This window comes from Pezoporus occidentalis, unplaced genomic scaffold (genome assembly GCF_034315485.1).
Source record: "Pezoporus occidentalis ecotype Australia unplaced genomic scaffold, CSIRO_AGI_Poc_V1 ctg20, whole genome shotgun sequence".
Taxonomy (NCBI): domain Eukaryota; kingdom Metazoa; phylum Chordata; class Aves; order Psittaciformes; family Psittacidae; genus Pezoporus; species Pezoporus occidentalis.
In genome coordinates, this window is record NW_026913856.1 from 1,367,422 (window position 1) to 1,511,600 (window position 144,179).

The window sequence follows — 144,179 nt, forward strand, 5'->3', positions numbered from 1 at the left end:
AATTTTACAGCTTATTTTCATCTGTGTATCATTTAAAAGTACGTTGCTTGGTGTAGGCAGACAGGTTGAATACCAAGCAACACAGACAATGCAGGAAATTGTGTGGCCTCCTTTACAATACATGCAACTATGTAGCACTTTATTTGTTTCTGCTGTTGTGCTCACCCCTGCACAGCAGAGAAGTACATCTACATCTGGGCTGGCATTTTTCTGTGTCGTACATTATCTGCTAGACAACAACAGTAATTAGACTAAATTTAGAATGTACAGAGTGGTGAATTTAAGTTTTCAAAACAACCTTACACTGGAGTTATGCACACAAGAATGTCTTAAATTGGGTATTGAAAGAAAAAAGAAATAGTCTAAATCACTTTTAATTTTCTGGAGAAAAAAATGTCTGTAACATATGCTAAAGGATACAAATGGGCAGAAAAATGCCATTGTAAGCTGGAATTCAGATCTGATCACATTTCTTGTCCAGCTGGAAGACTAGCAAGAATAGAATTTTTATCAGATTGGTACAGTCTTGACTGTATCCTTGTGATGCTACTGTTGTAACAATGAGATCATTTACTTTAGTCATTCAGCAGATGCAGAAAGGGTGCATATTCTGCTAAAAAGAGACTAACATAATTGTGTGTAAACTGTGGTGGGAATACAATGTTGCCTGTGCAGGTGGTATGAATATTTGAAAATAAAGAAGGAAGAACAGACTGATCTGAAGATGTGTCCTAGAAGAGAAACTACTTTTGTGGGTTTTTTTAATTTACCATTAGTGTTCCCAATAGATAAAAATGTAGATCAGGAAATTTCATCTTATTTTTGTTCTGTTTACTACTTTGCCACTTTATGATATGGCAAATTCAGTCAGACATTTGAATGGAACAGAAAATCTGTTTTGCTCTAATGCTATTAAAAGTTGGAAAAGTTAAGAAAAGTAAGCAAAACTCATGCTAATCGGTATGATGTTTCAACTTATAACTGAATCTGTAAGAAAGTCCCACCTTCTTACAGAATGCGTAACTAAAAGCTACTCTGGCCCAGTATATTGGTAAAGTCTGTATGCATTTTTCTAACATTTAAAAATAACCTCTAGAAATCACATCGTTAAGAAACTGCCTAAAATTAATAAATATATCTTGCATTCTTACATGTCTGTTAGTTTTGAAACCAGAGGAAGTAATGGTCTCCTGTTTCCTGCAGTAGGTAAAGTAGAAAAGTCAGCATTGAACAAATGAGTTGCGTGGCTTTGGTTGGTGAAGCAATGCCAGAAGGGTTGCAGCCTAGTGCCAGGGAGTGGCAGATTCACCTTCCCTGGTAGGCAGTTCTTTGCTATTTTCTACTTGACAGATACTAAATATTCTGTATTTTGCTAATTGCACTTATTTGAAGGTAATATTTTTTTTTTATCCTAAATAATTAGGGGAGTTTCAGGTAATGACCTAAATTATTTCTCTTTTTATTCTGATTTTTTTTTTCTTTTTTTTTTGTGACAGAAGTGACACTTTTTTATTTTGCCTTCTTAAAGAAATAAAACTTAGTTTTCTTTGGGAGCTGGGACTGAAAGAAAAACATGCAGCATGTCAAAATCTGCAGTAAAGTAATGAGCTCTCATTAACACTGTATTTCACCCAAAGTTTCTTGCTCTTCCTAATAGCTTTTTCATACCAACACAGTTTTCCCAGTACAATTAGAGACTTTGTATAGTACCTAACTTTAAGATGACAGATATATTCAAAGACATGTTGCTGAGAATTTTACTTACTGATTAGCTGAAATAAATACATATTTCCTTCTAATTTCCATGCAAACACAATAAATACACAAAATTACATCTTGCTAAAATGTTATAGTGCTAACTGAATTCTTGCAATACCTTTCCACAGGATTTCTATGGAAAAAAACAAAAAATTGAATGGGCATTTAAATAATGGTGAGGACTTTGTCAGTATTTTTAGTACAGCCTTTCTATTTATTTTATTACAATCCATCACGAAAACCCCACACAATTAGAGAATTTAGGATTATATTAATATGCAATATACGGGACACAGAGACTGGATGAAGATGGAGATGGCAGTGCTCTGTTTATTGAGGTCTTAGAAACTAAACAAAATTGAGTTTCTAATGGGGTATGCAGCGTATGAGGGTGGAGGATAGAAGTGAAGTGAAAGGGAAAGTAGGTGATAGCTTGTTGCATTATAAATGTTCAGCAGTAGGTATTTGGAATGTCTCCCTCACTTCCATATTGTGGAATCATAAGGGAGTTATGCTGCATCCCAAATGAGTGCTAATGAAACCTTTATACCAAGCACCATTATGTATTGTGCATCTGCTACATATGATGTGGAAAAGCTCAAATTAAAATTGAGGGGAAGAGAGAACATGAGATGGAGAGGCATAAAGGTTTTAACAGCGCAGGGCTAGAAGAGGGTGCCTTACTCACAAAAACAAAGCTGAATTTATTAGTTCACATTTTTGTCTCCCTCCAAGCCCTCAGTCTTGGCACTCACTGTAGAACTTGGGCTTATGGGCACAGGCTACAAAAATAGCTTCAATAATCTATTTTAACCCACCTTTTTTATCTTTTAATAAATATTTTTTTGACAGAATATATGAGTTGAAGGTACAAAAGTCTTACCAGCACTTGTTTGGAATTCTCTTCATTTCTTACTCTTAATTTTGCAGTCTGGAAATGTATGTGTATGTGCATTTGAGTGCTTTTAAACTCCCATATCTGAGCTTCAGCCATTAGTCTAGCCAACTGAAACAAAAACTTTCTTGTAAGAATCAACATTTTTTCTTTCATCTTCCCTCTTCACCTTCTCTACCAGAAAATGATCTTTTTTTTCTTTCTCCCTAGATGTATCAGTTGCTCATCCCTTCCCAACTCTCACCATCTGGACACTGTGCAATTCTGGGTTAGTGAGTCTGATGTAATCCAAGAGTGATCGAAAGCTGGGAATGTGAGAGTGCTGCACAGGCTCTCCCATTTGGTTTATATCAGTGAAGCTCATTGTAGGTATTAGAGGTAATTTTGTGGAAATGTTAAAACTGCTGCCTTCCCAAGGTCAGTACGATTTTGAGTCATGATGCCTTTACAAATCAATAAACATCTAAAATAGCTGAAACAAAAAAAAAAAAAAAAAAAGACTGGGATCTAAAGTCACGCATCATTTGGCTTGTGGTAATGATAGAGTCAAATGTGCAAAATCAAGCATTTCCAGGAAAGTAACCACTGTGAAATACTTATGCCATTAGGAAGTAGCTTCCTATCTTCACCTTTGGTTTCAACAATATTATTTCTGGTCTCTTGCTCTCTTTCTGTAGTATTTTATTTGGCCTGTCCATAGCTGTAGTTCTAGAACAACCAGTAGTAGTACAATTTTTTAATGTTAGGTGACTTACGCTTTTCTGACTAGAAACAGGCAGAAGCAGCTTTAATAAAAATGACCTTTAGTTACACTGCACGATATGTAGTGAGAGAGGGAGGGAAAATATACTAAAGCATGAAGAGTTTGTGGTGCTTCTTAGTGACAGAAAAAAGCCATGCAAATCTTTTTTTACTCATTAAGGTCAACTGATCATTATGTTCTTGCATCTATTGCGTGATTTTACAAAGAAGGTAAAGTAGCATGGAGAAAGGTTTTTTGCCTTCTATGACTTGTCTTCTTTCTGACCCCAAGCTTTCACTCAACAGGAGAAATTCCTCATTTCACTTTTTCCTACTTGCCCAAAATGAGTCCTATAATAACACTTCATCTTCTCCTGTCTCCCCCCACCCAAAAAAAAACCATACATTACCTACAAAAAAAAAAACAAGAAAAAAAAAACAGGTAGGATGTTTGGAATATTTGTTCCTACATATGATAAAGTTTTAACTATTTTTTTTTTTATTACTCGAATATATTTTCTCTGCTGTGTGGATAATGGAGAAAAAAATCAAATCATGGGAAGAGAAATGGAAACTATTCTTGCCATAAATCTTCCCTTTTTCTCTATTTACTGAAATAGAAAATTGGCTAGGAGTTGAAATGCAGTGTGTGTATGCGTGTCTGCATGCTTCTGAACCTTTCTCACCAATGTAAGAAGTGACATTTTCCTAATTTCAGTTTATATAAAAAGGCTTTGCATGACTTTGATTTTCATAACATGAAGGTCAAACAATTCAGAATAGAAACAATAATATTCTTCAGAAATTGACCCATGAAAATATATTTGTTTCTGGAAAACTGCCCTTCAAAACTCCTTCCCAAGTAAACTTGCAATGTCGTTTCAAAGACAGAATATGGATGCCAGTAACTATGGGGAATTTTTGGATTGTTTCTGCTAATTTGGTAACCACACGCAAAAAAACTGTTACACAAATCAAACTCTAGTAATTTACTGTCCAGGGGCCTGATCTTGTAACAGCCACCATGCTGAGAAAACATTTGAGGGTATTCAGCTCAGTTTATACACATTCTGTATTGCTCTTTTTTTTTGTTACTTTGATTGCTGATCTAACTTCCTGAGGCCTTTAATATTGAAAAAGCTACTGCCCTGTTAAAGCACAAGGAATCCAAATATCAGAGTAATTTGATGCCAAATAGGTCATTCAGTTAAGAATTGAGGTTTCATCATGGTTTTATAATTTTTTGTTCTTTTTCATAAAGAAATAAAATGTGGTGTTGCCTAGGTGGACTCAAGTGTTTGGGTGAGATAAATGTACTGACTGTGTGGATGTAACACCTCCATGCCTTTAGCAATAACATGGACAGGAAGGATTGTTAGAACTGGAAAATCGCAGGTCTGGAGTGTCTGGGGATCTGTGTTATCTTCCCATCTCTGTCAGACTTCGTAAGTAAAGCTTTGCAACAGCTTTCAGAGGTAAGTACAGATCATCCTCCTTTTACAGAAAGGAAAACTGAACAACAGAGTGATTCTCAGGAACTTAAAGGCAGTATGTACATTTTACCTGAAGACACAGAAGTAGCCTAGCAGAGTTGGGAAGCTAGCTCAGAAGCCCTCCTGAGGTTTGGTACAGAGGATTTGTGTGGCAAGTTCATCCTGAATATTCTTTGAATGTAGACAGTCAAGTTAGGAGGCTTTCCTTTTATCGGAGATATTGCAAAAGTGTGAGAAGGGGAAGTGGTTTTGTTAGAAAATTTACAAAGAAGAAATCTTTATTTAACCTTCTATGGATATCCTTCGACCTCTGTTTTGAGCTCTCTCTCCTTTGTTGCAGGATATTGCCCAATACTTAAGAAGTATATATATATAGCACATATATATATATATAAAGAATAGTTTATGAGTATGTTAAATAATGCATTGGAAAACATACAAGTCACTACAGTGATGAGGATCTGGTGACAGGTAAAACCTCCCCATCTCTGATTAACTGGTCATAGGCATGGAGTAGTTCACATGCTGAGAAAGCTCTGGCTGGGTCCTGTGCCATGTGCTCGGAGCACAGCTGGAAAACCAAAAGGCCTGATTCACAGGGCAAGTCTTGCTTAATGTCTAGGTACCTTTGCCTTCCTGGGTAGCACATTACTGGCCTAGTGATTCTTTTGATATGATGCCTGAGCCTTGAAAAGGAAATACTTGACACCAGCTCTTGTTAGTTTAGTCTTATTAATTATGTATTATCTATATGCTAGATAAAAGTTGAAGCAGCTCTATAGAATACTTGGTGGAATTTTATTTAAAATATATATATCTTCTTAAAGACTGAGTGTAGCTGTGGATGAATATGCAGGTCCCTTTGTCCTACAAAGACATACCCATGAAAACAGATGTGAGTTGTCCATGTTTCAATTTTATAATTTTGGAAGTAATTACACTATGAATTTCTTCTGTTTCCCTCTGGTTTAGTTCTTTCAATTTAGACCTGACTAAATTTTTCTATTTCTCTCTGCCTTTTTAAAGCAGAAAAAAATATATTTTTAGACTGAAAAACCTTATGACACTATTTCTAAAGGAAATACCACGTATTGATCCATAGTCGTGTGGTCTGTTGTGGTTGGCATTGTTTTATTGCCTAGGTTTAATGGTTTTTATTGGTTAAAGCTTTTAGTCTCAAGTCACAGCAGTTACAAGGGAGCATTGTGAATGTCTTGTGGTTGTAAGTAGGGTATTAACCTGTCTTGTTTAACTGCTAGCTCATTCCTCTGGAGGCATCATGTTTGTCAGATCATTTTTCAACTGTGCCACACAGGCCTGTGATATTTATTCTCCCTGTAACAGGTTCTTTAATCTGTAGATGGGGTACTTGGGAGCTCTGTTTTGTTGCATACTGTTCTTATCATGACTTGTAAAGTAAGTTTTGGATAGGTCTTAATTCCCCCCCCCCCCCGCCTTATTTAAAAAAAAAAACTATTTTATATTAGAAGGTGTATTGTCCACTGAGTAATCTTGTTATGACATGTGGTAACTGGGAGTTATGGGGCTCTTCTCTGGTTTGAGTACAACATGACCAGATGGCAGTAGCCACTGCAATATCTTTTGCTGCCACTGAATTTCAGCTTAGCTTCCTGCAGCCTTTCAGCTACTTTCAAAGGCTTCTCAGGGGGACTGGAATCTCATGGTTATCACATAGCTTATGTGAAGCTGAACCATAAGGAGGTTGCTGTTTGCCCTAAATGTTCTTGGCTCTGACCCTTGAACACTTGAAACTGTGTACCTATGGCACAGAATCAAAGAAGCTGGAAAACAGCTGTGTTTCTATGCCTGAATAGCATGTTCCTGATGCGAAGACCAAGGGAGTATTCACCTGGAAGAAGTTTGCTTCTGTCTTTTAGCTGCTGTCAGTCACCTTTATCTCTCTCAGGTATTTATAAGGCACCTATCACTTCTGGATCTAAATGACATGGGCCTCCTATGGAAGGCAGTTTGGATAAAATAACTAAGTGGAATAACTGACAGACAGCAGAGTCTCTCCAGATGTGAATTCACTTTGGAGAATGAATACATCGCACAACATTTAGCTACTAATATGTAAACTCAGTTGTAGATATTTATACTGTACAGTATAGCATATTTTGGGCACATTGTCCATAAAATCTTGATATTTTGAGACTAGTGAAATTTAATTTTCATATATTTCATGTAACTGTATTTTTAATCAATTTTCCACAGAACTACATGCTGAACTGCAGCAGGAGTAAAGTAAATACAAATGAAAACACATTTAACATAATCTTTTAATAATGAAGAGCTACTTGGTAATACTATAGTATTATAGATACAATTCTGAAGTCATACTGCAAGATGGGTTTTCAGAGCTTCAATTAACAGATGTCAAATGAAGGAATGATAGATTTGGAGCAGTATATGTTTTCCTGTAGGTTTGAATGGTGACAGAAATATTTTGCAGAATGTTGCTTGGGTGTCGCTGAAATGCTACCTTCTGAAGTAGTAAAATTCAGGATCAAAAATCTATTGCTTTTTTTACACTTAGCTTGGATTACAGGGAGAAGTATTTCAGTTTAATAAAATATCTGATAATCATTTTAGTGGAAACCAGAACTGTTCAGAAAATAGGAGTTACTTTAAGAGGAATATGGTATAGGCAGAGGTAAATTAAAGAATTCGTTAACATATTCTAATGAAAATGCTTGAGCATCATCTGTGTATTTTAGAGTTCCTGGTTCACAGACCTTTAATTGTTCTCACAATTATTGTTCCCAATAATGTTAAACTTTGGAATGATGCAACTGTAGTGAATATACAATAAAGAAACAGGGGCAATTCATGTAGTTAAAATCTGTAAATCAAAGGAAGGGAAAACACATTAAAAATTACCTGCTGTTTTGCAGTTATTAGAAAAACAAAAGTTTGAAGGGTTTAGGGGAGGTTTAGCTGTTTACACTGAGTCTATTTCATATGTTCAAGTGTTCTGCAGGTAAAACTGCTACCAGGCACTGAGTGCGCTTCAATTTATCCCCTCTCAAGAGCTCTAAATGTGAAAAGGTGGCAAAAATGGCTGTTTCAGTGAACTCTTTCATAGCATCATGCTAGACCTAAACCCCAGAGCATCTATAACACACACACACCATGCTTTGAGCAAGTAGAATACATTTTCAGCTCCTAAAAAAAGTTTAATATTTTTCATCTGGAGTTGGTTTTCTACTGTCAGCAAAAAAAAAGACCATGGATGCAGTTGTGTATTTATGAGCAAATTTTATCTCTAAACAGATTTGTAACTAAAAACAGAAATATCTTTTTATGGGAAACAGCTGGTTGGGAGATTAAAGAAACACAGCAAGGGAGGGGAGTTCAAATTAATGAACATTCCTAGACGAGGAATGCCTGTAAGCTTTAGCAAGCTTTTAGCTTGCGACCTAAAAACATACCTAATCTCATACATGGGTCTGTACTGATGGGTTTCACTTTGTTATTTGCTGATAAACCTTTGAAAAGCCCAATGTGGAGCCATAAGCCTTGTACATCTTTAAGTGTCAGACCGACCCTACAGATATGTGTCAGCCTGAAAATTTCCAATTATACCATGAGATGGGGTTGAAACGGTGTGAAGAAGTTAAATCTAACATGGCTTGTGCTGGTAAAGTTTTCACTGCGATAAATTGCTTTGAGCCTTTAGAAGCTTCAAGGGAAGCTATCAGGTCCTTAAACAGTCTTCACCAGAGCAGATGTTTTGTTGTAGAGAAGACAAAATTTGCTTCTTAAAGAGCAAAATATCTGAATATGGACAGAATTGGCTTGTCCACAGCCCACTCAGTGTGTAAGTCAGGTCATAATAGTACATGGTGTTGGGCACTCAAAACCCTGTCACAAGAAACTGCAAGAAAATTTGCATGATGTTACTGCTGGTATCAAGATGGTAGCCTTGGATGGAAGCTTCTAAACACATTTTTAATAACTCTACAAAAAGGCAGCTCTCAAAAAAAAGAGGCAATTGTTCTGTGCAGCAAGCATTTGAATAGCTAGACCTTGTTATTTGACAAATCTGGTTGAACTTTTCTCATAAAGTATACAGCAATATGTCATTTAAAAATAGTTGGAATATGCTTGTGCATATTGTATTCTGTCTTTCTTTATTTAAATATTATTATTGGGAATGCTGCCAACTTCTAACAGAACTATTGTTTGTTTTTAAATCAGTATAGCTACATTTGGAATTGTGTTCATCCTTCATACTGTGTTCATTTTTATTTGATTTTTCAAGTTTGTCTTATAAGGGCACATCATCTGCTGGAGTAAACTGGCTCAGATTTACTGACTTTCAATTGCACCATAACAGAATCTTATCTGTGATGTTCAGAAAATTTCCAGAAATATTTGGGCCAAAGAGAGAAACTAAAGCACTCTTAACATCAACATCTTTGAAACCATTTTTTTTCTTGTTAACTTTTGCCTGACATATAATTGTGTTTTTGTGCTATAGCTCATAAAAAACAAACAAACAAACAAAACCAACCAAACAAACAAAAAAAGGGTAGAAAATCCTGTCTTTAGCATAGTTAGTTAAATCCAATTTTCCTAATATCCATATGTTTATCACATCTGCTTTACTTGTTTAAAAAACCCAAGTTTGCTCTGAAAGAATGATAAAAAGAAGGGAGACAAAAAATTAACTATTCTGATAGCCTATAAATCCCAGAAAGAGGGATAAGTATGGCCAGTATGTGACTGTCTTTGTATTGCAGATAAAAACTTGAGGAAAAATTTGGAGCAAGATTTTATGCTAGAAAGCATGTGCTTGCACATCTTTGTGCTCTGACCCCAATTCCCCCAAGAAGCTTCTGAATGCTGATATTTAGCCATTAAATATGGCTTGATGAAGGGATGCAGGTGAATATGAACATAAATGAGTTGAGATACTTTACCTCTGTTCCTTGGTTTCTTGTCTTCTGTTTCACTTACGTGACTTTATTTCTCCTGCTCCACTCAGGATTCAAGGTATTTTGTGGAAGACAGATGATCTATGTCTGACATCCAAATTCCCCAGTAGAAGTTTGTTTGAAAATGTGCAAAATCAAATCTTAGGAAATACCATAGATTATTTGGATGTTGTACTCAACACAAATACTAAGCCTGTATGCTGTGGGAGATTTCTCATTATTGACTTTTAGATCAAAGAACAAAATATATGGCTGTTGAAAGGCAAGCAAAATACATTTTAAGATGGACGTTATAGGACCCTTAAATTATGTTTCTGTCAAATCACAGATCCAATCAAGGTTTCTTCTTTTTGTCTGGTTTTTTTTTTTTTTTTGGTTGGTTGTTTTGTGTTTGCTTTTAAGCAAGATACAAAAAAAAATATTTAGGCACTTAGATATATTGTAAGGATGAGTTTCTTTGGTTTTGTTTGGGTTGTTTTTTTTTTCCATACGGCTTGTGACAAATATTTTGAGGATTAAATATGGAATTTTAGAACTATTGTGTTTACTTTTTAAAGCATATTGAATGCAGCTGTTTGTAGCACTTCATGATTTTCACCTTCATTGTTGCTATTGTTTATATACATTATAAAATCAAAACTCTATCTCTAAAAATCTTTCTTTCATTGTTTTGCAAGTATCATCAGTTTAGATCTTGCTCACACATGTTCATGATTATATCCTAATGAGGAAGCATTTTTCAAATTCATAAGTTAAAAAAAAGGGGAAACTGTATCTGATTCTTCAACCCAAAAAAGTAATGTGAGATTTGTTTTGTTTTGACTGGAATTCTTTCTTCATTATGTGCAATTCTAATCCAGAACACATTTTTATTCTCCTCAAATTGACATTCTTTCAGCATGTGCTTGGATAGAGATCTGCAAAAAGACTGAAATACATAGTGAAAGCACTTTCTTTTTCTTTTTTTTTTTACATAAAAATAGTATTGGTGAACATGTATTCCATATATTTATGCAGAGAATATTGCCCTTTTCATACTCGTTGCTATTGGCTGGCCAGTAATATAAATTGACATGTAAGGGACCTGTCAATTGTTTGATGTATTTTTCTGCTATACAAAGATATTCACTAGATATTTTAAGATTAGAATTGTTGGCTTGGTGGTGGCTTGGGGGGTTTGGTGGTTTTTTTTTGGTTGTTTTTTGGTTGTTTTTTTTTTTCCCCAGATTGCATGATTTGTCTCTTCCATTTACATTTATGCCATATTAACTAATCTTGGCAAGTCACATCTTAGATAGTTCTGTAGACAGCACTTAAACCCTAGTTTTATTTATTTTAAGAACATATCTTGAGTGCATCCTGGTATATTCTACTGTTCAGAAGAAAAAATAATTTAAAAAATGGAATATTTTTCATAAACAAAAAGATGTAATCTAAACTTTTGATTTGAGTGGTGTCCATTTTTTTTCAGTGTGAATAGCTTTTGGTGCATACTGCAGAACATTCATACTCTTTGGTAGGGTATACTAATCTTGAAAATATCACCCATAAAGCCATAAAGGGACAAGTTCTATTGAAAATAAAAACCAAAAAGTTAATAGACTTCTTCTGTTAACGTGTTTCTTAAGCATCTAAAAAAATAAATAAATGAATAAATAAATCAACATGAAGAACAATAACAATTGCAAGTAAAGGAGCACTATAAAGGAAATTCCTTCTCTAGTACAGGCATTTATGGAGACGTACAGATGTATAGAGCTTAGAGAGGAAGTAATCAAAAAGTGGTTTTAATTTCAGAATTGGATGGAACCATTAGATTATCTGGTTTGACCTTTTATGTGCAATAAATCTTGCCCTTTAACTTTACTGTACTGGGCCCCATGATGCAAATGAGGTAAATAGCACTTTAACAAGAAAAGCGTCTAGATGGGAAAATGTGAAGGCACCATCCTTAATTATTGCTGTGTTCAATTATCCATTACAAATATATGCCCCATTTGAATTTTTCTGATTTAAGCATGTTTTACGTCAGTTACGTTTAGTATTTCTCCAGCTGAGATTGCTGCCTGTTAATTTCACTATATTCATTTTAGGATTTAATACTGTTCTTCTTGTCCTGGGCTCAGCAGTAGCAGTCATTTTTTCTCCTTCTTAGTAGCTGGTGCAGTGCTGTGGTTTTGACTTTCAGGCTGGGAACAGCACTGATAACACACCAATGTTTTTAGTTGCTGCTCAGTAACGTTTACTCTGACCAAGGACTTTCTGAGTCTCATGCTCTGCCAGGGAGGAGGGGAAGCCGGCAGGAAGCAGAGACAGGACACCTGACCCAAACTGACCAAAGGGGTATTCCATACCACAGCACGTCATGTCCACTATATAAACACGGGGCAGTTACCCAGAAGGGCTAGATCGCAGCTCGGGTTGGGCTGGGTATCTGTTGGCGGGTGGTGAGTGGTTGTATTCTCTTTCCTTGTTATTTCCCTTACCATTATTATAATTGGTGGTAGCAGCAGTGGTTTGTGTTATACCTTAGTTACTGGACTGTTCTTATCTCAACCCGTGGGAGTTACATGTCAGCTGGTGTAGCTGCTGTACTTGGAGTTGCAGTGTTATCCGTTGCAGTTGGAGTTTGAGTAGCTGCTGTACTTGTCACAAGGGTTGGTGTAGCTCCTGTATTTGGAGTTGGAGTAGCTGCTTTGTTGGTTGCTTTGCCATCAGATACGGAGACATTTTTTTCCCTTTGAAGGTGCTGGAAATTGTTGAACAGGGCTCTGTAAGCATAGGCCAAGCCCCAGCACGTTGCCATGATTTGTCCCTCTCTGGTATGACTGGGATGGCAGCACACCTCATTTAAATGTTTTACTATTTTTTCTGGATTTTGCACTTGTTCAGTGGTGAAGTTCCAAATCAAGGACAGTATCCACCCCTTATTCCATGCCATTCACGTCACGCTCAGATCCTACATTTTCAATATACCATCGTTCTTATCTCATACATATACATCTACATATATATATACATCCACAGAGAGAGAGAGCGAGAGATCATTCCTTAGTTCATGGACCAATCCCTATAAAGCTGCTGAGTCCATCTGGTCCATGATGTTGGGCTTCATCTCTTGGAACAGTCTTTTAGAGCAGGAGAGGCTGTGTGCAGTGTTGGATTGTTGCTTGCTGATGATACCGCAGAATTCATCTGGTTTCATCAAAGTTCATTCTTTATTGGGATGATGGTCAGGAAGTCAGAGCCAGTCACTGGTGACCTGAAGACATCTAGTCGGTGGGCTATAAAAGTGCTACATAGCAGGCAACAGCGTACAATTGAGTTAATTGGCTGTTTTCCCCTAAAATCAAATCCCCTTGAGGTACACATCAGACTTCCCCATCTTCCTGCATTACCCACCAAGTATATCTGGGTCCCTCAGCAAAAGCAATCCCACGAGTGGGTTTGCCTTTACCTGAAGCAGGAATAACCCAGACTGTCTTCCCCAGCAAATTCTTTATGTGCACCAGAGGTACTTTATCCCGCTCTACAGTATGTAAAAGTTCTGACTGGGCTGGGCCAGTCCTGTCGGCAGATCCTCTGGTGTTGACCAACCAGGTGGCCTTTGGTAAATGCGTATCCCAGTTTAAAAGTCCCACACCCATTGCTCTCAGTGCAGTTTTTAACAACCCATTGTACCGTTCAGTTTTCCCAGAGGCTGGTGCGTGGTAGGGGATGTGATATACCCACTCAATGTCATGCTCTTTAGCCCAAGTGTCTATAAGGTTGTTTTGGAAATGTCTGACAGTTACAAGAATTTTGACAGTGCTTTCTTAGTAGCCATAACACTTATTAATTCTGTTAGGGTTATGTTTATACCCTGCAGAACTAAAATCATAAAAATCCCTAGTAAATAGGTAAAATAATAAGATATCCACAATTACAACAAACCTGAAAAGTAGGTATGGTATTTTTTTCTTTAAGTTTGTACTAGTTCCCCTTATTGACAGGGCTACATCAGCACCAGTATTCTAATACCTTGCTGTCAACTTATCAGTGAGAATTCCAGGGACTTTTACGTAATTCTTATTTAAATGTTGAAGGATACAATGCACTGAACAGCTGCTGTCATACAACCAGGTCTAGAGTTCTGTGCAGATCCAAAATAAGTCATTGGCATTGAGATGAAGTTGAGACAAGGATCTTAGTTCCTGTCACTCAAGCATTTTTCAAATTCTGGAAAATAGTAAGTACAGTTGCAGTAACAATTGTAAGCACTGCAAATAACAGAAAATACATTCTTATCATACTGGAAACATTAAAAAAGTGATGTTAAAGAGAAGAAAACCTCCTGACATTAATACAAAAAGCAAGAAGATTATGCACCACACTATTGATTTAGTACAATTATTACAGCTGTTCAGTGGTTACTTAAATGGCTAGCTGAAGATTAAATAAGAGTAGTAGTAAAGTAGAAATAAAGAAGAAAAAGAAGCAGAGGAAGAGAGGGGAAGATAGAGTGGAATTATCTTATCGATAGCCTGGATCAATTATATTTTTCCCCAAGAGACTTTACAAGATGTCCTATCATCCTTCCATAATTACCTCCTGCTACCGCAGTAGCTTTTTCTCTCTTCTAGCAGCCAGGCAGTTCTGCGCTGACAATGTAGAATCCAATTTATTTTTATGTTGTATTCTTCATTCAAGGCATAACAAAATGCTTTTCAAATAGAGGCAGCGCTACATTTTTTTCATAAAATTTCCACTGCTGTTTTCCCCTGTGAATTTTCCCAGATGGAAGCACTGCTCACTATAGCAGTAGTCCAAGACATGTAACATACAGATGGGTTTGGATGAGATTAGTTGATACTGCTATATTGTAGTGAGCAAGTCAGTATCAGTAGGTCACAGATGGAGTTAGACTAACAGGAGATTTTTAGTAAGAATGCCTAAACCAAACATGTCTTTGCTGGATGTTTCAGTATGTTCTGGTGGATATTTTAGTCCATAAAAATCCCTTACCACTGTCAAAGTTTGAAGATTTCTTTGGCTTCCTATAGGGAATCTGTAAATACTAGGAGTTTTATGACTGCAGACCCTCAAGATGGTATAGAATGTTTTAATCATGACTTGTGCTGCATATGCTGTTTATTCTCATACTAATAAATGAGCCATTTTATACAAGAAAATTCAGAGGAGGAAATGGGGTGTAGTGCAGTTTTTCTAGTTCCATAGATTGTATATAATTCAGGTCCTAGCATGGCCTGTACCAAAAAGTTTGAGGAAAAAAATGGAATTTTGTAACCTTGATAGGTGACTAAAGCTGGAATAAATATTTTTGCTGAAATGGGATGAATGTTTCAAGGTGAAGAAAAGTTCCTTTAGTGTCCTTGAAACAGGAAGATTTCATGTAGCTCTGGTCTTGAAAGGCAAGGCAGAATCAAGTTTAGCTTATGTTTCGTGCAATAGAGAGCATAATAAAACTTAGAAATAAAATGAGTAATTAATGGCTGTGTAAGAATTGAGAACAGTTACTTTTTACCCCCAAACCAGTGAAACACTGACTGAGAAAAAAAACATAGCAGGAGATCGTGTTTATTTCTGCACTACATACCATATTATTTTTTAATCTACTTAGAGAAAATAGCATAGACATGTGATTTAGGATTTACTAATGTAGGTCATTAATTCTTCTGTTCTTGATCTTTTGGAATGGTTTAGTTTAAACATTATATTGATGGATATCTTGCCACATTCAAAGCATCAGTGGAGGAAAACAGCTAATGCTTCTGTCAGAAGACACTGAAGTGTATGAACACTTGAAAAAACATGGTTGTGTATAGGCACTCGTACTCCATAGTGACGGGACTGCACTGCAGAGTCTTAGTAGTTCCCAAAAGGCTCCCCGAGGAGCTATGAAGAATTCCCTTAACTAGTGTTTTCTTAGACTAAGACAGAACCTCTGCATCTAAAAGTATATTTTTCTGCAAATTTCTTTCAATTAAGTGAACATGATACCTAAAAACCATGAAGAAAGTGCATTCTGATGTATTTACTTTAACAGTAAATAATTAGTTAAACCCCAAACATTTTCTTTTTTAAAATTGATAGTTTAAACAAATCTATGAAATGTGTTATAAATTAATAAGCCCAGGGACTCCTAAAATGGTATTTTATGTATCTCCATATGGTTATGCTGAATGATGCAAATAACCATGTTAACTTACTCACTGACATTACCCACAAAGGATGGTGTAATGATTGATTAAAGACAGTGTACTAGGTTCACCTGTTTGCTTTTACAAGCCCAATGAACTCTAGTGTAATTTACTTGGAATATTCTAGCTTTTTTCTTTTTTTGGTTGGTTAGTTGGTGGTTTTTTTGCTTCTTTTTGGCTCTTTTTTCGAAGTGTTCTACCTGAAATGTTATCCTTCCATACTAACAGGAAGAGTAAGTATTGCTAGTTACAGTGCTCTGGAAAACTGCATATTTTTAAGATGAATGGCAATTAGCACATTTTTATTTTAGGATTTTTTTAAATATGTCTTTTCTTTCACCCTTGTACATTGCCTTGTAGCTATTATTCTCACTGTTTTATACTGCATTTGATGTCTGGTTTAGGGGGTTTTCTGTCTTGTGATTCAAACATCAAGTGTTTATGATTTTTGTAGGTCACTTCAATGTTATATTCATATTGGATTCTTTTAGGCAGTCTGTACTTTGAACAGAAGCAGCAATATGTAGCTTTTCCTGTACCTTTCTCTTCACTTTATATTGTTTTCATCTTCCTGGACAGTGTTTCTTATGTCTCTATGTTTTATTGGAGGATCAACACTTTATTTTTCATAATCATGTTGTGAACTGGAGAGTGACAAGGATCAACATATAAACAGAATATTTCTGTTTGCCAGTGGCATAAATGTGGATGAGTTTAGTGGTGACTTGAAGAATAGCAGCATAAGAAGAGAAATTGTATTTTGAATTGGAAGAAAATAAGTAGCTGTGTAAAGCAAATGTTACTTCAAGCAACATTAACTTCCCTGTGTACTCTCTGGCCTTTCCATAAAAACCTGGTAGTCTGTAAGACAAGAACCAGTGGACTGCTGGTTCTTACACAATGTTAAGAAAATGAGAACCTCAGCAGTTGTCAAGTTGGCATCTGTCAGAGCTTCCAGAAATTTTGGTGGTTTGGTCTCTTCTGACTTCTGAGCCATAGAGTATGTCTTGTGGGTCTTATAGGTGGGGAATAGAGTTTGTGTGGTTGCAGAGCATGGAGATTTATCTGTTTCCTTATGTGTCCCGGTGTGAGGAAGCGAGAGCATATTTTGATTTTACGAGTTTTTAAGGTTTTGTATCATCTTTGGAAATCATGTTTTAGAAAGCTTTATTCAGATACTGATCTGTAGCAAGACCTTTTATTAAGCAAACAGATAAAGGCCAGATTGTAGTAGAGAGCTGAATGTCTATGGTCTGGAGATGTGATGCTGGACTACCCAAGGAGCAAAATCCTAGGTTTCCTCAGTGTACAGGATTAGAAGTTATGATAAGGATTAGCACTATGCTAATCATTCCTTTGAATCATGAACATGTATGTCCAATTTGCTGTGATAGCTGCTCAGGGTCAGAGTGAATAGCAATGTCATTTGTTTTTCACCCTTTGTACATGGCATACGTGTCCTTTAATTACCCCAAACCATTCTGTGCTAAAAGCTGAGAATGCTGATAATTATTCTTCAAGCCATCAGAAAAAGCAAAAGAAACTGCTCCCAAACTAGCTTATTTATTATTCTATTAAAAGTAACAAGCATGTTAGTTTCCAGTGTACTCAAATAGAAACCTTTTCTGTACGTCTGATATGATGTTTCCATAAAGAATTGCTGTTACCTTGAACATTATGAAGGCAAAATGAACCCATCATTCCGTAGAGGAATTTACATAACAATGAAGCTATTCCACCCCCATATTATAAGTAATACAGTAATCTACTTGTTATCTACCTTGGCTTTTTAAGCCTTTTCTGAAGTGTTGTACAATATACTTGATTTAAATAAACTGTTTCTTGGTAAAAACAAGAAATCTGATAGAGGTTTTCTATAACTGTATGATGTTAGAAATAATGGGCAGAATATTCTGTACATGAAAACCAGCACAACTCCAGTGACTTCCAATCAGTTTTGTGAATTAATGCTGGAATTAAAGAGCTGTAGGTGTAAGTTGCGATGGGTTCAGTATGTGAAGACTGAACAGCACTGTTGAAGTTAGTAGACTGGTTTAGGTTTAACTGGAGAAAAACAATGAGAGCTTGATCTTCCTGAAGCAGGAGCAAATTACTTCAACTGCAATCAATAAAAGTTACTTTTATCCATGAAAAGTCCAAAATCTTTAATACACATTCTTTGTCTCTTCCCCAAACAGTAACAAACAAATGCAAAACAATCCAGGAGAGAAACAAAACAGAAAGGAGTAGCTAATTATGATTTATAAATGTATTAACTTGCTAAATATTCTAATGAACCAAAGCAGGAATTTAATTTCAATGCTATTCAGCTGAGGAATGTTGCCAGAAACAGCACCTATGGAAAGAAAATAATACCTGTCAGATTATGGTTTGAGATCATTAAAAAAAAAATAATCTCTTAAACTTTGCTGTCAATTTCTCACTTTCACGTAAGTGAGTAAAAGTGATAGATGACCTGCATGGTGTAACTGAACCTTGTAAAGAATCATTAATACTTAATCAGTAGGAAACATCAGTGGCAAAAGCTGTAACTTAGCCACAAGTCTGCCTGGCAAAGGTGCTCTCTAGAGCTCTCATGCTGGTGGGGAGCATCTGCAATGCTTCCCACATATTCCTCTGTGTATGCAGATGCTGACTGTAGCAGTTCTGCTGCTGTATCACAGTGGATGAGTTGGTGTTGATATATGGAACGAGAATCTCTCCTTCAACAGCAGTAGCCCAGTCGTATTCATTTAATGACATAGATTTTAAGGTGAGTCTGTCTTGATGCCTGGAATGGCAAAAAGCTCAAATTTTCAGCTAATGATAATGAAAAAAAAATTTGGAGGAATTAAATATATTTGTTGACTTAAACTACTTGCAAAACTGAGGGGGGTGGTGGTGCTGTTAAAATACAGAGGAAAAGGGTAAATAAAAAAAAAAAAGCAATTTCCACTTTTTTGTTTTATATACCTGCATATATTTTTACTTTGACACCCTCTCTGTGCAATATTTTTTAGAACAGCACTCAAATGAACTTAGAGGAGACAGAATATGTAGTGTCCTGAGCTGCAGCTGCTGCTCACCAAGGTAGAGGCTGAATTGACAGACATAGACTATATGTGCCTCCACTGTGCCAAGCTGTAATTCAGATGCAATTCTCTGTATACCAAAGACATCTTGGGGCTGGAAATGCAAGAAGATAGTCCCAATAGTTTCCCTCCCTGGATCCAGGTTTGGATCTAATAGTAACAGAAGCTTTACAGTGGAATAAGTTAAATCACAAATTAATTCATCTGTATGAGTGCCCTTTCCTAAGGCACTTTATTTGATGACAATGATAATACTGTTTTGTATTATGACGATAACACTTTGTATGTCTTCAGCATCTTTCATCTCAGGATTTCAAAGAGCTTTACAAACGTAATGAATCATGCTTCACAACACCCTTGTAAAGGAGATGAATGACAAGTCTCATTATAAGTGCTTTGTAATGAAGGCAGATTTTTAGCATTTATATTTAATGGAGTTATGGTATTTTGCTCGTTGAGAAGGCAGTACATAATTTTTTAATATATTGGCAAGTCCGTAGATTTTTTTAGACAACATTTCATTTTATCTCATTCTTCCCTTTTGTTGGTGTAGATTAGTATGGTTAGGAATCTGATTAGATTTACTGTTCTTTTTTTCTCTCCTTTTACCACTCCTAGTATTTAAAAATATTTACCCCCCCAAAAAAAAAATTATAAACACTTCTTACTTTGAACAGAAGATCTTCGTCTTTAGAAAGAACTTGCATGCACTGAGGTGAAGTTTCTTCCCAAATCTTAGCCACTGTCAGAAACTCCATTTTTTCCCCCAGTTTGAGCTGGTAGCACATAACACAGGTCACCAGGGTATTTAGCGGCTTTTCTGTATTTTGTAAACCTATTTCTGTAATCAGGCCAAAGGTCTATTGTTTGGCACGTAGATCAAGTGTTTTGGTTTTGTTTTTGTTTGTTTCCCAAGTACACTATAGGAAGATTACAAAACTATACAATGCTTTGGTACTTTTCTATGGAAGAACTCTATGCTATAATTATGAGCAGCACCTAATACACATATTTTCCTGTCTTATGCATGTCCATGACCTTCTGGTTATATAACAGTTTATTACAATGGGTTATTTAATCCTCTCTCTTTGCCAGTTAGATACATAAGTTTTCAAATATGTGCTTTCAAGGACTTTGATTACAATAAAATATTTTGATGGCCAATGCGGCTTACCTGTAAATTCTACCCAGAAAATGCATAATGGTGTGATAATCTTGTTATTTTGAACATTGAACTGCTTTTAAGAGAACTTCACTTAATCATCTTCATCAGTCATCAGATGTCATCTAATCTGCTCCATCAATAAGTTGACATTTGTGCTCAGACGTTGTTATATCATTATATATGTTTGGTTTTACACATTTTAACTGCTTCCTTTTCACATTTCATTTCCTCTTACATGTCTAGTATGTATGAAGATTGATAAAAATAGTCTGCTCTGTTTTTTCTGGGAATATGTAAATTATAAAAAAATATTTATACTGGGTACATTATTGTGAGAACCCATCCATAAGCTCCAAGGGAACAAAGTCATAGAAATACTTTATTACCAAACCAGTGAACTTCATAATTTGGAAGTTCAGTGGAATATTTCTGTGCATGTTCTTATCATATTATTTGATACGAACACTCATAGGTGTTCTCATAAAGCTTACTTAAACTGAACAGAGAACTGATTTTTTTCCATTTTTGTTAGCTGAATGAAACAATTTAAACTTATTTTCTCCATGATAAATGTTTTTACTGTTGAACTAAATGTCTTCTGCTTAAGGAAGGTGTTGCAGCTACATTTTAAACATTTAGATTTGAGCATTTAATTTTAGCTACATTTCATTTTGGTTACTTTTATAAATGCCATTTTTACCTGTTTTGTTTGAAACATATTAAAGCAGTGCTTTGACTTTTCTAGAATGTTTCCCTTCCCAATTCCTCTCAGTCAAACCTGTATACTGGATTTAACATCAATTTACAAATAGTTTGTTGTTAAAAATTCAGTTTAACATTTTGGCAAATAACTAATAAAAATTCAAGTAAATCTATTATGGAAATGAACCCTCTAAGCTGTAGCTAATAAAAAGACATGCAAATTAAGGCCCAAATTAAACAAGGCACTGAATATTTTGTGCTGAAAAGAAATACTCTTTTTGTTAATTGGAATTTTAATTGGAGTTTTACAAAAGCTGAAGTGCCAGATGCTTTGAAAGGTAGGATATTGAGTGCCACAAGGGCTATTTGATTTAGGACAGAGAGGTGAAATGCACAGAAGCCATGGATACAACTTCAAGATGCACAGAACAGGAACAGTGTACTGCAGAAATGTATAGAATGAACTACTCAGGAGTGTCATGTGGGTCATGCTTCAGTACATGGTATACACGTTTTGGTTTTTTATTATAATGAATGAAAAATACCAGTTCATATTTCCTAGTGACAACTTTGTTTCTAGAGAATGAAGTTATATGGAAATTTTAATACTTTCTTTGGTCTTTTTTATCAGGCTCTGCAGCCTTTATGTCCGATTTCAGGCTGTAATTGCTCTGAGCAATAAAAATAGACTCTTTTACTTGTATGTGCATTTCAGTTACATTTTATTTCAGAAAAACTGCTATATAATTGTATGAAATGTGCACTAGAGCACTGTTGCATCATATCATCCAAATAATAAAGAAATCACTTCTGAATTAGAAATGTTTTCTTTAAGATTTTTCCTCAGCCAAATTCAAGGGCAGTAGAATATAAAGACCTCTTCAAATTAGCCCATTATATAATATTTTCTGTGTAACATATAATGACTAATTGTAGATTATTTAAAATAATTCTCTTGATGTCTTTAAAACCTGTATACTTCAGTTACTACAACATATCCCTGAAAAGGATAATTTAGAGTGATTGATTTTCAGGGTTAAAGGTGCAACAATACTTCGTTGTACAGAACCATTATAGTTGTGCTCAGAAAGTATACAAATATCTGCTTAACTTCATGATTTTGTACATGCATACATAAGCAAATTGGAAGGACACACAACATGCAAAATTGAACACATGGCCTGGGAACATAACATTAATCTCTTCTCAATATCTGTTACCTGTAGATCAGCACCAAAACAGAATGCATTGTTTCTTAATCAGTTCTTTGGTATTCTCATTTATTCAAGAAAATTTATCAACTGAGCCTGAGAGTTTCAGAGTTACCAGAAGATGGATATTGTGTCATTTTATGCCAGATGAGAAATTAATTTGAGCAAAATGAAAATCATCCTTTGCCTCAAGAATTGGAGATTAGGTTGTCGCTCTCATCTCACTGATGCTCTTAGAGTATCCTGCAAAGAACAGCTACAAAGATTTAAGAGCACAGGCCCCCAGACAAAAATATTTTTCCATTAAATTATATTCTATAGGAATGCTGTTTAAGGAATGAAGGAAAGCAATATTAGGCATCATCACTGGAGTCAATATTCAGACATGAAAGTGCTGAGTATTAGTTTCATGCCCAGAAAAAAGCAAAGTAACTCAGACCAAAACACTGAAATGTCTTCTAAGTTGATTTCAATATGGGTCTATCATAAACAGAATTAGGTAGCCAAATGTGGACCTTGATATCAAAATAAATATAGCTGTGCTTTAAATCTATACGAAAAGTTGTAATGAAGGAGTAGCTAGAAGAATAGAATAGACCTCTATCTAGTAACGTACGTAGGCGTTCACAAATGCACTTGAAGTTCCCTTCCACTTGTTTGCAGTCTTGCTGCAAACTCTGTTATACTTTTGCATGCTCTGTTATATTCTTCCATGATGTTCAGTTTCTCTGCCAACTTCCAGGTCCTTTAAACAGGCTCTTTTGGCAGCTGTGAATGCTCTTATCGGCAGCTGCATTTGAAATTTATCCAAGTCTGACAGTTGTAAAATCTTGCAAATTGAAAATCTTTGGGTCTCCTGGGATGTAGCTGTTTAAGATCATGTTTAATCTCCTTTTAATATCCTCTCAGCAGTTTGATCCTGATCTTACAGTGATGTAAATTCAAAGTAACTCTCCTGAAGTCAATGTAAAATCTAAGTAAGCCAATGGTGTTATATTGGATTTATGGCATGAGAACAGAATCTGGCATAGCATCCTTATGTCTTAGCTCATTGAAATAGCAAGTGTAAAAGTTTCTGAGTCATGTACTCTTCTTTCTTCATCTTTACCAGTGAAAAAGTTGGTCTGTTTTATTTGAGATTACCTTACTAGTGAAATTAATAATTAGCAGTTATGTTCTCTGCTTCTTTACCTTATCTGTTTGCTTCTTTATTTTGCAATCCTCCTATAAATTCTTTGTCAACTTTACAACAGAACAGATACTGAAATGGTACAAGAACAGTATTAATTTAATTGCCTAAATCACTGCACTAAAAGAAAAAAAAAAAACTCAAATCACTTGTCTTTGCATGATCAGGAGTTAAAACATTTGGGTATATGTCCTGGGTATATTTCTTAAATTTGGTTTTCATGGACACTTGTTGCTGTCACTATTATCAGTTTTAGTATTATAATTAAAAAAAACTAAACGTCTGTGGATCCAGTCTTCCTTCAAATGTGTAAGCGTGTAGAACTTTTGAGGACATAATGGTGTTATTTATCAGTAATGCTCTTAAACTTTCTGTTTCTGGTATCTTGAATCAAAATTTTCAAATGCTATGATCTACCACAAGCCATTCAGTCTGATTAAAACTTCAAAATAATGCTAAACTGCATTATCAAACTGAATAACACCTGTGCCTATAATATGTACTTTATGTATGGCACAGTAAAAATCAAGTTATAAGAGGTAAATCCATGACTTTATTTGTAGAAGGCTAGATGAGACTCCAATGAAATGAGTTTTAAGATCTGAGGAATCTCTTTACTGGCTCATTTTTACGTCTTGTAGTTATGTTATTGAAATTTCAGACGAGTACCTTGGTCCGTTCAGGACAGGTCTCAGTGCGTGGTATGGAATACACGGTAGGCAGCAATGGAAGAGAATATCCACTTTTTCTTTTTTTTTTTCCTGAAAATGCTGCAGAAGGCAACCCATTTCCAAGAGGTTGCTTAGAAAAACATCCCTAAAAGCAGAAAGCAGCTACAGAGAACCTCTTGGAGGTTACTGAACAGTAGAGGGCTGCAGGCACTGCTTTCCATTCCATGGAACTGAGTTCATCTAGATGCTAAGTAAGGACTACTTGCATATTTCTACTGCAGCAGTGGAAAATAGAGAAAGACGAGGCTTTCTCCAAGTAGGTCTTATTAAGAACCTGGATTAAGGGCTCTGAAGATCCAGAACATATGTAATTTTCTCCAATACTCCTAGGAAAAAGCCATTCGGAGGTGCAAATTATGTTAGATGCCTGTGCAAGGCATTTCTTTGTGTTGTATAACCTGAACATAGGCTGAAGAGGCATAATCTGTGTGGAAATTCACATTAGTTTCTTTTTTAAATATACAGTTTTTCTTCCTTTGTTGATTAAATTAATGGGGTTGGTGTATTGGATTTTCAGATGAATATGTTTTTCTTTTAGTTGTATTTGACAGTGTGGCAGCATAGTTTGAACATGTTTTCTACGATTCGCTAGCACCTGCAATATTTCATTCAGAAAAAAACCTGTCATTGCTTGATGCATTAAGCATCAATGTTAATCTACCTTCTGATTTTGAAAAATGGAAGGCAAAGAGTAACACAGCTATCGAATCAACAGAAGATTTGTGTTTGGTTTTTTTGTTGTTTTGTTTTTTTGCTTTTTCCTCAAAACCTAAGAGACATCACTAGATATACAGAACAAATAACCAAAAGTATCAAATGACGAAGCAATAGAAAAGCATTATAAAAAGCTGTTTGTCTCAGTGGTGCCATAAAATACACTAGGGACAGAAATCTTGCTTTGTTAAGTACGGAAATATCAAAAATTAAACTGGCATCCAAAATGCAAGTCACATAAGAATTTTTCTACAGTTGTTTATGTGATTGTTGCTGTGACATAATTCCTCTAACAGTGGTAGTGTATTTGTAGTGGCTGTTTAACTGCATAGGTACACAGTGGGTCTCTGTGATGAGCTGAGATGTGCAGTTGAAGACTTACCAGCTAACGTGTCTTCATGAGCACTTACTGGTTGTTCGAAGGATAAAAGGTGCTTGTTCAATCTTTTCTTATGTGTGGATGTTGCAAAGCTGTTGGGGCCTGAGCTAAAGCTCAGAGAAGACGCGAAGCCTTTCCCAATTTCTGTAGTCATTGGACATGCCCTATTGAAATCTCCTATTTTGTCTTCCTTCAGATGTAGAACCTTAATGTTTGTACTGGTTTCTAACAGATGCCTAAATGACATTTTTTTTTTCTTTTTTGTTTTCATATAACTTTGTTAGATTGCCTGTCTAAACTTGAATTAAATACATACCTGAGCTTTGTGAAGTAAAGCCTATAATTTTCAAGCATGCCTCTCATTCACCTATTTGAGTGATTTATAACCCCTGACCTACTTGTACATGGAACTAAAATTGCCATGTAATACTGATTTTATGTTATTGTGAAATACAGGGAAAAAAAATATCAGAAGACTTTAAATAATTACCTGGACTCAAACAAAATGATACCTTATTATGCATAGGATTTTAAAAAAATAATCTTGGTGATCAATGAAATTTTAAGCCACATGGCAGACTGATAGTAAAGCAGCACCATTTCATTTTTCAATAAATTTAATAACTGAGATTGTTTACTTGTTTTGTGATTGATTACTGTATGAATCATCTAATGTTTTTAGTTATGACTCATCTGACAAACTCTAAAGCCTGTTATATTTTTATCTTCTGATAAAAGCAATATTAAAGAATTATAATATTGTGGGCTTCAAATAGTCAAGCAAACAACTGATATTTCTTTTTATAACTCAACATTTTTACTCCAGCTCATTAGAGAAACGTTATTTAGTGTTTTTTTCTGTAGCAGATAGATGTTAATGCAGTGATAGCATATCACTTGGTGTAACAGTATGTATGACTTAAAGTAGAATTTAGGTCTAGAGGTTTATAATTTTGTCATTATTTTGCTGGTCTATATAGAAAAGCCTATATTTATAATTTTCTACTGAACTCTTGCAATCATGATAATGACTAATTCTCTGGAACTGTGCAACGTGGTTATTCATACAGTGGTTTAAAAATGTCTTTGATTATGACCTTGTATGGCTCAAGAAGTAGCTACCAGCTTATAGTACCTGGAACAGCATGGGGACATACCCAGAAATCACAAATAACAATCTGGAATACTTGAGGCGCATGCTGGGCAAGATTGACTATCTCAAGCTGTGGGCATTAAATGAAGAAAGATATTTGTGCTAGATAAGCATGACTGCCTGGTGTTCATCAGTACAGAAGGGTTAGCAGCTGAGATTACAGGAACATCATTCTCCTTTAAATCTTCTTGGGCACTGTTTAGGCTATTTGCAAACTGTTGTTAGATATACCCAATATACATGTAAAGAGTATTTGTTGCAGACAGAAGTACATTCTAACAAATCAAATGTGCATTTTTAAAACAAAACACTGGAAAATGGAGGGGGGAAAAAAAAGCAAAATTCTGAAGACATAATGGATTTTTTTCTTAGGTTTTGGAAGAAGCATAATCATTAATTGTCCAGCATAACCTGCACAAAATAAATGACACTTAGAAATAGAATTAAAAGGCATAATTATTGCCAGCTATTTAGCTATGCTATGTCTTACTGTCAATGATGTGCGTATAAGCTATGCATGCTCTCTAGTAAGAGGCAGTCATTTTTTTCAAACTTGTTTTCTTAAAAAATAAATTATATAAGCTAGAAGTTCAGTACATTAGAGGCATATATTTGGAGCCCTCATCCTGCTTGATAGCCTGTGTAGGCAATGACATACAAACAAATGTGTGTGCTTGCACACATATGTATAAATGCATTTCTTTTTTTTTTTATGTACAGTGTCAGAAATAAATGTTTCATTTTTCCTAACTAAATAATACCTTGTCTAAATGAGAAATTTATTTTTTTTATCTGTATTTCTAAAAACCCATTAGCAAAAGACATTGATACATTACAAACCTCAAGATCTGACTCACCATTGAGGTGTTTTTTCCCTTTGAGTTCTTTTGCGCTTTAATGTTTGGATACTTGGTTGGAACTATAAATAGAGTTTATACATTGGTTAGCAGATCCTCTGCATACAGGATTTTTCAGTTGATGTCCTTCTGAATACTATTCTGACAATCTACTTCGGTACTGTGAAAACCACCCAGACAGGGCTTCATACTTGATTGGGTCAAGTCTGTAACCCAAGGCAATCAAAAGGCTGTTTCAGTGCCTCTAAAGGTTTCCCAGCCTTGAGAGAACCCTTCAGAACATAAAAACTGACTGGTCCAGTCCTGCCTGGTCTTCGGTACATCACAGCAGAGCTGAGGAAATGGGATGGTGGCCAGTATGCTGCTGCATCCTTGCTTATCACAACACTTTTTAAAACTGAATAAAATAGTCCCAAAAGGTTCTGCGAACTGTAAGATGGTCTCAAAACTCAGTGAAAGAAATGCCTAATTGTCTATACTCAGTACATACCAAACCATCTCCTCAGATTTGTAAAACAATGTAGCACCTCTCATCAAAGTCTTAATGAAAACAGACCTAGCTTTAAAAGATCTCTGAAACCTAGAGAAAAATAGTCTTCTCTTCTACTGCTGCCTAAATGAAATTGGACTCGGTTCTGTTGTCTATTGTGGGTAGGCAGGTGCTTATACTGTGTTCTGAGTCTGGCCACTTGGGTTTGGCTGAAGATGAGGATTTTCATTTTCATCATGAAAACAAGTTAAAATGTGAAATGTCATCAAGGCCAGACTCCATCTGCAGATGAATGAGAAGAGATTTGTCTCAGTCTGCTGTGGGAATGAGACCTTTTTTTGTATTGAACAGAGAAAAGAAAACAAGACCAAAATACCAGTTCCTTCTTGATATACAAGGCATTTCAGTCCTGTATTTGAAAGTACCACCTTGGGCACCACTTGGAATAGGTGATTCATACTGATGATTTATCGGTGTAGGTAGCGCACTCATAAGAAGCTCCATGTGCATATCTGAAATTTAAAAAAATGCCACTACCTCCAAACCTTGCATAGCATGGTTTATAGAATTGTATTTCTGTAGTTCAGTTTGTTTTTTACTGTATTCTTCTTCCCATTTCAAAATTTCCTTTTGTCTCTGGGTTTCAATGTTTCGAGTATAATGCAGTTGAGAAAAATAAAGCCAAAAAAGATTTTTGCATTGCTAACTTTGTGGAAATAATTTCTGTATCAGTTGCTTTGTGTAGAATTTTTTTAACCTCAGTGGTTTTGCCTTTTTTTTAACCTTTCTCGCAGATAAGCACTTGCTGTTACATTTCTACAGGTAAGACATTTGTTATTGGAAAAAACAGCTTTAGATTGTAGCTGCTTTGAGCTGTCCATTCTTCATTGTGTAAAACAAGATACATGCTTCTGTTAAGCTATACTCTTCTTACACACTTGTCTTCTCAGTGTGCTGGTATGGTGGCTTAATTAGTTTTCCCTTTTCTTAGAGTCATTAAGAACAATTTTTTTTTTTGTCTCCTTCAATCCTGCTCACCCTCACATTTTCCCATAGGAATCAAACTTTATTTCACTAGCAAAATGACACTGAAACTGAAGGGCATTTTGGACAAAAGCCTTGTTCAGACTATGTGGAATACTCTTTATAATAAACCTCTTCTCTTTCACTGTCTCTCTTGCTTCTTACTGAACTCCCAGCTCCTGCAGATAGCACTATGCTGTTCATGTGCCTTTTAAGTCCCTAATACTTTCCAGGTGAGAAGAAAAGTGAAGGAAATTGCAGGTCTGTTAAAGGTAGCAGAGAAGGAGGAGAGTCTGCTGGAAGCCATGTGTCTTTAGGGCCTGGAGAAAACAGGGTCAAAAGATGGAAATAAGTTTATTCTTTCATACTTATCACAGTATCACAGTATGCTAGAGATTGGAAGGGACCTCAAAAGATCATCTAGTGCAATCCCCCTGCCGGAGCAGGAACACCTAGATAATGTTACACAGGAATGTGTCCAGGCGGGTTTTGAATGTCTCCAGGGAAGGAGACTCCACAACCTCCCTGGGCAGCCTGTTCCAGTGTTCTGTCACCCTCACTGAGAAGAAGTTTCTTCTCAAGTTTAAGTGGAACCTCTTGTGTTCCAGTTTGTACCCATTACCCCTTGTCCTATCATTGTTTGCCACTGAGTAGAGCCTGGCTCCATCCTCGTGACACTCCCCCTTTATATATTTATAGACACTTATAAGGTCACCCCTCAGTCTCCTCTTCTCCAATGCGTAGATATGTCCAAGCTATTGAGTAAATGAAACATTGATAAATTCTTTTAAATTGTGAAAGGCTTTTTGGAGTTCAGTTTCTGAAATGGTCAGTTCAAGTTTTTTCATCCACTCTAATACAAATGTCTGGCTTAAACTTACACCTGATGATGCTTATTTCATGAACTCAGTTGCAATGTTTGCTAGAACAATGATTCAATTAGAAGTGCATGTACCCCTTCAAATGCTTAGAAAACAAATAAGCCATCTTATTTGCAAATGATAAATGGGTTAACTTACCAAGCAATGAGCAGAATTTTAACAAACTTCAGATTCTGTAAGCCCACAGTAGATAAAGAAGCCTTTTCTTAGGTTCTTCAGATTTGTTATCACAGATGTTCTTAACCTAAATATATGGATATGCAAAACCAAATAATGTTTAAAATACGTATAAACTTCCTTTGTTTATGTCTGACACTGATTTCATTCTGACACCAGGTTTTAAACAGCTGTAAATGCTAACTCTAGACCTTGAGGTACTCCCCTGCTGCTCTGCCATGACTTCCATGCCAACAGGATAGCTGAGGCGTGCTTTTTTGGTTTGCATCTAACATTTTGTGAAGAGATGTGGCAACTATGTTTAGAAAGATTTCCCACTAGTTAATCTGATACTGTCCACATTGAATTTACATTGGTTTCAACATGCCATTCATCTAGCCTAAGGTTTCATAGATGAAGAATCACCAACCAGTAAAAAGTCTGCAAAGCAGAAATTTGCAGTAGGTTATCCTCTTTTCCTTGCTGGGACACAATGTTCCTGAGCTTGGAGCAGGTGATCCTTGAATATCAACCTGTATTCTTGGCCTCCCTATCCTCTAAGTCTTTATTCCACAGAACCTTACTAAGCAGGTTCCTGAAGAGGCCGAAGTCTGCTTTCTTGAAGTCCAGGGCAGTGAGCTTGCTGTGTGCCCTTCTCACTGCCTTTAGGACCTCGACCTCGACCATCTCATGATCACTGCACCCAAGGCTGCCCTGGAGCACCACATTCCGCACCAGCCTCTCTCTGTTGGTGAGCATGAGGTCAAGCATGGCACCTCTCCTTGTCAGCTGCTCTATTACTTGCCAGAGGAAGTTGTCTTCCACACAATAGAGGAACCTCCTGGATTGCTTGTGCGGGGCCGTACATACTCCATTTTAAATGGCTTAAGGTAGGTGAAATTAATTTCACAGTGGTTATTCATGTAATCAGACTTGGGAGTTAGCCAGAGGTGCAAACACATAGGTTTCAGCAGGAGATTTGCTGTAATTTTGTTTGCAGATAAGGACTATTTGTCTATAGAACCTATAGGAAGATGAGCAAATGAGAGAAAAATAATAGCAGAATCTGATTTGTTTACACCAAGATTTCAATACAGAAAGAAGGGATGAAACGAGCCACTCACCAGATCAGACATTACTACACTCATTTGTTAATGTGCCTCCTTGAATAGAACTAATGAAACCTTTCATTATAGATCAATACTCTCTTTGACTAGAGAATATTATGGGTACTTATTGTATATGCTTAATTAGATTGAAATTGCTTTTGCATTTCCTTTATATTAAAAAAAATCTGATCTCAGCAGTTTAAAAAGGGAATTAAAAAAGTCATCCCCTCCATTGTGCTGCTAAAGCCAGCAAGAGAAGGGAAAATGGAAAAAAAATCCTCAGCCAGCTGCCCAGTTCTGGCCCTTCAGCTTGGTGGCAATTTTGGCAGAGATGCACTAAGCAGTACTCACTGCAGTGTATCCATAAAGAAAACAAATGGTAATTCTCATGCTATCATCACAGGAGATTGATGGTGTCCATTAAAGACAATAGGCTTGGACTGGGACTCTATGGAACTATTTTGAGATATATTTCCCTTCCTCTCACGTTTTCTGTCCAAACCCAATTTCTTGACAAAACTGTTCCAAATTAATGTACATCACCTTCCTTCCTCAGCTACGTCTTCCCCTAAACATTCTGGAGTGATCTTTTACATGTTTTATTTCTCAATGGCAATTTATTACTCCTTGAATTTTCTATAGAAAAAAGAATCCTAAAACTAGTTTTCTTAGCACCACATCCTTACTCCTATCAAAGTGAAGCACTTCGTATTTCAAAACCCATTAATTAGTGGTCTTGTTGCCTCATGCTTTTAGCTCAGCCCAGCATGTTTCTGAGTTTGCTTATTGTTTTCCCGTGTCTGTTCCAAACTCTAAGTCCACACCAGGGCTGCTCTGCTGGTTACTTGCCTGTCTTATGCTCAGCTCACTGGGTCCTGGTGAGGAACTGGGTGCTGCTCAGTGTTCTGGGTTACTTTGCCCTGCATTCACCTTGAAGCCCTTCCACCCTGCGCCCTTTCACTTCATGGCACATGCACACCATTCCCTGCTACATTTGTGAGTCAAATTGTGAGCCCTGAACTGCTTTCTGAAGCGTATTTTAGCCTTAAATTCTTCAAGGTCCCCAGCTCTTCAGCTAGAACACTCCCGCTTTTTCCCTAGGGCTGACATCAGACAGGACTGGGGTGGTTTAGCTGGAGAAAAGGAAGCCCAGGGGAGACCTTATTGTGCTCTACAACTGCCTGAAAGGAGATTGTAGCAAGCTGGGAGTGGGTCACTTTTCTCACATAACAAATGATAGGACAAGAGGAAATGGCCTCAAGTTGTGCCAGGGGAGGTTTAGGCTGGATGTTAGGAAAAATTTCTTCACCTAAAGGGGTGCCAAGTACTGGAACCACTGCCCAGGGAAGTGGTTGAGTCACCATCCCTGGAGGTGTTTAAAAGGTGTTTAGGGAGATGGTTTAGTGGTAGATGTGGCAGTGCTATGTTAATGGTTGGACTTGATGCGCTTGAAGGTATTTTCCAACCTGAACTATTCTATGATTCTATGACTTGCTACCATGCTATGCTAAGTTCAGTGTCCCTTGGCCTGCAAGAATGCACTGTTTATCGGTTTTCCTCCTCCTAGATTCTTTGTTTGTACAGTGGCAGCTTTTGTGCCAATTATTTTTTTCTTTGCCTGGAGTTATTGGCAGAGCTAATTAACCACAGAATATAAAAGCCTTGTTCTTTGGGGCTGAGTTATGTGGTCACAGAGCAGTGTGAGTGCTGCCTTGTGGAGTGGGACATGAGCAGTCGGGTTGCCTGAGGATGGGCAGATTATCTCTACAAAGAGTTACCTACTTATTTCCAGCAGCAAATGCAATCCATATTTTTGAGGGGCTGCACACTGCCTCCTTCTTTGCTCTCTCCGCAGTGCTCCACAGCTCGGCAGATGGCACTGACTATGCAGACAGCCACCTTAGAGCATGTAGGTCTTGGCCACTGTGGGGAAAGCTGGTGGGTGAGAGGGGACTTAGCGAGCTCAGGTGTGCCTGTGTGGGCATGGGCATGACATGAGGGCACTGCATGGTGCTTCTTGGTTTGGATAGGTACATTGACTCAGGGCACTTCTCCCTGGGATCGTAGAGATGAACCCTGCCTGAGAATTAATTTTTGCTGGGGGTTTCACTTTAGGTAATGAAAACAGAGAGTGAGAATGGCAGCCCCTGGCCCATGTGTGTTTTGGAAAGAAAAGCATCACCCCGTCCACCCAAGTGGTAGGGCAAACTGCGGGGGCAGAAGACTGGCCTCTGTGCTGCACCCGACCAGGATTTTCCACATCCAGAAATGCCTGGGGAACTTATTCTGTTTTCTTTTCTTTTCCTTTTTTTTTTTTTTTTTTTTTTTTCCTCTGTACAAATGTCTGCTCATGACAGGACACAGGAGCGGATTCGGTATAAAACGCTCCTGCTGTTTGCGCAGCTCAGACGGTTTCCCTGGCGGTGCTCCGCGGTGGGGGTAGCCCCGCGCAGGAGCCCTCCTGCAGCGGCGATGGTCCGGCTGCCCGTGCCCGGGGCTTTCGTCGGGGTTCCAGCCTCCCCCCTCGCCGCCGCCGTCGTGGGGTGGTCCTGAGCTGCCCGCAGAGAAGCGGCGCCAGGGAAGGGGCTGGGCACTGCTGCCGGCAGCCCGCGGGCAGCAGGACGCGTTTCCCCGTGTCCCCGCAGACGTGTGTGTGGGTGCCCGGGAGCGGTGGTGCAGGACCGGCTCGTGGGGCGGGGACGGCGAATGCTTCTCATCGCCGGGACTTGGGGGTGCAGAGAGAGCCCCGGGCTCCTCAACCCCTCGGTTTGTCCTCCCAAACCCAGCTTCTTCCCCGCAGGCATCAGAGGTCACTCGGGACTCTGGGCCCTGCGGGAGGGCAGGCTCTGGGGTCTGCTTTCCTTTGGGGTGGGGGGAAGGGAGAAGAAAATAGAGAAGCAACAGCCTCCAGCTTTTCCCTTCCTCTAATCTTGCTTCACTCCCCCTTGCTCCCTCTCCCTCCCTCTCTCCTTTCCTTTCCCCTTTCCCCTCCCTCCCTCTTTCTAATTCCTGCCACTAGCTCAGAGCCTCATTCAGCAGCCGCTGCCCGTGGAGTGTAATAGGCTGAAGATGCTGCCGTGTCTGCTCAGTGTCTAGTTCTGAATGGGACTTGCCTCCTCTCCTCCGGAGGTGGCTAAGGGAAGCAGCCAGCCCCCTCTGGACCGGCAGGTAAGCAGCAGCAGCAGCCGGCAGCCTCGGGGAGCAGCGGGATACGGTGGCCCCAGACTCATTTGGGGGGAGCGGGGCGCGCTGCTGCCGGGCGAGGCAGCAGCGAAGGGAAAGACAAGGAGCAGGAGCGGGGCTGCTGGGGAATGGTCCTTCGCTGCAGCTCAGAGCAAGAGGACCGAGCGGAGGATACGTGTGTGCACAGCCGAAACTTGACAGCAGCCGCGGGGCTGGGGCTGGGTAAGGGGTGCCGACCCGGGGGTGCGGGCTCGGCTGTGGCTGGGAGCAGAGCAGCGAGGTGGTCTCCCCACAGGCTGAAAGGGAACACTGTGGAAAACGGTAGCATTGTTTTTAAAAATTCCGTTCTTGCTCGGGGAAGGGGGCGGACCAGCATTTGTCCGTTTTAAAATGTTCCTCCGGATAAAGCAGATACTGAGACCCCCCAGCTGAAAATCTTTTACTCGCACTGTAGCTCCCAGGCATGAAATGGATATTCAGAAATTATGAGTGCGTGAAATGAAGGATGCTCTATCCGGAATAAAAAAGGGGAAAGACTTTGATTTATATGTTATGGAGGTTTTTCGTGTTGTTTTTTTGTTTTTTTTTTTTTTTTTTGGGGGGGGGTGGGGTGGTGTGTGTGTTTTTTTGTTGTTGTTGTTGTTTGTTTTTGTTTGTTTGTTTGTTTTTTCTTTAATTTTATTTTGCTTGCTGTCTTTCAAGTGCATTACTATTCACAAGGTATTAAAATGGTATCTGTCTCTAATATGGGCTAGTCCAAAAAGCATTAGACTCTTGGGTGATACATGCATAAGCACATCTCCAAGAAAGGTAAAATAGATCAGGCTGCAGGTCTCCATAAATACCATTAACTTTTAGAATAAAAGTGCTTCCTGTGCAGTCCTTCGGGAGCACATATAGCAGTCTGACATCATGATACAAATGCCTGTACCTTTTACAGAAGTCCCCCTTGATTGTCTACTCTTTTAAATATTCATTTAGTGAGGAGAGAACCAGTGTATGCTAGGAGATCTTTGTACCATTGCTACAAAGGACAGTGTGGCTGTGTAACACAGTATTTACCTACCGAGATATCTATGACAAAGGAACCTTTTTAGCAAATGAGGTCACTAATTCAGAAACTGGCTCTTTATGAGGAGAATGCTCATTTCTTTTTCACATTCCAGTGACTAGTAACTCACTGGGAAAGAGTTTCTTCCTGTTGATTTGTGATGGTGATACAAAAAGAATTTCACAGACTCTGCACCCCTCTATTAAGATATTAAATATTATTAATTATTTAATAATGAAACTATTGAATGAGAAAATCAGTAACAGATTCAGAAGCAGGGAAGCACACACTCAGACATTACTGAATGTCCATCTCTTTTCCCCTCATTGCTTTTATGCTTGCTTCAGTGTTTCCAAAGTCTGTGTGATTCTCCAGGTACTTTGTTCTTTTTCTGTAGTGGCTGGTGTATGCCAATAAATAAATTTGCTTTCAGTGTAGGAATTCTGTAATAATTAATTTGACATCTGCCTCAGTCAGGTCTGTCCACTGAGATTTAGAACACAAATCGATGACTGTACTTAGCCCTTTGGATGATTTTATATGGAGAGATATATAGAAGTATATGGAAATGGAATTGCAGATGTTGCTTATGAACAGCATTTTCATAGCTGAGTGGTGCAATTCGTGTTGTTGGGTGAGAGCAGTAAGGACTGTAAAGAGACTGAGAGCAGAAGGTCTGATTTGAGCTTCATACCTTAGCATGTAAAACATTCTTCTAGCATATTTCTTAGTCCACTACACTCTAGAAAACAGAAGTTTCTGGGTGTCTCTCCTCTTGCAGAAGAATTAAGAACAACATCTTCAATAAAAGAATTGGAAATTCTTCAGGAAAATTGCCTACAAAGCATCTTTCTTCTGTAGGCTTTGTTCTTAGGCCCTGGAATAAGATACGGTTTTGGGTTCTTTTTTTCGCCTCAGCCTTGCACTGGAGCATCAGAGAGTGAGCATGGACAGAGAATGCTATTTATAGACTTCTCTACATCAGCTTTAGTTTTGCTAAAATTTTAAGTGTTGCCTGTCCAAAAAAAATCACTAGGGAGTAGATTACTTCAAAATTCTGCTACAATAGGGTTATGTCAAGAGATGGGACAAGTCATTGCGATTTATCATCAGCAGTTTCAGAAGGAAATATGTGTGAAAATGGTTGATTGAGAGACTGGACAACTAAATGCATTTTTCTTTTGCATAACAGTGAGGGGAAACTACAAAGATTAGGATGACTTGTGTAATTTATTTGATCAAATGCTTTAAAATACATAATGTGATTTCAGCTTCAATTAATATGCTATTCTGACACCATTATTTGATGTATTTAATGTAATGTAATAAACATGTAAAGTTTAGAGTTCCCGTAGACTAACAATTGTTTTCTGCAGATGCTGTAACTAAACAAAGCTTAACTTGCGAAACAAATATTTTATTGCTATGATTTCCACAGTAGAAGTTATTTCTAGCTCAGATATTATAGAAATTAAAAGTGAATTCCAACTTGAGACTAGTGTCTCCCCTTTTTGGTGAACATCCTTAATCATTTCTGAATCCATTTTGTGAGCTGCATGTTTAGCGAAATATCTTCAGTGTGTGAGAAGCAGAGGTCTCATCTGGAATCAATTAATTTGAAGCAGTTTAGCAACATACTTTCTAGACTTGTTTGCCTGAGTTTTTCTATGAACATTTTAAGCTAAAAATCTGTGTATAATTTCCTATGCTATACTTCTCTTTTTGTCTAATAACACTTCAGTTGTCCCTTTGTTGGGACCAAGCCAAAGCTTTGGGAAATCAGTTGAAAAATGGCCACAAATTTAAACGTAGTTTGGATGAAGCACTTTGTCCATGTGAATTAAGAGGTTTTACTTTACACTTATGTATTGTCTTTTCATGTTATATCCTTATATTTTACTTTATCTCTTACCAGAAAAGGAGCAATGTGGTCATGTACTCTACAACTCTTTTACAGTATTTCAGGGGAAAATATAGTCCTGGTTTTGGGTTCTGATGCTGAAGACTCTGATACTCCTAGGTTGGGAAATTATTGACTCATTTAAGTGCAAGCCTGCCTATGCCAGATTAGGAAACCCATTCATTCTCTTTTCCTGTGTAAGGATGGACTTTCGAATCATTTAAATACTACCGAAAGGTGGCAAATTTGCTCACGACGCTCCCAGAGGAGAGGTTTTTACTCAGGAGTCGGGATTGGTGAAAGCCGTTCTCCCGGTGTTGAGTTTACTGCTATGGCTCCGCTTTGCCCAATGGGTCTGTTGAAGGCGGCCTGAGGAATGGCCGGCAGCGGAGCGGCCGCGGACTGAAGGGGTGTTCTGCGGCGCTCGGCGAGGTGGCGGCCGGTCGGTCACTAGAGGGCACTGACGCTCTTCGCCGCCGGCCCCGCCACTTCGGTCCCTGTGAAAAACCGTTTTGTTACCACCAGCATCGCAGGCCCTCTCAGGGGAGACAGGATTCAGTCTGTCTGTGGCGCGGGCTAATGCTCGGGCAGTTTGTCAGGATTAGCATCGTTCTAGTCGGTGGATCGCGCTACCTTCGGCGTCGTGTTACCGCCTTGTGGAGTTTTGGAATCCTGTAACTTCAGGTTAGCTGAAGAGTGCCACGGCCATAGTCTAGCTGTAAACTAAACACCACTCAGTCCTCTCAGTGGCAGGGGTTTGTATGGAGTTTACTATCTCTTTCTTCCTTTTTCAAAGGCAGTGTCAGCTCCTGCTATGCTAAGAGAAAGAATTTAAAGACAGAAACAGTATGTCAAAGCAAAAAATACGTCTTCCAAAATATTGTCATGCTTGATAGGTGTTATAAAGACATCCTTGAAAGAAAAAGACCCCAAACATATTAAGCCAAATTGGTCTAATTTTGCCCATACACTGACATCTAGGTCAATGGAACTGAAGAACTGAGAAAAGTAGACTGGTCCAAATCATTTCCGTATATCCTGTAGCACTTTGGAATAGAAAAGATGTTGTTACAACCTATCCTTGGAAATGCTGACCAAAAAGGATGTACGTGACACTTATAAATGTTAAACGGTTGCAGGCTTGGAAGGAGTCTCATTTCCACCTGCCCTCTTCTGATGTTCTTCCCTAGACATCTGTTTTGGGGTACTGCTAACGGCAGGATGCTGGACTGCACAGGTTTTTGATTTAACCCATAGACTAGTTGAATTCCTGTGTATAAGAAATATACTATAAATAACAGAGTGCAGATTGTTATAATATTGTCCTGTATCTCTGGCAGATACGCAGCCAGAGAAACTAATGCGTCTAATAGACATTGTTGTCAATGGCAATGCCCCAAAGATGGGCAACGCAGTGCTGTAATAGCTGTATAAGTTTCTGTCAATCACAGGATTTAGGATAGTAATTAAGAACTATCATAAAGTAACAGCTCTTGCTGAGAGATCAACTACTGAAGTGGAAAATGAGCGCTGCTATGCTGAGGAGCACTGTGTTGCAAAGAGCAGTCCAAGACCCCTTAACTGCATCCTCTGTGCTCCAGGGCAGGGAAAAATCCCTTAAACTGTTAGATGTGCCCAAGGTGGATGCAGAAGTTGGAGCTGGCAGTCGTGTTCAAGGTCCCCCAGAGAACATTACACATGGCTGGGACATTAGCAGTGCCTTGCAAACCAGCAGGAATTCAGAGGCAAATATCTGGAGCAGCCAGGCCTGCTGCTGAGCAGTGTCCATGGGGAAGGTGACATTATGGTTAATTTTGCCTGACAAAGACATGAGGCTTTCTTCCATAACTGCTTGGGTGGTGCAGTGGTTTTCTGGCATCCCAGTCCTGCTGAGTTCTGTGCACATCATGAGCCATAATTTATCTCTTAAATTTTAAAGTGCTGGCTTAAGCAAATTCTAAGGGGCTTTGTGTGTTTTCTCCAAAGTTTGGCAATGAATAGAAACCCTTCCCCTTCTGAATCAGCAAGAGCTCATCAGAACTCCTAATTGTAACGCAATGGCAGGCAGAGTTGGAGTAGTAGAAATCAATATAAACGGATTATAAGAAAAAGACCAAGGAACAGAATATAAATGAGTAGCCAGGATTTTCCAGAGTGATTGGTGAACAATGAAGCAATATGTTCAAATGGTCATTTAATTGTTCATCTACAGACTGTAGCCGCATTGTAGATAAATTAACATAAAATGCAGTTGTGGATCATGAAGTATTATAAAGTGGGCAAGATTGAACAGAACTTTGATACATGAATGTATGATGTAGGGAGTACCCATTCTACTCAGTAATTACACTTAAGCTTTCCTTTAATTTTGTTAGCATGGTTTGACACTGTTCCAGAGTTCCCAATGATGGTGTGGACACACTGGCCCACACAGGCAAAGACTGGAGTGATAAGTAGAAGAACTTCTATTCAGTAACCCTTTAAAACACAATTCACAGAATTTCCATGTTTATGAGCTTCATAGCACCACATTTAGGTCCTTTATGTTTGAATCGTGCAACAGGTTTTCCTGCCCTACCAGCACACATCAGCAGTACTTCATAGCTTGAAAACAGCCTGGCTTACATGGCTGTGTGCAGGGTTATTCTTTTCACATAAGCTCCTAATCGCACAGGGTTTGTGCTAGCTTGATATACCAAAAAGTTCCTTAACTTGATGTCAGTCCCATTGCAGAGCTGCTTCTTCTACACTGCATTTCAGCACTCTTTCTTTTATGAAGGGCAATCATCAGATATTCCATATGGAAGCATTACGTTTAAGAATAAGCCAGTGCTGTATAAACCCTGGTTCTACATAATTTTATCCCAGTGAGGCTTCTGATATATATATTTAAGTAAAATAAAACTTCAGAAACATATTAATTGGTCTCAGTGGTTAAGTTAAATAGTTAAATACATGCATACATATCATTCTGCCAAGGATAAGTCATTAGTTCAGTATAAACCAGAAATGATAGCTCTATTTGAATCAGGAGACTAAACCCTATTTCCATTAATGCTAACTGTTTTATTAATATATGCATGTGTCGGCATTAAGTCACAAATTTAAATGGTCTGTCCCTTCTTGATTTAAAGTAATTACCTCAAAGATCTTGGCTGCTGAATGAATAACTGAATTACTGCTTTCATCTTTTACCAAATTCTGTCTTCTTTTTATGTATGGAGACATTGTAAGGCAAACAAAAGAAATACAGTTTGTGCAAAGTTAGATGGCATTTGATCCAAAAATAAATGTATATTAATTACCAGAGCAGAACACCTGTAAGTACGCCAGCCCAAGACAAGGATTCTCAGTTAAGAGTTATATAACATTACGGATCTGCCTGTACCTTACGTGTACTTCATGCACATTAATTTATATTTTCACTTATATAGCTAAAATTAATTTTTGTGTGTTAGTGGAAATTTTTAATTGAAGCCACAGGTTAAAAAAATGCAAATTCGAATTCTTTGACAAAATTGACATTCAAAAGGTTTGTACCTAAGTCTTGGAAATAATTTTATCTGCAAGAAATCCTGAGGTAAACACAAGACTTTGAATAGTATTTTTAAAATAAAAACCTAGTCTTGTTAGCACTAGGAAACATACTTGAAATTTTTGGATTAAATCTTGTCCTTTCAGAACAGGTCTTCTGACAGGCAGACATCCCTTTCAGCTGACTTGACCACATATTGATATAGTTAGGTGTTTTTGAAGTATCATTCAGTTCATTTTAGATCACTGTTCAAGGCAAGGTTTTAATGCATTTCTTCATCACAGGGTACGTTCTGGTCAATGCAGAAATGGTTGTAAGCTTTCTCAGAGGAATGACCAGTATTAAAGCCATTGAATGCTGCCAGGTTAATTCAGAGTGTACAGCACAGTGATCAAAACCTCAGGTCTCATACTGCATGAACCACAGAGATTACCAAACTGATGTAACTGAGGAAATACTCAAACATTTATCCAATGCACAAAGTGAACAGAAATTCTTAAAGATAACATCTTCTTCCCATTCTCTTTCAGAATATTTTTCTTGCAATTAAAATTCCAGTGAAGATCTTCAATATTTCACATTAGTGAAAGCTACTGTTCATTCACAGTTTCAAACCTAATTTCTCCAGACATAAGAGGTTTCAAAATTTTGAAAAGCCATTGAATAGTTTTATTTGGGGTTCTGATTCAAATAGAAAAAATAGTCCACCACTGATTGTTTCCGTTTTATTTGTTACAGATTTAGTTATAGCTGGTATAGCTGAGAGGATATGTCTGATTAGTATGCATTTCAATTCTTTTTAGCACAGTAGCAATTTCCATAGCTTTTTTTTTTCTTTTTCTAAAGCAAGAAGAAGACATAGCAGGCATTGACATTTACATACAAACAATTTATCATTTACATACAAAAAGGCTGATTATGTAGCAATACCAAGTGACTGTAGGTCAGATTTAGGATGGGCATTATAGTTCTTTCTGTCCTTAAAATTGTGAAATTTGCAATATTTATGTGGAAAAAAAAATGTGTTCATAAAGTATGAATATGTAGTCATGGTTCAAGTACTAAATTTAACAATCCTCTTAGAGATCTCTAGTATGTGGTTTTCTGTGGTCTTTGGTTATACCCCTGTAGTGAAGCTAGTTTAAGACTATCCCTTCCCCAGTGATGCCCAACCCTGTGCTGCAGTTCACAGTCCACTGATCTATACAAAGTGGATTTGGAGACTTCAGAGCTAATTGGGATACCTCCATGATCAAAAACATGTACAGTAGTCAAGGTTACTGTCTATATGACCTTGGTAACATAGAGCCTGTGCTCCTAGGCATAGTTCTTGGCTTCTTAGGTTTCTGCATCATCATCCTGAGGTCACTGAAACTGCTTATGCTTAGACGATATTTCTTGTGCCTTACTTTATTAGCATCTGCTCCCCTCTACCATGAAAATCTAATATTAAGTGAACTTTTCACCTTCACAGTTTCCCGCTTTTCAAGGCAGACTTTGCTCTGCCCTCCATAACCTCCATTTTATCAGTTATAGTGGACTTTTGTAGCCTTTCTTTTTATTTTCATAATTTTTTTTTTACTCAGCCATTGCTACTTATCCTCAAATGTGGAGACATTCTTCAATGACTGGGTGAGCCTAAACCAACACATGGCTTTTCCTTTAACAATTACTTCTGCCTGAATTAAACAAGGGCTTCTCATTCCTAGGCTGCAGTGTAATCACTGCAATCTTGTAATGTCCAGTTACCCTCTGTGAATGTTACTTAGTTTTTTGGATCCATAAGCAGAAGTCTTACTTTCTTTGTATTTGGCTAGGTATGCTAAACTACTGGGATATGATAAAAACTTATTCTTGGTATGTTCAATGACTTCCTATATATTCTAAACAAAGAAAACTCCACATTTAAATAAGGTGACATTAGTGTGATGTGAGAAACACTCAAGCAATATCATGAAAAAAGAAATGGAACCTAGCCTTACTGCCTCTCTAGACCATTCATATACAATATGCAGATGTCACATGTAACTAGGACATGATGAACCCCATTGAAAAAGGTAATGAAATGCAAAGATTTACTCCATGCTGCAGTGCTGAAGTGCTGTGACTCTATAGCATCACAAATTAGTAAGTGGCTGCTGGCCTTGGGTTTTAAAGAAGCAGTCAAAACACATTATGAAAATCAAAAGTCACATTATAAAAGTCTATTTTCTTTCGAGTGGCACTGAGTTGACATTGAATCGTAGAATCACAGAATTATTAGGGTCGAAGGGGACCTCAAAGGTCATCTACTTCAAACTCACCTGCCATGGGCAGGGACACCTTCCACTAGACCAGGTTGCTCAAGGCCCCATCCATCTTATTGCGACCTTCAGTTTGTATTTGTAGATTTCAGAGGCTAGCTAAATGTCACCTTATTTAATATGCTCAGAATTTTGTTATTGTTGTTAGCAGACTTTTTACAATGACTTCTGTGAGCAGAGAAATTTAAACTATTTAACTGTTGTTTTCACTTTACCGTTCAAAATTCTGTCTAGTCAGTCTGATACAAACCACAGGAACTGGAGTCCGTGGTGTTACTAATAGACATTGGTGTTGCTAAACAATATCCTTGATATGTAAATTTAAAGTATTTTTGGTAATTATATTAACTCATGTTTCTAAACAGAGTTTACATGGAGGTGCGCACTTCAGGGCTAAGCCAGCTTTTAGTCCTACTAGCATTAAGAATGCTCTCAATCCACCACCATATGTAGGAAATTGCACTAATATTTGTTTAATTATCCAATCAGATTGAACAAGAAATGAGTTTGGCTGAAATAATCAAGTCTATGGAGAAAGTGCCAGCTCTGATACTTACCAAGATTTGACAGTTGCTCGTTGTCATGACCTTGGCTTTTTTTATGATGAGTTAGAGGTCAGAAAGTGTGCTAGCTGTAATTACTGCCTTCATGAGATTCTGTAGTCTATCCTCTGCAGCAGACTTGAACCAGATTGTCTACATGTATCTCATTACTGATGGGACTGAGTGAAAATCTGTATTTTGTTCTTACAGCTGTTAAATCCTGTTTCTATCACCATATACAGCCTGTGGAACAGCTTAGCCCTTATATTTTCCTCAAAAATGAATGACTAGCAAGTTATTTTTTGAAAGCTGTACATAATGTGAGAAACACCAAAAACTGAACTTTTGCTTATTTTTTTTTCAAAAAAATTAAAGGAGGTCATTGATATTTTATCAAGGAAAGAAAGTGATGTAAATGAAATTAATAATATGCACAAAAGACTTTTCCATTGGTGTTAAATCAGTTTGCCTACTGGAGGATAGAAGAATTTTTCTGCCCAGAGGTATACCCCATCTGGAAACTAAATCCATTTTTAGTTGAAAAGAAATAATTCAAAATAAACTGCAGAAATGCTTGTGTTTTAACTGTTTCCGTGTGCTTAAATGTAGACTTTATTTAAGCCATAAATGCTTTGAGCATTTTATTACTTTCAGTTAACAAATGCTAATTGCTTCTTGAATTTAAGATCAGCAGCTCCTCCTTTCAGGCTCTTCAATGTTACAAGGAGTGTTTTGAGTCAGATATGACAGTTTCCTGTTTCCCGTGTTAGTTATATATGCAGCTCCTGTAACTTAATGGAAAAAACATTCAATTATATACATATTAACTTCCTTTTTCGTTCTTACCAATTGATTATACACTTTTCCCCTTTGGGCTTTATAAAAAGCCCCAGGATTTATTTTCCAACAAGTTAGAAACATACCAACTTTTTAACAACATATCAAGTGTTTTAAACGTAAAGTCATGATTTCTGTCTACATCCTTACGCACTAAAATAATTTGTCTGTTATCTAAAGAAAGCCAGGCATATTCATTATGCTTTCCTAAGCCTGTATCCTTATGAATTGAGATGTCAGTCTGAACAACATGAATCCCTTTCCACAGCTGTGCCTTGAAAGACAGATGCCTTTCTACCATGAATGATGCCAGAAGATGTCCTGTTGTGAAACTGTTTTTCCTACTTCTCAGTAGTCTGGTGAGGTCATTTCCATAATCCATGGAACTGTTGCTAAAATTAGGGGTGTATATATATATATGGCAATGTTGTTGAAGCTGTATAGGGAACTGAGTAAACGATCCCTACACATTAATTATGCCTTCTAATTATGCTGCTTGTTTTAGTAACCTCCTCACTTACTGAAAGGATCCTAGAATGAATGAAGAGGAGCCTAATTCTTCATTTATGGAAAGGAATTCTTTCAGTAGTCATATTCAAAATTACAGATCAGCTGAGAGGACAGCACCTGTACTGACTTCTAGTTTCTGTTGGCTTGGACTTTGACTTCTTAATGACTTCATCCAGGTGCTTGCATTTGAGGAGGCAGAAGAATGAAAGACTTAAATCTATCAGTTTGTTTTCCCTATTTTAAAAGTGTCCTTTCACCTGACTAGAAGAGTGTGTGCCCACTCGGGTTTCTTTTAGGGGAAATAGTTGGAAAGTATGGAACATGATGAAAACTTGTATTGCAAAGGCAAACCTCCTTGCTTCTCAGAAATATTTTTATGTGCCTCAGTGACATGCCGTCTAAAGAGCAGCTTCCAAAGCATAATATTAATTCAAGTTAACTTGACTGAAAAATAAGTTCAGCTTGTTTAGGGAGAGAGTTTTAATCTTTCAATGAACTTTGCATCTAGCCTGTGGTTTTAGGATTCTATTGGACCTAGTATACCTATTGTACTCCTATTGGAGCAGCATCCCCAAATGACATTGAGGTGCTCACTTTGAAATGCCAGAATGTTGCATAAAATCTGCTGCTAGTGGCAAAGGATTAAAAACCACATGGGCTAGTTATCTGTTTGGAGCTTCAAACAGCCACATTCTACATCAAAAAGGGCTGCAGCAACTCGTTGATCAAAGCTCAGGTAATTTAATTATTTGCCTTCATGAATCAAGGGGTCCTTGAACAAGCTCAGGATGTCTGGATATTAGAATATAGGAAATTTATTGTTTCACTCCTTCTAATATTCCAACATCAAAGAAAGCTTTTCCCTATAAACAAAGCTGTCTGAAGTCAAAGAATTCAAGCAAAAGCTAGCATGGAGAGATTCAGTTTTCTAGGATCTTTGTGAGCTGGAAATTAAGCTGATTCCTGTAAGGTGAGATATTTACCACTGTGATTCTTTGTGTTTATTTTCTATAACCAAATCTTGCAAACTGAAATGCTTCGCTCCTACTCCTGTAAATTCACTTGCTGACATCGGTTTTCCTGTTTCTCAGTTTTACCTGAGTTTTTGTGCTCTGTTTTGCAAATATCTGTTTGCCAGACTCTGTCTCTTTGACCATGTCATGCTTTGAGATTCAAATTAGCAGTGTGATGTGGACTGTGCACCCTAATTTGGAGGAGAGCTTTCACAGTAAATTCTTCCAGCAACCCCAGCCAGAAGTCAGTATAAATTCAGGGTGGTGAGGAAAGCCTATGGTCTGAAAGAACAGTACTAAGTCCCAAGGGCTCTCTGTGCTTCTCACCATTGGTGGCAGTTGCATTAGTTGAGGATTAATGAAGTAAAAATTGGTTGGCAAATTTAAAACCCTAAGCATAGCAGAGATGTGCATGCTGATACAAGAATGGATTCTCAGCCTGCAAAACTAAATGACACTTTATTTCAGAGAAAGATTAATTCTTTTGTATCTTTCCCTTTTATTTTTATTTTTATATTTTCTTCATTCGGTCTGCCAGACTTCTGTTCACAGCTGGGACCTGACTCCTCTTTTTAACATGTTCATGGACCAAACATAAACTAAACATAACATGTAATAAAATTTCTTATGGTAAGTGCCACACTCTGTGTGTTGTATGTTTATCCGTTATGTCATTTCCATGTAAAAGCTCTTAACATTGCCTGTGTTATCCTGGTTTTATATCTGTTATGACCTGCAACAATACTGTATGTCAAAAAGCTATTGAAGCCAGGGGGCTGTCTTTGTGTAGAGTGCTTCCTTACATATTAGCAGGAACAGAAATAAATTAGTAGGAGACAGTCAGAAGAGACAGGAAACAAATGCAGTCACTACATGTGGTGACAAATGTTTCTGAGAATAATATGGAAGTTACATACATAGAAAGAAATTAAAAGAGGTTGGCTCTTCCCACCTTCTCCTATTTACCTGTGAAATGATAAGTGCCACCAATTTCTAATACTGAAAATCCTTTTACAAATGACAAATTTTCTTTAAAAATGACATGGAAATTTTATAGAAGAAAAAGGACTGCAAAATTGTCATTAATACAATTAATTATTTCATATAACACAATAAATAATTAAGACAAGATTAAGAATGCATAATTCAGTATCATACTGGTGAGGAGCTCTACAGAGTATTTTGTTTTAAATGGTGACATGATGGCTGGTGAGACATGCTCCTCTGCTTTGTGTGGAGAAGCTACCGCCCATTTCACATACCAGCTACCTGCAAAACTGTTATATTAGCTGCGTGCACTGCAGTTCCTTACAAGAAGGTTACAGAATAAAATCAACTATACCTATTTTTGTAAAGACATTGCAAATTTCTATCAATTCCTAGGTAACTCTGTTGTTGGAAGAAAACATTGTTTTTGTCAAACTTTTGAAACCACTGAGTGTGATTTTTCAGTTTCTTCAATACGGACAGAAAACTGTGTTTTAAGCTTGATAGACCTAGCTTTTAATTTCAGTTAACATGTTCAGATGTGATAATCTCATTCCATATTTTCCAAGAGATCAGACAGCAGAAGGGTGATTATTTCATTCCAGGTGAAGTTATTTGACTGGTATCACACCAAATGTACAGTAGCATTCATGACTCCAGTATTATACTTGGCCAGGCAGTATTGCCAAAAAGGTGGTTTTATTTGTGTGTGTGTTTATGTACACATACATGCACACACAACATTATGTGTGTGTATATATACGCACATATGAGAACACTCACCTTCCTCAATGTCTACCACAGTTCTACTGTGAAATTGCTGGTGACAAACAGGATCATATATGTGAGTTTATAGAAGTATTAATTTCTGCCATATAAACTATGTGGTGATGTGAGTGGCTACGTTTGCCGTGAATGATGTGGTGACTGTGCACATGCCTGTGCCATTACCAGAGGAGGAGGAATTGATTAGCAATAACACACTTCATTAACACTGCACTTTCTCAATCATTGTAATTGTGGCTCTTCCCCTGAAACATCAAGTGGAACAGGTTTCATTTCAACCAAATCAATCCAATGTGTTAAAATTTACATAATTTTCTCTCATTGCATTTATAGAGCAGCAGGAATTTTAATTTGCATTGTCTGCATAGTCTATAATCAAAGTGTTAAGAGCACAAGGTTTATTTATTATGTATGGCATATGGTGACAAATTTACACAATAGGTGGCATCTTGCTGAAATATCCCTTCTCTCCCCACACCCACCTCTGCAATTTTGGTTATAACTTATTTTCTATAAACCTGTTAAACCCATTGCACAAGCCTTTGAGTTCCAGAAGACATTTATTAGGGAGAGAGATCCTTAGAAAAATAAGTTAATAAAATGTCATACAGAAAGATGAGAGGTTCTAAGCTAAGGGAAAGCATTGGAAACTGGACTGTTTCCTGATTTTGGGAGAAGGCTGTTAAAAAAAAACACTGTGGTATGGATTATCATTGTATACCAAAGACAGACATTTACAGATTGAATAGAAAGGTACCTTTTTTTTTTGTTCAGTGGCAATTACTGTAGCGAATCTATTCTGTGATTTTTTTTCCACCTGTTAGGGACTGAAAAGTAGCTAGGAAGTTAAATACTCTAAATGTAAATTCCAACACTGATTGTTGCCTGCTATGGGCAACCTTTGCTTTATGAAAAGAAAAATGCTTAACGAGATATTTTTGATATAACATTGTTTTAGTAAACAGAAGATTTTGATAACATTTGTAGAATTTCAAAATACTTTCTAAATAAGGAACGCAAGTCATCCAGTAATTTATATATATAGGTCTTCTATGGAGTGTCACAGAACTACCATAGTGTAAGATTTATCATTTAGATCTTTGAATGACTGAGTTTTATGAGACTTGCATCAGGTAGTACCTGTCTCCTTTTACTGCCCAAAGAAGGATATTAGGACTAAAATGTAGGAGTATACTTTTATTTTTATTGTATCGTAGTGCAACAGAATAAATAAATGTCTTCCATGCACTAGCATGTACAGAAATTCAGGTCATACAAGATTTATCTATCTTTGATCAAAGAAAAAGTGTGTAGAACCTCTTAACAGTACTGCAGAATGTAGTTAGATGTTGAGAATCATGTATTTAGAAAGAGGTTACATGGGCACATGTTTGTCCTCTATCAAAACTTTCATACACACAATTTTATTAATACATAATTAAATCACTGATCTGATGGTAAGAGTTTAAAGCTGTCAGTGTATTGTATTTGAACTATATTTTAGTCCATGCTAAGAAAAGGACATGTGGGTGTATTACATGCCTGATGACTTGTATTTTCATGTTATATAAGTATTGAAGCAGACACAAATCTGACATTTGTGAATTTTTTCAATCTTTGTATGAAGTTTATACAGCAACTGTCAACATCCAGCATTTGCCAAAATGCTTCTAAACAGAGTTATGTCAGTGTAGCTGCAACAACTGCATACATAGACGCGACAATGAACACTATAAATTCGCTTTACTGAAGTTCTAAGATTAATACATAGACAGTAAGGTAATGCTTAGTAGGTTTATAGAGGTGCAAAAGAGAAATGTAAAGCCAGTTAAACTTTGAGGGAGAGATTCAGGGTAAGAGGAGACTAATTCTGTAGCTGAGCTCACCAATAAAAAGGCCTGTTAAAGTGATTATGAAGCTGTAACACTGTCCCCTTTTTGGTTTGGTTTGGTTTTGGTTTTCTTTGTTTTTTTTTCATCTTTTCACAGAAGTTACTGTATGGGCTGCAGAGTCCTTGAGTGCCATCTCATTCTGCCATCAAAGCTCCTCTGAGAAGGGATTCTTTTGCCACCTTCCATCTTTTTACTTTCTTCCCTGTTTTCCTATGATTTCTCCACATCTATTGAATATTGTTTAAAATCTGCAACTGAGCTGTCAAGAGGAGAAGGTTTACAGATAGATGGATGTAGCAAAGGCAAGTAAAGTAATAATTGTTACCTGTTTGCGCAGTTGTATTCTCGGAGATAAATGATGCTGATGCTCAGTATTCATATTGTTCTAGTGGAACCTTTCTGTATGACTGTAGAATAGGGGGTGAGGGAATGTGCTACAGCTTTTAAATGACTTCCTTTCAGTGAACAGTGTGTGACAATTGTACGAACCCCAAACTGACTTTGTGAGCTTTGCAGAGTATTCTTGTCAAATTGAAATCTTGCTTGACCCACACCTGGTTTTGGACTCTGATGTTTCCAAGCATCAGCACGTCTTGCAGTTGATTAAGCATCAGCTGAAAAAAATGCCAGTTGGAAATGTTACCAAAGCTGTTCTTTGTTAGAGCTCCTCCTGGCCACCTGGGGGGAGCCTGCCAGCCTGTACGGGTGAGAACGTATGTTCCTGAAAGAAGAAAAGGGGGAAGGTGGAAATATATAAAGAGCTAGATGCAATGCCAGTTCATGCTTCTCTGGGGAGTTGCACAGGGAGGTTAATTGAACCAAGTGAAGTTCTATGTTTCTATCTAACACAGATTAAATAAATAAACTCCTGAGTTCAGTTGGGGAAATTTTACTTTATTCAGTAGCACCTCAGAGTTGGCTCAGTCCTGCTGCTTTGTGCTTTCTAGGAGACCTGCTGAAGTCTAAACAGAAGTACAGTCAATCTGCTGTTGCCATGAGAGTAAAATACAGTAGTCAAAGCCATATATCTTAACCAGCTCTGCTGATGTGATGGTTAGCAATGCACCTATTACTGAGGTGCTATTGTTTATATCCTGCTTCATTCAATTTGATAGTTTTTCTTGTCTGTGGCTTCAGCAGCTGTCATGTAGATCAGACTTCAGCTGAAATCTGTGTTTGTGCCACACTTAATGAATAAGAAAAATGTGGTTTACAGCTCAGTATGAGAGATGAAAGAGAAATCAGATAAAGTTAAAATGATTTAGAAGTTTAGGAAGCTGTGTCTTCATCGGGCTAGAATAGAATAAAAAAAATAATAATCATTGCTCAGTTGAAATACCAGATAAAGATATTTATTATAAATAGTATGGTACTACAAATAAACAGGAACACTATTTTTCTGCAAACCAAAATGCAGTTTCGCTATCAACTCAATAACTTAGCTTTGTTTGAAAAGGCTATAGCTAATCTGATTAGAGAAATGTGTTAAATTACAGTAATTAAAACACCAGCAGTGCTTCCTTTCTTATTCCATGAGGGATAGTTTGGCATCCAGGCAGGAGAAGGGAATGGTTCACCTTTCTCTTAGATTTTGTGGTTTAGGCAGGACTTAGGGAGGTTCAGATCAGACTCCCTCTGATTCTTTTTTGATTTGTACTTTTTTTTCTTCTGTAACATGGCGTAAGTTTTGGAGGTTTTTTATAGTATGATCTGGGGCTTTTATATAACAAACATGCTCTCCTTCCAGGGCCTATGACAGTGGTGAAACCTTTCGATTTCTCAAGCTCTGCTATTACGTCGCATTATACTTTCAGGTTTTTGATCTTGTATTGTGTGTCTTCGGTTTACTATAGCATGTGCTGTAAACCTGTATGCTGCAATACATGATCATGCTTGTAAGTGGATACACCTTTTGAAAGTGCTTCTGCTTTGCCCACCTGAGGTGGCTGGAGTCAGAGACTAAAAATATCTGGTGCTCCTCTCTTTTTTTTATGTGTGTATAGAAGCAATTTCTTTGCTTATTTGCATGATAATACAGAAGTGAGAGCAGACATCCCTTGTTTTAAGTGCTAATATTTACACCGTTCTTTAGACAAAAGTAAAAATATTAATTTTCACAGCTTTCAAAGGAAATAGATCAGCTTCAAATAGACAAAATATTTCACTAATTTAGTGTTTCTTTACCTCCTTGATCCTGTTTCAATTCGGGGGCTATACAAAACTTCAGTATTTAATAGGTTTTTGGAAACTTAGTTTTAAATCAGGGAAAAATCAGCAATATGACATTGCCAGCTCTAGAGGAAAAATGAAATGTCATGTAACTGAAATAAGCCCTATAACTCTTTGTGAGGCAATTTCTTTTTTTTTTTTTTCCCCTGGCTGATTAGATTTTATAAATATCCTGCTGTGTACAGGTATGTTCTCATCTTCACATCTACCAGTACAGGCTGATGTGTTGTCCTCCACTCTCAGATGACAAACAGCCAGCAGAAGTTAATGACAGCACTGGAATTTTTGGCATCGTTTTTACACTGCAGTGGCTCCATGCTCACAGGATAATTATCTCTCAGTTTTTCTTTATGTCACTGAGTACAGGACATGCATTGGTGCTTCTTCAAGAAATTTCCAAAGAATTTTTCCATGAAACTTCTGATATCTTGCTTGTGAGGAAATGGACCCTTGACTTCAAATATAGCTAACTCAGGGGTATCACCGACATCAGTTTATTGATTCCTCTTTTCTGAAGTGAATTTTGGGCAAGGTATAACATTGTGATAAGGGATGAAAAACAACTCTATATATTCCTGGTTATCTAAGTAATCTCAGCACATATTTGTATGGCAGTTGTCAGTGGTTTTGAGGGTGGATTAACATCCTCAATTATAGGCAAAGGAAAAGATCATGGAAGTGTTGTACTTAAGATTTCTGTTTCATGTTAAGTTTTATTCTGCAGTGTGCTACGTTCATGTGCTCCATTGTGAGAGCTGATAAAAAATAGACTAAGCAGTGCCAGAGCCAGGAAGAACGTGGATCTTCTTTGCTCCATATGCACTCCGTCAAATGAAATTTCTTTTTATTCCTCTTGCATTAATGAAGACAGAGATAAAATTAATTCTTATTCTTGACTTTCCCCCCTATATTGCTTAGGTTTTCATCTTATAAATGCTTGGATCCTTCTTTTAATGCATGTCTATTGCCCATTCTTAAACTTACTAATATAGATTCTCTTTCCCTATTCTCATACTTCTTGCAATGAGATTTTACTGCTTACCTTCAATGGGTCAGATAAGTGACCCGCTGTGTTCAGTTCAAATTTTCTAGCATACAGGGATTCTCCTCATTTCATTTTCTTTTCTTTTTTTTTTTTTTTTTTTTTTTAACTGTAATTTTAATTATTTCAAGCACAGTTATGTACTTCAAAATTCTGGAAGTACTAAATGATATGCAAAACGCTAAAACAGGGAGGTCATATGCATCTTATCCTTAGAAGCAAACAGTATTAGAAGTCTCTTGAAGAAGCCATAGATTGCTGCAAGGAAGTTGAGTGAAGAGTATTGTATTACTTATGCCAGAATAGTCACATGGCACTGAGCCTAAATGGTTGTCAGAAGAGTCTCTCCTGTTCAGTGATCAAAACAAAGCTGCTACAGTCCTTCCAACTCAGTCAGCTGTACAAGCTTTAATTACCTAAACCTGGCCTAAACCCACTAAATCAGTCTGGTTCTTCTTAACTGCAGTCATTAAATAATTTACCCCTAGTAACACCCTGTTGTGAGTTGTTGCTTCTAAGTAAGTTGGAAGAAACACTATTGGAAAAGGCATCTTTGAGCAAAAGAACACCAACACTTTTCTCAAAATTATATGATAACAAGAAAATTCAGGATGAATTTGTTACAGTTATCCTTTTCTGATTTATTTGACATCTTTCAGCTTGGAAAAGATAACCTTTATTTTTCAGTGTGTTTTCCTGTATGAAATAGCTCTTGTGTTATTTCAAATCAAATATTATATATTTGTTATATTCTTAGAGCCTGAGAAAACCATGGGGCATATATTTGAATAATAGGCCTATGTTGAAATCCAGTCTTGTCCTTACCATTGAAAAATAGGTTTTGTGAATATTCGTGGTGGTGTACGAGATCATAGGATGTTCCCTGTATTTCCTTTATTTTTTGCAAGTTGTTTTTTTTGTTGTTGTTTTTTGCTTTTTTTTTCCCAAGAAGTTCAATACTACTAATTCAGTTCTGACTCTTTCTTTAGATTTAAGATAGAGGAAATGTAAATATTTTATTTCTTCAGTAAACTGTTCTTCAGGGAGGTGTGAGGGTAACACAGAATAAGAAATAAAAAAAAATTCAGGTAAATCTTAACTGTGATAGTCTCCCATGGAACTGTTATGTTTTCCAAAAGAAAGAGCATTAAATCAATAAGGCTAATAATTTCTTTCAACTATTTTTCCAGATACTATTCTATAGAATTTCAGTGCATTTTTTCTGCATTCTTGAACTGTTATTATTTTCTCTATTTTTTTTCTTACAAGTAATGTTGCCAAGTATCCATTTCACTCATAGACCAAATAGTTGCAATTCTCAGATGTTAAACCAGGAAAAATTATAAAGTGACAGACTTGCTGTGATTTTATATAATATTTTCCGGGGGGGGAATAAAAAATTTAATTGAGAGGAAAACGAAAACCATCCCCTACTGTTCTTACTAAATGACTCATGTAAGAGTTTTCAAGATAATTAACAAATCCTTCTTTTGATAATATGGAAGATTGAATTTAAGAGGAATTGCTAGCTCCCACATCATGTGAGTTGGATTTAGCTGAATCTAGTTTCCAATTTTTTGTTTCTGTCAGCCTCTTGTTTCTGTATAAGACAGAATATATGAATATATTGGAAGCCATGTGAATGCATTGAAATGTATGTGTAGTTAATGGGAGAGCCTTCTGTTTTGTGTACTGTCATTACTAGCTGTTTCTGCTCAGCATGATGAAAATAGGAAAAATCCACTAGATTAAACTTCTGGAGCTACCAAATCTAGAGGTGGCCTTTACAGGCAAAATATCTGAAATCACTTTTTTTTTTAATTATTTTTTATTAGTGTTTGTAATTAGTTTTAGGTAGAAAAAAAACATGAATTGCTTCAAAAGTAGAAGATGGTACCTTTTAAGGAAATTATCTCTCTCCAGATCTTCTGCTCTACATTTAAAGTATTTTTTTGTTCAAGATTTAAAAAAAAAAAAAAAAAAAAAAATCTAGTAGAAATTATTTTGGTCTTCTTCTGCACTAGAAAGTGTTTGCTGATATAGTTGTGCCAGGATATCCATATCAATAACAGTCCTTATTGTCACCACAGTGTGTGTTGGCAAAGGAATGCTTTCATCCATTCATAGATAAAACTCATATAGCAGAAATGGTTCATTTTCACCAGCTGAAATATTTCTATTCTCAGGTTTTTGTCTTAGATGGTTATCAGTGAGAAGAGACTGAAACTGTGCATCTCTGGCTGATGTAGGCTGCACTCACATTTTCAGGATGCCAGAGAAAGTAAAACATTGCTAATTTAGACATCTCTAAAATTTCTTCTATTTAAAAAAATGTATTTCTGGAGTAATGGGAAAAGGTGTCAGTGAAAAGGGATTTTTGGTCCTGTAAAAACTGACAAAACAGATTTGTAGATAGAGTATATGTGTTAACGTCACATTTGCTAATCTAGAGGGATCTTAGTTAAAGATGTGGATAGTTCTACCATTGTGGATTCCTTATATGGCATGTTTTATGGCATTTATCCTGGTCATTTGTCTCTTTACACTTTACAAGATGTCTGTGCCTACCTCCTATGATATATTTGCACATGGTTTTAGAAATCAAGAGCCTTTAGGGAAATATGCCCTACTGTCAAACCAGGAATAATTTCCATTCTAAGTAATCTAAATGCCTGAAGAGTTTTCTTGCATAAAAACCTTGTGCAGGAGAGTAAAAACACATGGATATGAGTAGCAGTCTAACTACAACCGAGTATGGCCAACAGTGACCTTCAATTCAGAACCTGCAGAAAGACTTATAGTTAACTATATGCATCAACATAAAGTTAGCAAAATAGATGGCTTCTTATCTTGAAAATGTCACTAGTAGATTGCTAGTGGAACATATACATCATTCATACACAGTGCGATACAATCTGTAGTGCTTACAGTTGAGCACCATGCTCCATACATCTGAGCATAGGCTGTTAAGAGCAAAACATATTTAGTCCAAACTTGGGGTGTTTTTCACTGTGTCTGAAGGTATGATTGTTTAAGGAAAGGTAGGAAAAAACCATAAGTAAAAAAAGACATTTGTTACAGATCAGTCTATGGATGTGTCAATAGCAGTTGCATGAGGACAAAAGTGCTAAATTGGTACAGCTCTTTTGCTGCTTGCCCACTAAGAAAGCTAATGTTACTGCATCACCCATGGCTTTTTAGCATTTTTCTGTTGTGCAAAATGCACCTTATTGTTGCTGATAACTGAGAAATTGTCAATGCCAAGTTCTTGTTCTTCCAAAATCAGAGAGCTGATTCTTTAGGTCAGAGCCATCATGGGTTACCTTTCTCTTAGGTTGAGATATGCTAGAGCTGTTAAGCAGAAGTCAGACACTAAGGAAGATGTGCAAGTAGAGAAAATATGCAAGTGATGAGCTACAAACATGAAGAGCATTCCTTCCTATGGAATTGTTTGTGGGTTTATTTCCTCATCACTGTTATTGGTTTATATAATGTATCTGTGAATGTATAATGTGGAGATTCAGCACAAATCAAAATAAATACAGTGTGAGAATTGGCTGACACTAGATCTTTTCTTTGCTGTTGGGTTGAGAAAAGTGCTTGACAAATATATCCTTTTCGGTAGTGTTGTCCTTTAGCATGAATTCCTGGTTGTGGGATTTTTTTGTTCTTCTTTCTCAAAAAAATTAGATTTACTGAAAATGGGGTACAGATTTGGTTTCTTATTTGTGTATGAGAGTGAGTTCTGACTGAATTTTGTATGTTACATATATTTGTTTCTGCTCTATATTTGAAAGAATGCTTTGAATTTTATTATTTTTGTCACCTTTTTACACAGAAAAATAACATGAATTAAGAAAAACATATCCTTTGCTTTGGGGATTTAGGAATAAGATGAGGTAAGCCTAAACTGGAAAAGGATGACCAATGCAGACGTTATAAAGATACCTAAGGTTGTGAAAATGATAAATTAAAAAAAAACATATATTTTAAAGCACATAAAACTATCTTAGCTTGGGATGAAAGAAGGGTGCCATATTGGCATAATGGCTGTGCTGAAGAGAGCCTAGCAATGACATTTTGGACATCTAGAAAAAGTTGTGGTTTCTTAGAGATACAGTCAAATTCATCTTGCCTTCCAGCCAAAGCTGGTTAATCCTTAGCTCTTCTTAAACAGATAGCAATTGCAAGATGCTTTATCTCCAGCTGAAAACTACCCGAGAAAAATGTGAACAGAAATTATTACTGAAAACATGCTAGTGTTTAATCTAAGACTGTAAAAATATTAATATCAATTTACTAAATTGGAGTTTTTCCTTCCCAAGAGCAGAAAGAATTTACTCGTGAAGCATATGCAGTTTATTTGGGATTGTACTAAATGGCAATGAAGGAGGATGAAGTGCTTACTAGATATCACAGAGGTGCTCCAAATCAAACTGAGCTTCTGCTAGTATCTTGCCAGGATCACAGAGTAGTACTGGTGGTACATCAGAATTGCTTGATCTCTCAAAAACTCTAGTGGTGAGTTGAACTTGTGCTTGGCTTGCTTACTTTTTCCTAATTTTGAGGGACTAAATTTTGAATATAAATTAAATGTCTGAATAGCTCTTATTATATTTGTTGTTTCAGTACAGCAAAGCCATTTATATTGGATAATAAAAATAATTGTTGCTTGAGCTGATATATTTTATTAGGCTTTGTTTCAATTAAAATTACCTTGACCAAATCTGCATTTCAGCCCAAGTGATGGGAATTTCAGAACCTCACTTGCGATGTTTTTCATTGAGGCCACCAAGTTTTCTAACTGTAGCTAATTGTTGCTAAAAATTGGACTGCAGTTTGTTCAGGTTTGACAACAGAAATGTTGGGCATTCGACTGGACATAGATAATGAGAAATTCTAACTGTGATTATTACAGTTTATCCTACCAGATGCTCCTAACTTGCTATAAAATCATGGTTACGTATTCTCCTTTTATCAGAATTTATAAATTAAACAAATGAACGGAACACATAACGTCACATGGAACCAAGCTTTACCGTTTTTTTTATTATGATGTATCTAAATATCTATATATTGCTACAGTACCTGGCTCACAACACGTATCAGCCATGGTATGAGAAGTTCAAACAGAAGTTAGCACATACTGTGCCACCCAGTGTCTGTCTTAAAAAAATCTTGAGATATTTATTACAAATCGTTGAAATGAACACAGACAGGTAAAGAAGCTTTGCAACTATCTAATATTAATTAGGCCTTTTGATGTTACATAACCCTTCATATAAATGAAAGATGTAGCTAGATACAGTAGAAATCTTTCTGAGGTTTTGGATTTGTCATGGTTGTGTTGCTGATGGTGATGCATGGAAGCATGTTTATATGAATGCGTTGTATTAAGAAAACTAAGCAATAACAGCAAACACTGCCTCAGAGGTAGCTTTGTTGGATGAAAGTCTCTACAAATAACTGTATCCTCACATCAAGCAGGCAAAGGAATACAAATATTGACCAAAGAATAATGTAGGAGTGTAGCAGTTGAAAATGTGTTGTAATTATGAACTTGGTAGTCAATATTTTTTGTTTACATGTTTGTATGTACTGCAGAAGACAGTATACATTTGGAGACTTTCAAAAACAGTTGCAGTTTTTTAAAAATGAAATAAAAAAATCATTAATAAATATTGATTTCATGAAAAGAATGGCTAATATGTTAAGGCACAAAAAAGTAGCTGACAAGGGCGTTTGTTTAACTGGCTTGCATTGATTTCATCTGGAGGTACTTTAGGTCTACAAAGAACAATATTAAACCACATTGACTTAATTTTCAGTTGTGCATTCCAGAATTGTGTCTTTGAATAAAGCATTATGAATCCATTAATATAGCAACATTCTGTATATATACATATATAGTTGAGATTAAGTATTTTTTATAGGAGGGTAGTTAATTTGTAACAAATTAACTCATTAATTGATGGTAATCTTGCTTTACCATTGGCAATATGTTAATGCAATAGTTACTAATATATTATTTGAAAATTAATTTCAGCAAAATATTAAGCAAACAGTTGTGTGTCATCAGCTTTTGTCACCTCAGTAGATGAATTGCACAATCACTAATGTGTTGTTAAGATAATCATATTTTATTTTGGTAATTTTTGCTAGGCATTTGATGCATTTTGAGTTGTGTTGATGGTATGTACAAGTAACGTGATACCCTTCAGTTTCCTAAATGGATGTGTATTTCTTTGAGTTAGGTTTCTGACATTAATATTAGCAATTACAGTTGAAAGTCTGTGTGAATGGTTAAGTAAAATATGCTGTTTCAGCAAACATGCTTGATAATCTGAATTCAGGGAAATATTTGCAGAAAAGGAATCTGAAAGTGTGTGAATCTGATAAAAGCAAGTAATATTATATTTATAGATGCAATGGCAATGTTTGCATAACTTTTATAATTGCTTATGGCTGTATCAGAATATCTTCGATTTCTTATCATGTAAAAGAGGAAGGAATTAAATAAGGGTAAGTAGCTAAATATGAAACAAACTCTTCTCTGCTTTCAGATAATTTGAATTAGGTTCTCCTCAATAAAACTGACAGCTAAACTGGTTCCAAGTGTCCAAAGCACGGCTGCTCATCTGTGTAAGACAAAGACTTGTAATAGTGAACCCCATGATAAATCACGCTGGTTCTGCAGCACAGCACAAGACAGACTGTTGTGCCTAGGCAGAACAGTTTAACTGGCTCCCTGTAGCAGCCTGCCTGGACATTGCCCATTGCCCTGCACGCTGTTCTGAACTTAAGTGTTTGGGAAAATCTTTAGCATGTCAACAGCAACCTACAGAAAACTGGCACTCCTGTAGGATGTCCCCACTCAATACTGCCTTGCTGCTATTCCGAGCTGCATACTTTAGTTTTGCATTTGTTTATATTCTGTCCAGACTGAAAACTGGATCCATCTTGCCCCTCTTTGAAAAATTTTGTCAATTTGTAGGCTCAAGAATTTAAGACACCTTTTTCCTCACACAGAAGTACTTAAAATATTGTCACTGTTTGCGTTACTCAAAGGTAAAAATGGACTTGTGTGTCTTGCCTTCTGTCATATTAGCAAGAATGTGAATCTCACATCAAGTGCTTGTATAAATATTTCATTATAAAAATTTCTTTAAAATTTATAGCTTTAACTGCTTTACAGCCTTGGTTTGAAAGCAATGAAAAGTTTGCAGTTAAGACTTCCTGCAACTCTTTGGATACATAAAACTTATTTTTAACCTTTTACTTACAACCTAATGGCTTCACCTCTCTGATGGCATTTTCTTACTGATGTTGGAGTGAGTCAGGCAGTCTCTTTTATTCATTGTTTTGTTCTCTTTCCCATGCTGCTGATCTTTTGATCTGTCTGGCTCACATACCCTTAGCTCAGCAGCAAGGTTGGGCATTACTGTGTTAGTTTGTTTTCAACTACTAGTTTTTATTTAGTGCATCAAATGTGCATTTGACTAAAATCTTTGCAGCCAATTTCCATCAAGGACACTAGTTTCTTCATGAAATGTGTTTTCCATACAGTTAGGACCTTTGGCCTTCAGCTTTTGAGCACAAATCATTCCATCCCTAGGTCACCATGTTTTGTGGTGACTAACAATAATTGTTTGATTTACCATTTTCTCTGAAATTACTGATTCTTATTCATAACAATCTTTGTTTTTCTGGTTGTGATCACTGCTGGTTACTGGATTCTGAAACTCATTTTTTACCTTCCCTTAGTATCAGAATACCTCATGCAGTTTTATTACTGAATGGTTTAGAATAAAAGGTAATTTTGGATAAAGGTTAGATGTCAGTAACAACTTTCAGGAAATGTCAAATTAATTTTCGCAAGATTAGAAAAACTTTTTTTTTTTTTCCAAAGCTTTATGAAATGTAATATGCTTTGTTGTTCAAGAACAGCAAAGTCCACAGGAGTTTGGATCGCTATATCTCTAAGCAAATTTGGATAGTTTTGTTATGAGTATGAAAGTTAGGTAAAAGTAACTTGACATTGAATTTTTATTCACATAATTTATACATCCACAAAATTTTTGACTCATTTCAAATTCCAGAAGATTTAGTTTTCTAGTCTATAACTGGGTTAAAATAACACATATAAGCAACTTTCATTTGTCTGGTTAACAATGCAGATAGTGCACCTAGCCCTGCCTGCTGCCAGCTATGGGCTCCTGAGGAAGCCCATACATATACTACATGTATCTTTTAAACTTCCTCTTCCATATGTTTTATTTATCTGTGCACTATACTTGTTAAAATTAGACAGCCTTACTTTTCTCTTATAATGTCTATAAAATTTCTTTACCCATCTCAGTAATTTATAAATTAATTTCTTACTCTTTTTTTCATCAAAATAATGTTGGGTTCCTTTTTAGGCTTCAAAAAGTTGTCCAAAACCAGAGGGAGCATTGTTTTAAAATTCTGCAGCATGCCTGCTTGCACAGAAATCCTACCAAAACCCATGGTCTCTCAGTCTTTATGTTAGCTTTTCCTGAGGTATGTGCTGGGGCAAACACTTGGAAACCCCAGCCAGCCCACCCTGCCGTCCAGTCCCTTCTTGGTGCAGGGCATGACTCTGCCTCTGCCCAGCAGGAAAGGATGGGTGTAAGGATGCACACAAGTACTCCTAACACCTGTGGATGCTTCCAAGTACTCATAGCTTGTTTGACAACCTCTGGTTCATGTTAGTCAATGTGTTATATTAGATACTAGCTAACAGAACAGTTTAGGAAAAGCATAATTTCTGGATTAGAGCTGCCTTTTAAAAACTATGTCTGCTGTATAGTTTGGGAAAAAATAAACATGTTTTTTTAACAGAGGATGGCCCTTGCATCTCTGTTTTCCATGCATGACCTTTCAGTTCAGCTGCTTAAATGACTAATTTTAAATACTGTGCCATAAAATTAACAAACAAGATTGTGGCTTATTTAATAGCATGCAGGTGAAAAGGGTGGTGAAGACTCATTCCTTAGTGTGCTGTAATATCGAAGGAAATAAACATTGAACCAAAAACAGTCTGCACAGGGCTGTTACCTTTACTTGTGATGTAGATTACTATGATCCACACCTGATGCTGCAGCCCAGTTGGTATACATGTGTCAGGTGTGCTCCCTTTGTGGTTTTGAGTGAGTTTAACATCCTGCTGCCCTTTACTCATTGCTTGAGACAAACCTCAGCTCTGACAACTCTGCAGAATGTAATTTTTTTTTAACAGCAAGGTATAAAGAATGCCAGCAAGTGAGCTATTGTACTTTTGTTAGCAACTGACTTGGATCAGTGTTATCTGAGTACAAGATAAAGCTTTAGAAATCCTATTTTTCTGTTTTGCAAATATATACATAGGCCTCCTGAAACGTGTTGAGAATCCAATTCAAATAATCTTGTGGTTCAAAATGGCAAAGGTTCTGTGTCCTTTGACAAGGTTGAGAAGTAGATTTTATTTCAGTAGTCAATCTAAATCTAAATGTGCATCAAATCCATTTGATCTGGAACCCCAGATCAAGATATTATTTGTGTGGAGGACAGTAGAAAATATTGTGAAATATTTCATAATAGTAGCTCCACTGATAAGCTCCTGTTGCTTTAAAAAGTATAATGTGAAAATATAATGAGATAAGTTTGGACTTTGGCAAAAAGAAAAATAACATTAAAACCTTTATGGTAGATGAAACTGTTTTGGAGCTAAATGCTGCTTTTCTCTGAAACAACCCATTCCCTCATGCAACTAAATACTGCCATATGTTTAAATTCTTGCAGCCCTCCTAAGGCTGACCCAGAAGAAATGTCAACAAATGTTTGTGAGTCCTTGTGGCCTTGTAACGTTTTCTTTAAAATGTGAAGAATGGAACAGCAGGAGCTCTAGCACTCCCACTGAACAGACATATGAAGGCATATGGCTAACATAGGAGCCTGCCGGCTTTTCAGAGCTTTCTGGCTTAATTTTGAAGTCTTTCTTTTGTTTCTTCTTTTTCCCCAAGACAGCTAAACTTTTCTATTTCACAAGTTGCTCTGTTCTACTCAGAGCTGAGTTTGGCAAGTCTAGGTTCCTCTACAGCCCCTGACCTGCCATGGGAGAGCGGGTACATCTGTTACCAGAGGTATGGTGCAATGTGCTGTTTCTTGGCTGGTGCTGAGCTTGGCATGTCCCTAAGGTAATTATTCAGTCATTCAACCCTGTATATATGAGATCTCAGACAGCAATCTCCTCCCTACCTGTGTAAGTGTACAGTTTAAAGTGTAAATATTCTGCTGGCTCTGATTTTGGAAATTAAAATAAATGACATTTTTTTGAAAAGTAGTGGAAAGTTCCACTTAAGTTTTATTGCACATGTGGGTTTATTACACTTTCAGCTCACCATTTTGGGGGAATATGCATAGGATCACAAGTTTTTTTCAAAGTCTGTGTGATTTAATCATGAAAGAGCTTAAGACTTCCAAAAGAACTTATGCTCCCAAAGCTCTTTGATGCTTTGGATTATTTTTTTCTTCCCTGTAAGTATCCTTTCCTGCAATTACTATTTTTAATTAATTGAAATATTTCTCTGCTGGAATGAGGTAACAGCTCCACTTCGAACTGCCTGTCTTTCTTATTTCTGATAATATGCAATCTTACTTTATGTTTCTAAGGTGATTATTAACATCCGTGTAGCATAAAGTACAGCTTTGCAGGTTTATGTGTTTCCAGAGGCCATGCCTGCACCATGCAAGCGTGGGTAAATGGGTGGATTATTGTATACAACAGGAGAGCAGTGCGTGACTGTGTCTTGCCTTAGTTACACAGTGCTCCAGTACAAGCATGTGTGTGGGAATCTTACAGTGCATTTTGAAAGGGTTTTTTGCTCTGATGATATACAGATGTATGGGCTTCCCTGTTGTCATCTAAATTTATCTGCAGCACAGGATTTTGCCCTGAAACTTGAAACTTTTGGTCATTTTTGTTTGTCTATTGTACCATATTTATGGATGTGAGATGTTTTAAATCATAAAATCTTGACCTTTTGAGTTACAACATTGTGTATTTCTCAATACCACAAGATATTTCTTCACAAAGTATTTTAGAAGATAATTTATGTATCCACTCATAAAATTATGTTGTCTTGACGTGGGAGATTGTTGAGGTTTATTTTCTCAAAAGTAGTTGGGAAAATTCTTGTGCCCTGAAGAATAAAATGCAAAATATAAAAGGAAAAATTTTACAATTCAACATTTAATGGAGTTTCTGTGGTTTATTTCTCATCCTCTGCCTTACTTTGTGCACTACAGTTACAGTAATAAGTAAATAGTAATGTAAAAAAATGAACATTTTGTGTGAGATTGACAGTATGAATAATTAGATTTCTTTTTTAAAAACGGAGTATGGAAGCATATTATTGTCATTTGAAACTTCTCAAGTGAATTTTCTGAAGTGTTCAACCATAATTTACCATGTAGAATGCTGTCTGTTAAAAAGGACTACATTATAATTTACAATTGCTGTGAGTACTGACTGGAGAATGAGCAAGGTATTGAAGCAAAGTTGTCCACACTCTTAGGTAAAATTATTAGGTGACTTGTTTCCATATAACTCACTTAGGTCAATACTTTCTGAAAACAAGAGGTTTGTTTAGATGAGTTGTCAATACTCATAAGTCTTATGAACCTGAAGATAATACCAAAGATGCGAACATCTATTTATATTATGCAAATGGAGAGCTCACCAAATTGATTATACAGTATGCATAGAACCTTATTTTGGCTCAGTTCCACAGCATAAATATGCAAAAAGGTTTACTCCCTTAAGTAGTAATTATACAGCTATATGAGTCTAGTTTTAGAACATCTTAACATTCATTGTTAGACTAAATTAACTTACCTTCACAATATCATTTTCAGATACAGGTGTTAATTATTATCTCCATTTTAGTGATGGAGCTGAGGAGCAGAGGGCATGTCGGCAAAGTCTTATTGTTGGCAGATGGAATCTCAGCCCACCAGAGCTACGCAAACATGTTTATCACAGTGCCAAATCTGAATTAGCAGGTCTGATCACAAGCTCATATGCCTTGGCTCACAGTAGGATTTGGTGGGTTGGGCACAGTGTGCTGTGCTAACCACATTTATTCAGCTTCAACTCAGCTTGGAACTTGGGAAGGAAAAGCTCACATCTGCCAGAAATATACTGTGTAGATACTCCCAGCAAATCTGCCCAAGGCCACCAAGGAGTCTTAAGTTATGGCCTGGAATATTCCGTCCCTGTCCAGTTCAGATGAAAAAGAAGAGAGTTACTGCCGTATAAAAATGATTACATTTAAGTAGGTTTAGATAAGCTTTAAGCAAATAGACCTTTCCATTAATTTGCCAGAAAGTCACGTGTCTGCACAGATGGCAAAGAGACTTCTTTCATTATTATGAAGTTATCTTTGATTTTTATTAGGCATTAGGCTATTTCCATATGCAGTTGTCCTTTTTGTCTATATATGTTAACATTGGGCACTCCTGGCCGAGACCCAAAAGAAAGTAACTGAAACTTAGAGAGTAGCTGCATTTCTGAAATAATTTACAATCGTGCATAAAGGTCCTCAAGTTTCAACCAACAGGGGGAGGGTTGTTTGTTTATTTGTTGTTGTTGGTTTGGGTTTTTTTTAGCACTCTGGAGCTCATTTATTATTATTTAAAGAAATGACTTAATTACACCTAGGACTATCTACATGAGGCAAAACTCCCATTGATGTCAGTAGGAATTCTTTCCTAATTATGCAATTTCTCCTGAATATGCAGAGCACTTGCTCTGTTATTTGGTTATGCATATTTCTATTTCACAATCATTGTTTTGAAGAAACTTCATAATGCACTTGCTCGTGGCTTACACTAATTACACTACAGAAAATTAACATCTCGGTATTTGGGAGGCATAATGAATAGCAGACAAATGTTAAATATTAAAATTGTCATATATTCTGTTTAATTTTGGCTGTGAACTTCACTGTTACAAGCACTTCATTATGTGATGCAGCTGAAATACAGATCTGTGTTTATGTTTCAGCTCTCAAGAAAAGATAGGTGGGCATGTTACCAAATAGCAAAATAACTCCATAAAAAGTACAAGTATATTATCATTTCTGGAGTGGAATACCCTAAAGTTATACGTGGTGGGAAATTATATCATCCTTGCTATAAACATTGCTGAAATTTTGGAAAGTTGTCTTAGTTATGAGTAGAAACCTCACACCAGGCACCATGAAATACTCTTAGCTCTTGCACATCTTCCAAGTTCTATCAGAACTTCCAAGTTCTATCAGCCACTGACACTTTTCTGTATCTTTAATTACCATTTCTTAAAAATTATATAGTTGAGGATAGTTTCAGAACACCAGTTAGTCAGTATTGTTGAGTCCTCAAAACCAAAATATATCTTTGAAAGAGGCTTAGATTTGGAATCAGTAATGTTTAGTTTGTCTGCCTTCAATTTTTAAGCTTCCTTCTGTCAACACTTGAAGACTGTTTAATGGACAAACAAATGTGTTTGACATTGCCTTGTCCTTGGTTGAGAAGCCAGCTGTGTAATGTTGTTTGAGAAAACACAAAAGGAAATACGGAAAAGACAGAGACTGAATCCTTTTTCGTTGATATAATATGAGCTTACTACCTATTTTCCCTTCCTTTCACCCTCCCTAAATCTTGACAAGCTAGGACCTATGGGAGTCTGGGAGGAGGATGGGGTGAAATAGAGATAAAGGTATAGTCAGTCTAGAAATAAGACTGAATTAAACTTTTTAAAAAAACTTTAAAAATGTTTGAAGGTACTTTGCTGGGTTTGCAATAGGTTTCCCAGAATGAATCATGTATCTTTCCCAGCCTGACAGAGATATTCAGTGCGTTGTATGAGGCACACAGAAATTCAGAAATGTCAGATCTCTGTGGTGACTCTTAACACGTCCTCTTTTCTTTATTTATTAATAAAAGGGAGAAGGTGTAGGAAAAAAATGTCTGGAAGACCAAAGAACTCTGTCTCCCTTGAGTCTCTTGGACGAATTCTATGCTATTCTCCTTAATGGTATCTCTGATGTCGCAGAATTATTCTTTCTTGGGTGTATCCAGTGGACCTGAAACCAGCAGGATGATTTTGCAGAACATTATATAAAGACTTTTTTGAAAGGATAGCTGATTTTTTTTTTTTTTCACTTCTGTGTGTCCCCTACAGCTTGACTAATGGGAGCATTCAGCATATACTTCAGTGGCTCTCAATTTTTAGGTTTTTTTTTTCAGGTCACTGGAAGAGATTGATAAAAGAGAGCAGAAGAAAGCCAGAGGAAAGAAATAGAGAGCAACCTACTGAAATTGGCAGAAGAGAAAAATAAGATAAATAAAGCTCCAAATGCTAGTGAAGGCAGTCTTTGTTATAGTTTTTCTCCAGAGGAAGGATCTGTCCATTTGGGTTTAATGGAAGAAAATCAGGCAAGAATATAAATATGAAAATGGCAAGGGGAGGAAACAAGCAGGAAAAAAAAATCTTCTAGATCCCACTCTAGTAGTCTCTGTCATCTGCTGCCAGTGGAAATTGAGTCACAGGATGACTTAGATGGCTTTGAATTAATTCTGTGTGCCTCTTGCAATGGCAGTTGATTTTAAATGCTTTGTATGTATGTGTTTTCCCAAGAGAGAATATATATGCACATTTTACTGGTGGTGGCTCAAGAACATAAGTTTATGTGTTAAACATCAAATATAAAAAGTCAAGCTTTTAGAGGACAAATGAAGACATTTTCCAGATGCAGGGAATTCAAATTATGTGCAGCGAAGTACACAGGAATATTTTCTTTTTAAAGCATGAAAAAGTTATATAAAGTGTTTTATTAAAATTTATTTACATGCATATGTATGTAGAAAAAGTATGTGTCTACTTGCTGTGGATCCTCTTCTTCCAAATTTACTTTTTAGAAGAAACTCAAGGAAGTTGGAAACATTGGAAGGCTTGATTTATGATATTTAAAATGACAGAACATACCTGCCTTCAGGCCACCCAATCCACTTGTATTCTAAGTACCTGGATAGGATGGGACTGAAGCAGCATGAAGCTAATTAATACAGACTTTATCCTCAAGGGTCTATCATTTACCTCCAGGCACTTGTGACCCAAAAGCAAAAAAAAACCCTGATAAAGTCATATTATATTGAGTGTGTGCAGAGCCTGGGCGCTCATGTGTCTGTAAATAGCTTTTTTAAGTGGAGCTAATTTGATCCTTGTGAATTCACATGAACCTTTTCTCTTACTGCTATTTAATTTGGCCTTGAACAGATGAGATTTGGTCATCAGTCTGCAGTCTTTTAATATTCTGAGAAGCCTTAAAATGTATTTTTGTCCCTTGTGATAACATACAGCTAATCTGGTTTTCAGTTTGTTGATTTTTGCCATCATTCATGTCTTCCCATGTCTAGCAGCTTAGTACTCAGGACAGTCAACTACTTTTCGATACAAAGGATTTATAAGAAGTCAGTCTCACCAATTCCCTGCTTGTGCCATTTGCAATCTGCTGCATGTTAGTCAGCCCTCAACAGCATTGTGAAGGTATGGGAATACCAAGAGAAAATATTTTTGGAGAAAGTATAATGTAAAATCAGAATAGTTCATAAGAAAGAGAAAGAGGCTGTTTACCTGCTTTGAAAAGAACTTTATTTGTGTGAAACTTCTGCAGCTCTTAGGTGTTATCCTTGTGTGTTCTGACTTTCTTACATGTCCTGCCTTCCACAAGCCACTCCCCTGTGTGGCAAGGTCCTTCCTTCTGCAGGAAGGTACAGGATGGTACAACTGTGTGGTTCAAAATTTGGTTTCAAGCTTCATTTTATGAAGGCCTTATGCAAACCATAGGTTGAAAACTTAGCTCCTCCAGGACTGAACTCTGCTGTAGGACACTAACACTTGCCTACCTCAGAACCAGGTGATAATAAAAACAAGCTGAACTATCATGGTGGTGGAAGCCAGTAACAGAGAAAATGTGTGCTCCATCACTGCTGCGCAAATAGAGGTGCACCTTAAGTATGCTGAAGGTGTTCTAGGTGCTCAGGAGCACAGACAGCTTTTCAGATGTCTTCTGACTCAGAAATCTGGTCAGGTATCAAAGTATCACAGTATCACAGTATGCAAGTCACTGGCCCTGACCTGCCAACAGTCCCTGTAATTCACACATATGTATTTATAAGGCAGGTATAATTGCATTCTTTCTAATGCAATTCTTACCCTTTGTTTTGTTGTATTTCTTTTCATATGAACATCTTTCAGCGTAAGATGGTAAGCCCTTAAAGTGTTCATGTCTACACTGTGACCTTTGTCATGCTGTTAATTTCAGCTATTAACATTAATGAAGTGACAGCCTTAATAACCTAAAGTAACTTATATTGGTGCTGCTTTAGGTGGTGAAGTTGGACCAGATGTCCTCCAGAGGTCCCTTCCCACCTGCATTATTCTAGGATGGATACTGGTTACTGCATGTATGGATTTGTGTTACTTGACTTGAACAGTTAATTATTCACCGAGGAGAGATGGTGAGAGAAAAAATGTTGAAGCTTTGCATCCAAACAGTAGAGATACTCAGCTGGCCTGTGGGAGGTTGAATTGAGGTCTCTCTCCTCTGATTTTTATACTGGCTAGTACATTTTTCATAGGTGAAATGTTTTATAGTGTGCTTTTTTTTCTTTTAGAAATGGTTCCAAGGTTAAGTGGTGTGTGGCAGGGTCAAACTACAAATTCATGGTAGAAACCATGGAAAGCTCACATATTCCTATATCTCGGATTCTGTCTTGTGATTATAAGCTCAAACCTCGTTATGTTATTTTTATTTTAAATGCTGTTAGACTCTTTTTGGTTTTTTACATTTTAACAGTATTCTTATTGGTTATTATGTACATTCTGAATATTTAATTTTCCCACTTGAATATCTGTTCAATATGCAGGTTAGAAATACCTCTATGTTTTATAGGCTTGTAGTGATTAAACACAGGGAAAAAAGAGATTCAGCCACTCAGCCTATTTGCCAGGGCTGTGTAAAAATATTGTTTCCATATTGGATTTGAGTAATTAATGATCAATAATTCAGTCAAGCAGTTTCAACTACTTCAGATTTTAATTCAGCCATACATATTACTCTGGCACTTTGAATATGGTCAGTACAGTTTGTTCGAGCCATACTTTAGATTAATAACGTTTGTCCTTAGTAATTGTGCATGGTGTAAATTGTCTTTCCATAAGCACTTTTCTAATAAATTGTAAGCAAATAACTGTTTACGTGGAAACCTTATGAAATGGAATTCTGACTATGTTAGAAATGCTTTTTGAAGTTGCATATATATATATTTGGAATATTTTGGTCTCTTTCATTTTTGTGATAGCTGCTAGAATTTTTATTGGGATTGAAAAAGTTGCAATAATCTGGCAGCAACTCAGAAACTGATCCCTAATGCCTCTCACTAACAGGGAGCTAAATGTGTAGCTATAAATTCACAGTTTAAATCCTTTTATGAGTGTAAGTATTCTGTCTCTATTTCATTAAACTCTCAGATATGTTCCCAAGTTTACTTCTGTAATTGCTCTTCTGGAAATACTTAACTTTAAAAAGACACTGGGTACAATTTTGCTCAGATATGAGATCTTTGAAGTTTTCTAATACTTTGAATCTTTTTTTAGTGATGCGATGTACCTATGTCTTTTTTATAGACACAAATGTGTATTCAGTGTAATTCCATGCAATAAGGAAGGGGAAAAATAGAGAGGAAAAGAAAAGAGCGGTTTGGGGTTATTTTGGGTGTCCTTGATTTATATCTCATATTTTACATGCTTCTTGATTATATTCGTTCATTCATTTTGCCAAATGGACCACAAAGCTGTGAATATTTATTTAGTGCTGTTTCTAATAGTTTTTCTAATAGGGAATTATTTTGGTACAATGAAAGACATTTGTAAATGAAGCAGATAAACCCTTTGGCAGACAAGGAGTGTTTTGTTCAACACAAGAATTCTATTGTCCACTGCTTTAGTTGTCAAGTGCTTGGGGAGCCCAGGATTTATGATGATGTTACAATGGCTCTTTCAGAGCGAAGTCTAAGAAGCTGTGAGATTCCGTTCCTCTGCTTTTCAGACTTTCAAATCTTTTTATCATGCAAGGACAATGCAGGATTCAGCTGCTTCTTAGGCCACAGGACTGCCCATTTAACATCAGGCATTGTGAAATAATTACCATAGTGACAATAGGTTTGCGTTGTTTTTTTTTCCCCTCTAACTAGCAACATTTCAAAATTGTTCTAGTTGTCACTTTGTATAAACTGACTCTGAAGCCACAGCTTATTTAAAAAAATAAAATAAAATAAAAATCTTGCTAGGAGATTTGATGTAAAATGCCACTGTGTCAAATCTATTTGGAACATTGGAAAACTGTTTAATGTATTTTATTTTGTTGTATTTTATTTTATTTAGTTTTCTTGTGATTATAATTGGACTTTGAAACAGCCCTCTGTAAATGCAGCAGATGTTTTTCTTTTGGCTTTTCTGCTTTTTGTAAAGGTTATAGAGTAAATAAATCCTTACTATTGAAACTATGTTTAGCTGCAGCAGAAAATAAGAAAATAAAAAAGATAATATGTGTAAAACTAATGTCTGATACCCCCAAATCAATTCATCATCTGAACTATTTCTTGTGCTGCAATGATGGAAATCATTCAGCAGTTTTGGATTATGTTTTTCTTGAAAATTTATATCTGGAGGAGTTTCTCCTTGCTTCATGTTAATATGATTTATTTGTTTCAAATAGTGATTAGTGCTGAAAAAAATATTGATTTGTAATCTCTGATGTCTGTTTAAATGCAGTGTAACCAGAAAATGGAGCCTTGACAGTTAAATTTTATGTGCATGGGCACTTCACTGCTAGTAGGTATATGCACAGGAAAAAGCTTAAAAGTGAAGCAGGTTAGATTGAGGAATGGTAGTATCAGTTAACCATTTGCTGCTCTTAAAAGCAAAAAAGATCTCAAAAAAAATAGGCAACAAGGATATGTAGGAGGAGATTTTGAGAAATACTTATTTAAGCAACTTCAAATGTCTTGGGCAGAAATTAATCATCTACAAAGTCATCTGTAAAGACGTTATCTCTAAAGATACTGAACAAATTGTCAAAATGAGAAGGTTTATTTAGTTTTAGTCTTTCTTTTCATTCATTCATATTAATTATGAATTAGCTCAAAAGATTCCTTTGGGACAGAAGATTGTATGGAAAATGAGAATATTTTAAAAAGCCATATGTATTTCATAGCACACTGCATAAATACATTGAATGTATAGAGTATTTTTATAAAACAAATGCTTTATATGTTACTGACTGGGTCATCACACAAAAAGTACCTCACTTGAGAGAGCTCACCTTAGCAAAATTTGCTTTCTAGGAATGTGGTTTTTATTGAACATTTATCACAGATTTTTGAAAAAACATGAGTCAACATATCTGCAGTCACAACCGGCAATAGAAGCCATGTGACATTATTTCTTCCTTTGATGGAGTGTGAAATATATTTGTGTAATACTGCAATATTGGATATGTAATATTCAGTGAATGTCTATTAATTTCTCCTCAATGCTTTTGCTAGCAACTTTGAAATTTGGGCTGTGCTGCTGAAATAATTTTTTGCAATTTTGTTGCTCTAATGGAGGTGAAAAGTGAGTATAAAATGGAGGATTGGTATAAATGAAATAGTTTTAACAATTAATACTAAAAAAAAAAACTTATTTGCATGTATCAACCTAAATTACAGAAGCTATTTTGCAATAATTCTTTCTGTAAATTCTCAATTAAAAAAAAAATGTAAAGTACTGGGTAATCTAGCCTGATTTCGTTGGCTAGAATGAATCCTAGTCCTAAAATTCATTTAGTACCCATTTAAGACTTTATCAATGTATCAAATGAACATCAGAAATATAGTGTCTACATCAGTACATAATAATAGATCACACTGAGTATTTGTTTTGCTAGTCTTCAAATGCTTTTTAGGCTACTGTGATAGTTTGTAGGCTAGACTTTAGTTTTCTTTTGTTCTGGTACCAATATTGTGCTGGATTTCAATGCGCTTTTTCATTTGTTGTAGCCAGAACTGAACTACTGGATGAGTGGCAGCAGAAACCTTACATCTGCATTGTCATCACAGTCTCATTAAGTGGCATTTCAAATGTGCGGAATATGCTACATAAATTGGCAACAAGTTTCCAGTGGGTGAAGGTAAGTAGTACATCAAAGTGTGTGATCTTCTGAGTGATGTCAGATATGCACAGCTAGGCTTTTGTTTCTAAGGTGTCTACAATATTTGTACAATATATGGAATATTTCTTCATTGACTAATCATTCGCCTGTTGAGTGCTGTCTGCCGCTTTTTCTCATGCAAGGTAGAGTTTATCCATTGGTCTTGGTTGTCACTCAGGAGAACTGATGCTGGAGGTCACTGACCATCCTGCTATGTTCGTAAAGCACAGTTTGACACGGTACATATTTTTGGATCGCATTTGTTTAATTTCTTGCTTAAAACATCATAGGACCTCTTGAAAACTACAGCAGTATAGTACTGAGGAAGAGAAATGTAAGGAATTTTCTAATATTTAGTTTTCCAACTTAGTTTTAGCAAGTCAAATGGATTCATACTTTCCTTATTCTAGGCCTACATGAATAAGTGATTAATTCCATATTTGGTTTATTTCTCTGGTATTTTGTACGATACCACCAAGCTTAATCTAACTACTCAGATTTGGGTTAGAAAAATAAGTTAGTGGTGACCCTTATGCTTTAGAGAAGGTGGCTGCGGAAAGTTTGGAAAAAGAAAATTATGGGAGACTCTAGACCTAAAAATAGTCGTATCTGCTGCTATGATGACTTTAATTTTTCATATCATCTGTGGCTTGCAGTTGTGCTATCACTGAAACCAGTGATTCCACAGAGGTAAGAATTGTACACTTAAAGGTGTTTCCATGCTTTAAAAAAAAAAATAATAGAGAAACAGATTAAATGTAATAGATAATAAATATGTAAATACTATCATTTTTACAGACTCAAAGGCATGATCCCACCTGAATTATCTGGATAAAGAGTACAAAGCCAGGATATTAAAACTCTTTATCTAGCTGACTCATCAACAATTTTTTCATTCAGTGCAGTCAAGTTCTGTTTGGCAGATGCTTCGTTTCTTTGTAAATGTCCTTGAATGATGATGATCTTATTTCTGGCAACCAAATGGCCTGTATACTTTAAACATCCTTGTGAGCAGCTATATAGGATATATGTTTATGGTATTCGCTGACTTGTTAAGGTAGACTGCAGCTATTAGTATTCAAGCTGAAACAGAGTGTATTTGACAGTGACACAAATAGCATTCAATTTAACTTAGGTGGAAATGTGCAAGTTCCTTTCCTTCTGAGGAATAGCTGTAGCTCAGCATGTGAGATTCTTATCCTGTCTAAAAACAAGCGCCAAATTTTGCAAACAATGCTCAATTCTTGTTCAGATACAGCTTTTCAAGTGAATGAAATTAGAGTTTGGTCTGACCGAAGACTTCCTGACTAGGTTTCAAATTCATATATGGGTCTCAGGAAGACATAGCAGAAACATCTTAAATTAGTTACACATTCAGTTTCTCTGAGTCTCCACTCCATGTACTGGTATGTGGATTTTCTCACCGCAGTTTCAGTTTGCCTCTTCTGGCATTTTCTTATATCTCACTTCAAGGTTTAGTTCAGGCCTCTTTCTAGTCATCTTATTCTTGGCTTCAAAGCTGCACTTCAGAGTAGATTTAAGTTTTACAAATTAAAGAACTGTGAAGAATAATATTAAAGGAAAACTTAAAGGCCCATTGCTCTCACTAGTATATAAGATAAGTGAATTTACAAACTGGGTCCCTGTTGAAGGTTTCTTCATGTCTTATCTGAGAAACTGTTGTGTCTATTTTCAGAGACTTTTTTACATTTCCGAGTTCAAGCAAATAATTTCTGAAAGAAAGCTTCCTGCAGAGTGACTGTGAGAGACTGCTTGGCGTGTGAAGTACCTCCCTGTAAAAGAGGAGGAACAAGAACCACTGTTCTCGATTACCATGTAAACCTGGGCATCCTGCTTCTGTATGCTTTACATGTGCTTCTTAAATTATCTTCTCTTCTTTTGAAGGATTTTTTCTTAAATTGCTCGTAGCTGTGCCTGTGCAGGAATGCAAATTTTGTGTTATAATATCTAGATTATTAAACAGTTGAGAAGGTAAAATACTCATGTTTAACTATTGTTAATGGAACAAAGAACAGGGCAGGCAGAAAGGTACTACTGAGCTCATCTGGAGCTGTAACATGGGCTTGGGTACCCAGTCACTGGAGAATGGCCAGTAGATTCATTGTGGTTATATTTTACAGTCCTAGCACATTTAATGAGGCCTACATATCTAAATAGAAAAGTGTTACAACTTCAATGTCCTGCTTTATCCTGTATTACACTTCTCACTTTGCTTCTATGCAAGCATATGTTTATATAGGTTTTAAGACCAGAATTAGAAATAATTTTATGTGAAAACATAATCCATTGTGTGCTTTGAACATATATATTGTATATAAAAAGATTATGATGAACTCAGCCATTCAAGGTTTCATATGCAACAAAAGTTCAGAAGCTTGTTTGCCATCTCATACATTCTCTATGTTATAAAATAAAGAAAAATTTAGTGTATTTAGTACTTTAAAGGTACTTAACCAAACCAATTATATAATTGAAAATCACCTTTGAAGAAAAACTTCTTAAAAATGTCTTCAGTATCCTTCAGGAATACTTGCTAATACAAGCATGCTAACATATGCAATTTATGTGGCTTTACTAATCTTTATAAACAGCAATAAAGTCACACAAGGTACGACTGGTAAAATCTAATGTAATGCAAAGGATATTCCCATTTTATTCCTGACAAGCTGCATTTGCAACCATTTAGTTACTTTATTTTAAAATGGTTTTTCAATTACATTCTAGTGCTGCAGGGAAAAGCCTTTTGACAAAGGCATGACATAAACCATTTATATTGTAGCTCCATCATAGTTCCCATAGCTAAACTAGGCTGGACAGTTCATTAAAAAGAAAAATTAATAATACAAGGTTGCAGGGAAACAATAACAGATTATGACTGGACTATGGCAGCCCACTGAATTCATGTAGTGGAATAAAAATGATTCCCTTGTCTTGTAAATGAAGGTTTGTTCCAAGCTTTTAGGCAAACTCTGTACTTCTATTCCTTTACAGGAAAAAGCTTTACAGTTTCTAGTCTGTAAAAGCAATACTTTATAATTCCTGCAGAAGATTAATATGTACTCTTTTGGATGGAAATCACATATTTAATAATCTTTGAATGCGTAATAACAAGCCAAATATAAAAGAATAGTATGGCACACAGTGAACCACTACATCAGAGCAAAAAACTAACCTTCTCTGAGCTGGGCAGAGGCATGGAGTGACAAAGAGAGGGCAGAGTCAGGACTCAATCCCATCTTTTCTTATCTAAGGTAGTAACTACTCCAGACCAGTGTAAAATCACTATATTTCAGTGTGCAAAAAAATAGCACATTTGCGATTCAGTGTCATTTATTTTAGGTCCATTGCTGCTACCTGTCTAACATCATATGCGATTTCTCTACTGCTTAAGGTTGTTCTTAAAGGTACAAGCAAGTCCTAATGGCCTCTTGCTAGATGTTACTGCATATTTTCCCAGTTTCCTCAGGGTTTCATGGTTCAAATTTTCTGTATAATTCTGGGATGTATGGCAAGTACACAGACTTTAATGTTGAAATCTGAGTTTTATTATAGCAATACTATAAATTCCTGTCTCAGAAGATATTTCAAAGAATATGTGCTCTGGGATGCATTAACCATTATTTTTGGCTGATGGCCACAACCTTCTAATGAATACAAGGGGATAACAGGAGAGGCCAGAAAAGGGGAAGTCTGAGCCAATATGATGTTTGGAATCAAATACAGGACTGACCCTCTAGGGTATTCTCTGGTTCTGTTTATGAATACAACCTTCTTTTAGAAACACCAGCCTAAAATACTGAAAAGTCATGTTTCTGTACTTTTACAGATTTATGCTTACTTTTATGAGAAGCTTGGATACTTGGCCTCTCATTCTCTCTTCTCTCCCCCCAAAATAGAAAAACAGATTATGTAACCTCAAAAGTCTGGTCTCAGAGAGGCCTCCTGGATATCTTGGCTTAGTTTCATGCTATGAGCTATATTTTGTGACTCAAGGCTGCACTGAAGCAAAAAATAACCAACCAGCCAAAAGACTCCCTCGACCTTCTGAGCTGTTTTCATGTTTTCACTGCAGGCAACATGTATGAGTTTCAGTATGTTGGAGAGAAGAAAATTTCTTTTAATTTTTAAAGGAAATGTGTTTGCACAAACCTTTAGCGCTCCCTAATGAGCTGTTCATTTCAACACTGGGTACTAACTGCAGACTTCATTGCTCTGTTCTATTTACATGTCCTAAGGCACTTCCATCTTCTCTCCTTCTCTGCCCTGTGTCAGACACAAGAGAGAACAGCCCTCTCACAGGGAACAGTTTCAGTGAATCACAATGACTTACTGCAAGGAAAGCTCAGCAAAGACTATGTTGTGCTGTTTCACAATAAAGCTAGTGACCCAGTGGCTTCTGCTACTGTGCTGCTTGCAGGATAAACAGAATAATACAGTAGTTGTGTATTCAAGAAACCTCATCATCAAATGGAATGACCTTTTTTCCTGTAGGTCTGTAGTGATTTGATTTGCTCCCCACATGCTGTTACCTCCTTTAAGCTGAAACTCTTATGAGCTCACACATGGTTGACAACATTGTCTTCTATTTGAACAGTCGCTTTGCCTGTGACTGGATAGAGGTGTGTTGCATCCAGGTTTCAACTTAGGTTGCTTGAAGTCTCCATCAGTTTATTATGCTACAGCTTGTGGAACTGATTTAGGCAAAAAGAACAAGTCAAAAATGTAGTTAATGTAAAGTCTTAACACTCTAACCAAAAATCATTTGTTCGCCTGTGCTGAGCTCTCATACAATCTGGGCTCTTATCCAAGTTATGTACAGTTAAACATGAAACACATGAGCTTTCTAGTATCTACCCTTTCCCTGGTGCTACACTCACCATCAGCTGCCCCTTAGGCAGATATCTTCTTGCAGGGATGGGAATGGAGGGTGCTTGCACCCATAGCTATAGACAGATGGTTCCTTCTTCCTCTACAATCCACCTAGAATAATTTTTGACTACGTTTCACATCTCCACACCTTGCACATTCTTCATTGGTCTGTAGTTCCACATTACATCCAGTTTTACTGTGAATGGTGTCTTCTACATATATTCAATATTGTCCTTTGTTCTCTGTTACCTCTAAAAGTGGTTTTATGCAGCTTCCAAGGTTGCATTTGTTCAGTGGCTGGTAGCTCACTCTGGTGAGCAGTTTACAGCCCTGGGGTCTACAATATCATCTTGTACCTGGACTTTCAAATTGTTTCATATTGTCTCCTGCCTGTCTCTATGCTGTATTTTGTTTGGAGTCATAGATAGTTTGTTCTATATGGTATAGCGAGTTGTTGTTATCCATTACAAATGTATGCATAAACATAACGTATTACAACACACAGTCATCCAAAGCTAAGCAAAAAGCCAAAATGAATTAGGCAGTAGTCACCTGGTCTGTAGATAACCTGTTACAGCCAAAAAAGCTAACCAAAACCAAACCTCAGGCAGGCCAGAACAAGTCCTGATGAACCCTAACACAGGCACTTAGTAAATGTCATAGTAGCAATCTTATTCTCATATAATTGTTTGTGTCATATTATAGTTGGGTTTAGATACATTTGGGTTTACAAATAACATAATAGCATAAGTGGCTGCTTATGACCTTCATAATGAATTCTTTGTGCTTATATTTATCGTTCTTTGAGTCTGATTCTAAGCTCCCTTACTGAAGTTTAAACCAGAAAGGGTCCACAAATTTGTGCAGATTAAAAAAAAAAAAAAAAGTTTTTTTTTAAGGCAATGTTTACTCTGACAGCCATTACATTTGAACAAGTAGTATGTCTGTCTGTTCAGAAAGATGTTCCCAGTTCTTGGATGAATCCCCAGATCCAGTTTCTCCAGCTGGTGCCTGTCTGGTGCTTTATTCTCTCTGTCCACTGGATTTCGAGGAAGCTATTTTTGATTGTAGGTATAGTACAAGTGGTACCAAGTAATTTATTTTTCTTTTGCTAACTCTTCTGAATTTTTGAGTGGGAAACACTTGCTTTTGGCCTTCAAAGTGGCCATAAAACAACGTCCTTGGGTGTGATATTGTAAAAACATCATCATAAAGTTCAAATACTAATCCATATGGGTTAGTCTTATGCAATTTTATATTATTTACCAAAGAGATTTAGAGCAAAAAGGAAGATGGGACTGTTCCGCATTATACACAAAGAAAAACATACTCACTGGAGTTTTGCATAGACTTTTAAATTAGAAGTTCCAGGTTCTTTGTAATGTGAACAAACCCAACAAACATCAGTATCGTATTAAAATCTGTGAAGTCTCAGATACCAAACTAGACTAGAGAACAATATAGAGGGTTATGTCAGCCTGTTCTGATGGTTACATCAGTGGATGATGCACGTTGCTTAGCAGCTGTATGGTAAATTTCCACAAATAATAGGGGAATCATTAGAAAAGTTGGAACTTAATCTGAGAAAAAACATAAACAAAACTCATGATACACTTAAACCACTGCAACTGACAATTTTAGCCTAACTTGTAAGCAAGAGGAGAAGTACAGGTGAAACACATATTTCTCTCTATCAAGGATATTAAAATTCACGGAGATGAGAGGTATTTGATCTGATGAATTGCCATACACAGAACCTTCTTAATTGAACTATAGTAACCTGGTCTCCAAAGCCTTATGCTCTTGCAGACATGATGTATTTGTGCCTGCATGGGAGATGCCATTTGATACAATACACTTGCTCATTAGTCTTGGGCTTTTAGTCACCTTCATCTTGTTCACCAGCTACTTGTTTCTAACATGGTAACTTGGGCTTCTAGTTCACACTAGCTCTCTTGGGCTTGACACATATGGTCTCTAAAAGCTTTCTATTGACACAACTTCCATTTTTTCTCTCTGTGCTCTCACAGAACTGTCAGTAGTCATTTTAGTTTGTTTCTTGCTTCAGCGATGAAGTCAACATTTCTTTCAGAAAACCAAAAAAGGTCCAAAGTTTCTAAGTATTCCATCTTTCTTCCTACAAATGTAACATGTACCAGCGTATTTAGAAAGATTATATTTGGTGACAGACTCTCTCATCTCTCTTTACTCTAATAGTTCCTTTTCCAGAAAAAAAAAACACATAATTACTCCAAGAGCAATTTATTTAATTATCATTATGGGAGACTTCAAAGGAAATTGATTGGATTGAAATAGTGATAACACCCTGGTAACTTTTTGGAAAGAACATTTTGATAGAAAATGTGCTGTATGTAAGGGTATATTTAAGGGTTTGTTTTTTTCTTTATGTGTGTGTATATATATATATATACACACATGTTAATTCTTTTTATTGATTTTATCAGACTTTATTTTTCTTCTATGAATATAAATACTTCCTCCTGTACTTGTCTCATGTTAAAGTCATTTTATTGAAATATTTTACTGTTCTCAGTCCAGCAGTTCTGTCAGCTTGTTTTCCTCTTTCACAAGCTCATTTTCAAGTTACACTTCACTGGTCTTCATTAGGGACAAAGTGGTTGTTACTGATTTGGAAGATAAAGCTTTACATGACTGGACACACCTTCATTCGCACTCAAGTACTTTTACTGTCCTGTTGGTTAAAAAGCACATTGGTGATCTAGGATGCAGATATATGCTACAAGCCCTGATATTGCACCTTTAAGGTCAAGACTTGCCCTTAGCTTCAGAGAAATGGTGGCAAATGGAATTTCTGTCTCCAAAACATATAATGCACTTCTAGAATACATCTAATTTTATCTGATGTACATGCTTCAGCTATGAATAACAGTAATCTAATTAAACAAATGCCCATGTTTGCCCATTTCCCATGACCAGCTTTCATGTGGAACATCAGTTTCTAATAGTACAGCTTTTATGCAAGAGCAGCCAAAGGTTATTTAAATTTTGCCTCATGTGCATGATAGCATGGTTTCAACTACAGCAAGGAACTGCTGTAAAACTACTGTTGTTAATGACTTCTGTGAGAAGAATAGAAATGTTTTGTCGCAATCGTCTATAATTAAAGGTCAGAATTAGTGCCAATCCATAATATCTGGGATGTATTAGTGTTTCATATGATCAGTTAGAGATACGTAATGAACAGGTTTAACTCAAAATGAATGATGCTCATGCAAAATATACTGAATCGTTTGCCTTTTTTTGCAAATGTATCATTTACATGAAAACCGAATTTTAATTGCAAGTTTTCAAGCCTGTCCTTTATGTGCTATTTATATGCTTAGCATCTGATTGAATCACCTTTGCACTTCTTGTTGCATTTTTCATTTTGGATCATAATGTTGGGCATTATATCTTAACCTTATAGCTTTGGAACACTGAAAATACAGATAGGTCCTCTGATTTGTGCTCAGAGTGGGACATGCTGCACGGGAAGATAAAGGGAAGGTTGTATATAATGAAGGTGGTGTTTTCTTTGTGAGTGTTTGCGTGGTTTTTAAGGTAAATGGAAATATTTTATGGTGACTATTTACCACAATACATCTCAGAAGATACTTATGCAAATATTGTTTGAATTATAATCTTGTGATTTAATAGATTGTAAATAATAATTTAAATTTGAAGTCTCAGTCCTTTCAGCTGTAACTTGCCATTAGGTACTTAAATAGCAATGATCTCCTTTATTAGAGCTTTTGATGCTGTATTAGAAATGTGTTTGAATATTCTGATGTTATTTCATTATATTGAGCCAAAATAGGTCTCTTCACAGACAGTCTCTGCCTATGCAAAAATTAATTATTGATTCAGTTTTTCACTCAGAATGTCTCAAAATGGCTTTTCTGCTCTTTATGGAAGAAATTTGCGCTACGCTGGAACAGTTAAGCAAACTATCAAAAAGACCCTTACATGTGCATGCATGGCTGAAAGATATGAACTCTTCCCTGTGCAGCTTCAAGAAAACTGAGAAAAGGAGAAGGTTCTTTGATTAGAAATTTACCTCTCACTTTTCTTTCTCTAGCAAATGTATTTGAAAAAGACGCTCTTAGTAATTCTCTAACTTGTCAAGTTTCATAAAGATAAGTGTTACAGAGGATCTAATTATGTGAACCTCTCTAAATGAGAGTCACAATGGCCTCCAGACTTAAACAAACTGCTGTCAGGGTGCATTGCATGTGCTTCTGAAGTGGCAATGTTTTATCAGAAAATTTCCTACTCGGGGGAGACCAAATTGAAGGGGCCAGGGAATCCAGCAGTCTAGTAGAATTATATTCAAAGTGGAAAAATGCTCTGTAGAGAAGCATATTGGTCCTATAAAGACCACACATGATGCTGGAATAGTTGGCATTTTAGCAGCATTGCTGAAGAGGCCTCTAGAAATGAAGTTGTAAGTACAATACCACAGACTGAGTTTAGATTTCTGATTGCATAGAGGCTGTCAGCCCTTCAGCAAGAGATTATAGATCAGAACAGAAATGGATTGCTCACTGGAATTCTTTCTGGTTTGTTTTGGTAGCAGAATAGACTTGCCTGTAGTCATTAGTTTTTAACAGGTTTTCAGTACCACTCTATAATCCTGCATTTCTGATACATTTTTGGCATAAACTAAGAAGAGCATCAGTAACAACTCAAGTGTTATTTAGCCATTCATAAATATAAGTTCTTAGAGGAAAAAAAATATTCAGGGTTGGCTTAGCATGTAAGTACAGCATTAGTAGTTGGATGTAAGCTGACTTCAGCTGTCATTTGTATCCTCCTTGGGATATCATTTATGGACACTTACATAAGAGCAAACTATTTTGAAACTAGCATGGACATAGGCTGCAGCTATATTGGCTCTTGAGTATATAGGAAATTATGAGAATCCCAGTTTGCCTGAGATGCACAAGAACACAATTGCTATTTCAAATAAACTCTATCAAGAGCCTAGTCATTACTTCAATTGACTCTATCAATCACCATGTTCTTTAATAAGACTACCTTTCTTATGCTAGTTGTTTTCCTGTAGAGTTTATACTTAAAAACAGACATCCTCTGTCACATTTATCTTAAGTGGATCTCCCCAGGGCAGCAAGTAAATGTAAAACTGTTTACAGCCATTTTTCACTTCCCAAGCCTTTTAATATCCCTCTCTCAGGCTTATTTCTGTCATTCACTTCATAATGTACTAAGTTTTCTTCCTACTTTCTATTGCTTTGCATGTGGTACACCAAGTGGCAATTTCATTCTTCTTGGATGAGTACAAATTAAATCAAAGACTGATGAAAATACTTTCTTTCCATGATGATTTCAAAGTTGGATACTGAAGGATATGTTACATCATATTAGTCAGGAGGTTATTTCTCCTCCTCTTTTGTGAAGAAGACTTCTATTTTCAAAAAGCCGTCATTTCATGGTCTTGTGTATGGTTTCCTAATGCTGAGTCTCAAAGCTGCTATAGCAAAATATGGCTTCATTTCAAGAAATATTCTTTAGAGCAGCTGGGGATTATTGGCTTTAAACCTCTCAGTAATCCAATACAGTGCTATAAAACATAATTTTAAAAGGCAAAAGATTAAGACTTCCTTTCATAGGATTTCTACAGAACTCAGAATCGGATTCTACAAAACTTAGCATTTTCAAGGAAACTGTTGCTAAAGATGAAAATTGCCAGTTCTGTAATGACTTTATGTATGTATTTAGTACATACAAATCTTGCCATGACCTAGAATGCCTCTGCAGTAGAATACCCCTAGAATTTTGGCTGTTTGCACACCATATACAAAGTTATATATATGCTTAGCTCTGCAGAACTGCAACCTCAGATTATAACCTTTGTAATTGCATTGTGCTCCCACGCAAAACAGCAGAATATGAACTGGGGGAGTGTTAGGTTCTCAATATTTAGTGGAGTAACTATGAGATTTTTTTTCCCCAAGTATCTTTAAATATGAAAAACTTCCTTTTCTGGACTAAATACTTTGTCTTATAAGAGCAATTATGTTTTGTGAATGACACAAAAGACTTTGTATCAATTTGCATTCAGATTCAGATGAGGGTTATTTGCCATTCATTCCAGTGAGAACTGAAATATGCTTCAATGAGAGATTCAATGTTTCAGAAGGGCTCACAGGGAGTTAATTGCTGGCGGTCTGCTTTAGAATTGGGAAAAATGAGATTTAGCAGTTACATATGCATAGTGAAAATGTTTTCCTGTATCAGAGATCAGAGCTCTTGTGATTGAAACAAAATGGTTTACATTAGACTACTGCTTATTGGCCTTTAATGCTTGGTTCCCAGTAGGTATAGGGCTAGTCATATTCATAAAATCAGTTTGCTGGGTATGGAGTTCTTAATTTTTGAATTTTGCTATTTTGTACGTAATGAGTAAGGGCCATGGACCTGGCAATTTGACAGCAAACTCTGCTGATGTGTGAATAGAGCTTTATGTCCTAATGCTGCCCTTGGAAAAGAGGTTCATTTGAGGGAGCAAAACTCCATCTCCTAATGGGGTGATTTCCTACTGGAAAGACATGCATAAAGCCCTTGACTGCTGAGGTGCAGCTGAAAGTTAAAAAAGCTGATGTCTCATTCTCCAGTTCAGTTTGTTCCTTTTAAAGTATATCTTGAAATGATGATGCACCAATGTTGATCCTTTCTTAGTTCTTCATATCATATAAGTATCTCTAGCAAGGAAAAATAAGGCATACTCTAGTTCCAGTGGAAAAAAAACCACAATCCTAATTATAGTCTTGTCCAGACTTAGGGTACCTCAAATCTCACAGAAAGTTTGTCATTCCTCAAGACTGAAGGATTTATTTTAAGAATTAGCTTTGCTATATGTGTCATGTACACTGGGTATGCTGTATAGCAGATCTTGATGCATTGCATAATATTATTTCTTGTAAACAAAATGAGATGTATTCTTTTTCACAAGTGGGTTGTACAGTGAGTCTAAGATAAAATTTATTCAAAGATTGGTTTGATAATACAGAATATCTTAAAATCAGCAAGTAATTGGGAAAATTTATATGTGGAAGCTACTGATTCTTGGTATTACATCTTTTTTTCATAAACAAAAGGGACCACACTATTCATTTACTTTCATGTACCATTTCCTTGAAATGGGTCAAGGAAGAGAACTAAGTTTTCTTAAACAAGGAAAAAATAAAAATTAAAAACCCCAACTACTTTAAATTTTTAATTGAAAACTAAACCCAAATGTTAAGTTACCCAAATGTTAAGTTATGAAGATGTGTGAAACTTACTGGCTAGGGCTGAATAGCTTTCTGCAGCAAGAGCTAGTATCTTCCAAAATATTTTCATATTAATTTATAGAAATTTCTTGAAAATACTTAGCCATCAGATATTTGAATACAGCAGTCTACAAGGGGATAAAAATACATTCCAGACTGAACTTGGGCAATCTCACTACTATGCATACATTCATACATACTCAATGCACATGAGTAATGAAACATGGAACTATTCCACATTCTTCAATTCATGTATTTTATTAAAAACTCCTAAAGTAGTTAAATTCATGATATACCTTAAAGATTAACCAGTGTGGGCTCAGTAGGATTCGACTGATTATTTGATCTGGAAATCTTTTTCCTACCTTCTTTTCATGTGAACTACTCATTTTTCATGACCCTGATTATAGTATTCTAGGAAGAGAGTGTTAGCTGTCCACTGAAGTTAAACCATGGAGTATGAACCCTGAGGCTGCTCAGAACAGCCCTTCCCAAATGCAGAAAACGCCCGAGTTCTTGTTAGCTTTACTGTGCTGGATCACACAGAGGAGAGGCCTCTGCAAAGCTGGGTGTATTGCCTAGCCACAGTAGGTCCCTCCCTGCCTCCCTGGGGATCAGCCATCTGTACCCACCATTCCATCCTTATGCCTGAAATTCAGACATCTTTAACTTCAGAACTAATATGATCCAATATTTATTCTGTTGTTAAAAAACTATTCATGTCCTTGTCTGACAATAAAATTATTGTAAAATAAATCATTCATCTTTTCAGCTAATTCTAATTACAGCTAAAGTCTCAATTGGAATGGGAGTTTGCTGTATTTACTTGATACTTTTGCAAAATATTTCAGAACATAATTATCCATTATTATATTTCTACAATGTGTTCTTGACTGCTCTCTGCCAAGTGTATTCCTCAGAACAATTGCTATTTCAATGTATCATCCAGAAGTTATGGCCTACACAAATCAGCAAAATTGTTTAGTCTATTATAATTTGGCATATGGTCATTTAATAGCCCACAGGAAGTCATCATGAATGTCTGGGATTATCTTTTCTATAAATATAATGAAAGAAATTTAAAATTGGCTAGACTTCACTTCCGCAACTGATCTTGTCATTAAAATAATCTTTTCTGGCTCTTTGTTTTTGTCTATTAGTCATATACGAACAGTCATTCAAAACTGTGTGTGAAGTTTTGTGGAGCAGACTGACTTTAGAATAGCCCATTAGAGCTGGGATAACTCCACAATGCCACCTCTCCCCTGTGCTATGCTGCGGGTTGAGTTTCTGTGTTCGGCCATCTCAGTGCAAGATTGCACAAAGAGGATGGAGCTGATGCGCTGTGGAGCAGTCAAGACCCTGATTTTACTCTGTGGCGAGTACCTTGACTGATCAACTTACACAGGCAGTATTGGGAATCTCGTTGCATTCGTGTGCCACTCTGATGTGATTTGCTCTTGTGTGGTGGCTGCTTAACTCTAATTTTCCCTTTACGCCCGATAGAGCTATTATTTAGTCCCAAATTTCGCCAATATTTTTTTTATTCAGTTCAAATATGTTAATGAAATTCTTCCTTTTGAGAAGAAGTCCATCTTAGTTCATGCACTATGTTTAAGGAAGTGGGAAAAGTAGGAAGCAGATTTTTTTACAGATTTCTTGGGAAAACTTAGGATTTCAAAATTACATGTTGTGCAATTCTAAATGACAATGGAAAAAAAACAGGATGTTGAAGTTTGGTCAACTTCCCACTGAGATCGGTTTTGCTGTAGTTGAGGATTATAATGTATGTGCAGAAATCACAATAATATTGTGGGTATATCCAGGGTCATGATTTTTTAAATAAACTAGAAACATTCACAGCAAATGATTCTGGCAATTTGCTATCTGCGTAGTGTTGTGCAATGCCTGAATAAAAATGCTGCACTCAAAGAACCAGAGCACCAGTCGAGTCAGTTGTGGCAATTGCCATCGCCAGGTCTGTTTTCCGTGCTTACAGGATTAAGAAGTATTTTTCCAAGAGAAAAGGAACTACTTTATAAATTATTTACCCGCTTTTCCATATTTCCTGCTTCAAGAAGTAGGAAACTGTAGAATTTCAGCAGCTGAGTTGAGGTTGAAATGTTCAAAAGGTTTTAAGTAGATTGTTTTGGGAAAAAAAAAAAAAAGGATAGAAAAAGGTGTCTTCTTTCTTGTTAATAAATACTGCTTTGTTTTTTAATGAAGTCTATTTTAGCTTTAACTTAAGAGCATCTTGTGTACCTTGCCTTTAAGGACAAAACTAGTTTATGAAAAGCCAAACTGTAGCTGTTTTGAACGTAAGTAATTTCACAAACTTCAGTGGAACCCTGTTGGTTTATTCTATTAGCTTTTCTTATGCCAGTAGGAATCAGAGGGCTTACTCCTGTGGCAGCCACTATGTAACTGAACAGTGTATGAACCTTAGGAAGAGGGAACATGAGAGAGGCATGAGAGGCCAGAGAGACCGTACTGGCTGCAGCTCTAGCTTTAATTTCAGCCTATCTACAAGCAAGTCAGTTATTAAAGAGCCAACTTGGCATTACTGGTGAGGAATCCTTTCACATTATAACTCAAACCAGAAGTAATTACCATAAAGAGTCTTAGTCATTTTTTTTTTATCCCACCTAGTGGATGAGAGATAACATTAAAGCTCTCTTTATCTTGAAGACATGTGGTCTTATTGCTTCTTCTCTATACATGTGTATGCAGAAGATAAAACAAAAGGTTAGCAAACAATTATTGCTTTAAATTCTTATTAGTAAATTAAGCATGGATATGTGATTAATATTTCATTTCCAGCTCTTCACACTAGAATAGCTGATAATAAGCAGCATATGTATCAGCCTGGTTCTTCCATTATTGTTAAGCATCTTTATAAAATGTTTACTGATTCACATAACAGTATTGGGAAGTTTGGGAATAATGTTCATATTTGTTTACTTATTATCATTATTGAGATAACTATGTGGTATGATGAATAATTATCAATGAGTTTAATTTTCAAACACTTCCAAAATCTGTTAATCTAAGTAGTTTACTTACTTTTTTTTTTTCACAGCAGGTTTGAAAATGCGCAGCTGTCTAGGCGTTACCTTCCCATTACATTCTGTTTGGAATATGTAGGCTTCATTTAATAACATTCCAAGCTCCAAATGCAACAGGGGTAACATGCTGTAGATCCCTATAGCAGGAATACTTGCCCAGCATAATTAACTGTGCTGGGCATGGCATTGAAGACTGTTGAGTTCAAAGGACACTCCATAGCAAACTGCATCTGAAACAGCAGTATCATTGATTAACTGCATGCAATTATGAAGCAGATTGAACTGGCCTTAATATGTATGTGAATTTCTGTAGACAGAAGTAACCTCAGAGCCTGCTTGTTGTGGAAATAAATCTACACCTGCCACAGGGCTGTAAATCCAGGAGTGTTTACTAAGCAGGACAGAATAAATCATTTTACATCTGTAGGATGAGTAGAAAATATAGCGAATTGTCTTTAAAAAGAATTATTATGGTTTAATAAAGTTAAATGATAGGGAATCTTCATAAGTACTGCATATTATGGGCTTCTTTTTTTTTTTTTTCTATGCAAAACTGGGGGGGGAAAGAAGTGTCCTTTCCTTTTAGAATTAACTATTATTTTTTCACATGCCTGTATGAATACAGCATTGAGGTTTCATTAGTACCTTGCAGAAGCGTGAAGTGAATTACACTGAAAGCTGAAACAGTGTAGAGACCTTGTAGAAATTGGCTTTTCTTTAAAGACTGAAGGAGCATATATTGGAAACCCCAGGGATAAGTCAAAGTGGCCTTTATGATGGATTGCTAGCTACTGGAGGTATAGAGCTCTATTCAGATTTCACTGTATTATGCAATTTCTGCTTCAAAAATTAATTCTGACCTTTAATAATTATTAGAAAGTAAGAAATCTGTATAATTCTGGTTATTAAAATCACAGGAAAAGTAAGAATAAATATCCAAATCAAATGTTATATCATCAAAAGTATCTGAATATGTTTTTATTGGTTTGTGGCATTTACTGTCATCAGCCCAAAAATGGCAGATTTGGCAATCAGCGCTGCTTCTCTGTGTTGATGACTTGAACCTCAGAGGGAGGTCGAACAGCTACTTCAAAAGTCTAAATCCAAAATGTAGGTACTCTGAGTTCTGTCAGCCACTGCTCTTGCCTAGTAAAACACCAGTAGTTATTTTCAGCATGAAAATCTGTTGGTCATCAAAAAACATTTCTCCAGGCATGTGTAGGAGTTTTCCATTATTGATGAACAAATACCTTGCTATCTATCTTATATCTAAACCTATGGCTTAACAGCTTATATCTAAGCCTTGTATCTAAGCTCCAAAGAGGACTTAGACATAGAGTAGGTATTTCTACACTTAACTTGCATCTTGGGCTAAATCCGTTTGGAAGGATCATAGGAGAATATGGTTCTCTATCTTTCAAATGAGTCAGGAGCAGCAAGTCAGTAGATTTTACAAGGTGGCAGTTACACGTAACATGTACATGTAACAAAACTACAAATATGTTCATTATTCAGTATAATTATTAATATATTTTACTCTTCTTATTATCTCAATATTTCCTGAAGTAGTTCTAGTTTTATTTTGCTTAATGAAAAAAATTACTGCACTTCAAAGACATAAAAGAACTGACAATCTTCTCTACTTTACTTTCTTTCAGGAATTAAGTTGGGAAGCTTCAGAGCATTAAAGTGATGCGCTTAATGTGTGGTGGCATCCTATGTGCACAACATTTTATCTGAAACTTTTCAGTAGCCCCAGACTTTTTGACTTCAAAGGTGGAAGGGGTAGATTCTTGGATACTCCCGTGCCTACAAAATAACCAAAAATGAAGGAGGACAATTGTTTACACGCTGCTCTTATCTGCTTGGGCATGTTGTATTACAGCCATGCCATAACTACAGAAAAACTAAACCACACAAGGCCATCACTTCATGGTCACCACGAGAAAGGAAAAGAAGGACAAGTTCTGCATCGGTCTAAAAGAGGCTGGGTGTGGAATCAGTTCTTTGTTATAGAAGAGTATACAGGGCCAGATCCTGTACTAGTAGGAAGGGTAAGAATGGATTTCTTTTTTCATTCATCAGTTAATATTCTTAATTTATATTATTTTGTGAGTTGCTTTTTTTCTTGCTGTTCCTTTCTGTTGTATTAGTTGCTTCTTCAGAAGCTACTTATTCACCTAGAATTCAGGTGATAAACAAAATACTACTGAAGCAAATACAAATTTTTTTCCATTGACCTCAGCAGTCTTCAAATGAAGGTGTACAAGCTCTTTAACAGAACAGCAAGAGCCACAGCAACCACTAGAGCAACAATATGTCTCAATAATACATGGTATCACTTTTTGTTCTTTAAAAATAGTAATGTCTAACCCAGCATCTCTGTGAAAGTGTACTCAATAGGTATCTCGTCGTCTTTTCATTTTCAAGTTATCAGTAAAATTAAATATATAAGGAGTAGATATAGAGGGAGGTATATCTGTGTGCACACATCCTGGACTGATTTTTTTATTCTGTTACTGTCTAACACTAACAGAATATAAATACATGAATAAAAGAGTGTGTTTGCTAGTTTATAAATAGTCAGCATAACTGTGTTAACCCCAGCACAAAAGGAGTGAAGAACAGGATCAGTGACAGAAAATACTATTCTGGGTATTCTGGTTTAAAAGATTATTAGTGTTGTGCAATTGGTAGATGTCAATATAAAATCAATAAGTGTATAATTTGACCCAATGTTTCCCCAGTTCATCAAACTGAATTGTGCATTGGTTGTGAAACTAAGAATATTTAGTAAGTATGTATTACTTTTTTATATTAAAGAGGTGGTTATTAAAAACTTGTTGGTAATCACTGATTGGATCATTCTTTACATCCCATTTGTCACTTAAAACCTTTTACTTGCAACCTAGTAGAATATGACTAGTACAAAGTGTAAAAATTACTCTTCCTTCCAACACCGTTTGAATAAATAACCTTTTATAACTATCTTCTTATGTGTTCTCTTCCTGAAATCTTCAAGCTTGGGTCTCAGTAGCACCCTAAGTGTGATAGCAGCATGCAGGTCTCTGCAGGCAGCTTCTCTGAATGCAAGGCGGATGTGTTCACAGCATGTGCCCGAATATGGATTATTGCTTGATGGAAGGGAAGATTTTTGAAAGATGTGAAATTACAGTAATATCATAAACTCTTTTTTTCATGAACAGGTACACAAAATGTATACCATCCTGTTAAGGTATATCTGTTTCTCATTTTGTAGCTGCATTCAGATATTGATTCTGGGGATGGAAATATTAAATACATTCTCTCAGGTGAAGGAGCGGGAATCATTTTCGTTATTGATGACAAATCAGGGAACATCCACGCAACAAAGACACTGGACCGGGAGGAGAGAGCTCAGTACACTCTCACGGCACAGGCTGTAGACAGGAACACTAACAGACCTTTAGAACCACCTTCTGAATTCATTGTTAAAGTTCAAGATATAAATGACAACCCGCCTGAGTTTCTTCATGAAAATTACCATGCAAATGTGCCAGAGAGATCAAATGTAGGTAAGTACTCCTAAATGCACTTCAATTCCTGGCCTTATGGAAGATGTTATATTGTCAGTATGTATTGACTTTAATTCTTATTGTCTAGAATTTGGAGAAGTAAAATTCACTTCATGCTCCCCCAGTGACTCAGTCAATTTATCTTGTTTGCTGACCAAATCAAGCCCTGCCCAGCACTAACCTTCATAGCTGAGGTGTCTCAAGGTGGTTTCTAGTATAGGACTTTTTCTTCCTAGGAAGGACCACTAGGATCCCATGGAATTTATGGAGTATGAATCCTCTGTGGGGTAAACATCATCATTATTCCTTTGGCAGAGATGTGTAATGAAAAAAGGGAGTTACTGCCACACTGTCTAATGCATCTTCATCTCCTGTTTGAGTTTGAGTCTATATCAGAGATTTCTACAGGAATTGTTTCTCTGAAACTTACTGAGGAAAATATAAAAAGAAATCTCTATTGTTTGGCTGTCTAATGACAAAAGCAATATAATGCTTAAACTACTGAGGAAGAAACATAATGGTGCAGAGTGACTGCTGACTTTTATATCTACCTCACTGCTTAGAACACTAATCCACATCGCAGCTAGTGACAAATCTTGTTGGGTCATATAAGTTTATTTTGTCATATATAAATTGCCAAGTGGATTTTTTCCATTTACCAAACCTGGAAATAAAAATGTTAAGAAATATTTATGCTGTATTACTGAAAGCATCTCTGCATGGTTCTTACAGACATGTTTGATTTTGACTATATTGCATCTGTGTTTGCTCTCCGTTTTCAGGTACATCAGTTATTCAGGTAACAGCTTCAGATGCTGATGATCCTACCTATGGGAACAGTGCCAAATTGGTTTACAGTATTCTTGAAGGTCAGCCGTACTTCTCGGTGGAAGCTCAAACAGGTATTATTGAGCAGTTTATTTGTGTAGGACCTCATAAATGGAATACATTAAATGTAGAAATAAATGTATTCATTGAGGCAGTACAGTTGGATATATCTACTGATGTGTTTGAGCAAAACTTTCTTCATTCTCTTCTGATTCTAGCTAAGCGCTTTCACGGGTTGGTTCCCTGCATTTGGCAGAGCTTCTGGGTACACTACCAGTACCCATGACCTGCGTCATGAAGTGACCTCCTTGGGACCAACCACCAAGTTCATGATACCCTTGTACTGAATTAAGGTGAAAAGACACCAACCAGCTAGTTTTATGATTTATTAATACAAAATATAAGGCATGTGGTTAGATATAATAGCTCAACAATGATTGCTTTAACTGGATAAATAAGTCCCATGCCATGCGTTTTTACTTAGATCTAGTCACTAATCAGTAAAAAAGAGAGGAGAGGAGAAATCAGAGAGAAAAAAAAGGGAAAGAAAGAGATAGAAAAGTATCACCACCCATGGATGCAGTGATGTCTCATTGGTCCTCTTTATCCATGGTGTCTTCAGTGGTGCGAGCTCTCCCTCTGACCTGAGCCTGGCACTTTTATGCTCATATTCTTTTGGGGTGTTGTCCATAATTTGCATATGAAGCATAGAGATTCATTACTATGATAATGATGGGCACAATTTAGTGGGCACTTGTGAAGTTCCGAAGCTGGGGTTCCCTTAAGAGTTCTCCATGTGGTCTTGTCTCTCATGTCTTGGTGTCTGCTTTGCAAATCCATCCTCTGAGTGATCCTTGAGTTATCCTTTCACATTCCTGTGGAAGCTTAGCAGCTTTGAAGAAAAGGGTCAGAACAATCCTATCTAAGCAGTATTGATAGCCGTTGATAACATCCTTGTTATTTGCTTTGTTTAGGCTCAAAGCTTCCCATGGTCAAATGCAAATGGTGCCTGAGACAAACTCAATATCCAGGTTCTCAGAATAGACTGTGGCTCAATCACTGCTGGGCTCCGTATCCGGTGTCCTCATTCACAGTGGTTATAGGCACATAAGATCAGAAGGAAATATAGAAGTGACAATACGTGTAATCATACATCGCACGAAAGCTGTGCCAGGCATGAACAATATCTTCATTTAACAATAACATGTCTAAAGGTAGCTGTTTCTACAAAACCAGAAAGGGTCCCAGTGCAAGTTTGAGAATTATGGCTCTGGGAGATCAGAGGATGGTGATTATCCAGAATGGCAATCACAAGGCAAAAACCCACATATTAAGATCATATTGTCTCCAGTTAGAGAAATTTTACATTTTGGCAAGACCACAATGATGACTTGTTTGATACTGAGGCAAAAGTGAATCCTGGTTTGAATTGTGTGAAACCCTGACTGTCTAATTCAAACCAGGCGCTATTATTATTGGGTGGTTATTATGGGGGGGGGGGGGGGAGCCAGGGAGGGTGTTAGCTTTTCTTGTTGGACAATCTGTCCTCTGTATGCACTAGGTTGTGTTTATTGGTTGATTAGACTGTAGTATGCTAGTTTCCCATCCCCAGAGTTGTAAATATATTGTTCCTCATAAAATCTGATCACAGATAGAAGTTATGTTTAAACCTTCTTCATAATATGTGCAGGTTGTGCTACTGATCCTGGAAAAATTGAAAGTCTGATTAATTTGTACAGAAACTTGCTTTCTATCTGAGGAGTAAGAATTGGCTACTTCAAAGATACCCCGGATATTCCACAGTCATAGCAGACTTCTGGATATATCTATGGGAAGAATATCCATGGAAAGAGAGTCTTCTACAGATTTAGGCAGAGGCAAGCAAGCAGTAATACTAGATTCCTTGAGGGCAGTTGCAAACCCCTTTATCAATGTTAGGACTAAGCTGTCCTCCAAACCATGGAAATATGAGTGGATAAAGTATTTTTATGTTGGTTGTGTTCCTGATTCTGGCAGTAGATTTGCCATAACACATATAAATACATTATCCAAGACATATCTTTCTAGCACAGGTTAAAAATGCTATTTGACTTGACTTCAAACCGGTTAAATTGGTGGGGCAATAAAACTGCAGTTAGCTTACTTAGGGGACAAGCATAGATGAATCACAATTCTCTGATGCTTGTCACACTAGTTATGCAACTTGATTACTGTTGGGTCTGTCACCCAGATGTGGTGGGTAAAAGTGCAAAAAATACCCCATAAAACACTTAGAAATTCCCAAAACCATTGGAGGTATCTGGTAGAGAAAAGTTAATGGAGATGGACCCAGTAGGGGAGCATCAGCAAGTGGACACATGGATCTTCACCTGATTTGCTTTTTGGCCAGTCACTCCTGCAAAGGACATTGTTTGGACTTCATAGTCCAGCCACACTTGTACATACCTGATCTAAAAGGAAGGGATGATCCACCTGGTATGGATTCGATGATCTTTACCATGGGCATCAGTAGCTACCCATGTATACAGATTTTTTTGAGCTTTCAGTACTAGAGATCCTTGTCCCACAGTGGGTAAAGCCACTAGAACTGGTTGTCCTGGGTAGGACATCGGATTCCTTGGATTCCTATTCTCTGTGGTTCTGGGTAAGAGGGATGGAGGATTACAGCAAAAAGCTGTGAGTCTGGGGCAACCATATACTCCCCATCATCCACTGACTTTAGCTACTGCATCAGATATTTGTCCTGCCTGTCCAGGGTCATGTGGTCTCAGGTTCATGTTAGGAGTCCATTAGTTCGTTTTACAATACCATTTGCCTGGGGATAATATGGGGTATGGAAAAACCCACTGTATCCCTTCATCTCATGCCCATTCTTGAACCACACTAGCAGTAAAGTGGGTACCATTATCTGATTAGGTAAGTCTGGGTTTAGAAAAAAAACTAAACCATGACTTCAGACTGTCCACTATGTATTTCCCTGTTGCTCACAGGGCAGCTTCATCTTGAGTTAGTCCAGAAATTACGTCGACCCCTACCAACCCACATCTTTTTCCTTCTGAGAGACAAAAAGGACTGATGTAATCTATTTGCCAAATATCCCACAACCCCTTGTTGTCCCTTAAGTGTAGGGTTTGGTCCTTGAGAGGGTTACATTCCTGTAGTCCTGTACAGTATAGGCCATTTGCTGAGATAACGGTGTTACATCACAGACCATCCCCTATTGACTGCCTCTTTATAAAGGTCTTTGCTTCCAGAATGACCTCGTTTAACATTCTAACAGCTGTCCCCATATTTCTCTCTCCACTTCCACTGCTAATGTGGCTGGATGGGTTAGTGGATCTACTTGATTGTTCAAAAGGTGAGCAGGGTGATCTCCTGTTTGGTGTGCAGCTCCTCATCCTACTAGGAAGGATTTCTGTTTAGCAGTGCAGGGGATTTCTTCCCATTTTTCTCACTGCCACACCACTACTTGATTAATTTCCCATTGCTTTTGTTAGCAAAATGGGAGCCATTCAGTACATCCCTTGAATGCAGCATATGAATCAGTGTAAATGAACACTGGTTCTTTGCTTTCTGCTTCTCGTTCTATCACATTCCAAACTGCTATCAACTCTCCTACCTGAGCACATGCACAGCGAAGGGAAAACAGAATCTGCACCATCACTGCTAGTATTGCTGTATTTTAATGCAAGATATAAATGCAGTAACCATTTTTTTGTGATGTGAGCTTGTAAAAATTTTTATGCACTGTATTTTCTTTGTATTCATAGGAATTATACGAACTGCCCTTCCGAATATGGACAGAGAAGCTAAGGAAGAGTATCACGTTGTAATACAGGCAAAAGATATGGGAGGACACATGGGAGGCCTCTCAGGGACAACCAAAGTGACAATTACACTTACAGATGTCAATGACAACCCACCAAAGTTCCCACAGAGTAAGTAACAACAAAACCCTTAATCACATTTACTATTGGCATCTATATATGTATAGTCACAGACATACTCTAAACGTAAAAAAGCAGTAAGTGTTGGATTTTCACAGCCTGTATGTGAATAGATGAGTATTATTTACACATTTTTGCTTGCAACATACACAGCTTTAATACCTGAATTATTTGCTTTCTATTGCAAAGTAAGACTTTTTTAAGATTAAGATTACATTGTAAAGATTTCTAACCCTACACTTCATTTTTGAAACTACTGGACCATGTCATATTAGAAATACACCTATGATATGATCAGGGACACATAGTTTGGTCTTCTCTGTTAACAGAGAAAGAAGCCACATTTCTTGAGATCTGTTTTGTGTGTTAAATCAAACCAGTAAAAAATACTGGAAACCGTGCCTGCAGCAGTGCTGGGATAAGCTGGTTTACTTCATTTCCTGTTTTCCTAATTATACTGTGGTTGTAAGAGATACCTTAAAAAAGCAAGCAGCATTTACTACTCTGCACGGGCCACAAGAACTTTAAGAAATCATTGCAGGGAAATTGGAGGAGTTTAAAACAAAAATTCATACACGTATTGTGAAGGAACAGATTCTTCTGTGTTGGGAGAGTTGCAGTGTGCACACATAGCATGTATGCATCAGAAAGCTTGCCAGTTAGACTTACAGTGTTTGAAAGAATTTCCCAAGTAGTCTCATCACGCTTTTCAGTACTCCCAAGTTCATAGCTATTTGCCAGTATAGTTATGATAGTAATTTTCAATGAAAAAAATCCACTTTGTTTTTTGATGAAGATGGACAAAGGAAAGGAGATCTACTTTATGTTCTTACAGATGCATTTCTCAGGTTTGAAGTCTCTTACTTTTCTTGGCCCTTGATGGAAGTGTTACACAATACATTAACAGCTCCTGATTATGCCCTTTCAGGTCTTTGACAGACCTTCAAGTGAGTGAGCATCATTTTTTGAGATAGCCTTCCCTGTTAAATGTTGGTGCTTCATCCTTCACTCCTATAAACACTTCAAGTGAGTGATAAATGTCCATAAAGATAAAGATTAAGACTGGACTCTCAAGAGTTATATTTGTCATGGCAATGCAAACTAAATTTAGTACAATTGCATTTTTAAATTGGTGTTTGAAGTGTATTGCTGGTGGTCAAATAAAGCTATTTTTTATACCTGTGCTATTTATTTTTCATATATAAAATTAATCAGGGCTGGCATTAACAGGCTCAGTCTCTGCAGTTGGGTGGAAGTACATTAATAGACCCACACATCTGTTCTGTATCTCATCTCCTCATGTGTTCATGTTTTGTTTTTTTTTTCCTTTGGGTGCAGTGTGTGCATCATCCTAGCCACCACGGTTCTCCTCTGAGCAAACATTATGACATTGATATTTTCTGGACATGACTGTGTCTCCTGACAACAGCTCCTCTTCCAGTGCTGCCGACTAGGGTCTCATACAAGTGCTTAAATGACAAAGCCAATACCTACATGTAAAATCTATGTCAGTATTTTCTACCATTCTAATAAGAATGTATTAAAATGTCAGGTTTTACATACCTTACAAACATACCTCTTCACTCCAAATCATAGTCTGGGATCCTAGTACATGGTATTTTATTGAGTAACTCCACCAAATTATGGATTTTTCTCTACAAATTCAAGCTACTTTACTGAGTGTTTTGGGAGAGTATTCAAAATTATCAGAAGTGATCGCAGTTACTGTACTTAATCATGCACTCCCAACTTGAAAACTTAGTTTGGAATTTTGTGCCTTAAAACCAGGATTTGATCTGTTTATATGAACATCCAAGTGACTGACTTTTTATTCTTTTTATTTTTTTTTTTTTTCTTCTTGTTCATTGCTCAAACTCTTAATGAGTTATGTGCTTGAATTTATAGTTCTTTGTGACTGGAGTTAATGACCTATTTCTATAACATGTGCCAACTGTTTTTGTGGGTAATGAGCCAAGTTTCTGCCTGGTGTAAGTTTCCTGATATTCCTAGGGTGCTCATGTAGCAACAAAGAAAAATTATGAAGGGGGAAATAAATTAGGTTATTTTATTTTCTCATGCTCCTTTTTTTCCAATGTATTAATACTGTTGAAGCAACAGAAAATGATAACATAGATCTGTACATTTAGGATCAGGTTGTGTTATCTGAACTGTAGAATGAGTTGGGAAGGTTCTAGAATTTATGCTGCCTAAAAGACAACTTTAGGAGAGCAAATTTATCCAGGGTCACCATCGCTTTCCTCTAGTATGCCCAAATACTCAAGAAACCTCTATGGCACCACATCTGTGGGATGTTTGGAGATGGTTTTCTTATTTGAGTTTGATGAGGGAAACCCATTTTTTGTTTGGTATGGAATTCCATACAAATTGGTATGTATTCTCTGTTGTGTTAAATTCTAATAATCATTGCTACTGTATGTTCACACTCCAAATTAAAGCCATAGAAAGCAGCAGATTTATTTTCCAGCTAACGCAGCAGCGAGCTCTTATCCAATTCATTGTATATAATTTGTGGCTCCTGAATGACTGAGCAGAAAAGTTCCTGGACTCTACAGAATATAAGGTCATACCATGAGTCATATGTAAGAGAATTTTCCTTCCATTTTTCTAATAACGTTTCTAGTACAAATGATAACCTTGATGTCACAACAGTTTCTGCATTCTGAATGATTGGCTGTCTTTTTAACTCCACCCTGAACAGAGATACACAGATATTGTTTAAAACATCAGTGAGAAGGTAATATTATATAGATTACCAATGAATTTTAAGATTTCACAGATAACTTCCTTCTCAGAGCTCTCTATAACATAGAATTCCCTCAGAGGATGTAAGAAATACTGTGCTTATTTGGAAGTCACAAGTTAAATAAGTAAATATACAACTGGAGAGCAGATTGAATACTTAAAGGCAAATGCCTTTTTCTTCTTCCACCAGGTGTGTACCAGATGTCAGTGTCAGAAGCAGCTGTTCCAGGAGAGGAAGTAGGAAGAGTGAAGGCCAAAGATCCAGATATTGGGGAAAATGGCTTAGTAGCTTACAGCATTATTGATGGGGATGGCATGGATATGTTTGAAATTACAACAGATTATGAGACTCAGGAAGGTGTTGTAAAGCTCAAGAAGGTGAGCAATGCCTACTAATGTGTGGTATGCTTCGGTGCCAACAGAATATTTGGTAATAATGGATTGCCACCTAAGCTAAAATATCAGTAAATACAATTTCACTTAATTTGTTTCTAAAGCTGTGATTAACTCTTAATATTCCATTTCCCCATTAGCTGAATTGGAATGGAAGAAAATAACCCAGAAGAATTACATAAATACTGTACAGTGGATTAATTGCACAAACTAAATGAATTCATAATAAAAAGTCACGGTAAAATACAATGCCATCAGCTTCATTGTTAATGAAGTTTTGCCTAGTGCTGATAAGTAGCAGACATTCACTGTTGCTTTATGTTCAGTCTGAATAGCCTCATGCCCTGTAGTTTGAATTCTTCAGCTGTGCATTGTCCACAATATTGTTCTGAAGGAGTCACAGGCTATGCGAAAAGCAGCAAGAATATTAAGGTGATTTCACATACAATACAACAGTGTGATCTTTAAAAGTGTTATTAAATGAATTTTCAATTACAAATTATAAATCATAAATCTTATTCATTATTTAAGCGTTATTATTTTGCCCTTTGTATCTTTATAGCTGTTAATCTCTCTTGGAGATAATCAAAACTCAAAGAAGAAGGCCTGGACAACTTAACTTCAAAGTTAGCCCTGCCCTGCGCATCGGGGCATTCTCTCAGGAAGAGACCCAGAGGTCTCCTCTGGTCAAAACTATGCTGTAGTTCAATTACTGTGTCTGTTCTAGAGGTGGGAGTGTATTGTATTTTTTGTGTATATTTTAACATGTGAGCGAACTGTCACACCATTCAGTCTATGGATTAGCATACTTTGTGAATTGTGGTTGGTACCTGCATGACCATTTTGAGGCTACCAATACTGCAACACTGCAGCCATTTCATGTCAATGACAATGCAGATATGCTGTCACTTTGATCAGGGTTCCAAAAGAACTTAGATCATGGGATGTTTTTTACCTCCCCTTCGTAAAGTTCTATGAGATATATGGATAGAAAGAATTACAGAATTAAAAGCATTGCAAACCGTCTTGTTTCCTCTACTACTTAAACTTAACTTGTCTGTGTCCTATCTCATGGTGCACCTAGTAGCAATTCAAGAGACATCCATATCTCTAAAGAAATGCCTGCCAGTTTGGGATAGACCAAGCATGGCATTTTATGGAAAACCCTTTCCTATCCATCACCCTTGTACTACCTGAAAGTTTTCATGTAGAAAAGGTTAATTTTCCCAGCAAAGATGATTTCCTGAGTTATACAGCAGTCAGAGAGCAAGACAAGGACACTGTCATGATATTTTGAGTGCCGTCCTATGCTGCTCCATACATAGAATGTAGCTCCTTCCATTTGAGTCTTTATGCTTTTAAATACACACATTTCAGTCCAAGCTTGTTGACAGATGCTTACATTTGTTTTATGTCATTGAATACGAGGGGACTGCTTACTGCTTTTGCACTCTAGTTTTCCTGACTGTGCAATGCATTATTGTCTTGCTTCTTGCAGGTCTTGGATTTTGAAACCAAAAAGTCCTACAGTCTGAAGGTAGAGGCAGCCAATGTACATATTGATCCTAAATTCATCAGCAATGGACCATTTAAAGACACAGTAACAGTGAAGATATCAGTAGAAGATGCTGATGAGCCACCTGTGTTTTTAAAGCCAAGTTATATTTTTGAAGTACAAGAAAATGCAGCATCTGGTACTGTGGTTGGAAAAGTACATGCCAAAGACCCTGATGCTGCAAACAGTGCTATAAGGTATGCTTCCTTAGGGTAGGCTGTTTCTTTCTAAGCATTAGTTTTTAGAATTGTTACACGAGTTATTAAGATAGTGTGATAGATCTACCATAGTAATATTCTAAATTCAACCAGAATAATAACTTTAACCATACAGCATTGTTTTTATGTCTTGTTCCGTAAGCTACTAGTTTCTCAAAGCCTGTATCACTAAGAAAGCATACCATAGCTATGTCTAAAATATACATGACATCTGTGCTAAACTCTGTTCTAAATTATATTTTCCATAAATATCCTATGCTGTTATCACAGCATGTTTTTTCTCAAAATTTAGAAGTCTACACAGTAGATTTTAGATTATGTTGGCTAATTGCTAAGCATAATGATGAGCACATACACACTCTCTCTGCAGTTACATTGAGTAGTCTTCTATTCATTTATTTTTGTTTGTCATGTTTTCAGTGTAAATTTAAGTATGAAACTCTTTTGTGGTTATAGTTAACATTTCAAAGAATTTCAACATAAAGATACATAAAGCAGAGCTGTGTAAAGCCATACAAATGTGTAGATAATGGATAATATTTAGTAATCTGGTATGATTAATTAACATTCTGAGTAATCCAGTTACCAGAAGAGTTAAAAGATCTTCATGATTAATATGAAACAGAAGAAAATATAAATATTTCAGTAGATATGTTTATCATGTTTTATAAGAGAAGAAAATACACGCTATTTGGGGGGTTGCTCCCACATAATCACTTTAAAAAACAATAGTTTTCACTCACTACAAACATTCTGATGCAATATTTTTTTCTAAATGTAATAACCAACCAGGTGAATCTCTTTTAAAGAGTGCGTATCATCCCTTTGACAATGATATAAAGGGTAACAATAAGTGCATTACTTACAGTTTTTAAAAAAAAAATAAAAATTAACAAATTTGGATTCATGAAAAGAGTATATCTTTCTTTTATCTAATTACTGGCTTGCAATCTTCTTTAGATATTCAATTGATCGTCACACTGACCTTGAAAGATACTTTATTATTAATGCAGAAGATGGCAATATCAAGACAATAAAAGCTTTGGATAGGGAAGAAATTGCTTGGCATAATATCTCTGTCTTTGCAGTTGAAGTCCGTAAGTATTTTACTGAGGTATTTTATAATCAGTGGTATAAATTCTGTAGACTTCTAATTGTCTCAGTTTGATAAGCTGAAATAAATCTCAATAGAAATACTTTAACCTATTCAGTTTTTACCTGGATGCAGCTGGGGTTTTGTTTGCTTTGAGGGGATTTCCTGCTTTGTTTTCATTTCAGTTTTGCTTGCTCCTGTAGACAAACAACACCAGGAAGCCAAAGTTCCAGTTGCAATTAAGGTTGTTGATGTCAATGACAATGCTCCAAAATTTGCGGCAGCTTATGAAGCATTTGTCTGTGAGAATGCTCGAAGCAATCAGGTATGCCTGTGCCCACCACCTTCCTTTCTGCAGGGTGTTTGCCCAGTTTTGTGTTGGCAGCTCAAATGAGTGCTAATAAACAAACATTTCTTTTGAAATGTTGGCCAAAATGCTTAGAGCATTTTGGAAAGGGCACTTTCTGCACATTTGCAGAAGGGCCCTTTCCTGTGATTTTATTTTTAACAGCTATTAACAGTTATAGATCCAATGCTAAATGCATTTAATATCATTGGTGTTGACTGTGAGTATCCACCATCACATGGGCAATGAAGCTGATTGGGAGCAGCTTTCCCACTTGTGAGCCTGTTTTGTATATTACAGAAATACCATCTTATGGGAAGAATCATGGTACAGTGCTTGTAGAGTTTAGCCTACAGATTTATCCTTGATCAATCTGTGAGAAAGAGGTGTTAGTATCACACAGAAATACCATTCTACTCATTGTCTGCACTTCTGCAGTTAGTATAGCAGTTTGAAAAGGACATTGTGTTTAACTCCCTCTGAGCTGCTGATTTTTCTGCAGAATTTTATTTAGTCTATTAAGTTATCACTAGCACATATTTGTGTATAAGAATTCGTATATGTGCATACTTTTACATCTATGATTGTGTTGTTTAAAAGTAATAGCAAATAAAAATTGCCTGTTAGTTTTGAGTCTGATCTGTGTTTATAATTGTATACGTTTGTTAAGATATTTCAGGGGTTTCTGCTATTTCAAAGTTGTTTGTATTCAAGAGATTTCTCAGAATGCTCTCTATATGTGATGTATCAGAGGAGGAGCTGTTTGTTTACAGAGTCCTTTTCTTTTACAGCAATTTATTACAATTAGTGCTGATGACAAGGATGACTCAGCCAATGGACCAAGATTTATCTTCAGTTTACCACCTGAAATTATTCATAACCCAAATTTTACACTCAGAGACAACAGAGGTTTGTGTGAAGATTCCCTTTATACTGAGTCCAAAGAAATGACAAAGTAAAACTAATAGCCAGTGTAATGTCATGCGACAGCATTTTCATTAGCTTTGACATTGTCTCTTTTCCATAGATTTAGTGGAGGAAGGCAGAAAACATACAGCTGAAATACAAGGATGTTCTTGAAGTAATGTAATGCTTTTTAACTCAGTCTCATTTTCTTGAGTACGTATTTTAATTACATAATAATGCCTTACATGAAAAATCACTGCCATTTTATATCCCAGGAAGCAGGTTAAAAACATAGACAGAAACATTCACTAAATATAATTTGCATATCACCATAATTCAGGGAAAACTTCCTTGTTAAGCTAAAATTAGCTGAGTCAGGATAAATTGTTAGGTTGCTTGCATTTGTTCACCTTAGTCTGCGTGCTAGTTTTTGTAAATTATGGATCACAAAAGACATGAACAAAGTTCCAAATGGAATATTATCATTGCCACGCGTCCTTGGTTCAGCAGTTGCAGTCATTTTTTAGTCCTTAGTAGCTGGTGCAGTGCTGTGGTTTTGACTTTCAGCCTGGGAACAGAGCTGATAACACCAACGTTTTTAGTTACTGCTCAAATGTTTAATCTGACCAAAGACTTTGTGAGTCTCATGCTGTGCCAGGGAGGAGGGGAAGTTGGGAGGAAGCAGAGACAGGACACCTGACCCAAATTAGCCAAAGAGGTATTCCATACCACAACACGTCATGCCCGGGATGTAACTGGGACCTACCCGGAAAGGCTGTCTCACTGCTCTGTCTGACTTGATATCTGCAGGTGATATTGTATTTTTTCCCTTATTATTTCCATTATCATTATTATTATTGGTGGCAGCAGCAGTGATTTGTTTTACACCTTAGTTACTGGACTGTTCTTATCTCAACCCTTGGGAGTTACATTCTTTTGATTCTCCCCCCTGTCCCTCTGGGAGCCGGGGTGGGGCAGGGGGGGGAAGAAAGGGGCGTGGCAAGCCTGGGCTTAAACCACAACACCAGGCTAACCTTTTGTAGGACATACAAATGTGTATGTCTTGTCCGAAACCTACCCAGGTATGGGTGTCATGATCTCTTTGCCAGTTTTCTGCTCATGAACTATAGTATTTGAGACACTTGAGATAGCCTTGCATTCAGATTGTTGTTAAGATATTAGAAATTTGTAAGCAAAAATGTCCAGGCATAGGTGAGCATCAAAACCTGATCATCTAGCGTAAGAGCATCAGTGAACCAAACTTGCTAGAGGTTGAGGAAGCCAGAGGAGGGTAAACAAAACAAACAAACAAACAAACAAAAAAAAAAAGACAGGTTCAGCAATTATACGTATTTATTATTTTATGGTAATCAATTGGATATTCTCATTCAATGTTAATTTGTCATCTTCCTGTACAGGGAAAAATCTGCCTCACCTTCCAAGAAATTGGTTTTAATTACCAAGTTTTAATGTCTGAAGGAAATCTGATCTTTTTCTGAAAAGTAAAACTCAGTTAAACTGGTTTAAATAATGAATCCAAATGATTTTTTCTAGATCGCCAGAAGCACAAAAGGCAACATAATCCAGATAGGTGACTCCAATAAAAACTTGTCTCTCTTATGTTGTGGCATACTTTATATCTCTGTCAGCCTCTGAAGTGAGGGCAACTGTCAACAGGGTTCCCAAACAAAATTCATGTTACTCTTAAAGGATCAAAGTAATGCTGTTGCCTGGTGCTTGACACTTGTACATATGTCAGCAATTCATAATGAATGCAGTGGAGAGGATACATTTATTCTCTTTATAGTAGTAAACTACAAATTAAAAAAAAAAAAATGATGACTTTATTTTTAAACATAAGTAAATTAAAATGCATCCTTTGCTTGAGATCCTGAGGCCAAGTTTCTCTTTAAAAGAAATTTGGAGTCACCTTCTCAAACTTTTAGATTTTAGAATCTAACAAAGAAAGGATAGGTCAGAATTGAGATGCTCTGATGGAGACACAGACAAATGGTATTATGGTTACTTGCTCCAGCCAATTCCACTAATCCTTCATTTCCTTATGCCGCAAATTAATTCTTTTTTTAATGCTAAAAGAATAAAACATAAAAATGTTCAATTAAAAAGCATAAAAATGTTCTATTACAAAACATAAAAATGTTCTGTAATTGAAATTATGATGATGTTTGTAATTGAAATTATGGTGCAGTTAAGTGTAGTGACTGTACCTGACAATAGTGCAAAAGTTTATTTCAACAAGACCGTATTTAAGTGCTGAATATTCCTGTATAATTTTGTGTTTGGGAAATGACTAGTGTAATGAAATCCATCAATTTCCATCTTGCCTTTCCCTCATTTTCGCACAGTCCTCAGTGCAATTATGTTGTTAGTATAAATATTTCTGAGGGGAGGGGGGAGTTAGGTAAGTTATGGTAGAGAGAGAATTAAAAAATTAAAATTCTATGTAGTTCCATATATAAAAAAAAACATTATCTTAGACTGTGTTACCATTTGCAAATCAAGTAACTTACATGACCATTTCAACTTTGGAGTTTCCTTTAGTTGTAAATCTGAGTATTCTGTATACACCATGCCATTGCTTTCAGAGGGAATTGCTAGTTTCAAAGAAAAATGGCTTTATTAACTGTGGAGAACAGTTAATGAAAACTCCAATGTTTGGGTCTATTACAGAACTTTAACATGAATACAGTCCTATAATTACCATTTAATAGTTTTTTTCTACCAACTCCTAAAAGTAATCACATATTGCAGTAATCCACATTCTACATCCTATTAATAACCTACTGTGTTACCAAGTTTTTCAGCTGAGGCTATCTTCCATAGAAAACATGAGATAATGGCTTATCACATGCTGTGATAAAACACTGAATTACTTTTGTGCTGTTTACTTACATTATACAGCATAAATAAACAGCATCGTATTTGCCTAGGCTCTGTTCAATTTTACTTCCATTGAAGCCAGGGCTTCAAAAGAGCTGTAGAGGCTCCAGGCACTTCACAGCAGAGAGATGGACTTTTAGCAAATGAGTCTCCTGCTTTTAATCCTGCTCTGTTCTAAACTGAAATGCCCTTTACTTGGGCTTGCTCACCTTGCATGAAGGCCTGGCACAAAGCCAGTGCTGCCGGAAGGATTGCAGCCACCTTGCTTTGCCATGCTGCACAAGGACACTGCAGTGGCAAAAGCAAGGTGTAGTGGTGTTCTCAAATACACAGGATAGTGTTTTACAAAGACTGGAATTGAGTCCACTAAATCAGAAACTAAAATCTGCTTTCTTAACAGAAACTTTGCCTCTCAATTCCAGACCTTTTAATCAAGACATTTTGAAATGCATTAACAACTCTATTACAGGAGTTTGCCATGGATTATTCGCAGAAATTGCTAGTGCCTGGTAATGATTTTAGACAGTTGGACCTCTCTAACAGTTCAGGTTTCTTGCTGAATCAGTATTCACGCTCTGATGTAGGTGAATAATGTTCGCACTATAGTCAGCATCTTTAATCCAGAAGCCTACTTACACAGTATGTATTTGTTAACAAATATATTGTTAACAAATGCAGATAAAAAAGACAAACTAAATTTGCCTGTGTATGAAGGCAAAATTGGAAAACCATCAATAAGATCACCAGAGAAAAAGATAAAAATCAAAGGTCAGGAAGATCACTAGAGAGGTCACCATTAAGTAATGCAATTTTAACCTCTAATTATGAAGATTTTATGGAGAGCACAGGTAATCTACACATGCAACACTTCTGGATATTGGATATCCCAGACAACAAAAGCTGGAAAAAACAGAGCATGTATATTTCTCTGGATTGTGTTGAGAAGGCTATTTTCATCCTTCTGTCTTGTGTTAACCCCCATTGTGTTTGTTAAGACTGTCAATCAAGTAGCTCCCTTATGTGTTAAGTAATAGTTATAAGCTGGTATTGACATTTAACTTGTTTCTTTGCTTAAAAAAAATGCCATTATACCTGGATTATAGTTATACTCCTGGGACCTGAAAATAATGAAAAAGGAAGGATGAGAATATTAGCTAGGATTATATGTTATCTTTTATTTACGTAAAAGATGTTTTTTTCTCCTTATGGATATTATGTTTCTTTTGAATATGAGAAGCCAACGTAAACAGAAAAAAAAGTTTAAAAAAATGACCTTTTAGAGTTGATATATTGTAGCAATTTCAAACTTTAGTCAGGCATGTTGATTGGCTTTTCTTTAAAAAAAAAAATGTATTAAACTAGAAATCATTTAAAGTTATACCAGATAAATCAACCATTGGATCAAATTCAGCCTTAGTATAATGTAGTTGACTGCAATGGAATTGGCCAGTCTGTATAACTGAATAAGTTGTCACCCTTTCCTTATTTCTAGTTAGGAATACTATTTAAGCTGCCAACATTTCAGAAAAATGAATATGTTATAATAAAAATGCATAGCCAACAGACTAAGTATACTAATATATGATATCACCTGTGTTTCCATCCATATCACTTTTGCACACTCTAGGCAGTTGTAGCTTAACCCACTGCTGTTTTTTTTTTCCACAAGAATAATCTATCCTATTGTGATCTTTCATTTAATAGAGTAGGTCTTTGTTCTTATATTGAGGAAATGAAGTATTAAATACATTTTAGAGAATTCTGTGGAACAGTTTTATTTTACATCAATATATATTAATCCAAGTGCTAGTTGATAGGTTAATGATATTAGATGTTACATTTCTTGTTTATACCAAATTGTTGTGAGCCCCTTAATTTAAAGTCCTAAAATAAAACTCCCATCGCACAGATACTGCTATTACAGAGGTCCTTTAAAAAATTGTGCCACAAAGCCTAGCTGGGCAAATGTTGCCTGTAAGTATTTAGGAGGTTAGAAAGATTCTGAAAAGAGATAAAGGGTACCTCCAAAACTCAGAAGTAATAAATAATTAAGTCTTTATCAGCTTCTCTGTCCTCAGCAAATATAAATATTATGTAATGGAGAAGTTAGCAAGCTGTTTGCTATCCATATGTTATTTTTGTGAGACTTCAGTATCAGAAAGACTGCAGTTGTCATGCGGAGGTAATAACCACACTGGGCATCCAGTGTGGTGATCCTGGCAGGAGACGTGTAGATATGGGGAGATTAATTTACTTGGCATATAACAAGCAGATCCTATCTGGGGTAGTCCTAAATGAATTCCATTGTTTCTGGTGTGATCTGCAGAATTTACTAGTGAAAGTGTCAGACAAGCAGGACCCTAGTGCAAACATCCTCCTCATCCCATAAATTGACCTGGGTCCACCAAATCGGGACGCTTTCAGACCTCATCCTACATCGGGATACCGCCTGAAAGGGTAGTTAGTATAAAGACAGAGTACTTCTCTTTTGGTGTAATTTATTCACAAACTTTCATGGAAATTGCAGTGATTAGATCATTAAGAGAGGTTTTACAATTTGCATTATTAAATTCTGGAATTTATGCTGACTCTTCAACAGGAAAATTATTAATCTTCTGCAGTACCCCAAGGCAATAGTAAAATTATACCACAGGAGGTGAACAGCCCTCCCTTAGTAGATAAAAGGACCTTTCTTTTTTTTTTTCTTTTGCATTCTATAGTGAAAAATAAAGAACACGACAAAACAGAAAAGGTTGTGTGAAGTAAATCCTCATCCAAAACTAGTTTTTGAAGGTCTGAAAGCCACGGATATCATTGTTTCATTTTATTTACTTCAGGATGTTTACAATTGTATAAACTTTGTTTCAGTTTGAGAACTGAAAAACAAGGAGCACAAAGAAAAGCTGTCCATGTTTCCTAGTCTTTGTCTGGCGTGGCTGGGAGCCGGAAGCACTCCTGGCCATCTCATCCTAATGTTTCATCTCACACACTTCTCTTTCAAACACTTTTGCCCCAGGAAATGTGCAGGACCATCCAAAATGACCTTCTGTGCTAAGGTGGCAGCTCAGTTTCCATCCCCTGTGATGGGAGACCCATGACAGGCAACCAGTCCTTGAGAAAAACTGGAAATAGTGTTACGACAATACTTTATCTCTTTGTTATATCCACACAATACGTGTATGTGTGATCAAGCTCTCTGAATTCTGACTTTGTGAGTTAGGGTAAAAACCAGGTTCTGATAGCATACTGCGTGCTCTAGTATTTCTTACTGAAACAGGCCAACATTGAGGCACAAATCTGCTAATAGTCAGCAAACGTGGACTTTCATTTTAGTGGGAGTCTCATTTACACAGGCCATTTTGGTGAAGATTTCTGCCTTCCATTCCTGTAGGTCTGATATTGAGAACAATAAATCAGGGAGTTTTCTTTTTTCCTTTACTGGAGGCTTAATTCTGGAAAGAGAGTAAAACCATCTCAAACAGTAGTAACAAGGCTCAGTAATTGGTGGTTGATGAGGTATTGCATTTCCCAGAAAGTTAGTGGGGTGCTAAAACAAGGTACTAGCAGATATTTTGTGTTCCTTATGTTACCTTCATCACCTTAAAATAATTATAATTAAGTGTGGTATGGAATCAATGAAATGCAGTACTGTAATTGCTCTTGGGTTGTTAAGAAGGGGATACTGTGTGCTGGTTTATTGTACAAATAATACTAAGGCATCTGAAAATTCATAGCCATCATATCAAGATTTTTTTTGCAATATTACTATGAGAATGACTGTGGAAAAATGATGACTTTCTTCTTTAAACAGATAACACAGCAAGTGTTCTTGTTAGACGTGAAGGATTTAGTCGCCAAAAGCAAGATTTATATCTTCTTCCTATTGTAATAAGTGATGGTGGACTCCCCCCTATGAGCAGCACCAATACTCTCACCATTCGTGTCTGCGGTTGTGACAGCAATGGCTCCTTGCTTTCCTGTAATGCTGAAGCCTACATCCTCAATGCTGGATTAAGCACTGGAGCTTTAATTGCCATTCTTGCGTGCATTGTGATTTTATTAGGTAAAAAAAGTTCTTTACTTATTGCTCTTCTATATTTGTTTGCATTAAAGAAATTAGCTTTGCCTTCACCTTCAAGATGAGTAAATGAATCTTAATTTCTTAGCTTTTATTTTTATAGGAGGTACTAATCTCACTGGCTGAAATGCAATATTTGATAACTGCAATAGCAAACATCAGTGAATTTGTCTAGGTGTGCTCAGAGAATGTCCTTTTGTCACCTGATATCATATTGGGGACACTGTTTAAAGGAGGTCATGCCATACAGTTTTAAGTTTTGTGACCTTCCCTGGATGATAAGTTCCTTTTTTTAGGTCAGCCAGGATTAATGGCTCCTGCCAGCTATTTCCTTCTGACTCCTCTTGTGTTTAAGACAAATGAGAAGACCTGCTTTTAAGAAAGTGCTGTAAAGCATTTCCTGATGATTTGAAAATATTTATATAAGGTGTTTTAATTTACCTATAGCAATTTATATTTTTCTTATGTATTTTCTTATGTATTTTAAGTTATAGACATTTGAAGTGAGAAGGAACACAACAACAGAGGCATGTGTTTTGAGGTGTTGCTTAAGAAAAATTCTATTTTCATGGAAATGAAACATGGAATTAGTTAAGCTTTGGGCATACAGGAGTGAGTAAATATTCATCTTTGTTTTGTTGCAGATGTACACCTGATTGGGCTGCTCCAAGGCAGTGTCACTATTCATGTAACACTGGCAGCCCACTTTTTTTGAATTAGCTTTGCAGTAATGAGCAATTAGTAAAAGCAATAGCATTCAGCCCAAACAAAAAGCCTCAAATCAGCATGTTCAATTTTGTATACAAACACAAATGCTTTTACCTAGCTAGGTATGCTGAAAATGCAGATGTTAACAAAAACACGTGATGAACTGCAGCACAAAAGCTGAGGTTTCAGTGAATGCATTAATATATTTATAAATGAGCTACAGTTTTAGAGTGCAGTCTAACTTTTTTTTTTTTTCCTAGTCATTGTGGTGTTGTTTGTAACACTGAAAAGGCAGAAAAAAGAACCTCTAATTGTTTTTGAAGAAGAAGATGTGCGAGAGAATATTATTACTTATGACGATGAAGGTGGAGGAGAGGAAGATACTGAAGCTTTTGACATAGCTACTTTGCAGAACCCTGATGGCATCAATGGATTTATTCCTCGTAAAGACATAAAACCTGAGTATCAGTATATGCCAAGACCAGGGCTTCGGCCAGCTCCCAATAGCGTTGATGTGGATGATTTCATCAACACAAGAATACAAGAGGCTGACAATGATCCAACTGCTCCTCCTTATGACTCTATTCAGATCTATGGCTATGAAGGAAGAGGCTCAGTGGCTGGTTCACTTAGCTCCTTAGAGTCAGCGACAACAGATTCAGATTTGGACTACGACTATCTACAAAACTGGGGACCTCGATTTAAGAAACTTGCAGACTTGTATGGCTCCAAAGACACTTTTGATGATGATTCTTAACAAGAAAGTTTAAGATTTGGCCTTAAGAACTGTGTCCAATGATGTGATGAATCCAGAAGAAATGTAAGCAGGTATTTTTTTAAAAATCAAGAAAAGTCTCATTTAAACATTTAAGTCTGACAGAGAGGATTGCTTTGATAAAGGACATAGAAGTGGTAAATACTGTGAAGTACCTTTTCTTACAAAAGGCAAATGTAGAAGTTGGCTGCCAACTTCACTAGTGGAAAAAAATCCACTTACAAACCACAAAATATTTAAATGAAGGAAAATGCTAAATGCAAACTTACAAATATGGGGAATATTTTATGTATTATGAACAGCTAATTCTTTTATGTCAAAGAAGCTTCCACACATTAGAAAAGATAACAGTTGTGAGCTGTAATTTCGCCTTAAACTATGGACACTCTATATGGTAGTGCATTTTTAAACTTGAAACATATAATATTCAGCCAGCTTAAACTCGTATGATGTATGTACAGTACAATGTACAATTATTATGTCTCTTGAGCATCAAACTTGTTACTGCTGATTCTTGTAAATCTTTTTGCTTATACTTTCATCTTGAACTAATATGTGCCAGATAAAAAAATTCTTGTCTTGTTGCAGTGGGAGGCGCCCTATTTCTATGTCATTTTTAATGTATCTATTTGTACAATTTAAAAATTCTTATTTTAGTATACATACAAATATCAGTATTCTGACATGTAAGAAATGTTAAAGCATCACACTTATATTTTATGAACATTGTACTGTTGCTTTAATATGTGCTTCAATATAAGAAGCAGACTTTGAAATAAATGGATTCTTTTTTAATTCTTGTTCTGGTTATTAAGCATATAAGAAAAAAACATAGTGTTTCTAATGTCCCATTTATAGTTCTGACTAATTTACTACAATTGTGACCTTTTAATAGCCTTATTTATTATGTGTTTGTAGTTGGTTTGTTGCCTTGTTAAGTGATTATTTAAAAATCAAGTACATTTTAAAAATGTTTTTTAGATTTAAAAAAATGTAATGTCTGGTGAACATTTTGTACCCTCTCTATCTACAGCTTTGTGGCTGCTCCCAGAACACAGTAATAATCTTCATGTAATATGACTGTGTTTTCTGGATTAAATTAAGTGTAATACTTTTCAGTATTTCCCATGTAATATGCATTTATCTTATATCTTAGAAATTCCAGAGGTTTCAGAAATGACTTTGTAAGTGGACAGGAGTACTCTGTACTTACAATTTACTCCACGCTTGTGAATTTCCGTATCTGTGCTAAGCTTCTGTGGGTTCTAGAGACTTAAATCTGACCCAGTTTAGCTGTAAGTTCCCTAAAGACTGTTCTACCTGACAATTACCTTGCTTGAGTAGTAATTAAGATTCTGGCACTTTTTTTCATCTTTTGATTCTTTTTTTTTTTTTTCACTTACTGCAGTAGAATAGCATTGTCTACTGATAGGAAGACATTTTAATTTGTGATGGCAGAAATACAGAGTGCTTTCAGAGTTGTTCTTCGTAATGTATGTTTTTAATCAGAAAATGATCTATAACTTTTTTATATTAGTTCAGAATGAGCAGGGGATATGTTCTGTGCACCAACATTTCAGCATCTGTGTACAGCTGTACTTTTGCTAAACTTAATGGAGTTTGCTATACAGTCAGAGATCAGCAGCTGCAATATGGGAAGAGACAACAAATGGAAATGATATACATTTTTCTATCGTTCATTTTACAGACTCTCTCCTTCATTTGCAGTCAGATACCAAACTGCTTGATCTCAGAGGAAACCTGATTTGTTGGTGTATTGCTCTTCTGAAGACCTCCGTATATGTAGTTAGATAAAAATTTAACTTGTTAAAATTATGAATGTTGTTTCAGCTCTATATTCATAACATATTCACTTGTCCCATTATATCCCTATGTTTTATAAGGCAGGGTTTGCTAAATCAAAAGATTTGCTCTACAATGTTTATTGTAATATTTCACTTTACTATAGCTGTATGCATTCTATGTAGTTCTATAGTTTATTATTAACTTGATTCAAATTTCTTTGGTTGTTGATTTTTCTCTGTTTATAATCCAAAGAATATTTTGCTAGATTTGCACATTTCTCCATTATAAATTTAAATAAACCTTAAAAAATTGAATTAGTATCAATTTACAAATTAACAAATTGAAATAAAGCAAAAAACCCAAAATTTGTAGGACTCCATTGTCATTGATGCTGTCTGGGTTTATTTCACTTTTGAGCACGTTTTAGAATTAATAACTGCATTTTCTACATTTTTATGTTTAATTTTTATGAAGGACATTGTCAACTACATTTTTTAATAGTTTTAAATGCCTTGAGTTTTAGTCTCTATTGTTTGTAGCATTCTCATAGATGCTTGGAAATAAATTTTCTTTCCCTGCTGATTTTGTCTTTTTTCATTTGATTATTTTTCCTCCTCCCAGTGAATATGCATTATCATAGTGCTTTATTAAGTTGGTCTTGCTAATCTCAGCCAACACTACCTCTGAAATGCTGGGAATTATACTAATTATGTATCATCTGCAGCACCCCAAATGAACAGCGTGTTTTGGCACAACAACAGGATATTTATTTGTGTTAAACTTCACAGCAGTGGTCGCTGGAGTCTCAGGCTTATAATCTGAAGATGTAAAAACCAGCCCAGTGCAGCAGTACCGGGTTAGTCCCTGACACAGATCTGAGAAGCCTGTGGGCTGGTGTTGTAATTTGTCGGGCTGGTGGTGTAATTTGTCACACTGGTCCCAAGGATCTGAGCAACCTGGGAAGGGATTTACTTGTGTGAGTTACTTTAGCGTAGTGTCTTTCTCTTCCCTACTGAGCTCAGGAAAGAACTGAACCTCATATGCAGAAAAAGCAACTGAAAGTTTAATTACAACTTCAGTGGGTTTGAAGACAAACCCTAATTAAAAGGAGAATCACCATGACTGAGCCAGGTACCATAAGGGACAGTAACAAGTGCAGGTGATGTTTCTTCCCTTAAGTCCTGCCTGAGACATCACTGGGAGGCGGATGGTGGGTGATGCAGGGCCCAAAAAACCCCCTCCAAATACCCTCAGTAACAGATGGTATGATGTTACCAGGAGTGATAGTTCTTTTGTGAGCTAAGTTTATTCATGTGCTCCTGTTGGCAAAAATACACAGCTCCTTGTCTAGCTGCTTATCACCAGGAATCTTGCATATGAGCGAGGTTGACATGCCCCTCATCTTACATATATCCAAAGTGCATTTGTACACTATTTCTCCCATCAAGTGTAAGAAACGATTAGGCATGCAAGTTCAGTGGTGGTTGCTGAGGCAACTCTCAAAATTTACACCAATATGGAAAGGAAGGGTTTGTTTGGGATTTTTCAGATTGCGTTTGTCATGTCCTCGCCAGTATGTCCAGCAGGTTTTGATACCGTGTCAAGCTTGCCATCTTGCCACCAGCATTTACATGATCTTGTGTAAGATCATGCCTCAGAAACTGATACAACCAGAGATAAGAAAAGCTTTTAAATAATTTGCATGTTTTCTTGGCCACATACTGTTGACTCACTGACAAAATAAGATGTTGAATTTTACTATGTTGATGCTGATAAGCTTACAGAAAATGTGAAGAAGTTTAAATCAGGCTCACAAAGAGGCAGCCTTAGTTTTCTGGGATGTGAAAGCCTGGAATGCGTTTATGTCTTTACCTTCCAGCAGAATTGTCAGAATTATGCATTTTTATTGAAGACTCAGAAAACAAAAAGCTAGGTAGACCCTATGCATGTTTCCAATTTGACTGATGAAAATACTGAGCTCCTGTAAATCAAAGCTGAACAATCAGCACCAGAATCATATTCTGTATTAAAATAGTAATAATAATAATGATAATAATAGGGAGAGAGAGAAGAAAAAGGAATGGCTTCTGAAAGAGAATGAGTGAGCTTGTCAATTAGATGCAGGTCTCTAGTGCTTTGCTACTGTTTTCATTAATTTGGGCTTGGGCTGAGACTAGGGATCAATCAGTTTGACCCAGGCATGCTAGTGAACAAATGTTCCATTATTTAATGTCACTAATTTCAGCATTTGATAAGAAAGGCTTATCAAATCCTCCAAATCCTTCAATGATTGACCTGGGCTGGCTATGACTACGCAAGTCACAAGAAGAACAATTGGTTGGTTAAAATTAATATAAATTACATTATAGATATTTATATAATATATATTTATAATAATATATAATATTATAGATACTTTATATTGCATATGATATATATTTGTATATAAACATATTTATGTACTATATATTAAAAATATAATTAATATGTCAGAATCTATAATCAGATAAGAATCAAATCAACTCCTATAGGACTCTTTCTGCAGATTTCAAGAAATGCTGCAAAGAGCGGCTGATCTCCTACCTACCTTCTGTTGCTTTGAGGCAAGTGTACAGCATGAGGAGGAGTATATTTTAATTTTACTGGAGTAGATTTAAAATATATAACACAAGACTATTCTAGAATATAGTAGAAGTTCAACTCTGATTTACAAATTTTTAGTAGTTTGAAAAATATGCTTCTTCTGCACAAAATCCTGGGCCTTGCCTGCTCACTGCTCAGTATTTGTTACTCCCTCTCTTAGTATTTGCAAACCTTGCATTTTTTAGGTCTTCTGACAGCAAAGAAAGCGCAGAAGCAACGACCTCATGCACAGATAGCAGCTTTGCCACGTACAACACAGTAACTTCATGTGTGCATACACACAATAAACTTTGCTTCTGTCTCCTGGACAGAGGTGGTGGGTTGTACATAACAGAGGCAAGTGTTTACCCATGTTGAGGTTTCTGCATTTCAGTTTCTTCACAGAAAGAAAAATAGCATAGATGCACAAAGAGAGGAGACTTGCTTTGGACTGTGTGTGGCTCTAACAGACCTCTTTTCAGGTCAGAGAAGTATACATTTCAGGAGTCTTTAAGGCATTCTGTTGAAGCAAATTTGTGTTCTATAAATAATTAAATATTAACTGGGGCAGGAAATTTACCCTGAGATCATCTAAGTCCTGGTGAGTTCTCTGTCAAACTCAGAACCTGATTCATTTTTTTTTTTTCCTTTTTCATGCTTGTTTAGTCCATTTGCTTATAACTGCATCAGCTGAAATACCAGCCCGACTCATGGGCAAAGCACTCTGTAGCTGGGGAGGAAATCTGCTTTGGCATGGCAACTTGGGAGTGGCAAATTCATAGCTGGTAACGATGGGGAATAAAGCATGATATTTACCCCCTACTGCCAGAAGGTAAGAAGGAATAGACACATCTTGTGTTTACTGAATTTCTTTTCCTTTTATGTTTGTAAAATCAGGACCAATACCTAAATACTTACCTAAATCTGGGAGAAGACTTTTGGTTTGTCTTAAATTCTTCTGTGTAGGGCAATATGTTACACTTTTGATTACAGGGGTGCTCTTTCAAAACAAGTAAAATAAAAGCTTAATAGTTTTAATTTTAGTAGGTTTAAAAACTAGAAAGAGAAAAAAAACAACAAAACCAACCTTACTCTGTAGTTTTTTTCAATCAATTCCCTAATTTTAAGAAATGCCTAGCGTTTTTGATGGTTAGTGTGGTTAGTGAAAGAGACTCAGGCTTTGTGCCTGCTCTGGATTGATATTAAGAATTGCTTTCATTTTTTTTTCTTTTTCTAAACATGTGAAAAACATGTTTGTTTTAATTGACCAAATCCGTATGCTGTTCTCCAGGCCTTTCTGCAAGTGAAGGTTTTATTTTGTTGTTTTTTGTTTATTTTGTTTTGTTGTCTTCTTTTCTAACCTAAATCATTCCATGAGTCCGTGACTCACTACTTTAGCTGCCAAGGCAAATTTCCTCTAGCTCTATCACCAGCAGGCCTTGCAGAAATACCTCTCCTCTCACAGATCTGCTTTATAAATATGAAGCACTTCTGTATTGTTCTTTGTGATAAATGGAGGTCTTAATGAGGGCAGGGGTGGATATTTTTTTGGTTTGTTTTGGAGCTGTGGTGCTTTAACTTCCACAGCTACAAACCTGGCTTTCCATGTTTGCATGCTGTGCTCAGTGCCCCATCTCTGGGTGGTAAAGGAGCAATTTTTCAGGGAGTAATAAACTCCCTCATAGTTGGCAGGGTGTCTTTAGAAAGCCCTATTGTTCCCTGCTTCCAAAGATGGCTTTCCTTCCGGGAGACGATTCTCCCTGCTGCAGCCTGAGTTCATATTTTCCTTCTTATTAGCACACTGAAGAAAGTCATCATTAATCAAATGCAAGCACATTTAGCAAAGTTCAATGTGTATGAAAAATTTATGTCAACCTTTAGGCTCTATGACAGCCCCAAGGCTTCACTTAATAAGTTCTATAATGACTTACTGTTAATGGCCGATTCACATTATCTCTCTGAGGTCTATTGGGCCTTTCAGTAACATTTTCTATTATTGATTATGGAGCTGTTGTATGATACCCAAACATATAAGCAAAACTTGTTTACATTCTTTGCTTTCTAAAATAGAAAGTTGAATGCACTAAACTATAAAACCTCAGAGAACAGGCTTCTCCCTGTAACATGTGTTAATTTGTGTAGCTCTAGCATAGTGCAATAGTGACTGAAAGAGTAGCTATTTGTGGGGGGCTGACAGAAGCTCTTGGAAATTACTGGAAATTTGACATGGCTTGTCCATAGATTTAGCAGAAATCTACACTTCAAAACCCAACTATCTATCACTCTAGCTAAAAGTCTCAGAGGAGGTCAAAGACAGAATGACTGACTGCCCTAGGTTCTGCAGTTTTGGTTGCTAATGAATCATATTTAATATCAGATATTTAATTTCTTTGAGAATTTTATCTGGGGGGGAAAAAGATTCAAAGGGAAAGGCTCCTGACCACTGAGCACTGCCTATTTCTGTGGCTTTACACCATGCTTTAGCAAATGCTTTCTACCAAACACAATCTCTCAAGATCATTCAGTATTAGTAATTGTATTATTTCCTAAAGCCCTAGATCCTTTATACACTTACTATTTAGAACTTACTATTTGCTGTGAATAAACGATAGCAGTCGTAGTAAGTAAGTATAATGAGGTAACACTACTGTAATCTAGATGCTTTGACACTACTGGAAGCTGATATTTCTCCCTGTGTTGAAACATTGTTAAATGAAAGAATATGAACGCTTCATGTGCCTGCGCATGCCGCTACTGCACTGCAGACTACTCTGAAGTGCCCAGTGTCATGTAAAAATTCCTTTCATGGAGAAAAACTCCTCCAATAACACCTAAACATCTCACTAAGAACTACTGAAATGAAATATTATTTTGCCATGATCACCCAAAGAGAACTGATTGTATGTTTCATTCATGTAAGTAACAATATGCAACTGTAGTAAATGGGGGGAAAAAAATAGAAGAGGAAAATAAATAAAGCCACAGTACTTGCCTTAAAAAGTTTTGAAAAAGAAAGAAAACTGCATGTAATCTTTGTATTAAGAAATACTGTAAATCAACAGTGAGGTCAGCACCTACTGTCGACCCACTGTGACATGTAGATCAAGTCTTTCTCTCTTGCTGCCCCCTCCTCCCCTTTCCCATCATAATTGAAAAACTAAACTTCTTCAAGTGTAGAGATTCGAGGCCAGAAGCCATCCTACTGAACACACAATGACACCAGCACCTGGAACATAGATAAGAGGCTTTTTTTGTATGTGCCCTAAGGCACAATGTAAAACCACCTAATACTAACTGGATAGATTTGTAAATACATGGCATAGCTTTTGCATTATCAGCTTCACATTTCTGATGCTGCACCAGTGGCTTTGTAGTGGAAGAAATGGACAAGCACATGCAGTAATCTGCTGGCTGCTTTTCAAACGAAATCACAGTGTAAACAAGCTATTTATTACCAAACTCTTTAAAGAATTAAAAGCTGTACATATCCCTGTATATTCCAAGGAGGCTGTTGCTAGTAAACTGCTCTTAGCCATAGCAGATAATCAGAAACTTTAGCAAAAAAAGCTGTGTTATTAACTCTGCTTCAAATAAAAAGGGCATCTGTACCTGACTGTAATAAATAAAACTAGTGCAAAATGTCTTCATGATAATAACAAAGACTACAATTTTAATGAGAGTTGAGAAAAAATAAAGACTAGAATTTCTGAATGTTTATTTGTCCTTGGCGGATTATGAGAAAATATAATCCCTGCTTTTTTTAGCATGGAGGTCAGTATAGAGTTGTGTTAATAAAAGAGCATTAGACTCCCACTGCACCTATAAAATTCAGAACATAAACTAACTTCCAGTGCAGTGCATGAAACCTCATGCCAGCGATTCATTGCAGAAATGGCTCCTTCCCATCACACGTGCAAGAGGTGAGTCAAATTTCAGTAACAGTCAGCTGTTCTGTTTATTTGGCACTGTGGAGGTTACTGTAATAACCTGTCTCCAAGAACATAGACTATGTCCTTTCTTGTGACCTCCCTCACAAGCCTTGGGTGTTACCATTCTTTGTTACCAATATGTGTTGGCTGCAGAGTCTAAGGGCAAAATTTATGACACATTCCTGGGAGTCACAAGCTGGAATAGTCATAGATGGTGTCGTGGTTTAAACCCAGTCAGGTAACTCGTTCACTCACTCACCCCCTTCTTTCCCTCCCCCTACTCCCGGAGGGACGGAGAGGAGAGTCAAAAAGAATGCAACTCCCACGGGTTGAGATAAGAACAGTTTAGCAACTAAGGTATAACACAAATCACTACTGCTACCACCAGTGATAATAATGATAAAGGAAATAACAAGGGAAGAGAATACATCATCTCACCACCAGCTGACCAATAACTCGCCCCCCCTCAGCCCGACCAAGCACCGACCGATACCTCCTCCAACCCTGCAGTCTCCCAGCCCTTCCGGCTAACTCCCAGTTACATCCTGGGCATGACGTGCTGTGGTATGGAATACCTCTTTGGTCAGTTTGGGTTAGGTGTCCTGTCTCTGCTTCCTCCTGGCTTCCCCTCCTCCCTGGCAGAGCATGAGGCTCACAAAGTCCTTGGCCAAACCAAAACATCGCTATCAGTTCTGTTCCCAGGCCGAAAGTCAAAACACTGCACTGCACCAGCTACCAAGAAGGAGAAACATGACTGCTACTGCTGAACCCAGGACAGATGGGCAAGAGATTCAGGATGCCCTGCCTGGTAGAAGGGACATGGGCTCTCTTGGGAACAGTGTAGGTGTATGAACTGCAGAGCTGCATCTGCCAAAAGAATGAAGTGCCATGACCAAATCACCATCCTACAGACAGAAAAACACTTCTCAGCTAGTAGAGTCAGGAAACTAATGAAGAGAAGCATTTCTAGGTAGGCTGCCTGCATATAAAGGCTAGGTAACAGACAAAGTGCTGAAGAAAAGGCATCAGGGAAAGGAGAAGGAGATCAGCTTAAAAAATCTTAGCCTCCCTATGTTTACTTTACTGTTTGTCTTGAAAGTTGCTTCACGGAAGAGTGAGAGAAGATTGAGGCAAACTACTTTGTGGTTGATTGGTACAATGCCATGCAGGACTAGAAATCAAATTCCACAAGACAAGCAAGATAATATGAGCACGTACAGAGGTGTAAAAGGGACTTGGTTCTCAAAGCTCACATCAGGCCCTGTTCTCCAGCTGCTGCTTTGTTTGTATTGCCATGATGAAGACCTGACATGAAAGCACAGTCAGGGAGACAAATCAATGTGGGGAAAAAGTCTGCTCCTCTGCTAGAAGATGTCTGTTCTGAGGCCATGGCAGACGGAGGCCTTGCAGATCTGTTGAGGGTGAGACATCTTAAAGAATCTAGACCAACACTGACTTGAAATGTAACCTTAGAGCTCTTAAAAATCCCTTTCTTTCATAACCCTATTGATCTTTAAGAATAATGACACACCCCTAGAAAACTTTCATCTGTTCTCTACTGGGTTCCTTTCCAACCATGTTGTGCTCCAGGAGTCCCCTGTTGGTTTAGTACATCTCTGCCGTCATAGCAGTGAGGGAGTCATGTCAGACCATTGTAAAACATGAAATATCCTTTAAGTGCTTTGCTTACAAAAGCTTCCTCGTTCTCAGCTGAATGGCATTAAAGTGGGGTGTCCAGCAGGTGAAAGACTGTTGAGCTTAATGGGCACAATTAAGAGTTATATATTTGTGAAGAGTTTCCATCTCTAGAAATGTCAGATTTAGTCATTGTCTGTCATTTTGAATCCCATCATTATTTAAACTCAGAGAACTTTATTGTTGTGTTGCTTTATTAGACCTGATGTCTGAACACAATTTTTTTTCAGGTTCCCCAAGCAGAGTTCAGCATGCTTTTTTTACTCTGTTAATCACAAGAAAGGTTGCATGCTCAATGTGGTCTCTGTTTTCAGTTGTTTTCCCTGAAAGATGGTATTTTCTTTCTTGATATCTTTTAGATTGCAGTTAAAATGTGTTCTGCTTGCCACCTGAGTACTCCACTAATATAGCATGCCATAAACATCCAGAACTCAGTGGATTACACTCTGCTAAGAAAATTTACAGTAAGTGTTTATTTTTTTTAGTTACAGATCAGTGTTTTCACGGAAGAATAGTGTCACTCTCATCAGTTTAATGAATAAATACTAAATGAATGGACGAATGAATAAATGAATGAGTAAGTGAGTAAATGATAAATCATTGCTCAGTTCTGCAGGTCCTTGTGTTTCACTTCCAGAACCTATAAGTTATATTGTCTATGAAGGCAAAGTTTGGGCCCCATATTAATCAGAAATAAGGTCAGAGGACTCACTAGATTTATGCTAGGGAGAAAGGTGGCCATATGCAAATTTCATGCAGAATAGTCTCCCTCTGCCAAAGAAAAGAGAAAGAAAAACACAGAGGATTTTAGGGGCTGCCAGTGCATATTATTCAACTTTCATTAACTCTCCTAAGAACAAGCCAGAGAACTGAATTTGGATTCTTGCTGCAGTGCTAAACTGCAGCCCATCTGTTTTCCATCCCCAACAATGGTGGGCCTAAACGTACGGAAAAAAAAACCAAACCAAAAAATTGCTCCAGGATTTGAAAGTTTAAATAACAGTTACCTCAAAACCTGGTGCAGCTCCCCTCTTTCAGAGATGCATTTTAGAAGGGTGTTTTCTGTTCGAGCTTCTTACAACTGTGTTTGAACGCTGCTTGAAATGATTCAGAAGTTTTGCTTGACAAACGATTGCTGTGATCCAAGGCCCATATGGCTTGTTTTGGAGTGTGTAAAGGTCATTGCTTCTGTTAATACAACTAGTACAAATACTTCCCTGCCATCTGACGATGTTCCTCCTTATCCGGATTGGCAGCCATTTCCCCCCCACAATCTGGAATTTCCTTTCAACGTGGGTTGTTGAAGTGGAGATGATAACAGTTTTAAAATCAAAGGTTGAATGCTTCTGTTGAGTTGTACTTGGAACCAGCCATGTTCTGTACAGTGAGAACATTCCATATGGAATGGACATATGTGTTGGATACAATAATACATAAATAGTGGATACAATTTTAGATAACCCTTATATTTTTTCTAGCTGTTACATATCCTTCTGTAATGAGACAGGTGAAATAGATGACTTTGATACTGATATTTAAGTACATACGTTGAAAGCTTACATAATAAAGAGGGAATTTTAAAAGCAGATGGAGTAGTTCACTTATTTTCACCATTAGCACTGACATAAGATACCCTTGAAAATCTTATTGAAGTGTCCTTAGACAACAATATAAACCACATTGTAACTTCACATTAACAAGAATTACCCTGGACGGACATGCACACGCACACAGATTCATATTAAGACTAAATTCTTTTTTTCTGGATTATTTTTTTTTTTAAATAAAAATTTGTTTTTGAGGAACAGAATAGGTGAAAAGTTTCAGTGAAAATGTTGAAGGTGGGTTAAAAGGATCCTGATGACTGGTTTTGTTATGAAATTTCAGCACTACTGAGATTTGGAGCTGGGATGTAGAAACTGGCAGGAGGATAACCATGTCATCACTGATTTACACTTAGCTCTCCCTAAGAAAACCCATTCAAATGTAGAAAACCTATGAACTTCTTGGGGGGAGGAGAGGAAATAAATCTCAGTTACTTGTCAGTGAAGACCGGTTAGTACCTGGCAGCAAAATTCTTTAAAGAGCCTAGGCAGAAAATTTTCCAGTCCTCTCCTTGTCCTCCCCAGGCTCAGTGCCTCATGGACAAGCTTGAGCATTGAGCTGCCAATAAGGACAATTAAAACAGAATGTGGGAGGGGTCACCATAATGACATTCCTGTTTATTTTAAAGGAGTTTAAATAAGTTTTCTTAAGAAGTTATGGTCATTTTATGAACTTGCATTACTCAGTTCCAGAAGTGAGGAAATAGTAGCAATACATTTCATGCTTATAGTAAGATAGTTGCAATCATTTTTTCCTCATGACTACTTAATGGAACTTTCCAGAAATTGTAGGAATATTTGTTTCCTGCTAGTGACCAAATCACTGGAACTAGTTTTGCTGGAATAATTTTTAAAATCTTATTCTTTTATTTTTTCATCTCTACTTTTTATTTTTCTATCAAAAGATGCAAAGCACTGACATTGAGAACCTTTGGAGTAAAAGATTTAGGGAAATATGTTATTCTCTTAACATATGTTCTCTGGAAATTAATCATCTATCAATCAGATGAAGAACCTTATGGTTTGTGGCCATGCAGTTATGACAGTCACACTAACTACTGAAATGTAACTACTATTTTTTCAATGATACTGTGATAGCCAACAAGTCTTACAGAAGAAACCCACACACTTATTCTATGCTTTTTCATATATCTGATTAAAAAGTATCTGAGTGTTTAAACTGAGCTGTGTGCCAATTGAATGTAAAAGAAGTATTTTAAAAGACTTTAAAGTTCTGTTGCTGCCTAGTGTGGGCTTCAAAAGAACCCTAAATCTGAAATGTCCTTTTTTTCAAAGCATTTCCTGAGATCCTCCTTGTAAAAGGATCTGTGCTGCATAAACCTATTTGAAAGTTTCCATCTTCTTGTGGGACTAAGTAATTTTTTGTTTGCTTGTTTCTTTGTTTTCCATCTAAATAATTGAAAATGCTGTGAATCAAATTGGGTGGGAAAAAATCCTACAGTGAATTTCAGTGGCCATAGCCAGGCTGCTAAAGAATAGATTAACACTGCAGAATCGGAATATATTAACTGGCATGACCACTGCAAAATGGGCAGAGAGCTTGTTGCACTCTACACAGGAACAAGATTGTTTCTTCTTACCCAGCAAATGATTCCTTAACAGTTTTACAGCTTTACAGCCCTAAGAAACAAAAAAAAAAGACTACTTCATAAGCACTTTCAAGCCAAGTTACCTAGAAAAAACTTAATTGATTTTTCTATAATACCCTTATTATAACCATTATTGACATACTTCGGTCTCCACACTAGGTTGGTAGGGATTTTCACACCCACCAAAAATGAAAGAGCAAACTTCCCTAAGTTTCCTCTACATACTATTACAAAAGTTATGAGGGGAACTGTAAAGAGCCTTCTTGCACCCTTCTGCTGCCTCTCACACATTCTCAATGTACCAGCTCTGGTGCTCATCCAACTTTCTTCTGCAATATTTAACTGGCAGAAATAAATATATATTTTAAATGGATTTAATTTCTGGCTGGTTTAATGAGCTGAAATGACAAAGCAATAATAAAACTGGTTAAATAACAAAATTTCCTGGAAGCCACCCAAGTTGGACGCAATGTTTTACTCACTGTGATGATGACCATTCTTACCATGTCTTCTGATCACTGCAGAAAGGTGCCATCATTTAGTGATGTAAAAAAAGACTGTAGCCCTTTGAATTGTACAGTTGATCCTGCAAGTCATCCTGTGTGCAACCTTTTATGTCTTTCCCTTTAAAAATAATCACAGATACTGTAAAGCTTGTTCCACAAGTCATTTCCAAGTGAAAATATGTTTTTATTCTTTTGATTTTTTAGTGCATATATCATTTGTTGAGTCACACTGACACATGTGTGTGTAACTTCCAACAGACTGCTGTATATTTTGGCAGCTTTCAGTTATATGCTATTAAATTACTTGTGTTTTTATAGAACTATTGTATTCATAGCCCTTAAACAGTGCTCCTATAGCAACTGCTGAATTTTGAGGTGGCAGGGAGGGAAGGAGGAAAGGGAGGGGAAAAGAAAGGAAAAGGAAAACAAAAAGAAAAAGGAAGAGGAAAGCTTACCAGAAAACTTCACACCTTTTCTTATCATGTCTGCGCTACACAGGGTCTTCAAATCACTGTTTCTCTAGCCCAGGTGAGCAGCACACCAATTTGGTGTATCAGCTGCTCCTCCCAGTTTTACATCATCTGCTAACTTGCTGAGGCTGTACTCTGTTACATCATCTAGATCATTAATGAAGACCTCAATCACACTAGAGCTGCCCAAGTTAAAAGCTGTGTAGGTGGTTGGAGACACAGGCTCCCATACTGATGAAATCAGAGCTAGCTCCTGAGTTACTGGGCCACTGTGTAGCTGCTGTCTTCCCTTCTGGTCCATGTGTTGCTCTTTACTAATTTTTCTGAAGAAATGGGTTTGTCTGCACACTGGAGTACTGTTAATGCAGGCAGGCTGAACTCATATCCTCACCCACTGCAACGCAGTAATAGCACTACCAGCCTAAGCCTGGTCTCCTTGGTTCTTGCACTCAGAAGCACGACACCTGGCTCTGGACATCTGTGGTACACCACTAGACTGAACATTTCTGTGGATATCTCTGTATATTTCTATTATTTCTATACAACTGTGTTTCGATTTCTATGTATCTCTATTTTCTCTGTGGATATATATTCTTTGGTGGTTGGTCCAGCCCCCCCCCCCCCCCCCCCCCCCGTTACTTTCCTTGAGACTACAGAGGAATGGAAATCTGACTCTAAAGGCTCAAAAGACCTCAGGAAAAAAAAAAAAAAAACAAACCTTACATTTATTGCTCTTTAAATCTCAGGTTTTTTTAAATCTCAGGGTTTTGAGTAAGCCTGACTCACTGCTTTTGATCTCTTGGAGTTGGCAGTTTGGGAAGCAGATTTCATTACAGTAAAAGAACAGGTGTCATTCATATTCTTAGCTTTGTCTCTTTTTTCTTTTTTTTTTTTTTTTAATCACTGCATAACATATATCTATCTTACTGTTAAAGCACAAAACAGAAACCCTGAGCACTATTTATTCCATGCCATTTTTCTTAAGGACTGTTCCCCTGTTCTGGTCAAATTATAATTAACAAAGCAATAGCATCACTGTAAAGTTGTGCAATTCCTATTTTAAATGCTTAGTGCATACTGCTGCCCTTTTCTGTCAAAGTATTACTGTATGTTTTGGCACAAAAATATCTGCATTTCTATATATTCTACCAATTTTGCAAAGGTTTTATAAAGCTTAATGAATGGAAAATGCTTTGAAAAGCTGTAGATAAAAGGCAATTTTGAAGGCAGTCATTAGTAGTAAATACCCTCATCAAAATTTCTCTTGCTAATCCTTTATGCTCTAGCTGCAAAGGCTGTGCTGACAGCACAAAACTACCATTCCTCCAAGGTTATTCTAATGCTAACTTACGACAGCTATAAGAGTCACTTATAAATACAATTTCACTGGCATGAATGTCACCCTCTTACCAAATTTGATCAGTTTAAAGTGTGCTACCTTAACATTACAAATCAATAACAAAAAGAAATTCATAGACTTTCAAATAGTGCACCATTAAAACTAATATTGTGTAACTAGAAATCAACTCCTTCAATAAATGGGAATATATGGCTTCATTTTGTAAGCACGACCTTTACATTTGAAAGTTCGGTGACATATGTGCTCCCACTGGTGCTATAATTACACCATGCTTAAAAGTTGTCATTAGTTTAAAATGCAGAGATACTTCTTTTTATAATGAACAATCTTGTGCTGGTTAAGAGTGCCTGAGTCTTTTTTTCTAGTACCAGTTTCAATGGAACTCATTCATTTAGTTCACAATTCCTCCAATGGCTGCTGCATACCCCTGGGTGTCAGCGTGGGATTTCCAGGCTGACAGCCGTACCTGTGAATTGCAGGCTTACAATGGTCCTCTTTAAAATGGCCTGTAATTGCAAGACAATGATGTATTGTTTTTCATTGGGTCAAGGATAATGTCCTTTACAATATAGTAATTAAAACTGCACCCCAATAGTCTTCCCCTGCAAGAAGGTGACAGGAGCAGGAACATTTAACGCAGGTGGGAGGCAGAATGAGTAGGATTGAGACAGGTCCTAAATGACTTCAAAAAATGTACAAGTGACACACTGATGGTAACCTGCGGAGAGCAACCTTCGGAAAAGCAAGACATAAAAAGGCCCACTGAGTGCCTAACTGAAGTTGTTGATTACCAAAATTTGCAATATGAAGGTAATATGCGAAGTCCTACACCTGGGTCGGAGTAATTCCAGACACAGCTAAAGTTTGGGCAGAGAAGAGATTCAGAGCAGCCCTGAGGAGAAGGATTTGGGGCTGTTGGTCAATGAGAAACTTAACATGAGCTGGCTTCAGTGTGCACTCCAGCCCAGAAAGCCAACCGTATCCTGGGCTGCATCAAAAGGAGCATGACCAGCAGGTCGAAAGAGGGGATCCTGCCCCTCTACTCTGCTCCTGTGAGACCTCACCTGGAGCATTGTGTGCAGTTCTGGTGTCCGCAACATAAAAAGGACATGGAACTGCTGGGACAAGTCCAGAGGAGGCCACAAGGATGATCAGGGGACTGGAGCACCTCCTGTATGAAGACAGGCTGAGGAAGTTGGGGCTGTTCAGCCTGGAGAAGAGAAGGCTGCATGGAGACCTCATAGCAGCCTTCCAGTGTCTGAATGGGGCGATAGGGATGCTGGGGATGGACTCTTCTTTAGGGACTGTAGTGACAGGACAAGGGGTAACAAGTTAAAACTTAAAGAGAGGAAGTTTAGATTGGATATAAGGAAGAAGTTCTTTCCTGTGAGGGTGGTGAGGCACTGGAATGGGTTGCCCAAGGAAGTTGTGAACGCTCCATACCTGGCAGTGTTCCAGGCCAGGGTGGACAGAGCCTTGGGTGATATGATTTAGTGGGAGGTGTCCCTGCCCATGGCAAGGGGGTTTGGAACTAGATGATCTTAAGGTCCTTTCCAACCCTAACTATTCTATGGTTCTCTGATTCTGTAATTTTTAATGGTCATCTATGAACACCCAGGTGGAAAGCTGCATGAAGGCCATCTCAGGATTTTTGCTCATGATATCAATCTTTCGAGGTGTGTATGGTCCTCTTCCTAAGCGGGCTTGAAGTTACTCAGTCTCCTGTTCTTTTCTATCCTCTTTGCTATTAATTATTTCTTTAGTCCACTTGGCAATCATTCAGCTTCATTTTATGTGTGTCATAGAGAGGATTAAAGCAATGAGACTGAAGGAAGAAAATGTTCCTACAGTGAGACAAAGGAAGGTAAGAAAATGCTGTGCTGTAGGAGAATGTTATGCAGTCAGTTACAACCACTAGCACAGACTCAATATGGATCCTGCAGAATCTTATCTGAGCTTATCCTGCCAGAAGCTAAAGGAATGAAAATGTTCATGACTTATTATTACTGTATGAAATATTTACATTTGCAGTCTGTGTACCTCTGGTTAGCTCAGTCTGTAAGAAGTCCCCCTAGCTTTTCTATACTTTTCTATTTTCTAGACATTCCTTTTCAATTAAGAAATGTTGCAGTCTGCTTCAATGCACAGATCTCTTAACTCCTTATAAGCTTCACGAAGCTCCCTCATTGCTAACTCAGGAGTGTTTCCTCAGCCCACACATATTTCCCTCCTGAGAGCACTTGCGTTAACCCAGTCCACTCAGCCCCCCCAGCACACTAACCTACATTTTCCTGAAGCTCTCCAACCTGCACCCATACTGCTTCCAGCCTCCCACCCACATCCCTGCTCACATGTCTGCTTTAGTTGGGAGCGGTAAATGCTCTCACACCAGTCGAGCAGAATAGATACCCACTTTTACCTGATTTCACCTGGTGTTTCCAAGTAAAATCCCTGAGGACAGTCATTAGCCAATGTTAATTATGGCAATCAGCCTACCCAGTCTGACCTAGTTATAAATAATTAGCTTATCCTTTTATTTCCAAACCTCTCTCCCTAGTGAGACTGTAATGTTAGGATTTTTAAACTAGCAAAACTCCCCTCACAGATTTCCTTTTCAGTTGCAGCAATCTTGACTTTAAAGTCAAGGCCTAAGTTAAAGGCCTAAGCCCGTAAGAAAAACATGGTCAACATCTCGCAGACCTAGGGAAGAAGAATGGGCCATTCAAAATTTAAGGAATTACAAAAGTAATTTCTTAAGCTGTTTCACTGGTGCAGGGTATTTAGCGGGATTTTTTCTAACTAGTTACAGACAACAAAATTCCACTAGCTGCTCACTTGCCTAAATAAAATCTATTGGACGCCTCTTTTAAAATCTTGTGCTTTTGGATTGCAGTAATGCTTATCAGAGATTTTGTAGCAAAGAAAGTAATTATGGCACAGACTCTCATAGTTTGCAGCTATGCCTAGCATATAGCAAACAACACCTTTGCCTACAGTACCCTCTGGCCATTCTGTTCTATATAGTAATGACAATAATATGAAATTATTTTCCTTCAGTGAAACAATGCAATATTTGAATTTCTGCTGCTTCAAGCAGCAAAGATTTGTCTCTAGAATGGTATTTACTAATCCTCAACTGTTGTTGAAAGACTGAGTCCATATGAAATTATATTGTTTTCCAAATTTATGTTTTGTTGCTCTCTTACTGTATTTTGACAATGAGCCTTGCAAATGTGGGTGGTGTGTGATATCTTATGAGTAATACACTTCCTGTAATTTGTATCCTTGTAGTCTCAAAATATGTCTCTGGTAAAAGCTTTTTGTGGAGTTTTCTAGATCCTCCTTTTTGGCCCAAAGAAACACTTTTGCTTGAGTTCCTGTAGGTGGTTTTCACTTATGTACATTCTTCCATGACAAGCACTGACATTCCCCCATTTTTCACTTGCAGCTGTTTCCAAGGCCAGTGGATAATACAGTTTACTGTGTAACAGAACACTTCTGGGATTAGGAGCTTCTAACTATCTTTTCTGGGCTTTGCCCACCCACACCTGGGAGATGTTGGAGATGTTTGTCCTTATCAGAATCTATGTCAAGCACAAGTTTATATAGTCATCCATTGATGGACCTTTCCCTCTTACCTTTCCCAGAAAAAAAAGGATGCAATTAAACCCAGCCAGTGGTGTCACTCTACAATAATTTTGGAATAATTCTCATTCTAAGGATTTGTGTTTCTTTCTCATTTGTGCTAGTGCAAAGTATGACCAAATGTGTCCAAATTTCCTATTTTGAATACTAATTAAAGCCAAATTACTTTTTCCCTCCTATGATTCCCAGGTTCTCTGAATCAAATCCCATTTAGAGTATTCTCCCAAGGCTGTTGTGTGCCTTTCTATGCAAGAGACATTTGCAGAGTTTAAAGCCACTTTTATTTCTATGCAAGGCATTGACTAAAAGTTAGATCTGTAAATTTCGAAGCTCCCTGCTTGGTCAGAATTTCAACCTGTGTGATGACATTTTACTTAAGAAAAATATTCCAGTGACTTCAAGTGGAAACTGATTGTGAGAAGATGACTTCTTTTGTATCATGAAGTCTAAGCACAGTTTGGGGAGAAGATAAAGTTAACTCAAAATACATTTTTTCTATTTTCTTGTAAAACATGTGATTCTAGACACTTCCTAAGGCAAGGTGCTAGGATAAATGGATGACTAAGAATTTCCAATTCCTGCATTCTGTTTTAGTTTACATGGAAGAAAAGCTTCCAAGCAAAATTCCTGGGTCATGGAAACTGCCTCACTACAACAGATATTTTGTGACAAATATCACAAATAAAACACATTTGCAGAACAAACTACTCTAACCAATCTAGCTGAATTTTCCTTGTGCCACTATATTGTGACCATTGTTTTGACTAAATAAGGACTGTGCTGCTAGGTGTATTGGTGATACTCTTTCCTCAATGGAGAAGCACATTTTTTTTTTTAACATGGCAAATTATGATGTAAAAGAATAAATACACAAAACTCTCATGACAAGAGCCCTCTGTTATGGATGATAAATTAAACTAAACTTAAAAAAAACAACAACAAAACCTGACATACTTTAAGATTCATTTCTCCATGGATTCTTGTTCTTGCTTTTATTCTAGCCCTTTAACATCATCTGTCTTGTCTTTTGTTTTTGCTTGAGTACTACAAAATGATTGTTCACTCTGTTACTCCCCTTTGCAGACGTCTGCACCTCTGCCCTAGAGGAAGCTGTGTATCTCACGTTTCTTTTGCAGGAATTTCTCTATGCTGCTAACCTTTGCCTCACTTGGATAAAGGACTGCTCTCTGGCAGATGTCGGCTATCTCTTATTTCCCTGATCCTGGGAGAGGTGTCAGAGTGTCCCAGGGAGCCATTAATCAATACCCCCCTCTGCATCAGCTCCTTAGAAGGTCTCTGAACCTGGAGTGTTTTTGGAGATTTAGAGCAAACAGCACAAGAAGCTTTTACCACCAATGTTCGTCATAGATCATCTAGCCTGATTGATGATAATATTGAGAATTAAATATTTATGCTTTAGAAGCATGGGGAAAATTTGAAATATGTATTTTAAATTTATATGAGAGGAGTAATGTCAATGCAATGCATGCAAGACGCTTTACATAGTGCGCTGGAAAGAGTTCTGTTCTGCTGTAAATACCACCTTCTTCCTTCCATCATATTATTTCACATAAAGCATGCATTCATGAATTTAAAAAAATAAAAGGAAACAAAAAAACAAAAAAGTGTAACAGAGGAAAAAGGTTGTCTCAGGTTTTTTGTCTGTTTAATCATTAGAAATAAAGAAACAAGTTGTCACGCTTCATGTTCCTGAAGTACCACTTAAGGCAGATGCTATATATATATATCACACTAATGAATAATTTACTATGACTGTATCATCTAGGGCTATGAACTCATCCTCTCCTCTTCCCTCAAGAAATATAAGTATTCACCATGTCTGATAGCTTGTGGCTGGAAGACCCATAGATACAGAGGCAGAAGAAATGGAGAAACTTCTATTAGGAAATCACTCCTGCTCTCATTCATCAAAAGGCATCCTCTACTCACACAGATGTTGAACAGGCTGGAAGAAGCTTTATCCTCATATGTTTTAAAAAAATCACATTATCTCATAGCATTTGGAATACTAATATACTTGAAGGATTTTTAACTAGGTAGGCCAATTTCTTTTTTATGAACTCCATTTTGGTACAGATACCATCTTCCATCCTAAACAGGCCAAATACTACTATTATCAGTCATTCTACTTACTTTAATGATAGTAAAATAAAACCTGTGCAAGGTTAAAGTATGTTTCATTATCCCAGAAGAGTAGTGAAATTTCTACAAACTCAAATATGAAGTCCTACATATGTTAGACATGAAACCTGACAGCATAATCTTTTATTCCCTTTCTAAGCAAGAATTTGCATGAGTGAGCGTTCTCAGGATTAGTTGCATAGTTCAAAAATGTTCAGGACTTGTTTAGGATTAACAGACTGAACAAGACATTTTTAAACTAAACATCTGGATTTTAAAGAATGTTTCCTTAATGGGTCATCACAACCTTTTTTCCTGACAATGGATTTTTCTAAACCTCACTGTACCGAGAAAGTCTTTTCATGTCAGCTAAAATACAAAGTATTTGGCTACCTGATCTACATAAACCAAAAAAAGAAACATTAGAAGATACATGAATTTTCTTCTGTGTAGGCCAGTCTATGATATCCTACATAAATGTTCTGGGCAGATGTTCAGAAAGGCGGATTCCACCCAGTATTATGAGTTTTGACAAGAAATATGAAATGTTTTAATTGCTTCCATAGGTACACTTAATTTGCTCACTCACCCCTTTCTTGATGTGTCATTAGACTTCTGAAAGAGAGTGCAGGAAACAAAACACCAGAGTCTGAACTGAGGTCTGAAGGTATCCGACAGCTTTCTGGCATCTTTGAAAATGAAAGAGATGTATAACACATCCATAAAATAAGGCACGAGTAGCTGAGAGCATCAGTGTTTTGAACACAGCACATTCCCTTCTGGTTTGGTTCAAATTGCATTTCCCTTCACAACATTTGATCTTATAAAAGAAATTTGAACACACTTTCTGCATAACCAAGAACCAATTTTATAGTTCTTAATAAGTTCTCCAGCTCCAAGGGCACTGCATCAGCTAGAGTCTGATTCCCAGTCAATGAGGAGTTCTTCTTTTTCAGCATTCCAGAGGTTATTTTGGCAGAAGGCTTCAGGCACCCACTTATCTACAGAGAAAGATCTGCCCATCTGTCATCAACAGCAACTTGTTTTGAGATCCATATCTTTTAAGGAATGGCAAATAGTAGGATCAGCTTAGGCTGTGACAAGCAGAGCATTATCTGTGTTTTTCTTGACTTTGGTGAGCTCATTTTTTAACTTCAACATTCCACACAGAAGTCTGTTTTTAATATAGACAGAGAGACAACATGATAAGCTTAACAATGTTCTAACAAGGACAACAAGCCCAGTTTTATCTTCATGTGAACATTGTTAGGTTCCATACAGTCTTTCGGCAAAGCATTTAAAATTGGATTTTGAGTAAGCATCACACCCAGCTGTTTTATAGGACCGGGTCTTGGGTGACTAGAAATCACTGGAAACCAAACTCCAGAAGCTGGGCAACCCTCTTTGTGTCTGGTTGAGGGATAAATCAGATCAACAAAGGAACTGATTTTTCGAGCTAATGAGACCAAAGCAAAATGAAGACAAGATGGAATTCAGGACTTTGACAGGTTTAGGAATACTGAGGTTCAAAGAGATGTACATAAGGTCACATATCACCAGGTGACAAGGACAGGACCAAAAACTAGGTCACCTACATCCCACTATTCCAGCTCTGCACAGAATTTCTATCATAATATTAATGCAGGCTGCATATGTCTATAATGCCCCTGCCTATCCAGTCATGTTAATGTCTGCGCTGAGGTCTATAATCCTAATTTGGTTAAAAACTCATGTGAGTTAAAAGCTTGCATTAGAAATATATGGTTTAAAAAATCGTATGTGAAAAACTCACATTGGCAAAACTTGTGTGGGAAAGACTTTGGAAGATTTGTACAATTTTGGCCAACATAGAAAATATCGTTGCTTCATATTTGTTGCTATTATATAAAGCCAGATTATTATGGTTTTAGGTTCAGAGGACGTAAGAATGCTTTTTGGAAAAGAACAATGTGCACTTTTTCCCTACATATTCTGAGTCTTCTACTTACCAAAGAATCCAAGACAAAAAATACAGTAACATTGTGGCTGTTACAGCTATGTGCGTAGTTGTAACATTTGCTATGACTTAATGTTAACTGTTTGAGTTTGTAGATCTGCTTTAAAAAGAACAGTTTGTTTATATATGCTGTAACATTACTGGGCTTTCTATTTTTATGAGAGAAGTGCCTAAGCAATCCTCACTGGATGTACAAAGCTGATAAATGTTTTCCACAAATTATATTCCCTCAGCATTTCCCTTTCTTTTAATTGCACTATTTCTTTTTATTACACTGATATTTTCCATTAGTTTTTAAACAGAGCAGATGTTTTTCCATCAGTTTGGGGTTTTTCCTACAAAAATGTTAACTTGTCTTTTCAGTCTTGTATATAATGCCATGGCTGGCAAAACTTTATGAAATAGCTATTCCTTCCTCATGGCGCCAGTGTTCTTCCAGCCTGATATTATGTTTCATTCCCAGAAAAAAAAAATCTGATACTTTAGAATTCCAATGTAAATTGATAGTTAAAGAAAGTATAAACTGGTATTCTTAAAAAAAAAAAAAAGTATTGTTTTTGTATTTTAGACCGTAAGTAATATAAACTAGTATAGACTGACTGATTTTAAGAGAGAAATGTTAACTCTTGCTAAGCCTTTAGCTTCTTTAAGTTTTTCTTGTAAATGCTTTTGTTGCAATCAGCAGAAGATGAATATTCATGCTACTGACATTTAAAATTGGTTAAAATTATCTTATACAAAGTGTTTTTATGGACAAATATCAGAAATGCATCCAAACAACAGATCTTTTTACCTCCCTAAAATCCAACCTCAAACCAAACCTCATATTTTTCTATCATTGCTCTTGCCTCCATTTACGTAAAGAAACTGTACTAGGCATATGCTTCATCAGTTATTGACAGATGAAAAAAAAAAAAGAAAGAAACAAAATTCTGATAAATTACTCCATGATAAATTCTTTTGCTTGATTCACACAGAGTTAAGCCTGAAATTTGCAGTAGAAAAGTAGAAAATGTAGTGTACTTAAAAACACTCAGACTCATTTAAAATCAAGCATGCATTCTCTTCTTAAAGGATTTCTTTCAAAAGGACCATTCTGAATCTACTACTAGTTGCTTTGAGGACCTATTTTTCCTTTAAAATTTATGAGTAACTTTAAAATAAAATATTAAAAATATGCCATTAAAAAAATGTATCTACAAAATAAAGACTATTACAATAGAGCAAGACTAGATTTAAATGATATTATTTAGATAGATTTCTCTATGAAAGATGATGAGGAGATGATTTTGCAAATGTTCTCCACATTCCCCCAAATCAAATGTTATTAATGGCTTATATTCTGGATGGAGACACTTAAAACTTCAGAGGCTTGAGATACTTTATTTGCTTTCTTGAGTCTTCAACATTCCTCTTACATGCCTCTATGTTATGTTAATCAGAATTGCTTCTACATATTATAATTTTCAATTACACTTCAATTTTCTAAATGCATAAATTGTTATGGCATAATGTAAAACTCCAAAGGTGTGTGAAAATGCTGGGTCAGAAAATTGTATCATAATTAATTGTTTTATAAAATACCTTCTTTTTCATTATAGGTATTATGTGTCTAAATACTTGAGGTGAACAGTAGGTCAGGTCATGAAAAACTGCTGAAAACAGTCTTTTTAAAAGTTAATGCATTCTAATAAGTGATGATGAGAATAAGAGAGTATTCTAAGCTGCTATTCACAGTTGTTAACAAGAGAGATAAAGTTCCTATTTAATATTTTATCTCCTGTTGCCAACTATTCATTAGCCATACAAAGAAAAAATTCAAAGGCAGAGATGGGAAAAGGCACAACAGTTTACTTAAGATTTTTAGTGCTCTAAATATATTATCAACAGGAACAAAGATGAATAGTATTTCCATTTTCCTAGAAAACTGAACTTAATTTCTTTCAAATGCATAAAGTTTTCTGTATTGAACCTTTTGTGAATTGCTGTTCCTGTGATCTCCATTTTATCAACTGATTATTTTGATTTTTGTGTACTAAACTTTAACCTTTGACAGCTCCTCAGAGTAAACTATTTAATACACTCTGAGGAAAGTTAATGGGAGTATAATTTTAAATATTGGCTGCACGGAGACCTCATATCAGCCTTCCAGTATCCGAAGGGGGCCTATAAGAATGCCAAAGAGGGACTCTTCATCAGGGACGGTAATAATAGGACAAGGGGTAACGGTTCAAACTGAGACAGGAGAAGTTCAAGTTAGATATAAGGAAGAAGTTCTTTACTGTGAGGGTGCTGAGGTACTGGAATGGGTTGTCCAAGAAAGTGGTAAGACAAAAGCTTTATATATTGTTATGTCTTTTTAATCCTTAGATTAAAGATGTCTTCCCTCAAGAAGGTAATGATGAAGAAGACGATGTAAAAAAAAAAAAAAAAAAAAAAAAAATGATTGGCTAGGCACTGAAAATCAAATGGCACTAACAAAATAAGAAAAAAAATTAAAATGGAAAATGCAGTCAGCCTTTTTGTACCTGCCACAGATCAACACATCTCAATAAATCTCTGGTGCATAGCAAGTCACCTGAAAAAGTATTCAGGAAAAGATAGCTGGCAGAAGTATTTTCTTTCTTTTGCCACATATTTCAAAATATTTCAATTTATTTTGCATTTGTATTGCTTTAAATATGCACCCTGCTGTAAAGTTGATGCTGTTTGTATTAAGAAAGAGGTAAATTTTCAAGATGTTCCTTAGTTAGATTTCTCCAAGATGTAGCATACTTATTGGTGTTCCCAAGTGAGCCTACAGGAGATCTGAATCATTTAAAAATTTATGTGTATTCAGAAAATTCTAATAATTTAAGTGAAATAGATAGATATCTTCATAGATAGATATCACACAAAGAAATCTTGTGAAGCCTGTAAGAGCAACTTGTGGTTTAAATTGAGAGGGAAGAAAACAAAGGAGGAACTTAGCAAGGAAAGCAGAAAAGAGGTGTTTAATCGCCAATCTGGATGGATAATCAGCCAAGATAATCTTCTTAGTATTCAAAAGTTATAGAGCAGCCAGATGTTGGGGCAGAAAAAGAAGTTGAAGACTTCAGATGAAGACAGATTTACAGTTGTTTTATTTTTTTTCCTTCCAGTTTTATAAGGACTTAAAAATGCATACAGTTACCATACTCTTGCATTCTCAATAGTAAGATCTCAGTCTGAAATATGTTATTTCAGAATAGGATGCAATTTAAACCTTACTAAAACCTGATTTCTTCAAAAAAGAGCATTCACATAATGGATTGTGTTTCCGAAAACATATTTGTATTAGGAGTAATTTCGAAGCACACAGGGAATATTCAGCTCCAACAAAACTCAGTACAGGAATAGCAAGTGATTGATTTGATTTCATAGAATGATAATCTGTTAACTTCTAAAGTTTTTGAGATAATAATTAGACAAACATATCTGATACCTGTAACGTGAAGATGTGTGTGATGAAATCCCAACATTGGCAGAAGAGCTCAGGGGCTTTTTTCTTGATCCTTTCTCCTTAAAATCTCTTCTTTAGACCAGAGCTAAAAGATTCATTGGACTCCAGTGTTTCTGTCCTGTAACTGTTTATTATTGATACATTTATCTGTATTTTCTTTTTGTCAATATTATGTTACTATATTGATTTAAATGAATACTATGTCTTGGTGATTAGTTTGTGCAGCTATATGAATCAATAAACCTCCTATTGCAAAACTTAAGATGCTGCGAAGAATCAATAAATTTTGACTAATAAGTTTGTAGCATTATGCATTGCCATAAAAATCGCCATTTTTGAAAAAAAAGTCTTGATTCCATGGTGGTCAATGTTTTCTACCAACTATAATTATATGTAGGCCAACCAATTTTATGTATATAGGACAACCAAAAGTAAGGCTGGTTGTAGATGCTTAATTTGAAGGGTATTATTTTTAGCCCCACTAAGGACTAGTGGCATGAAAACAATTAGGATCTTTTGTCAAGTTAATTAAATTTTACTAAGTGTAATAATCTCAGTGGGTTTAGTACCCCAGAGGAAATGCTAATTAAAACTTAAATTCTTCCTGGTATAATAAGGATCTCTAATTCTAGTAGCAAATGAATGTTTTGCATACTGATAGATATTCAAACACAGATTTTTAACTACATGAGGGTGAACCCTTAAATGATTCAGATCTGCTGTAGGCTCACTTGAGAACACCAATAAGTATGTTACATCTTGGAGAAATCTAACTAAGGAACATCTTGAAAATTTACCTCTTTCTTAATACAAATAGCATCAACTTTACAGCAGTGTGCATATTTAAAGCAATACAAATGCAAAATAAATTGAAATATTTTGAAATATGTGGCAAAAGAAAGAAAATACTTCTGCCAGCTATCTTTTCCTGAATACTTTTTCAGGTGACTTGCTATGCACCAGAGATTTATTGAGACGTGTTGATCTGTGGCAGGTACAAAAAGACTGACTGTATTTTCCACTTTATTTTTTTTTTCTTATTTTGTTAGTGCCATTTGATTTTCAGTGCCTAGCCAATCATTATTTGATTTTTTTTTTTTTTTTTTTACATCGTCTTCTTCATCGTTACCTTCTTGAGGGAAGACATCTTTAATCTAAGGATTAAAAAGACATAACAGTATATAAAGCTTTTGTCTTAGTTTTGTGTGCTTCTTTTACCTTTTAATTTACAGAGCAAATTCAGACGTGTAAGACATTCCTTCAGAATGACAATCACCAATCTGGACCAACCTAGAAAATCCTTTGGCTTGAAATTTTATCACCATTTGAAAAGGTAAGCAAAGAGAATTATGGCCTTTCCGCCTCCTGTTGTGAATAGTATTTAATAACTGTTTACACCCTTACCATGCTTAGGCTGTATATCAGCACACCATATCCTTACCCTGAGACAGAAACCATGGTTGGTGTGAAGAGTTGTCCCTTCTAAAAGTGTTTATGCATATCTTTTCCAGAATAAGATCAGTATCACATTCCATATCTGCTCTGTTGCACACTAAGTACCGTGAATATTGCTGAAAATCTCTTTGCTGGGTGGCTGACGGTTTAAATTCATCTCATGTTCTTAGCTTGTAGTCATTTGGGCAATTAATGTTCATCTTGCAACCATTCAAAGAAAGGGTCAAACTTAGGACAGAAGGATCAGTAAATTACAAGAGATCTGCCTGACTGGGACACAGAACTGCTCCCTAGGAAAAAGAGCAGCTGTGAGAAACAGTGTGCACATTTCTATGCCCTTGCCACCATATCTATGGGCTGATGCTGCCTCTTTCATGTCTTGTGTCTCTTATCCTTACGCCCTTGGGACAGTGAGATAAAGGTTGGTTGTTTTTCTGTGAGCAATCACTGCACATCCCAGTTGTGGGTTAGCCTGTGAGCCTTGTGAGGTAAAAGCAGACTACTCAGATTTGGGGGAGAGTGGGGTGGAGATGGAAAGAGAATTTATGCACTTTGTGGTGCTCATCTGCTCAATAATAAAACAGAATGTTTTATATAGCCTGGAAATACATGGAGCATGATTGAAGTGTGAGAGACAGAAAGAAACTGAGACTACTTTTGTAGCTGTTTATGCAGCTAACGCTCAGTAGTTACTAAGCCGCTTCTGCTAAACCATTGCTGGGTCAAGTGCGTAAGTCAAAGAGTGACCGTTTGTACAACCTACTTTTTCCTTCTTTGCCTATGTACAGAAGAACTGCAACACATCCCTTTTGAAATTTCCTTAAAAATTTTGGAATTCACTCAGAAAAGTTGCAGAGCTCAAACACAGCCTGCAGAGAACTTTTTCTGGAAGCATTCTCCAACGTCAGACAGATTGAACAGTACAGAGAGAGCACTCACTTGAACAGATTCAATTTTGTCTGTTCCCAAGTGCTTCCAGCCACCAGGAAAACATCAATGGAGCCTATTATAGTCACTGAAAAATAATGAACATTTTAGTCTCTCTATTAGTGTGCTATTCAACATAAGTTAACACTGACAAATTCACAAAATCTTTGACCTTGAAAGTTTGAGGCAGTTTTCCTTCAGGAATGGAAATAACTTTTAAATCAGTTTGGCAGACTGGTGGTGGGTTAGCAAATGCAATACATAAGGAAAATGCACAACAACATATATATCCATCTTCTATTTTGACAAGTGAAGTGTAAATTATTGATAACAAACTTGTAAACATACTCTTGCATCTTGCAAACCCAACTTACATTTTGAGGTTTTTTGATGGCTCTGTTACTGGGTCTTTTCTTCTCAAAAGCTGAAAAAGGCAACATATATTTTTTCAGTATCAAAGTGTAATATCAGTTATGTTTATCTGTGATGAACTATCAATAATGAAAGAAAAGGTTTTATAAGACTGGAATTCTGTTCTCAGCACACAGTGCACAGTATTCTCTGCTTCAGAGCAAATTATTCCTATCCAAGCAATAAAACAATAACGAAATCAATAAAAGAAATATTTTTGCTATTGAAAGTCATTTTAAAAAGCCAAACCAACAGCAAACCTAAAGTGTTAAATTAATCAAAAGCAAATTACAGTGCAAATAATGAACCAAAGAATATATCACCTTGAACTTTTTAGAAAGCCTTCTACTGTACATATCTATTCTAGAATATTCAAACACATTATAAGAGAGAAGGAGACAGATACCATTTTTTATCCACACAACAAGCTGCGGCAGGACATCCCATGTAATTACTTTCCTAGCACGAGGTAATTACATTGCATGTCTGACAATAGCAAATAATAGCACCAATAATATTATTGGTGCAATAACTAGCACCAAAGCTTAATGTTAATTTGTGGAGGATGGTTTAGTTTTGGTTCTACTTCAATACAGTCATGTATTTTACAAGTAAGGCTGCTATTATTTGTGTGCTTAGCGTTAAATAAAAATTTCAATGTTTTGCTGATTTGACATATCAGGCATGCTGTATGTGTTGTGATGATTATGTCAATTTAGTAACATCGAATGCAGCCCAGTCAGTTACCATGACAGTGTAAAATTGTCCTGTGGAAGAAGAAAATTTTTCTTCCTGTGTCCCTAGCCTGTACTTAACTCCTGAGAAAACACGGAAGATAATGAACTGCACAAAGAGTACATTCATTTAAACCACACATATGCTATCTGCTGTGATGCAGCCATGACTCGGCTCTCAGCTCTGAGTTCAGAACAGGCTGAAAGGAATGTGTCATTAAGACAGCTCATTGCAGATTACAGTTAGTGGCTTCCAATGTACTTTAATTTTCAGGCAAGTAATAGAGATAGTATGGCACTGACTAGTGCAAATAAGAGCTTGATACAAACAGTTCCTTAGTCGGCCACTGCCTATACTTGGTTCACCTCTAGTTTATATTTGCTGAGAAGTGTAGTCTTGGTTCTTTCTTAGAATTGTCATTGCAGAATATAAATCTGAAAGGGTATTTTTGTGGTGGATAACATTTTCTTTATTTTTCTGTTGTTTCCAAGATATATGCAACACTTTACTATTTTTAATAGTATTTTTTCAGACTCCAGGTTCAATTTTATGTCCTTCAGATCTCTCTTCCTCCATTCTTAATTTTCCAATTTTTATTATTATCATTATTATTATTATTATTATTTCCAGTTTATTATAGTTTTTTAAACATTTATGATGGTTTTGCTGTGCTTCAGATAACTGTAGACTAAGAATGTCTTTCCTTCAGCTTCTAAAAATGGAGCTGTGGAGGAAAGAAAGCAACTGATGGCTCAATCTTTTCTTATATTCTAGGGCATATATGATTTTATTGCAACAAGTGGTATGAACCTTGAAATTTCAACAACAAAACAGAAGTTTCCAGTTTACTCTCCTGTCTGGAAAACTTTAGTAAGTATAAAACCTACCTGAGAGGCATCAGATCAATTTTAACTACAGCTTCTGAATTTTCTGATGTGTCTTGTTATTCTAACACTTTGTTGTTTTCTTTTTGCTGTTTTCTGGGATTGGTATATTTGGAAATCAAATAACAATAGCAGTGTTCAGTGGACAATATTGAAAGGCACAGGAACTGGTACATGCCTAAGAAGTTTCTCTGCTGTCTTTTGGCACCAGAATCAAGTTACAATACCTGGAAATTTACCAGGAGATACTCTTTTAAGAGAGGATATGCCCTGCTGTCTTACCATTTGATCATAAACAAGATTTTCATTCTTCCTGACAGGTAGAGAAAAATTGTTTTGTGTCTGCAGCTGACAGTTATCTAATTTTAGAACTGGAGATTCCATATTTCCCTGTTATTTTTTACAGGTTTTTGTGTCACACAGATTAACAAAGGGCACATTAACTCCTCATTATTCATTATTACATAACCACCAAATCAGTGGAGAAATCAAGCAATAGTTGTCTTGGCATAACTGCACTGAAATTCCCCCTTTTTTGTTTTTGCTTCTTAACTCTCCCTA

At 36.7% G+C, this 144,179-nt stretch overlaps 1 protein-coding gene across 3 annotated transcripts; it reads left to right on the forward strand.

Annotated features, from left to right (window-relative positions):
- The first annotated feature begins 33,459 nt into the window (after positions 1 to 33,459).
- Positions 33,460 to 114,728, forward strand: CDH11 (cadherin 11). Of its 3 annotated transcripts, XM_062618257.1 has the most exons (14): positions 33,460 to 34,068; positions 46,313 to 46,404; positions 72,856 to 72,986; positions 89,934 to 90,329; positions 91,535 to 91,829; positions 92,612 to 92,731; positions 96,428 to 96,595; positions 99,558 to 99,745; positions 101,259 to 101,512; positions 102,494 to 102,630; positions 102,830 to 102,951; positions 103,764 to 103,881; positions 110,591 to 110,842; positions 111,826 to 114,728. In XM_062618257.1, exons 4-14 carry the CDS (start codon positions 90,102 to 90,104, stop codon positions 112,320 to 112,322), a joined length of 2,379 nt encoding a protein of 792 aa, XP_062474241.1. In that variant the 5' UTR covers positions 33,460 to 34,068; positions 46,313 to 46,404; positions 72,856 to 72,986; positions 89,934 to 90,101; the 3' UTR covers positions 112,323 to 114,728. The 3 variants fall into 3 exon arrangements, with proteins under 3 accessions (XP_062474241.1, XP_062474240.1, XP_062474242.1); XM_062618256.1 differs by lacking the exon at positions 46,313 to 46,404; XM_062618258.1 differs by lacking the exons at positions 46,313 to 46,404; positions 72,856 to 72,986.
- The last annotated feature ends 29,451 nt before the right edge of the window (positions 114,729 to 144,179 follow it).

Excerpts from the sequence above, each read along its gene's own strand:
- CDH11 (XM_062618257.1), top strand. The coding sequence starts at position 90,102 with ATGAAGGAGGACAATTGTTTACACGCTGCTCTTATCTGCTTGGGCATG. Across the intron at positions 92,732-96,427 it reads CTCGGTGGAAGCTCAAACAG|GAATTATACGAACTGCCCTT; the intron begins GTATTATTGAGC and ends TTGTATTCATAG. Across the intron at positions 99,746-101,258 it reads GTGTTGTAAAGCTCAAGAAG|GTCTTGGATTTTGAAACCAA; the intron begins GTGAGCAATGCC and ends TGCTTCTTGCAG.